Source organism: Anomaloglossus baeobatrachus, chromosome 8 (assembly GCF_048569485.1).
Source record: "Anomaloglossus baeobatrachus isolate aAnoBae1 chromosome 8, aAnoBae1.hap1, whole genome shotgun sequence".
Classification (NCBI taxonomy): Eukaryota; Metazoa; Chordata; class Amphibia; order Anura; family Aromobatidae; genus Anomaloglossus; species Anomaloglossus baeobatrachus.
Window position 1 is genome coordinate 167,798,829 of NC_134360.1, and position 144,179 is coordinate 167,943,007.

Below are 144,179 nucleotides of genomic sequence, written 5' to 3' on the forward strand. Positions count from 1 at the left end.
TCCTCCGTCGTGGTGTATCTGGACAACATCCTGATTTTTTCTCCTGATCTGGAGACTCATCGTCAGGATGTCGTTTGTGTCCTTTCCCGTTTACGGGAGCACTCTTTGTTTGCTAAACTCGAAAAATGTGTATTCGAGCAGTCATCCTTGCCGATTTTGGGCTACATTATCTCACAAGAGGGTCTGGCTATGGATCCTGCGAAGCTCTCTGCTGTCCTGGAATGGTCCGAACCTCATTCCTTGAAGGTGGTGCAACGCTTCTTAGGATTCATAAATTATTACAGGCAGTTCATACCCCATTTCTCTACTTTGGTGGTCCCTTTGGTGCCCTTGACTAACAAAGGTGCTAATCCAAAAGTCTGGTCTACTGAGACATCCCAGTATTTTGTGGCAGTAAAAAGACACTTTTCAACTGCTCCCGTTCTTCAAAGACCCGATGAGAATAAGCCCTTCCTCTTGGAGGTTGATGCCTCTACAGTGGGTGCTGGTGCGGTCTTGTATCAAAAGAACGGTGCAGGTAGAAAAAGGCCGTGTTTCTTCTTTGCTAAAACCTTTTCACCGGCAGAGAGAAACTATACCATTGAGGATAGGGAACTGCTCGCCCTGAGATTAGCCTTGGAGGAGTGGCGTCACTTGCTGGAAGGAGCGAAACATCCTTTCCAGGTCTATACAGACCATAAGAATCTGACGTACTTACAAACCGCTCAGCGTCTGAATCCTCGCCAAGCCCGCTGGTCCTTGTTTTTCTCCCGCTTTCACTTCTCCATCAACTATCTGTCTGGGAGTAAGAATAACAAGGCAGACGCTCTGTCTCGCTCTATGGTTTCTACCCAGGAAGAGATTGACGAACCTCGTCTTATCCTTCCTTCCAGGGTTTTTCATATGCTCTCCCCTGTGACGTAAGACCAAATCCCACCGGGCAAGATGTTTGTGCCGCCTGATTGACAGAATGATATACTGTCGTGGGCCCACACCTCAAAGGTGGGTGGGCATTTTGGTATTAGGCGGACACAAGAGTTACTGGAGAGGTGGTATTGGTGGCCACACTTAGCCAGCCACGTCAAGAGATATGTCAGTTCCTGCTACTCGTGTGCTCGCAACCATCCATTACGGCAGAGACCGGCTGGGCTCTTGCATCCTTTAGCAGTGCCAGATAGACCATGGGAGGTGGTAGGCATGGACTTTGTGGGTGATCTTCCGTGTTCACAGGGACATAGATTTGTGTGGGTCATTACGGACCATTTCTCCCGGATGGTTCATCTCGTACCGTTATCGAGAATCCCGTCTTCCAAGGTACTAGCCAAACTATTCCTCAAGCATGTCATTAGGCTTCACGGGATGCCAGATCGTATAATTTGTGATAGAGGCCCACAATTTGCTTCCCGTTTCTGGCGAGATCTTTGTAGCCTTCTGCAAATTGAGTTGAATCTCTCTTCGGCATACCATCCGGAGACCAATGGTTTGGTTGAGCGTACCAATCAATCCATGATTATATACCTTCGACACTTTGTTGCTGAGAACCACGATAACTGGTCCTCCCTCCTACCCTGGGCAGAATTAGCCCTTAACAATTCGCTGGCTGAGGCCACTGGGCAGACACCATTCGTTCTCAATAATGGGCAACACCCTAGGGTACCGGAACCGTTTCCCGCTGCTTCACCTTCTCCTCTTGTGGCCGACTGGGCAACTAATGCCAGAGAGGTTTGGGATCGGACTCAAGAATCGATCCAAGCAGCTAAGGACCGTATGAAGACGGTGTCCGATCGGTTTTGTCGCCCGGCTCCTGTCTTTTCTCCAGGGGATTTTGTGTGGCTCTCTGCAAAACACGTGAAACTTAGAGTGAGCTCTGTCAAATTTGCTCCTCGCTTCCTGGGTCCTTATGAGGTTCTTCGACAGGTAAATCCTGTAGTCTACCATTTGAAGTTACCCGTCCATCTTAGGATCCATGACAAATTCCAAGTTTCACTGCTAAAGCCAGCTATTTTACCTCACGCTCGTGAAGTGCACTCTCCTGCCTCTGATTCCTCTCGCTCTAGCTATGAGGTACGAGCCATAGTTGGTTCTAAGATGGTTAGAGGGCGCAGGTTCTTCTTGATAGATTGGGAGGGCTATGGCCCGGAACATCGCTCTTGGGAGCCTGAGGAGGCTGTCTATGCTCCCGACTTAGTTGCCGATTACCTGTGTCGCCGAGAGGGGGGCCCTTGAGGGGGAGGTACTGTTACGGTTGCTGTGGCTCTGGAGACTATGTCCGGATTTCTTGCTACTGCACATGTGCAAGCGCTGGAGACTAAGTCCTATCTTGGAGCCATTGCACATGTGCGGGTGACATCATCGCTGACACGAGGTCACATGTCTCTGACACCTTCTAAGCTGATTGGCCACTGGTCATGTGCTTGTGACACGTGGTCACATGTCTCTGACACCTTCTATGCCGATTGGTCGCTGGTCATGTGCTTGTGACGCTTTTCTCGGTGATAGGCCAGCGTGACGTCATTGCTGTCATTCTGGCAGCGGATTGGCTCTGGTGACCTCCATCTTGGATGAGGCACAGAGTCTATATAAGACCCTGACACACGCCGCCCGGCGCTCAGTCTTCTTGGTTCATGCATGAGGGTAGACGCCCTGTGCAAGTCCCTCTAGGCATCTCTCTGTCTATGTTAGGTGAACGCTACCGGCAGGGTAGCGTTCTTATACCTTACAGCTTCGGCTGCAGTCCGTATCCTTACCTCTTAGTGGAGCGGACATAGGCAGGTGCCTGAGGCACATGGTCCGGCTGGGCCTTGTTATTCTACTTGTAGGTGGACGTTGCCGCTAGGGTAACGTTCCTTATACTGCGTCTGGCAGTTGTTCGTATCCTCGCACACTAGGGGAGCGAACAGAGGTAGGAGCTTTGTGCGGCTTATGCTGCTGTTCATTTCTTTTTCACCGCTAGAAGAGCGGACCTAAGCAGGTGCCATATCTAGTGGTTCGTGTCCTCGCACAGTAGTGGAGCGAACGCAGGTAGGAGCTTTGTGCGGCTTACGCTGCTGTCCATCTCTTTTGCACCACTAGAAGAGTGGACCTAGGCAGGTGCCATATCTAGTGGTTCATGTCCTCGCACACTAGTGGAGCGAACGCAGGTAGGAGCTTTGTGCGGCTTACGCTTCTGTCCGTCTCCTGGCACCACTAGAGGAACGGACCTAGGTAGATGCCATTTCACACTCACTGCTTTTGTCTCTGTGATCTTTAACAGAGACTATTCCACACACCCTCCAAGTAAGGGAGGAATTGCTTTATTTTCTAACTATATTCCTCTGTGAGTTTAACAGAGGTATTGCACTCTGCACTTGTGCTATTATTTTTTACAGTGGCACACTTATATACCCCTTATCCTCTGCCGTAGTCTGCAGCAGAGTCTTTGCACGGTGGACCCTGACTGTCTGACATTCCTTTAGGTTTTATTATCAGACAGCCCCCCGTAACACCCTTGTTACCACCCTCCAGGTTTGATGTCCACACCGGGGGGGCGGAGCCAGGCAGTTGGCTCCACCCATCGAGGAGTTCACATGCCTGGAGGCGGGAAAAAGACACAAGTTTAGACAGAAGTTGTAGAGCAGTAGAGAGTGTAGCCTTGACAGTGAAGGAGGGAGGACGAGTTCAAGGGCAGACCTGTGACAAGGCCTGCCAACAGTCTACTGGGTCGGAGCCCAGTCACCTTTAGCAAGGAGGCAGACGGTGGTGGCCGCCTGCAGGAGCTGGGATTACAGCCGGTGGAACCGTAGGGACTGGGGTCAGGCGGTGGCCCACCCGTACCGAACCGGGGAACCGATTGGAGACCAGAGCACCAGGAGGGGTAAAGCCCCGAACTGACAGGGCCGAGTCAAATCAACTGATTGAGGACTGGACTTTAGGACCTATCCTACAGAAGACCCGTTAGAAGACAACAGCCCAACCATATAGGGTAAAGCCAGGCATAGAGACCCAAAGGGCCAGCATCTGCAGGCAAACAGGGCTCTTTCGACAATCAGCAAGCCGGGGAGCGGACTACCGTTGCTTAGGCATAGGAGTCAAACGTTCATATAAAAGGTGCAGGAGAAAGGCGGAAACCACCAACCCGTTCAGGGAAAAGCTGCAGCCAGCTGCGGGCCCCGTTCATCATCCCGTTTGGTTTCCCAGAGACTCCAGTGTATTGTGTCATAGTGAGTGAACCAGTGCCTTCGGGCCACGCACCGCTTCAGCATACGCCCACACCCGCACCCACGCCTCAGCACCTCCCTCGGGCCCCCAGGACCATCACTCCCCTACCCACAGAGGGGTCAACACCAAGCTGAGCAACACCGTCCCTGGGAGGCCTAGTTAACGGCAGCGGTGGTGTCCATCTATTCACCACAACCCATGGGTGTCACGAACTTACATCCCAAACCAAACCACCACGGCCCCGGCCGTGGAACTTCCCCGTCAAGTCCCTGCATATAGCGCCAACCCCCTTGCAGAGCGACATGACCCCCGGGTCCGTAAAAGGCTCGAGCCACCACCCACCATACCGCAGGGCGGTACACTGGCATCAACTCCTCCCATTAACAGCACTATCCGCGGCAGGAACACGGCGTTGCCTGGCGATCGGAGTAGACGTCGATGGAGCAGACTCCGGTGGTGACGTAACACCTCTATGACCCCAACCAACCCTGAAAATAATAGTATTGCTGATTGAGTGCTGAATATCCTTTACAGTCACTCTCCACAGTGTTACTATCAACATAGAAAAGAATTTCAACAATTATACTACTTTTAAAACTTGACTCATTTTGACAGTAATTGAGCCTCATTTTGGGCTTGTTTTGGCTCTCATAGTGTCATGCTCTGTCTGGATCGGCACTTGCTGATTACAGCTACAACATAGGACTCTGTTTAACCCTAGAACGCGCAAGCAATTCAATCTACCATAGAAAACAAATGACCTAGCAGGCCTGCGAGGCCCCAGGTATGCGTTCTAGGGTTAAATTGCAGAGTCCGACTGGAAAACTGGTATCTGTTAAGTGCTCAGCTTTGCTGGGCATCGGCTGAGGTTTTTTACTGCTCTCAGCCATGCAGGAGTTAATCCTTTTGGAGCTGTGTGCAAATCTTCTGTGAGTCAGGTTGCTAATTACCATCCACAGCTGGTCTTTTCCTATTTAAGGCTAGGGAGTGTGCTAGGAGACCACCAAATATAGCTTCAGTGTAGCTCCAGCAATCCCTGTCTTTGTGATTATCCAGTTCATTGTGATCTACAGTTGCTATTATGCGTGGTGTGAAAGTTCCCGTTATGTGTTTATTTCCTACCCTTTGCTTTATTCCCTTGTACACCTATTGTCTCTCCATTGTGTTTGAGTGAGGTGCGTACGAGTTTTTGTTCTCCCTTGTTCGTGTCATTTCTGTGGGGTTTGGTTACTGGATTTCTGGCCCGCTTAGAGGGTGGGGGTAAGATCAGGGCTCGGACAAGAGTCAGTGTCACATTAGGGGTTTGGACCTGGCTACTATCAACACTCCCTCTGAGATAAGGGACAGCACAGAGTCTTGAGTTTGAGGGCCAGCCTAGGAGCCCCTGTTCATCACATACCCCGTGACACAGACTTGCATTGAGAAATTGGGACATAACTTATGACTTCTGGACAGTTACAAGCACAAGATGGAACTGCACTATTGAAGCAGTAAAAGGTGAAACCACCGGAAGGTGAGTATATGACAGGGGGCTTATATTTAAAGTGCCAATATAGCGCTGAAAAAAACAAACTTTGGAGAGGTGCTTTAAAGGGAATCTGTCAACAGTGTTTTGCTCTCTCATCTTACAGCAACATAATGTAGGCAAGGAAATTTTGAATCCAAAAGTGAATTACATAGATTACTAGCTGAAGCCGTTCTTAAACAATCAAATAATTTAGATTTAGGAACACAGCAGAGATGCTCCCTTCCACACCAGGCTCTAGTCAGAGATTTTGCATTGACTGTGAGGTCTCTATTACAGCAGGGGGTGTGCTGGACTGCTGTGCACTTGAGTTTCTAGTCCTGCAATGTTAATCATAGGTTAATAAATCTTTAGTTTACGTAAACAATTGCACACACTGATAAGAAGAGCACAGTTGCTTTTTGATTTTTATCCCTTACAGCATGCCATACTCAGCTTACATTGCAAAAATCTGCTGACAGATTCCCTTTAACAAACGCTGCACAAAACTGAAAAAGTGTTCTTGTATATACTGGTGTGTATATAGTTAAAAATTATTGCAGAATATGGAAGGAGTAAGTTACATATAGGTAACTGAGGAAAAATACAAAGTTCAGCAACTTCATTGTAAAAATCAAGGTTTGGTATTTTAGTAATTTACTTTTCTGGTCTGATTTAAGAATTTAGGAATTGAAACACATTGAGAGACTTTAAATACCCATCCCATGTGTTATACACAAAAAGAACAGCGAGAAATTAAAAAAGCCCTAAGCAAGAAGAGATTTGTCAGAAGTGCAAATTTATTTTAAAAAGATTCAGAAGCAAATGAAATAATTTATAATGCATTGGGAAAAAAGTTAAAATGTTGAATAATTATTATGTGAAAGGGGCAAAATGCTACTCTAGTGTTTATTAGGAAACTTTGAACGCAGATATTTGTGGTGCTGTTCATTTGTTCTCGAGCGGGTAAATACACATACAATAATTAGATTTTTGTCCTTTGCTTTGTTCTTAGCTGTTTTGGCACCTTCCAAAACGACTCTGTGGTTTGGGCTTTGATTTTTAATAAGACTAGTGCAGAAATTCATTAAAATTTGTTCAGCAAATCTGCATATCACAAAGATTATTTTATAATGATTTCAGCATATGATTCATTTAGTAAAAACCTACTTCTTTACTTCTTATGTTTGGGGCACTGAATTATTGTGTGCATGCATTTAGGAGAACTGTATAAATACTATATTTTAGAGTTTAGAATAAAGTAAAGAATTGTCAATTAATAAAAGGGAATTGGTTTATGGTACCTTATAAGAGGGGCAGCCTAAAGTATTTAGAGGAACTGTGATACCAGCACTTTTTCACTTTTATTTCTATACTTTCTTTAAATCACTGTTCATTTGCTACAACATAAGGGGTGCTTTATACGCTGCAACATCACTAGCGATTGCTAGTGATGTCGAGCGTGATTGCACCCGCCCTCGTCATTGTAACAATATGTGGTGATCGCTGCCGTAGCGAACATTATCGCTACGGCAGCATCACACGCACATACCTGCTCTGCGACGTCACTGTGACCGCCGAACAATCCCTCCTTCAAGGTAGAGGTGCGTTCGGCGTCACAGCGACGTCACTAAGCGGCCGCCCAATCAAAACAGAGGGGTGGAGATGAGTGGGACGAACATCCCGCCCACCTCCTTCCTTCCTCATTGCTGGCGTGACGCAGGTAAGGTGAGGTTCCTTGTTCCTGCGGTGTCACACATAGCGATGTGTGCTGCCGCAGAAACGATGAACAACATCGTTACTACAGCAGCAACGATAATGGGGAAGAGGAGGGCATGTCACCGTTTAGCGATTTTGAACGTTTTTGCAACGATTCAAAATCGCTAATAAGTGTCACATGCAACGACATCACTAACGCGGCCGGATGTGCGTCACAAATTCCATGACCCCAACGAGATCGCTTTAGCGATCTCGTAGCGTGTAAAGTCACCTTTAGCCAAGCTGAGCACTTTCAATGCTGTGCATCCCATGGAGCCCTCGATATTCATGAGCAGCACCTTGACCCCACTTTTGATTTGTGGCTTGTAACTTATGTTTAATGAGAAGTGAAAGAGTGATGAAATATTATTATTCAAAGAGTATTCATACTTAGGGATGATCACACACCTCAAATATTCGGCTTCGCGAATATTTGCCGAATAAGTCACCACTATTCGACTATTCGCAAATATTCGATGTGCAATGTAAGTCTATGGGAAACCCAAATAACAACTATTTGGAACTATTCAAGCTTCCTATAGACTTACATTGCACATCGAATATTCGCATAGCGGTGACCTATTCGTCGGATATTCGCGAAGCCGAATATTTGAGGTATTCGATCATCCCTATTCATAATCATTGCAAAATTGCTTTACCCTGTCATGGATCTGGGCTTGTAACCAGTATAATTATCCACATGAAATGGTTAAAATGGAACGTCATTCTTTAAAATTTCCTGAATATTACTAAGGAGGTGATTGTTGAGGATCTACAGAGTGTCCTGTTGTCACGGCCTGATGTGACCACCAGGGTTTTTGGATCAGCATATAGTTGATTGCATATCCTCTTTAGTGCCCGTTTGTAGTTTACCATCAGTTGGAGCTTATTTTAAATTCCATCCGGCACTGAATGGGTTAAGTTTACTTTCTATCCTTCCATGAATTAACAGCTAGTTCTAATCTCAGCTGAAGCCACTCACATCTGCTAGAAATATCCACTCCTCACTCCTCCCTATCCTGGCTATACTTCATCCTATACTTTTCAATTTGAAGGAGCCTGTCTCTGAAGAAGCTTAGGTGTTCATTTCTTTTGCAGCTGAAAAGTTTCCTGTTAGAGAGGTGAAGTGCTATTTGTTGCATCGTTCCCCACTTGATTGTCTTACTTACCTTGTGTTGTCTTATTATAGTGGCGAAGCTAGCATCTCGCTGGCCTTCACACTAGTGAGATCAGGGTCAGTGAGGACGTAGACACATGACAGTGCATGGGGGAAGGACCCATCTAGGAACGTTAAGGAGTGCAGGGATCAGCCTCAGGTGAGTGTTAGGAGGTGACCTACTTCTCTCCCCCTAGCGCCAGGTCCCTCCAATGTATTACTTCCTTGGTTTTACTCGCTGCTCACTGGGAGTCCTCTTGCACCCGGTGTGATACCTGTGACCTCCAGCAATGGCTTTTAGGAGTTTGCTTCAGATATCCTTCAAGTACACATTTTGTCTCAGATTTATCCAGATCTCCTAAGCCCATTTGTCTTCTGATTTGAAGATATCCTAGCCAGCCATCACTTTTCTGGCAAAGTGTCTGTAATATTTCACAGTTTCTACAACTTAGTGACATTTTGGGTATAAAGAAAAGTACATCTGCAATATTCCTTTCACAGGAAAGAAAATTTAAAGATACAACTTTTCTGACCCAATGAAAATACTTTTAGTTTTAGTTGAGTTTTTCGTCTAATTGGTGAATTAAATTAGTTTCTCAGTTTTATGTAGCTTAAAGGAGCACACCAGTTTCTATATTTGTTTCTTCCTTTGATAGCAATGATGTGTGTTTGTGTAATAATAAGTGCAGTAACATACTCCCCGGTCATGATCTTTTTCCACATGATATTTATTTAATTATAAGATGCACTTTTCCTCCAAAAAGTTTGGAAGGAAAGTGAGGGGAGCGTCTTAGGATCCGAATGTAGCTTATCGGGGGGTGGTGGAGAATGGTGACAGGAGGCAGGGACGATGCTGCAGGCCCAGTGGTACTGTTGTGGCGCCCCTGAATATATCAGAGTGCCACAGGGTACTGCAATCCTTACCCAGGGTCAGGGCCTGGCCTCCATTGTTCCAGGTTCCAAGAAACCGGTGTCACTACCATCAGCACAAATCGCAATCACACCTCACATCATGACCTGTCAGACACACCAGTGGCAGTGGAACTGACCGCGGTACCGAGCATGACGGGGTACAGGACCCTAGGTCAGGAGCCGATTCAACGTCCTGATAATTAACCTGGGAGGGAGAGTATCTTTATGAAGTTCCCTAAGAGCTCAGAGATTAAAGGTGACAGCACACCACGGGGGATAGAGTTTTCCAGTAAAGTGGCCCTCTAAAGTCCCAAGTGCCAGCCATCAAGAGCACAGCTACACTAAATATAGTGAGCGGGGCCCTAACAGCTTCAAGCCAAGGGACCACAATGGAGAACTAAATTGTGCATGGAGACAGCTCTGGATTACCAATTGACACCGGTGGGAGCGGACACCTGGACGGGCTCCCCGTAGTGACTGTGATACACAGAGTCTTTGGTTTATCTTCTGTGTGAGTGTCTGCTTTATAATCCTCATCCAGCACCACGACTACCCACAGTGAGAAACCTGGTTCCCCTGCACCCTGCGCTCCCAAATATCCCACCAAAACCCCAGAGGCTGGGGCCTTCCATACCTGCGGAGGAACTGACACCTTGCTGCTCTCCACCATCTGCCCCGGTACTCCTTCCAGCTGCGGCGGTACTCCCATTACCGCAACCCGCAAGTGGCGTCACAAACTTCTCCCCTGTAAATAATCCCCTTTCAAGGATCGGAGTGTCTGCTGAGCCCGGGTCCAGACCCTTTGAGCCACGAGCACCCCGGATTCTAGCACCCCGGTCTGCGCCAGCGTGACACATCTCGAGGTAGATAAAACATCCAAGAATGTAGCTTACTGGTGGATAAGAATGGTGGATAATGGTGAAAGGAGGCAGGAGCGATGCTGCAGGCTTTGTGCTGCTCTGTGCTGCTGCAGGATTTGTACTGCAGGCAGGGGACATCCTGTGAAGACGTCTGTGGTACAGTCTTCAAATAATGGCACTCGGGAGTTGGTGCATGTGCAGATGGAGCTCGCGGCTCAAGATTTTATCTGCGCACGCGCTGCCTCTGGCCCATTGATGTCCCAGCAGCGGACTAAAAGAAAATGGCGCCTGGAGGTGGCATGTGCACAGATGTGATCTCGGCTTGTCAGTAAGCCTGTAACTCAGTCTGCACACTCGCCGACTCCGGACGCCATTTCTTTGAAGCTCACACTGTCAATGTCTTCAGGATGTCCCCTGCCTCACCGCCCACAGCACAGAGCAGCATCCAGCCCACAGTGCTCACATCACAGAGCAGCACATAGCCTACAGCACACAGCAGCATGCAGCCTGCAGTACAGAGCAGCACATAGCCCACAGCATAGAGCAGCACACAGCTTGCAGCATTGCTCCTGCCTCAGGTCACCATTCTGCACCCTTCTTACCCCCTGTTAAGTTACATTCCTGGATGTTTTTTCTGCCTCACAGCTCCGCTCAGCATCTGGGAAACAAGCTGCAACGCCCTCCCTTGCGTCTTGTGACCCCCGGTCCACCACCGCTGCCACCCCCGGGTAAGACAAAATCGGATTAGAAGATGGACCCCTTTTTTTTCATTCTAAATTTAGGGTGTATCTTATAAATAAAAAAATACGGTATTCCTTTAAATTCATTTAAAGGGAACCTGTCACCAGTTTTGGGACCTATAAGCTGTGGCCACCACCAGTGTGTTCTTATATACAGCAGTCTAACATTCTGTATATAAGAGCCCAGCCCACTGTGTAGAACGTAAAAAAAAAATCACTTTATAATACTTACCTAAACGGTCGCTGCTGTGGAGTTGGCCCATATGGGCGTCTTCGTATCTGATAACGGCGCCTCCTCTTTCGGCCGACTTCGTCCTCCTTCTGTAGCCTGTGTGCATGTGTAGGGCCCCTGAAGCCATCAGGGAACTATAAGGTACTGCATCCCCACCAGAATGCAGGACCTACCCCCAGAAGACCAGTGCCGGTAACAACAAAAACATTCCAGTTAGTCCGTGTTTTTCCCCAAAATCTTTATAGACTGGTGCAAGACTAGGGTTGGACCTAATGGATGGCCACTTAGAGATGGAGACAATCCAGTCCACTAGACGACCAGGTGGGAGGGGAAGACAGTGGACAGTCAGAGTCGGAGAGACAGAGTCATCGGTGACGGACGGAGAGAGCAAGTGGAAGCACTGACAGGAGTGGGACGATGACCTGAGGGCCCAAGCGGTTGGTTGCCGGTGGAGTACGGTGGAGTACTTCCGGAACCATAGCACCAATAGGGTACAAAATCCTAGGTCAGGCAAACGCTCCAGGCACCCCTGATATAATCTGCACAATGAGGTGACCATTAATGACCTCACTGACCTTGAAGTTCAGGACTTAATAGCAACGGGAGAACCGGGTAACAGGACCAGAGACTCCGACCACACAGGTTGAGACACTACCAGGAGGGGACCCCAAGACACTCCAAGCCATGGGGACCAACCAACCAAAGACAGGTGCAGGGGAAAGATGCCACCAGGTCACTAAACCAGCACTGGGACTAAGGGGACCAGCGGTCAAGACCAGCCTTCCTTGGGTGACCAGTTTCCATCTGATTGTGAGTAAAGGAACCAGTTACACTGCAACCCACTGTGTGGCCTACCTTCTTTCTGCACCCATCCACATCACCTATCCTCTGGGGCCCGACCTGGCTTGCGGAAGGCCTAACATCCAGGCTGCCACCAACACCAGCCCCAGTAAAGAGAACTGTGCAGCGGCGGCTCCATCTACATAGTTGCAACCCGCATGTGGCGTCACGTTATAAACTTTTATTTAATGTTCCCTGTAAATATATCGCGCAGACACTTCGAATAAAAAAAGGGACGTAATTGTCCGGGATTTGTTGTAAAACTGTCTGTGACGCCACCCACGTTGTGTGGTGAGTTGTAGCACCACCGCTGCCGTTATGGAACGCCTGGGGAAGATGTGATGGCAGCTGGATGTTAACCCCTCCGTGAGTAGGGATGGATGCCCCAGGGCCCATTGTTGTGCAGGGTTGCAGGGATCAGCACACTTACAGTTCGGTTGTCCTGGTGCTGGATGTGGTTGCACTGATGTGTGGAGTCAATAAACACACAATTCTTTTGGTAAACCAAGGTGATGGTGGCTGGCCTCCGCAAATGGGTGTATTTGGTCCCACACCTGGGCTGGTGATCAATGACTCTTTCTCTGCACTCTGTATTCTCTGTGATGGACTTCCCAGTGTGTAACAAGGGAGTACGCTCCCGGTTCTTTGGTTGGGAGCCGTGAACATCTGACGCTGACTCGTGGGATCTACCGGGCCCTGGCGGATGCCTTATCCCTCCTTGTGGGTGGTTATCTACTTTTCGGGACTTAGGTTGGGACAGGACCTATAATCCTGCCCTCAATTGGTTAATTAGCTAGGCCGTTGGTGCCAGTCCTGGCTTCAGGGTCCAAGTACTCCCTTTGTGTACGGTTTCCAGGTCGGTTCTCTGGTGTCAGTACCGGCAGGCTACAACCCTGCCCCGGTCCACCTCGGATCTCCGGCAGCCAGCTTCCCGTCGCCTCCTGCCACTGGTCACCGTCTGCCACCTAGCCAGCACGACGGGGCTCCAATCTCGATGCCTGTCAGTTTGAACTTCAGGCCTTGACTGCCTGAGCTCACCTTCACTCGTCTTAACTCAACTTAACTGCAAACTTCACTGAATTTAACTGACTGTTTTCCCGCCCCGAGTTCTACAGACCCCTAGGTGGGCGTTCTCCATCCGCCTGGTGCTGCCCACTGGTGTTCCTGTCCTTCCCTGAGGTGGTGACTAGGATTTCAGGTCGACTGCTTTAACCCTGTGTGGGAGAGGTGTTGTGCAGGGGCCTAAAACTGTGTGACTACCTAGTTTTGCCAGGGTGTCACACATACACACTCGCCGGTCCTGTGCAGGCACATCACAATACTTTGATCTTCCCTGCTCAGGGCAGATCAAAGTGCACCTGCGCAGGACCTCAATGCCGGGAGTGTAGATGACGTAGGATGCGTCATGCACAGGAGTGCATGACGCAGAAGAAGGACGATGAAGATGGCCGAAAGAGGAGGTGCGGGCAATGGAGAACAGAGATGCCCATATGACCCAACTCTACCACAGCGACCATTTAGGTGAGTATTATAAAGTCATTTTTACGTTCTAAACAGCGGCCTGGGCTCTTATATACAGCGTGTTGGAATGCTATCTATAGGAGCCCAGTGATGGTGGCCGCAGCTTATAAGCCCCAAAACTGGTGACAGGTTCCCTTTAAGCTTATTCAGTGTACAGTATTATGCAATTTCTGCAGTCTAATATATTATATATTAATATATAAATATAATATATAATTTGCATTTCACTTCCTTACAGATTTTTTAGATCTGCTTGTGAAATCATCAATCATTGTTTACATCAATATACTGAAACTCTGTACAGACTTTCTGCAGATGGAGTTTTTTAACTTTACCATATTTAACTTTCCTAACTCTTGTTGCAGACATCTAAACTTCATTACTTGCAGCCTGGAGAATTTAAAGGACACAAGTCTGCTCATTTTCTCTGAGAAAAAGCCCCAGTAGGGCTTTATTCATAGCATTTGGTGATGTTTGTAAGCATAGGTCTCAAAATAAAATTTCTATTAAGTCATGACTTAAACCTACTATATGTAATATATAGTACTGACTTTGCTGATTGCTTTCTCTACAGATCAGCATATTAATCTGATTCAGATTACGCTAGTACCGCCTTGGTATGAAAGTAGTTCAAGGCAAAGTACCAGGGCCGACTCCAGGTTTTCGGGGACTCTAGGGAAAGAGTCTCAGTGGGCCTCATTCACACGCATAAACGCACACACACAAACATGTACATATACAGGCATACATACATATACATATTTGGAAATAATTTCACAAAAGTACCTATAACAGACATAAATATACACACAGTCATATACACTGACATAGGGCTCATGTCCACATGTGATTAAAAAATGTCTACTGATATATGACTATGATACTCACCCAGAAAAGTAAGTCGAGTGTCCTGCGTATAGTCTGTGTATGGTATGCGTATGGTCTGCGTTTTTTTCTCACCTAGCATCCGTATGACATGCGTGTGTCATGCGAGTGCTATGCGAGTGTGTAGATTTTTTTCATCAAGGATCCTTGTGACATGCGTATGCCATACGTATTGAAATATTTTTCCCGCACCCATAGACTTGCATTTACAAGTCTGGTGTGATATACGCAGCCATATGCAGCATGCTGTGATTTGATCCTCAGCACAGTGAGAGCTGAGGAAAAAATAGCAATAGTACACTGCCCTATAGATTAACACTGGTGCAAGTGCAATACAATTTAATCGGATCTCACTCGCACATGAAAATTGCAAGTCGATAAGAGCCCATACATAGACATACACATCATACATACACAAACAAAACATTGGAGATATAATTAATATAGGGAAGTCGTCAGCAAGTCTTGCATACCTTCCCCGCTTATCTCCCATCCAGCTCCTTCCAGGCATGTGGCTGTGCTGCTTAATGGCTGTCCTTTTAACAGATATAGCCATGTACAGTGCACTGTGTGTGGCCTCGTCTGCAAGCAGTGACGCTGCAAAGCCAGCACTTGGCTACAGTATATACAACAAAGGATTGCTGGCAATAAATACATCACAGGGGAGGCTGGGGGCATGGACACCACTTCTGGGGAATAGACATCACTGAGGGGGCATATACATTACTGGGGGGACACAAAAATTAGTGGGGGGCATAGATATTACTGGAAAACATAGAAATTGCTGAGAGGGCATACATGTTACGTGCCATAATACATTTTGCCATAATACAAGGTGCCATGTGCGATAATACATGGGGCCATATATCATAAAATACTATGGGACATAAAATAATGTACCACAAAATATTATGCTATAATACTCCATAGGCTGTCTATTATGCATCATGCTATAATACATTGCACTCTAAAAAATTGTTTCATGTGCCATTATATATCATGCAACTTAGCACGCCCTCAAGACAATTTAGATAGCTTGCTGGCTATTACTACTATGATTTATTTCCCATCCTGGTATATATGGACCCATCCTGTTACAGTATATATGGCCCCATCCTGGTACTTATGACCCTCATCATTGGCTCATCCTGCTATATATGGCTCGTATGCTTCATAATAGTGAGATCACAGATGACCATGCAAACAGTGTTCAACGCATTTTACCCAAGTCTGGAATGGTAGCCCAAAACAGGTGAAGAAGCCTCAACTTAAAGATTGTCATAGGAAGCATTGGCTTCAGTTTGCATAAAAAATACAAAAAGTGGACAGTAGAAGACTGGAAACAGGTGATTTGAAGTGATGAGTCGAAAGTCAATAGACTAGGCTCTGATGGGTGAAAATAGGTCTGGGAGAAACAAAGGATAAAAGAGGCTTATGGATTGGAAATTGAAGGAACTATCAAGTTCGGTGAAGAAAACCTGTTGATATTGGGTTGTTTCACAGCCAAAAGCATTGGATTTGACCAGGATTGATGGTGGTCTCAATGATGAGCTATATGTGAGTATCCTACAATACAAGTTGCTCATACACTCAAGTACTGTGGGTATGGAAAAGACAAAATAGTGTTTCAGCAGGACATTGATCCAAAACATTTGTCAAGACTGGAGAACAAATGGTTCAATGACAATGAAGTAGAGGTGCTCGATTGGCCCACACAGTCACCACACCTCAACCCAATTGCACACTTGTTGGTAGAGTTGAAGAAATAGCTGTATACATGCCCAGGTTTGTAACCCTGTATGCACCAACATTGGGAAAGTGTACAAGAGACTAGGGATCAAATTTCAATCAAGACATGCTTGAATCTGATCGAAAACATGCCCAGAAGGATTCAGACAGTGTTGGAAGCCAAAGGTAGATTTCCATACTAACAAAATAATAAAAATTAAGATTTAGATTTTTATTAATAAAATGGTAACAATGAAGTGAAAGGCCAAGAATCTGCATAACTAATCATATGATAAATAATTCCAAGTCAAATTTATATTTGAGACTAGAAATAGATCCCATGCTATTGCATCAGGAGTGCGGTGAACTAAACAACTGTCTATGCTTAGTGGTGCTGACAGGAGCAGTGGACATGTGTCACACTGTTTGCGCTTTCCAATATATCTGTTGTATGTCATCCCTCTGTATTTGTGTATTGTATGTGTTGCGTCTTTCAACTCGTTCACGCCTGTGCACTATCTCTTCCTTGTTGTGTGTTGTATATTGGTATCTGGTGTTGTGTTTCTTGAGCTGTGTTCACTATGTGGTGTCTCTCCTGTGTTCTGTGTGTGTGTTTACGCTATATGGTCTCTTATTAGCTTTTGTGACTATAATTGGAGGTGGTACATTGTTTTGTGCAGTTTGATGTGTGTGTGATTGTCCGTGCATGGCGATGTCAGGGACAGACTGGGAACAGAATTGTGCTTACTTACAATTTAGATTCCTGCACTGTTGTCCCTGGTTGCCATGGCTATGATGTGGGCGCGAACTGCGGCTGTGCAGCTGACAGTGCCGCAGTGCATTGGGGCATATAGTTACATTTGTAACTGACAATTATGTATGTAGATAGCCAAGATGATTGTCTGTAAAATGATGGCAGTTTGTCATTCAAAGCGGATGGTGATATATGAAACCTGAAAGTCAAAAGTTCAAAATATTGTTACCATTTTACTTGTCAGTACTTATGGCACCATCCTGGTATATATGGCCCCATCCTGGTACATATGGCCCTTATTCTGGGCCTATATGGGTATATATAGCCCCACCCTGGTATATATGGCCCCAACCTGGAATATATGGTCACATCCTGGTACATTTGGCCTTCATCATGGGCCCATCCTGGTAAATATGGCCCCATCAAGCCAAAGACAGTAAAAAATAAATAAATACTCACCTTCACTCTGTTCTCCTGGTACACAGTGTCCTCCTTTGATGCCGGCAACTGATTACAGCGTGTAAGCGGCTCAGCGCATTATGTCATGCATACCCACTTACACTGACGTCAGCTACTGGCATATTTGCTGCTCTCCATGTCTGGAATTATGGGTGTAGGGAGCAGAGAATATTCATTGAGCCAGAGGCCATTAAATAATAAGAATTAGTAAATATGCTATTATTTAGTTACTATTGGAGATGAGCAAACCTGAGGTTCGGTTTTAAAACCAAACACCAAATTTAAAAATTAAGGTTCGGGTTTGTGGGTTGGTTGCTGTACGTGCCAACAAAACTTGCACAAGCAATGCTGTGCTGGGGTACGCTTGGTGGTCAGCCCAGTGTAAGCCGCTTGCAGTGTTTCAACGCCACACATTGGAGGTAACAACAGCATGTTCAGATGTAGTGTGCAACCAAATAAAAAGTTTGAAGAAGCTCACTCACCATCCCTCGGAAGAGATCTGCCTATAGCTGGCTGTATGTGGGCAGAGACTCAAACTGCCAATCAGTGATTTGATTCAGGGTTCGGGTCAAGCTTGAGCCTGTGGAGGTAGACTCTTTTGCTGACGACGAACTGAGCCTTGATGGAATAGCTCATCTCTAATTACTATTTGTAGTCTGATTACGTTGTGGTGGCATTTGTATCTCATAAGTGGACTTAATCAATCACTACAGTATTTGGTGGTCGTATGTGGTCTAGTTATGGTGTGGTGGTATTTGTCTGTTGTATTTATTACTATTTGGTCACTATGTGGTGAAGATATATAGTCTGGAGATGGTGTGGTTGTAATTGACACTTGCATGTGGTATTATTGGTAGATTGGTGTTGGTAAAATGGATTGTCTTGTATATTGAGAACTTTTTCTCTCTACTATTAGTAAGGAAAATATTACTTATTTCTATTTACGATTACAGTCTTAAAAGATTAATCCCACCCTGTCTTTTGACAGACTATTACACAATGTTAGAGATTATAATTTTTTGTTTGTTTGGGGCTGGACAGTTGGAACTCGCACTAATAGAATAGATACATTTTATCCTTGTTAGAATAGAGTAGGATGTTCAAACCTTGCTTCATTCCTGATGTGGTTGCACTGTGCTCAGCTTTTTTTTTTTATAGCCCTATAGAGGATGAATGAAGTGGTGGTCACACATCCAACCTGTCCCCCCTACTTCCAATCAGTGCAGGTCACAGTGGTCAGCCCCCACTGATCATTAATTGATCACCTATCTTATGGATAGAGGCTAATTTGTTTTCACTGATGAATCCCTTTAATGCAAACCACCGTAATTGTATGTCACAGTTATGGTGTGGAAGCAGAAATCTGTGGAAAAAAAGCGCATAGGGTCTTACCCTGACAAACAGGGGGTATATGAAAGAGTAATCCTACTCACCAATTGGAGTTGTGAAAGGCACAACTCCTGTAATCGCATATGTGGATCAATGGCAGCAGTAACCCGACTGGCAGATAACAGAGAGAAATAGCGGAGATGGGTTTTAAATAACCGCGCCAGAGATCCCAGATGTAAGCTTGATCAATGTACACTTTATTTCGGCATAGGTCTACGCGTTTCAGGGGTCTCAGCCCCCTTCCTCAGGACCAGCAAGCACAAGATACATCAAATCTCGCATTTGATGTATCTTGTGCTTGCTGGTCCTGAGGAAGGGGGCTGAGACCCCTGAAACGCGTAGACCTATGCCGAAATAAAGTGTACATTGATCAAGCTTACATCTGGGATCTCTGGCGCGGTTATTTAAAACCCATCTCCGCTATTTCTCTCTGTTAACAGTTATGGTGTGGGCACAGTAGATGTGCATGAGCCATATCACTGCTACCCAATGGCTATTTGTCCAAGCAATACTTTAGTCAATGCATAGCTCCTATATAATTCCATCCTCGTAAATTATTCTATTGAAGAATTTAAATGTAGCTGTAGCACTTGGTAATTAAAACCTAAATCACTGTTGAATTTTCTATATAGCATAATATGGCACATTGCATAGCATAATAATTTTATTTGGATAGTAATAACCCAACTTAAGTAACTAGGTAGTCAACCACAACATGATGAACTTAACCCACAGCAGCCAACAATGGCAACTGGACAGTTCAGATGCAAGGGGTCCAGAGAACGTAAGTCCTTAAATAAATTGTTTGTCTCTAGAGGAAAAGTCAGCAGACTGACAAATTATGACAGTGTCTGATGCTCCCACTTTCTCAATTTCCCTATATTCCCTGTGTGGATAGACAGTCCCCTGACTGCATGCGTGCAATTTGCATACTTTCAACCCTGTGTCAGCTTCCCCTACTCTTCTCTCGTTTACATCTATTGATAATCACCAGGTCAGATTAGTTGGCACTTGACTGCAAGTATGAAAACCACCTAAATGCGGTCTCTCTCAACTCCAGTCCTCAAGACTGACTAACACATCATGTTTTCAGGTTTTGCTTAATATTAGGCAAGCATTAATTCCATCACCTGTGCAACATTAAGGAAATCATGTAAACCTGATTGAAGAAAACCTGAAAGCATGATCTGTTGGTCAGTCTTAGGACTGGAGTTGAGAAACATTGGTGAATACACGCATGGAGAATACAGATTAATTCTGATAGTATGCACACTGCCAAGATTCAGAAGTCTGTAGTCCTTTCTTCTGAGACTAGACCAGGGGCAGACATACCATTGGTACAACCTGTGTACCACTTGTACCTCCAAAGCATGTGGAATTGTGCATTATGATGAGCTATTTTACTTTAAAGGTCCCATATATTGTTCTTGCACAGGAGCCCTCTGCTGTCTGTGTCTACTTCTGGACTGGACAACCCCTGAGAATTATACTTCTAACCTTCGTACAAATATTTAACAAACGGTACAATTTTTAGGTAGATTTGGAAAAGGCATAGTGTTGGTATACCCATTGGTTTTGCACAAGGGGCGTACATAGAAATCATGAGGCCCCATAGCAGAATTTCTAATTGGGCCCCGCCCAAAAAAAGCACTCAGTCTCAGAGCACCTGCATATCTCAGCATGGTGGTGGCTGATTTTTGCTAGTATGTCACTGCTGTTCTGAACTGTCAGAGCACATCGGGATACTGATGAGAGGTAGCATTGCGCTCCGTCTCTTTGTCACGTTCAACTGTATCGGCATCTGTGATGCCGATACATTTGAAAGTGCGATCCTAGGGGGGCCCGGTTCTGGAGCCGACACCATGGGCAGCCACCCCCGGGCCCCTCCTGCTCACGGGCCCCGTAGCAGTGGTATAGCCTGCCTCTATTGACGGTACGCCACTGGTTTTGCAGTATTGCTAGTGTTCTGTCCCCACTTAAAGGCGATGGAAGGTGCGTAGTTGTGAGAGGTTGTGAGAGTCTTACCTTCGTTTTTCCTATAGGTAGGGCAGACAGGACCAGAGCGCTCCAGAGTGAAAACATGCACATGCTGAGATGAAACAATGGTGGTTTATTTTCTCCAAAGGTTAGGACATGCAGAGTGCAGTAATCCAAGTACCTGGCATTGAAATCTTCCAGTGATGCTTGCCTCTGTAGCTACTACGTGGTCAGAAGACTTTGCTCCTAGTAGCTCCAATAAGGGATGTTGCTCTCACAAAAACTCTGGCTGGAATGAACAAGCCAGGAAGTGATGCAAGAGGGTCATCAGACACTCCCATGGGCTGGGCAAAAGAAACAGAGGAGCTGAAAAGTCTGACCAGTAGATGGCAGCAGAGACAAGCATGAAAAACATTAAATAACTGTTTTAACTAAGACAAATAGAAACAGCACAGCTAGGCCAGGCTCTAATCTGCTTTTTGATTAAAATAATACATGTTTTAACTCAAAACTCTATATAAAAAGTTCAAAAATAATATTTAACAGTTATCCATGCAAATCTCCTGACTGAATAATATATCTGTCCCTAAGAAGAATGCTGTAAATGTTAGCATGGTCTACTGTGGCCATGTCTGCCCTGGGTACACTGAAGCTTACATTGACATAATCAATTATACTGTATGAATCAGTTTAATACCAGGGCTATTCTAAAAGAATGACCTCTGTGCTATTGATATTCTCATTTGCCTAATATTAGATGCTAATCTCTTGTTATAGATTTTAGAGGCTATTTCATCAGATATGGAATTTCATGCAAACTAATTAATTTGTATGTCACCTTACAACAAACCAGTTTCCTTTACTGGAACCAACAGTCTGTTAAGTATAAATGGAAGCAAAGCGTTTATATCAACTCTAAATAAGTGATTTAGCGCAGGCAGGAAGTCAACATTTCATTCTACACAACCACCACTATTTTTAGATAATTTAGTTCTTAACTTTAGTCATCATACATACCATCCCTGGATTGAGAGAATATAATTATTCTATGATTATTATTTTTATATAATTATTATTAATTAAAATTAATTAATAACTAACTATTATTAATTAAAATTCATTATACTTATTAATTTTATATTAATTTTTATAATAATATATAATTTATATATATATATATATATATATATATCTGTATATATAAATATACATATCTATATGTAAATATACATACAGTATATATATATATATATATATATATATATATATATATATATTAGACAAGATAAATTTATATATTTTTTTCATCTTTTATGCTGTTAGAATTACAAATGGGAAAAATGGACAGATGCAAAAGTTTGGGCACCCTTGGAGATTTGTGTGCTCAGATAACCTTGACCAGGGTTTCCGACCCTAATTAGCCTGTTAAGGTTATGGCTTGTTCAGTATCATTGTTAGCAAACGCCAGGTGATGCAGATTTCACAGCTTTAAAAAGACCCAGCCTCTTCCAACCTTGTGCCCTAAAACAGCAGCTATGGATTCTTCTATGCAGCTGCCTATCGCTCTGGAAATGAAAAACAGTTTAAAATGTGATCAAGAATTGGCAGTTAAAGGAGTTATCTGACATACACTCCAAAAAAAATTGTAAGCTAATCTGTGCTGTATTGTTATATAAATCACCCCTACATTGTTATTTTTAGTTTTCTAACTTTTGTTTCTCTTGAATTCACACTTTATTCTCTGCAGCACCTTGTTTACATTCAGCTCCAACAAACATGACAATTTCCTGTATTCTTGGTTGCCAAAGCTCAGTCAGAGCTGGCACCGCCCAGCCTCAGTGTACAGGAACGCCCCCTGCCCGGCCTCAGTGTCCAGAAACGCCCCCTGCCCGGCCTCAGTGTACAGGAACGCCCCCTGCCCTCCCTCTGCACATTCAATGGCTGTCAGTATTCTGCCCAGCACCTGACCTCTCAGCATGTGACAAGAGCAGAGATCCAGCTTCTCTCATCTGTGACACAGCAATCAGCTCACATCCCATCCACAATGGTAACAGAAAGAGTTGTCACATGTTCCTCACCCCTTATAGATAAATGAATACTGTGTAAGGCTGACTATATATAGCACCCAATGTGAGTCTATAGTAGATATATACGCCATGTATGTATGGTACATGTGTGTGTGTGCGTGGTTTGTGTCATATAGTTATGTGTATACATATATATATATATATATATATATATATATATATATATATATATATATGCACATAGATACTAACACTGTCCTGTGATACTATAGTAACCAATCACAGCTGAGATTAATAAACTGTAGTTCCAGGCTCCATTCACTTTAATGGAGTCATGTTTTTTGGAGAGTGACTACGACGTTCCCTGGGTCACATGGGTCATCTGTGCAAAAAACGTTATTGTAAATGAGAGCGGATTCCTTTAGCGGACATACACACACACACGGTGGATGCAGCGGTGGCCGCGGGTAACCTCAGTGACAGCTCAGCTGATCGCGATACTCACCTCATTTGCTGTGTGGAGCTGACAGGAGCGGCGGCTGAGTAGCGCGATCAGCTGGACTGTCACTGAGGTTACCCGCGGCCACCGCTGCATCCAGGTAACCTCAGTGACAGCTCAGCCGATCACGCGGCTGTCTTCATTAGCTGCGTGGAGGTGACCGGAGCGGCGGTGTATTCTGCAGCTCCTGTCACCTGCATGCAGCAGAGCTGGATGTGACGCTGGAGGAACGTGGATTACGCCGGACATGGAGGGCTTTGTTGTGGGTAATAAATTGGTAATGAGGGAATTTGTTAGTGTTTTTTATTTCTAATAAAGGATTTTTTCGGGTGTGTGTGTTTTTTAACTGTAATTTACAGATTAATCATGGAAGGTATCTCGGTCAGACGCCTGACATGATTAATCTAGGACTTATTGGCAGCTATGGGCTGCCAATAAGTCCTTATTACCCCGATTTGCCAACGCAACAGGGCAAATCGGGAAGAGCCGGGTACAGCCCCAGAACTGTCGCATCTAATGTATGCGGTAATTCTGGGCGGCGCTGGCTGATATTGTTAGGCTGGGGGGCTCCCCATAACGTGGGGCTACCCATCCTGAGAATACCAGCCTTCAGCCTTATGGCTTTATCTGGCTGGTATTAAAATAGGGGGGACCGCACGCCGGATTTTTTAATTATTTATTTATTTATTTTACTGCACAGTATAGACACGCCCACCGGCTGCTGTGATTGGGTGCAGTGAGACACCTGTCACTCAGCGTGGGGGTGTGTCTCACTGCAACCAATCATAGGCGCCTGTGGGCGGGGAAAAGCAGGGAATACGAGATTGTTTAATGAGCGGCCGGCTTTTTCAAAAAAGGAAAAGCCGCTGGAGCAGTGTGAACGCCGTGCAGCGCCGTTGATCGGGGATCGTTGAGTATGAGAGAGGGGGGGAAACTTCAGTCACTCGGGGGATTAGCGGTCACCGGTGAATCCTTCACAGGTGACCGCTAATCATGACGCTACACAGACAGAGCCGCGTAGTCGCTGTAAAGTCCCCTTTACACACTGAGACTTTGCTGCACAGCGGGAAACAAAGGAACAAAGAATGGTCCTGAACGATTTCTAGCGATCACAACTTCACAGCAGAGGCCAGGTCGCTGATGTGTTTCACACACTGCAATGTCGCTGGGGAGGTCGCTGTAACGTCACAAAACCGGTGACGTTACAGCGATGTCGTTTGCGATGTTGCAGTGTGTAAAGCCACCTTTAGTGCCTTTCATGTGGCACTAAGGGGTGCTTAGCCTTGTATTTAGCCAATAAATAAAGAATTAATAAAAAAAAAAACGACGTGAGGTCCCCCTTATCTTTTGTAGCCAGCTAGGGTAAAGCAGACGGCTGCAGCCTGCAGACCACAGCTGGCAGCTTCACCTTGGCTTGTAATCCAAAACAGAGGGCACCCCACGCTGTTATTTAAAATTAAATAAATAATTAAAAACAAAAAACGTGGGGTCCCCCCCAAATTGGATCACCAGCCAAGGTAAAGCGGACAGTTGTGGTCTGTTATTCTCAGACTAGGGAGGTCCACCGTTATTGGACACTCCCCAGCCTAAAAATAGCAGGCTACAGCTGCCCCAGAAGTGGCGCATCCATTGGACGTGCCAATCCTGGCGCTTTGCCCCAGCTCATCCCGCGCCCTGGTGCGTTGGCAAACGGGGTAATATATGGGGTTGATGCCAGATGTGTAATGTCACCTGGCATCAAGCCCTGGGGTTGGTGAGGTCAGGCGTCTATCAGATACCCGACATCACCAACCCAGTCAGTAAGAAATAAAAAATAGACAACAAAAAAATTTTTATTTGAAAAAACACTCCCCACATTCCCTCTTTCAACAATTTATTGACAAGAACAATCAAATCCGGGTCCGGTGTAATCCAATAAGGGTGTCACACGGTGATCCATACCATAGTCAATGAGACTCCCAGTCAATGAAGAACAAAATGTTCCCCATTGGCTGGGAGAGCCGTGCAGTGACCTGAGCTAACATCAATAGGTCAGCCCAGGTCACTGCAGGGGATGCCGAGCGCTGCCGTCAGGAGGTTAGATGAGATCATTACCTGCAGTAACGATCTCCTGCTCTCCTGACGTCAGCGCTGTCACTGACTTCTATGCCCGCCACGTTCTACGCAGTATCGCGAGAGCCCGTGACGTCACTGCTAGTGACAGTCTCGGGCCGCCCGCGAGACGGGCAGAGAAGGCAGTGACCGCGGTGACGTCAGGAGGCAGGATATCGTTACTGCAGGTAATTATGTCATCTAATCTAACCTGCAGCTACATGTGCAGAGAGCAGGGAGCCGCGCACACTGGGCGCTGGCTCCCTGCTCTCCTAGCTACAGTACACATCGGGTTAATTAACCCGATGTGTACTGCAGCTACATGTCACAGAGCAGGAGCCGGCGCTGGCAGCGAGAGCAGCGGAGGCTGGTAACGAAGGTAAATATCGGGTAACCACCTTGGTTACCCGATGTTTACCTTGGTTACAGCTTACCGCAGCTGCCTGATGCCAGCTCCTGCTGGCTTCATTTCGTCGCTCTCTCGCTGTCACACACAGCGATCTGTGCGTCACAGCGGGAGAGCGTCAGTGTCCCGCTCCCTGCCAGCCCCGCGGCGTGAGAAGCTGCAGATACTGTGGGCAGACACTGACATTGCAGTGCGGGCAGCTGCGGGGCTGGCAGGGAGCGGGACACAGACTGCACGGGCAGTGAAGCAGCACTCGTCATCCCCGCGGATGCACGCACTGCAGGCTGAGAATGAGAGGCAGCTTATACTGCAGAGGGGGGCAAACACTGACAGGGGGGGCGGGGGGGGTGAAATGGGGGGGGAACAGTTCCCAGGGCGTCAGGCAGTAAACATAATAAAGCGCTGGGGACACAGCGCTGGCAGTGTATCTGACACCAAGTGTTCCTTGCCTTATTGAACTGGACACTGACTCGGCTGCAATTCAGGGCGCACGTAGCTGGGCACAGGAGGCGGGGGAGGGAGACTACGGAGTGTGTGGGAGGTTGTGGGCAGAGTACGGGGTGCGGGGGAATCTGTGGGAGGGGGCAGGGAACGGGGGCGGTTACTCCACACACTGTACAGCCCAGCAGGGAGGCACAATCTGTTCCAGATTTGCATGTCAACATGGCCCTGCCCATGTAGACGTGCAAAGGCCGGAAGCAGCAAAATCGCGGCAGGAGGGGTCACATGACCGCTCTGAGCCGGGGGAGAGGGGCTGACAGCGGGGCAGGTAAGTGGTCTCTATCTACTTACCTGCCCCAATGTAGCCCAATAGTGTAATAATGAAAAAAAGTCAAAAGAAGCCGGATAACCCCTTTAACAGGAACAGTGGAGATTAAGAGAAGGTCTGAACACCAAGCAAAATTTCTATAAGAGCTGCTCGTAAGATTGCTACAGAGGCAAATCAGATCCCGTGCTTAACTAAAAAAGACCTTCAGGAAACTTTAGCAGACTCTGGAGTGGTGGTACATTGTTCTATTGTTCAGAGATGCTTGCACAAGTATGGCCTTCACGGAAGAGCCATCAAAAAGAAAACCTTTCCTGCATCTTCACTATAAAATTTAGCATCAGAAGTATAGAAAAGAATCATCTAAACAAGCCTGATGCATTTTAGATGCAAGTCCTGAGTACCAATGAGGTTAAAATAGAACTCTTTGGCTTAGGTTTTAGAATGGCCCTCACTTTCCCCTGATCTGAACATCATTGAAAATTTGTGACTAGACCTCAAAAGAGCAGTGCATGCAAGATGGCCCAGGAATCTCACAGAACTGGAAGATTTTCCAAGGAAGAATGAATGAAAATCCCTCAAGCATGCATTGAAAAACTCGTAGCTGGCTACAAAAAGCATTTACAACCATGCATGGTGCCAAAACTTTTGCATCTGCCCATTTTTGTTAATTTTAAAATGTAAAAGAATAATACATATATTTTTTTGCCTAAAACACAAAGGAAATGTGTCATGTTTAACTTTATGACTTTTAGAGATCAGTTCATCTTCAACTAGCTTAACTGTTCACAATAACAGAAGTTATGACCAGGCATGTCCATACATTTTCATGTCACTGTACATATGAAATTAATATTATATAAATATTATTGTTAATATAATTAATAATTAAATGTTTAAAAAAGTATGAACTTCAATCTTTTCTGTTGAATCCTATGTGTAATATTCTTTCTTCATACATTGCGTAGTTTACAACTAGATTTCATCTTAGAAGATTGCTCAGGGTCAGGAACGCCCATTAGGGTACTGTAGGATCGGGCTCTTGTTTAACCCCTTTATCACCCAGCCTATTTTCACCTTCATGACAATTTTTATCAATTCTGACCGGTGTCACTTTAAGAGGTAATAACTAGGGCTGAGCAGATCCGAACTGTAAAAGTGGTTTCAAAGATTTCTGGGTGCCGGATCCAGAATTCTGGATGCATGATTAGGATTTGGCACTGGGGAAAATAATTGAAAAATAAAGAAAAACAGAAATAAAACAGAGTTTCATACTTACCGAGACTCGGTGTCATGGCGGCACACTGCTCCGGGTCGCGTATTCACTTCCTGTACTGTGCATCATATACACACAGCTTTCCGTGTTTTCTGCACCCACCGACCGTCTTCTTGTCTGTGATTGGTTGTAGGGAGACGCGCTCCCTGCCTGTGACAGTGTCTGCTTGTCAGGCAGTCATTGCGGCTGTCATTGTCTGATCAGCCAGTGGTCGTGCTCTAAGGCCACTGACTATGTAGCAGAGCTGAAGCGGCGTGGGACCTCATGTGGATTATGCCGGAGCTGCAGGTTGTTGGGGGTTAATAAAGTGATGAAGGAGGGTTCGTGTTTTTATATTTTTTTCCAAATAAAGGATCTTTCTCTGTGTCTGTGTTTATTTACTGTCATGTACAGGTTAGTGTGATGCAGGTATCTCATAGACGCCTGTGCTGTCACACTAACCTAGGGCTTAGTAGCAGCTGTGCGCTGCTATTAACCCCTTATTACTCCGATTGTCACCACTCCAGGGCAATCGAGAAGAGCCGGTATTGCACCAGGATTTTCACATCAAATAGATGCGGCAATACCAGGCAGCTGCGGGCTGAGAATACCAGCCCCCAGCCGGCATTATCAAGGCTGGAGATGAAAATTAGGGGGGACCGCAAGTCATTTTTTTTTTAATTATTTAATTAAATAACAAAAAAGCCACTCGGCGACACAGCTGCACACACTTCTGACAGGACCGTGCATGTCTTTCTAGGTACATGCACACTCATGCTCAGAGCACGGCAGGCCATGCCAGCTGATGACATGTCAGACTTGTACGAGTCCGTCAGCGCATCCCCAGCACAGCCGCACACACTTCTGGCAGGAGCGTGCATGTGTTTTTGTGTACATGCACGCTCATGCTGAGAGAGTGCAGGCTGTGCCGGCTGATATCATGTCAGATTTGTACGAGTCTGACAGCGCATCACCGGCACAGCCGCACACTTCTGACAGGAACATGCATGTGTTTCTGAAAGACATGCATATTCACCATACTGACCTGCAGACACTTGCACTGCTTTCCCCGCGCACTGCCTGTCCTGCCGCCTGTGATTGGTTGCACTCAGCTGACATGCTGCCACTCAGGGTGGGGGCACATCTAGCTGCAGCCAATTACATTCACCGGTGGGCAAAACAATGAATATTGAATTGTCGGCTCCGGAAGGGAAACGTGGCCTGGAAGGAGTTTGCTGCCATGACACAGCCTCAGGTGAGTACACCGCACGCGCTTCTATCCTCTGTCCCCTCCACACATTTTTTTAATAACCAGATTCTGGTCCCCATAGACTTAAATGGGCACCGGAATCCAAAGCGGATCTGGATTTTTTGTGCAATCTGGCAAGGATCCGCTGGTTCCGGATTTTGGCGGATTTGATCAGCCCTAGTTGGAACTCTAAAAAGCGTCAACGGATCAGACATTTATTTCTAAACATATTGGACTTCATGCTTGTGGTAAATTTAGGATAATATTTTTTGAATTTATTTATGAAAAAATTTAAAATTTTATGAAAATTTTCACAATTATAAAACTTTTCATTTTTATACCCTTAAACCTGAGAATGATACACTTTTTTTTGGTTAGGAAGTTAGAAGGGTTTACAGTTTATCAGCAATTTCTAATTTTTCCACCAAATTTACAAAACATTTTTTTAGGGACCACATCACATTTGAAGTGACCTTGAAAGGCCTAGGTGACAGAAAATACCTAAAAGTAACACCATTCTAAAAACTCCACCCCACAAAGTACTCAAAATCATACCCAAGTGTTAATCATTTATGTGCTTCACTGTAACTAAGGCCCGTTTCACACGTCAGTGAAAAACAGTGACGTTTTTCACTGGCGTGTAAAACACGCACATGTCCCTGCGTGTGCCGTGATTCACGGCACACGTGGGTTGTCTAAGTGCAATCCGGGCTCTGTTCTCCGTGGCTCGTGATTGCACTTAGAAAACAACTCACCTGTGCGCGCTCCCGCTCTCCATGGTGCTGATCGCTCCCGTGGTGCACCATCCCGCCGGCGCTGACCCCCGCAGCAGCTGCTTCCGGGTCGGCTGTGTCGCGCATAATGAATATGCGCGACAATAATGAGCCGGCTCAGAAGCAGCAAGCTGCACGGGCTGCAGAGGACATCGCTGGACGCCGGGTGAGTAAAAATGATTTTTTATTTTAAAAGCACGTTTTTTTCTGGCACGTGTTTCACGGACCACACCACTGCGTGGTCCGTGGAACATCAGTAATGCCAGAAAAAAATGGACATGTCTCCGTGCGGCAATCACGCACATGCGGGTACGCTGCACGGAGACACGTGCAGTGAAAAATCACTGATGTGTGAGCAGACCCATTCATTATAATGGGTCTGCGTATGTCAGTGATTCTGGTACGTTTTAAAAAAAGCACAAACGTCCCAGAATCACTGACGTGTGAAAGGGGCCTAAAACAATGTGATAGGAAAAAAATATAATTATACTTTTCCCCAGAAAAATATTACTTTAGCCTCAAATTTTTGATTTTCTCAAAGGTAAAGAGAGAAAATGCACCATAGAGTTTGTTGCACAATTTCTCCTCTGTGCATCATTCAATACCACATACTGTATGTAGTGGAATTTTGCTGTTTAGGTGCAAGGCTTGGAAGGAAAGTTTGAAAAATTGTTTCTAATAGATAGTGGATGCCATGTCACGATTGGAGAGCCCCTGTTTTCCCTGATTAGTTGAGATACCTGATGTAAGCTAGACCTCTCAAGGAATTTATCAAAATGATTGGTGAGCACCTTGAACCCTCAGGTGCTTCATAGAATTTCAGAATGTTGAGCCGTGAAAAAAAAAAAATTATCACAAAAATGTTGCTTTACCCAAAATCTTTCATTTTCACAAGGCTAGCAAGAGAAAACTAACCATACAATTTGTTGTGCAATTTCTCCTGAGTATGGTGATATCCCATATATGGTGGAAATCTACTGTTTGGGTGCATGGCAAGGCTAGGAATTGAAGGAGCATAATTGGAATTTAGGGCACAAAATTGTCTAAAATACATAGTGGACGCCATATCGCGTTTGGAGAGACCTGATGTGCTTAAACAATGGAGTTCCCCCACAAGTAACCCCATTTTGGAAACTATACCCCTCAAGAAAGTTATCTACAGGGTTGGCAGGTAGGGCAAACAAAAACTAGGGCTATAAAGGCAAGTCATGTTCCACTCCTTTGGTCCTAAACTTATTCTTCTGTATTCTTTGGAGCAATATTCTATTTCAATTTTTGTCACAATTATATCACTAGGACTGTGAAGTGAATTTAATTTTTATAAAAATAAAAATATTTTATGAACTTTATGTTATACAATTCATCATTGAAATTGTTACAGAAAATGAAGTATTTACCTCAAAAATTAATAATGCAACCTATACATTTGAGATGAGCTAACATAGGTCGGTTCTCTAAGCCTTAACGAACAAACGCTGCATTCGCCAAACCGTTTGCACCTTTTTGAACCTTTTCTAACCCCATTGAATTCAATATTCAATGGGAGGCCAAACGTAAGGCAGAGAAAACACCTTTAGGGGGGTCGAAAAGCTTCCAAAACAGCAAAAATATGTTTTTCACTCCAGCACCACTGTTTTGGCTTAGACATAATTTGGAGACCCGTCTTAGAATCTTGATATTTAACAGCATTGCAGAGTGGCAGAGCAGAGTGAGAAGGCAGAATGACAGGGCATAGTAGCATGGCAAAGCACAGTGACAGGGTAGAGTATCAGGGCAGAGTGGCAAAGCAGAGTGACAGCACAGAGTGGCAGGGAAGAACACAGTGCCAGGGCAGAGTGTCAGGGCAGAGTGTCAGGGCAGATTGGCAGTGCAGAACAAAGTAACAGAGCAGAGTGAGAAGGCAGATTAACAGAGCAGTGTGACAGGAAAGAGCGGCAGAACAAAGCAGAGTGGTAGAGCAAAGCAGAGTGGTGGGGAAGAGTGACAGGGAAAAGTGCTAGGGCAAAGCGACAAGGCAGAGTGACAGGACAGAGTGACGGGATAGAATGGCAGGGCAGAGTTAAAAGAGTGGCAGGGCACAGTGGCAAGACAAAGTGGCTGGACAGAGCAAAGTGGCAGGGAAATGTTATGGGACAAAGTGAAAGGGCAGAGTGGCAGGGCAAAGTAGCATGGAAGGGCAGAGTGAAATGGAAAAGTGACAGGCAAGACAGAAGGGCAGAGTGACAGTTCATAGTGTCAGGCCAGAGTGTCAAGGCAGAGTGTCAGGGCAGAGTGGCAAAACAGAGTGGAATGGCAGAGTGGCATGCAGTCAGAACATAGTGGCAGGGCATAATGACAGAGCAGAGTGGCAGGGCAGAGCAGATTAGCAGAGTAGAGTGGCAGAGTGACAGGGCAGAGTGATAGGTAGAGTGGCAAGGCAGAGCTAAGTGGCAGAGTAGAGTGACAGTGCAGAATGATGTGGCACAGTGGCAGGGCAGAGTAGAGTGACAGGCAAGAATGGCAGAGCAGAGTGACATGACAGACACATTACAGAGTAACAGGACAGAGTGGAAGGGTAGAGTGAAAGGGCAGAGTGAAGGAGCAGAGTGACGTGGCAGAGTGGCAGGGAAGAGCAGACTGGCAGGGCCGAGTGACAGTGAGTTTTATCTTATAGTAATAGATGTGTCATCTTTGAGATATAGGTATCTAACTACCATCTTTCTCTCCACCTACAGTATACATATACTGTATATCTATCTATCATCTTTGTATCTAAATAAATATATACGGTATTAGTGATAAGTGAGCAGTAACATACTTGTGTATTTGGTAATTAGCAGTTGGATGCTCAGACGGGCTCAACTCGTGTACTGAAGATATTCTGGAAAAATACTTGAGCTCCCCATTGACTTCCATTATACTCTGTACACGAGTTGAACCTGTCTGAGCATAGTAGTTTATATATACAGTAGTATCATATATATATATATATATATATATATATATATATATACATAGATAGATAGATAGATAGATAGATATTGATTACATATATATATATATATATATATATATATATATATATATATATATATTGCCAATGTACAGTGCCTACAAGTAGTATTCAACCCCCTGCAGATTTAGCAGGTTTACACATTCAGAATTAACTTGGCATTGGGACATTTGGACTGTAGATCAGCCTGGAAGTGTGAAATGCACTGCAGCAAAAAATGATGTTATTTCTTCTTTTATTTTTTTTTTTTTTAAATTGTGAAAAGTTTATTCAGAGGGTCATTTATTATTCAACCCCTCAAACCACAAGAATTCTGTTTGGTTCCCCTAAAGTATTAAGAAGTATTTCAGGCACAAAGAACAATGAGCTTCACATGTTTGGATTAATTATCTTTTTCCAGCCTTTTCCAACTAATTAAGACCCTCCCCAAACTTGTGAACAGCACTCATACTTGGTCAACATGGGAAAGACAAAGGAGCATTCCAAGGCCATCAGAGACAAGATCGTGGAGGGTCACAAGGCTGGCAAGGGGTACAAAACCCTTTCCAAGGAGTTGGGCCTACCTATCTCCACTGTTGGGAGCATCATCCGGAAGTGGAAGGCTTATGGAACTACTGTTAGCCTTCCACGGCCTGGACAGCCTTTGAAAGTTTCCACCCGTGCCGAGGCCAGGCTTGTCCGAAGAGTCAAGGCTAACCCAAGGACAACAAGGAAGGAGCTCCGGGAAGATCTCATGGCAGTGGGGACATTGGTTTCAGTCAATACCATAAGTAACGTACTCCACCATAATTGTCTCCGTTCCAGACGAGCCCGTAAGGTACCTTTACTTTCAAAGCGTCATGTCAAGGCTCGTCTACAGTTTGCTCATGATCACTTGGAGGACTCTGAGACAGACTGGTTCAAGGTTCTCTGGTCTGATGAGACCAAGATCGAGATCTTTGGTGCCAACCACACACGTGACGTTTGGAGACTGGATGGCACTGCATACGACCCCAAGAATACCATCCCTACAGTCAAGCATGGTGGTGGCGGCATCATGCTGTGGGGCTGTTTCTCAGCCAAGGGGCCTGGCCATCTGGTCCGCATCCATGGGAAGATGGATAGCACGGCCTACATGGAGATTTTGGCCAAGAACCTCCGCTCCTCCATCAAGGATCTTAAGATGGGTCGTCATTTCATCTTCCAACAAGACAACGACCTAAAGCACACAGCCAAGAAAACCAAGGCCTGGTTCAAGAGGGAAAAAATCAAGGTGTTGCAGTGGCCTAGTCAGTCTCCTGACCTTAACCCAATTGGAAACTTGTGGAAGGAGCTCAAGATTAAAGTCCACATGAGACACCCAAAGAACCTAGATAACTTGGAGAAGATCTGCATGGAGGAGTGGGCCAAGATAACTCCAGAGACCTGTGCCGACCTGATCAGGTCTTATAAAAGACGATTATTAGCTGTAATTGCAAACAAGGGTTATTTCCCAAAATATTAAACCTAGGGGTTGAATAATAATTGACCCACACTTTTATGTTGAAAATTTATTAAAATTTAACTGAGCAACATAACTTGTTGGTTTGTAAGATTTATGCATCTGTTAATAAATCCTGCTCTTGTTTGAAGTTTGCAGGCTCTAACTTATTTGCATCTTATCAAACCTGCTAAATCTGCAGGGGGTTGAATACTACTTGTAGGCACTGTATGTAAAGTGCTGTGGAATTAACAGCGCTTTATAAATGAATAAATATTATATTATTATTATTATTATTATATACAGTATATATACTCCAGCTGCCATGAGGCCCCTAACATTTTAGTTACACAGCTGTTCCAACACTCACAATAGAATATGGCCACAGCTTACCTCCCCTTCCCTTCACTTTGACTTCTGCACAGAGCATGCCTAGAAAACTCTCCCATTGAAGTCGATGAGTCATCTCCAAACTATACGATCCTATTTCTATGTGGTTGTGGTAAAGCACATTGCTAAATGCTGTTAACAGCAGGCAGATGGCTGCCCCCATAATCACGTACAAAAATAGCATATTTCTACACAAGAAATAAAACAGATTAGAGGAAAAAAGAATGAGTCACTATCTGGTTTTAGGTGGAAAGAAAAAGGTGATTTTGAGCGATCCCTAATATTATTTTTTACTTTCATCATAACAAATACAGATAAAAGCAAATACATCGTAGATACAGATAACGTTTTCATGGATCTTGGTCAACGAGTAGTAGTTGTTGCCAAAAACATGGGTAATGTGCTAGAATAAAAGAGCAAAGTTAGAAATATACCAGTAAGGTGAATGTAAAAATGGCAGAAGTGACACAGGTAAAAGTGACAATACAGTGAAATGGTTAACAAAGAATATTTTAAACAAAGCGTTGTTAAATGAGTAAAATATCAGATTTTTTTCTGCAGTTGCATCCTGTTACAGCTAAACTGTGCTCTGCGGGAGCCGTCACATTCAGGCACTGTCAATGGAAAGAAATATTTGCACAGTGAATAAAAGGCTTTTTCTAAGGAAGGTGAATACTTTGCTAATGGCTTATGTAACAGAGGGGTTTCTAATTCAACAAGGGAAAATGTAAACCTCCATGCTCTGTCTGTATCCTGTTATAGTGAACGGCTGCTTTGTGCTTCATCCACGCTCAGGTTGCAATGATAATAGGAGATTGCTGAGAACGGATAATGCAGAGAGAGAAATAAATATATATATAAATGTGGCAGCTGAATAAAACCTTTGCAAAGGAGAAACATTAAAAAGGAGAGAGTTTAAAATAGAATTCTAATCAGCAGCCAGAACGATTGGATCGTAAAAGTGATTGAGATGTCACAGATAGTTGGAAATGAGAAAAGTGCAAGATGGAAGGCATAAGAGAGGATTCGTGTGCGGTCTCCTAACTCCTGCGGTGCTAGAGAGGCCTTTTGTACCACACAACACAGTGTGCGATAGTAACGTTCTAAGTGCCTCTTCTATCTAACACAAACCTGCTCGTAAAAGTCGGAGTTGTAGGTAACAATCCAATTTATCTATTCTTTCCATGCTATTTCAAGGACAAATTTAGACCATCATATATAGAGAATGAATGAAAAGTTGGGAATATGCTACCAAGAGTGCTCTCTACCATCGAAAACAGAATAAAGGAAAGCTTTGCCAACAGATTTAGGACTACAGTTTCGATTATGAGCTGAAATTTGAATGTATACTAAAACTAATTTGTTTCTATTTGTTAAAAGAGCGTCAAGCCGAAAAAACATTGGCCACCCCTGGAAGTTCCTAGCATCGCCTAATCCTACATTTAAACCATCTGACCATGGATGTTAGGCCTAAGACATACGGCAAGAAAAACCCAGCGAGTGAAATGCGATAAAACATGGCATTCCACTCGAACCAATATTACTCTATGGGGCCGCTCCCATGAGCAATTATTTTCTCAGCCCTAATCAAACCGCGAAAACAGTCGCAGCATGATGCAAGTGTAATGTGATCCTGTTTCACTTGCACCGATTCAAGTTTATGGGGTGAGAAAAACATCGCACTGCACTCGCATTACACCGGTGCGATGCTAGTGCAGTGTGATTCTCGCATCAGCCGGCAACGGAGGAGATAGGGAGATAAATCCCTCCCTCCCCTCCGCAGCACTGGCCCTCCCCTCCGCAGCATCGGTGCCAGCCCTCCCCGCACAGCTGTGGGCTGATCACACGATTGGACCACAGTCGCATGACCCTCGCATGACACTTGGCTCCCGCTGTGCGAGCGTGAGCCAAGTGTCAAGCAAGGACTCGCACATAACCCCGTGTGGCCTCAGCCTTAACCGCCAATCTGCTATATTCACGCAGATCAGTGGTCATTGCTTCCATACCCACAGAAGGATTGGTAATATAAACATTCTGTGGATATAAAATATTATGTTCTCGGCAGCACACTTACCATTTACACAGGACCATGTGCTGCCCACAAATAATAATAATCTTTATTTCTATAGCGCCAACACATTTTGCAGACCTTTACAATTCCGAGGTTCATAAACAAGCAAATATAAGTAACCATTATAGAAGATACAATAAAGCAAAAATAAAGACAACCCTGATCATAAGAGCTTACAATCTACAACAGGGTGAGGTGGGAGTGAGAAGGTAAAAGTACTTATTTACAACGACGCTCCAGCCATCTCCAAACAAATGTAGGATTGATAAAGGCTGCATGAACCAGTCACCAGCCAATCTTTGCCTTTGGGTATAGTGGAGTTTGAGGGAGTATTAATGTTCTGCAAAATAGTGGAGGGGATATGTATGAATTGAAATTAATTTGTACACTTGCTTTAAAATCATTTCACCCACTGAATGATTGTTTTGTCCAATCTTCAGGTGATTATTGGCCTGTTTAGACAGATCGATCGGGGAAATGAGCCATAATGATTGTCGGTTTATCTAAATGGTAATATCTTATTACATTTTATTATATGGAATAGTAAAATCTTATTACATATTCTTATATGGAATGGTAATATCTTATTATATGACCACTCTCAAATGTATTTCTTTCTAATGACCCATTTATTCACAAATGTTCATCAAGGCAGGCTGCATGGCTTGTACTGATTTATGATGTCTATGGCCACGGTAATGATTGAACAACCAGAATTCAATTACTAAAAGGAGTGTTCTGACACATTTTGTCCTTATAGTATATCTCCAGTGTACAGTATTGCAAACATATGCAGACACTGTGTAATTAAAGGTAAAAAATAAAGCATGCTCTATAATATACTGGTAAAAAATATTGGTTAAAGAGATCTTGTCAGCAGGATTTAGAACTATAAAGGAAACCCATGACGATAATGTCGCTGTGATGCTGCTTAAATTGATACCTTCAGTGAAGGAATTCGATCTGTGGTTGTTAAATAAACATCCTCTAAAGTTTTCATCTGATGATGTCTTCTGTGCACTGTGGCGGGACTTGCGGGTTGGGTGTTCTTCTCTGCTCCTTCTCCTGCCTCCTCTGTTTCTTCTTCAGGTCGCTGATTATTCAGTCACCTCCATCTTTTTTCTAATTCTGCGCAGCTGCAGCCATCATTGAGGTGGACACGTACACAATATGATTCTGTGAGCGGTCTGCATGTCTTTAATATAATGGCATCAGAAGCAGAAGGCACAGATTGAGATTTCAGCTAAATGACTTCTTCATTAAGCCAAAATCTCGTTCTTTGCATGCGCCTGCACACATGCCATTTTAAGACAGTGCATAGTGTAACTCTACAGAATATCTTCAATAAAATGGTACTAGAGACTAAGCACGGGTGCAGATCGAGATTTTGGCATTATGACCTATTCATTAAGCCGAAATCTCAATCTACCCATGAGCCGCCCCGGTGCCATTTCATTAAGGACCGACCGTGCATAGTGTGATTCTACAGACTGTCTTCACTTGCGCCGGGGGCGACGCATCTGTAGAATGAGATTTTGACTTAATGTCCACTTTGTACTCTATCACCATTTTATTGAAGGCCTACAGACCAACCACAGAATCACACTGCACACACGCTGCCCACCGCAATGATGGCGGCAGCGGCATGGAATTTCACAAAGGAAGCAGGTCATTGAACAATCAGTGATCTGTAGAAAAAACAGAGGATGCTGGGGAAGGGGTGGAGAAGAAGAAGAAGACTCTAACCCCATGTCTCACCTCGATGCACAAAATTGCAGAGAAGACATCATCAGATGAAATCTTTAGAGGAAGATTATTCAGCATAGATCAGATTCCTTCACTGCAGGCATCCATTTAATAGCATCTCTGCACCATTATGGCCATGAATTTCCTTTATATTGTTAAATCCTAGGTTCTCTTTAACATGTAGACCAATAAATAGAATTAATTAGTGAATATGTGTTGTTTACATTAATCTTTAAGTCCTATTTTTGTTATTTTAAACACAAAAGGGTCAGTTTTAGGTTAAAATGACAAAAGCAATATAGATGTATCCTGTACTAACCATTATTGTAATATTACACTAAAGCAAGGGTTCCCAACCTGTGGCTCAGAAGCCACATGTGGTTCTCAGGCCTATGAATTGTGTCTGACAGTTGTCTCCCAGCTTAGTACATTAGTACCACTAGAACCACAAAAGGTTTTTTGATAAAGGTAGAATATAATTTTCATACACCACTAAATTAACTACCCTCATAAAAATATATTTTATTTATAAATATTGAAAAGGAACACCTATAATGTTCTCTCATATGGCAAACACAGAAACATAAAAGACACACAAAAGTGCAGGTGTCAAACAGTGCTTTACCCGCACCAGATGATAGCCCGGAACAGATGGTCAATTGAAAGGAAAATTAGATGATTTTCAATATATATCAGGATAGGACTAATCTATATAGTTCCTATACTCCCCCTTCCTGACAGCGGAGGGTGTCTTAATGTTTTGGACATCCCCCACTCCTGTCCCTATTAGCCTCTAGCAGGGGAAGCCACCACCAGGAAAAGTGAAAACTAATGTTATACAAACAGAACTACAAACATATAACACTGACAAATATGCGTTAGAATGTCAATAGTTCTCCAAATCAGTATAGTTTCCCTATTAGAAGAACACTAGACTGTTAGGTAAGAGTCGAGAGGTCTACTTATCTTATAGACACCCTCAACTCTCCCGACGCGTTTCACTCCCCTAACGCAGTACAGGGGATCATCAGGGGATCAAATTAGAATCACTCCTCAAAAATGACACAAAAGAGACTACTATTTTCAGTCACGAGGAAAGTCTTATTTTTCCTTTGTTAGTAAATGGAATGGTCAATAGACGTTCATTCTAATACGGCCACCTGTTACAGTTTCCTATTGACTAGTTCCTGATATTAGATGTACCAGGATACTGTACAAGCATCAATGGAAGACTTCTTTTCCAGCGACAGATCTTAGATAAACAGTTTGGTGTGCTCTAAAATAGTGCTAGTGATGGCGGCAATCTGACATTCCACGGTGCGTTCTGGAAGAAGACAGTATTTGGGAGCTCCCAGCGTTAAGAGTGTTTTGTGTTTTGATACTCGGGACTTATCTGTCCTTGCTGGTCGAGCCCCAAGAAAATCGGGAAGGACTATAGCTATTGACGTCCTGAGTGATGGGTGACATATTGATGCACCATTAGGTAGGGAAACATCTTTTTTCCCCCTTCCCCCTTTTCTTAGCAGGACTGGCTGATGTAAGCCGTGCACATTGTAACAAAGTGTAAACCGCCACGATTAGTTCATTTTTTCTCCTCATCTATATCAGAAATCAGAGTGGATATAAAGCACTATTTTAGAGCACACCAAACTGTTTATCTAAGATCTGTCGCTGGAAAAGAAGTCTTCCATTGATGCTTCTACAGTATCCTGGTACATCTAAGATCAGGAACTAGCCAATAGGAAACTGTAACAAGTGGCCGGATTAGAATGAACGTCTATTGACCATTCCATTTACTAACAAAAGAAAAATAAGACTTTCCTCGTGACTGAAAATAGTAGTCTCTTTTGTGTCATTTTTGAGGAGTGATTCTAATTTGATCCCCTGATGATCCCCTGTACTGCGTTAGTTAGGTGAAACGCGTCGGGAGTGTTGAGGGTGTCTATAAGATAAATAGACCTCTCGACTCTTGCCTAACAATCTAGTGTTTCTCTAATAGGGAAACTATACTGATTTGGAGAACTATTGACATTCTAACGCATATTTGTCAGTGTTGTATGTTTGTGGTTCTGTTTGTATCACATTATTTTTCACTTTTCCTGGTGGTGGCTACCCCTGCTAGAGGCTAATAGGGACAGTGAGGGTGAGTCATCTGGAGCGGGGGATGTCCAAAACATTAAGACACCCTCCGCTGTCAGGAAGGGGGAGTATAGGAACTATATAGATTAGTCCCATCCTGATATATATTGAAACTCATCTAATTTTCCTTTCAATTGACCATCTGTTCCGGGCTATCCTCTGGTGTGGGTAAAGCACTATTTGACACCTGCACTTTTGTGTGTAATTATGTGTCTGTGTTTGTCATATGAGACAACATTATAGGTGTTCCTTTTAAATATTTATGAAAAAAATATATTTTTATGAGGTTAGTTACATTAGTACAACGCATAGCAAGTAGTTAGGAAGAGAGCGTCTGCCCATGGTGACGTTTGTGAGTAGCACAACACAGTAGAGGAGACTTGGATGCATATACTAGCCTTGGGGGTATAGCGAGAAAGTATACTAATATTTGACTAGGATGATACTGCCAGTCGGAAGAGGTGATTGAAGCTGGATGCAATAGTTTGGTGGGGTGTTTGATGCATGAATAGTGAATCGGGGTAAGGTAGGTCCCCCTTTATGTAAGTATACAGCCTGATGTGTGGGAAAACTTGAGATGTCATTATGCGGTAAGGGCTCTGGGGGTCATTACTTTGAGGAAATCGGAGCATAATATCACTACTCGAGGGAGACAGGAGGGAGTACAGATAAATATGGTTTGTCAAGTAACATATTGAGGACCACTCTATTAAAGTAGCTCTTTCAGGACCATGGATAGAGGATTTCCTGGTTGCTTTGTGAATATCTCTAGAGTCCTGAACTTCCAGATTTTATCCCCACCTCTTTTGAATGTGTTTTATTACTGACAATATGCTAATGCTTTTAAAAGAATATTAAATGCACAATATGGATTAAATTCTGAAAATAATTATACTTCTTGAATGCATTAGATCCCCTTAGAGAGGAGCAATCTGTTTATGAAGGTGACATTTCTCACCTTCACTCCCAGTGTCCATCTCAGGCAATATTTTTACTGTACAGTGAATTCTAAGTGCATTTTTCTCTGTGTTCTCCCAATGAGCTTCAGTAAATAGCACATACCCTCACACAACCCTATTGATTTCCTAATGATATGCACAGGAGGCAGTCCCCTGGCGCTGGCCTGTCACTTTGACTAATCATCTACTTTTTTCTCTTGGCAATATTACAACTGAATGAAAAGCAGCATTGTCAATGATGGTTTACCAACACTGCTCTAGAATTCCAGAACATGTTATTAATATAAACTTGCACGCTGAAAATCAATCAGAATCAATGAGATTTTTCTGTGGTTGACCTTTAATAAATCTTTATTGCTTTTAATATTAACTGAAAATATCCGCTCCGACCTAAGTTCCAGAAGCTTCAGATTAATCACTATTAAATCAAGTAACAAAAACATCTTGCAAACATTAATGCTTTAGGTGCATTACCTGCGTCCAGATATAAGTAAGGACCCAGGTTTTCCCTTTCAGTTGTTGTCTTCTGACATGTTTAATTAAAGGATTGTGACCTGCAGAAGGGGTCCAGTACGGTGACACCTCGTGATCACTCCTCAGCATGGGACTCTTCCAGGCAAAGGGATTTCAAAATCTAAACAAAATGAACCAATTACAAATCCATCTAACAATCAACCAACAGTTGGTGAATTGGACACCTTCATAATGTCTACATATGCAATATCTACTAATTTACTCTAAGTTGTTACAAGGGTTAAATTCAATAGACTCATGTAGTATTGTTACCTACTAGTATCATTAGAGATGAGCAAATCAGTCCATTAAAGATAGGGTAAAAGTAAAATCTCCTAAAATCTTTAATTACAATGTACATTTGAACACTTTGAGATTTCATTTGAGATTTGAAAAGAAAAAAGAAAATTGCTTGAAACCATTTTCCACACTAGTGAACCACCAGAGTGGGATAATATCCTTTTGTGGAGCTGAGTGGGCGTCCACATAATGCCCAGCTGCTATAACATGACATTCCAGTTTATCAAGTGGATTTTCAGTAGATCAGTGGTTTTTAGGGTCATTGGAGATCAGTGGTCCAAGTGGAGCACAGTCAGATGTAGAGCTAAGTGGTATGCACAACGTAGTTGGATTCATCTCGTAGAGCTAAGTAGTATGCACAACATAGTTGTCTTTCATCTCCAGATTCATCAGAAACTTGGATTAGATGTGTTATTCTTTTGCTCCCTCCTTCATTTCCAGTACTGTCATCCGCACAAATATATTCACCAAAATTTAAATTTTTGGCAAAAATTCTGCAAATGTTGCAAATTCAATTTTCAAACAATATGTTCATTTCTAAGTATCTATACTGCCATGATCTAAGATAATATTAAATTACATTAAAAACATTTATTAAGCTTCCATCTTTCTTTTACAGTGATGCTGTACAGCAGACCTGCACAATATATGGCCCGAATTGCGCTGGTCAAGGTTTCCTGGTGGCCCGCAGAGAACTGGGAGATTCCAGTACTCATTTTCCAATATTCAAATGTATTTACACCTATGAGATGAGAATATCTTTGAATCCATGAGCACTGGGACAGGGCCAGAGTAGCGATTGTCAGCCCCTGCCATTAAGTACAGCAGCGTGATGAGTGTCTGTGTGGATGCTATAGAGAGGGGCAACATGGCGGGATATTAAGTAGAGGTGCAGTGTGTGCAGGAGGACATTAAGGAGATGGGCACTGTGTGGGGATAATAAGAAGAGGGGATGTGTGGTGGTGATATTACGGAGAGAGGCAGTAGGCAGTATGGGGGATATTAAGGAGAGGGGATGTTTGTTAGGGATATTATGGAGAGGGGAAGTGTGGGTGGGAAATTTTGTGCAGAAAGCACAGTGAGAGGGAATTACTTATACAGGGGCACAGTATGAGAATATTTTTATTCAGGAGCATTCTAATAATACATTTATTTTTAAGAAATTTTTTGTTTAAAAGAACAGAGAGTCCTCAGTGGTTGAAGTGGTTTATTTTTAAGGACACTTTGTTAGGATGTGCTGCAGCAGAATGGAGAAGGAAGTCTACAGAGTTGAGCTTTGTGTATAAAATCTTATCAAGATTTCTGTATTATATGGAGGCAGAAGAGAACTTCAATCATAGAAGATTCTTGGATGTTCTTGGATGTATTTGTTTAACTGTGATACTGTTTATGTCTCATAAGTACTGTAGTTTCTGTATAGTCCGTAGCCTGATAGTGGCTGTTAAAAACAACTCTCACATCTCCTTACCATTGTTAAGGACATACTCAGAGTTGCAGGTTCATGTGATACAATTGTTTATGGGGCTGACCTAACACTGCAATTGATTTAAACTTGTACTAAACTTCATGATCTGTTCATGTACTGACAATGTTTCAGATGCTGGATTTATTTACTGAGGGTCATTCTGTCACTACATACAAGTACTGACGGTGGTTCTGGCACTGTATTCATGTACTGACACTGGTTCTAATCTTGTACACATGTAGCAATCCATAACTTGCTTCATAACTATTGTATCGCTCTTGGTGAGTGAGAGTTGACCCACTGAACCACAGGGGGGACCCAGGTTTACCATGACGTGGGAAGGGCTCGGGACTTTGGCAACTAAGCGGGGTTTGGGTGACAGCAGGACCAAGGTCAATGAAATGGAATGGACAGGCACTGGTAGGTTAAACAGGGCAGAACCAATAACACACTCTGGATGAGAACAGGTGCACAGGTACAGCCAGGTAGAGGACATCAGGCACAGGTCATCTGGCACAGGACATCAGAAGGGACTCCGGTCATCAGAGAACAGGTTAAGGACTTCAAACATAAGCTTTGTAATTCAGGTATGGAACATCATAAGGGATAGACTGGATATCGGACATAGGTCATCAGGCAAGGATCATCAGGCACAGGACAACGGATATCAGGGCACAGGATATCAGGCAGGTGCAGCCAGAATTGCAATGGCTGAGGAGGCAGGACGACAGGTGCAGGATACAGGATGCTACCAGGACACAGACAGGACAAGTCAAGGGCCAGACAGAATAGACACAGCAGACTCAGAGCTGGTTACAGTCATATGAAAAAGTTTGGGCACTTCTATTAATGTTAACCTTTTTTCTTTATAATAATTTGGTGTTTTGCAACAGCTATTTCAGTTTCATATATCTAATAACTGATGGACTGAGTAATATTTCTGGATTGAAATGAGGTTTAATGTACTTACAGAAAATGTACAATCCGCATTTAAACAAAATTTGATCAATGCAAAAGTATGGGCACCCTTATCAATTTCGTGATTTGAACACTCCTAACTACTTTTTACTGACTTACTAAAGCACTAAATTGGTTTTGTAACCTCATTGAGCTTTGAACTTCATAGGCAGGTGTATCCAATCATGAGAAAAGGTATTTAAGGTGGCCACTTGCAAGTTGTTCTTCTATTTGAATCTCCTAAGAAGAGTGGCATCATGAGCTCTTCAAAACAACTCTCAAATGATCTGAAAACAAAGATTATTCAACATAGTTGTTCAGGGGAAGGATTCAAAAAGTTGTCTGAGAGATTTAAACTGTCAGTTTCCACTGTGAGAAACATAGTAAGGAAATGGAAGAACACAGGTACAGTTCTTGTTAAGCCCTGAAGTGGCAGGCCAAGAAAAATATCAGAAAGGCAGAGAAGAAGAATGGTGAGAACAGTCAAGGACAATCCACTGACCACCTCCAAAGACCCGCAACATCATCTTGCTGCAGATGGTGTCAATATGCATCGGTCAACAATACAGCGCACGTTGCACAAGGAGAAGCTGTATGGGAGAGTGATGCGAAAGAAGCCATTTCTGCAAGCACGCCACAAACAGAGTCGCCTGAGGTATGCAAAAGCACATTTGGAAAAGCCAGTTACATTTTGAAAGAAGGTCCTGTGGACTGATGAAACAAAGATTGAGTTGTTTGGTCATACAAAAAGGCGTTATGCATGGAGGCAAAAACACGGCATTCCAAGAAAAGCACTTGCTACCCACAGTAAAATTTGGTGGAGGTTCTATCATGCTTTGGGGCTGTGTGGCCAATGCCGGCACCAGGAATCTTGTTAAAGTTGAGGGTCCCATGGATTCAACTCAGTATCAGCAGATTCTTGACAATAATGTGCAAGAATCAGTGACGAAGTTGAAGTTACGCAGGGGATGGATATTTCAGCAAGACAATGATCCAAAACACCGCTCCAAATCTACTCAGGCATTCATGCATAGGAACAATTACAATGTTCTGGAATGGCCATCCCAGTCCCCAGACCTGAATATCATTGAACATCTGTAGGATGATTTGAAGCGTGCTGTCCATGCTCGGCGACCATCAAACTTAACTGAACTGGAATTGTTTTGTAAACAGGAATGGTCAAATATACCTTCATCCAGGATCCAGGAACACATTACAGGTGACTAGAGGCTGTTATTTTTTCAAAAGGAGGATCTACAAAATATTAATGTCACTTTTATGTTGAGGTGCCCATACTTTTGCACTGGTCAAATTTTGTTTAAATGCGGATTGCACATTTTCTGTTAGTACAATAAACCTCATTTCAATCCAGAAATATTACTCAGTCCATCAGTTATCAGATATATGAAACTGAAATAGCTGTTGCAAAAACCCAAATTGTTATAAAGAAAAAAGGTTAACATTAATAGGGGTGCCCAAACTTTTTCATATGACTTTATATCCAGAAGTAGTGCTGGATACTAGCAGACCAGATAAGATAGGCTGGACCAAACAAACAGGTAGTAGGATCAAATGCTAATGACTTGCTCTGCTTCCTCCCATCAGGGGAGGGAGCCCTAAATATGTGTTGCTTCCCAGTGACTCGCCCACCCCAGGGCCTTAGGGGACTCGGTGTCGGGCCGGACTAGTCCGGGGTAGACAGCGGTGGCGGGGCCCGACTCCGTGACCCTGGTGGAGTCAATTAATGTGGCGATCTTGGAGAGGCGATGATGGGAGTTGTAGTTTATTTACATTCGTGACGCAACCTGTGGAATTGCGCAGCTGTGAAGCCGCAGCTGCTGGAGGTTACCTCGGTGGCTGATCTTGTGGCAGCTGAGATGGTTCTTGCTCCCCACAGGTGGAGCGGGTACCTCGGGGCAACCTTTAAAAGAGTCTATTGTGTTTGCTGATGAGGTGCAGGATAAAGCAGATGACACAGGGCTTGCAGTTAAGATGATTACTCACTGTTCAGTTTCAATGCTGCAGCTGACCGGTTACCCACGGAATGCCAGGATCCGCCGTCAGGGACCTCCGCCGATCCCGGATAGTTCAAGGGTCAGTACCGGTGCACCCCTCAATATGTCCTTTCTGGCTCTCACTAGCGCAAAACTGCACTTGGCTGTCCTGCGCCTCCACCACCGAGCCTGTCCAAGAGTAGCTGACCTAGGTATTCTATTGCTTCCACTGGCAGTTGATCTGTGTCAGGTTGTGGCCTCGGGTGCCTACAGCAATCTCCCGGGCCGTCGGTTTCACTAAAGGTAATGTCTTTCTTCTTTCAGCCTAGGGACCATCTCTGTGTTGCAGCCGGACCCCTCCACCCAGTATTCTAGTGGAACAGGTCCACGGGACGTTCGTACTTCCGTGGCATTCTGGAATCCCTTCTATTGGTGTAACCTGGGCCTAACAAGACCCCAGGATCTCCACCAAGAACCTCCTTCTGTCTCTGTCTTTCTGACCGCTGTCCTCTCCTGACAGCCCACCTCCACTTTCCTCGACTCCTTCCCACTCTCTCTCTCCTCTCTCTCACTGAACTTGAACTTACTGGTTCCCCTTTCCACTCCCTGACTCCTCCCACACCCTTCCCTGGTAGGCTCCACCCCCTCATGGACCAGTGAATGGGACTTAAGGACCCATAACCAGGTATACTGGTCGCTACTCTCAGCATTAATGGAGTGCCTGCCTTAAAACCTGACCCGGTGTGTGACCTACCAATTGGTGTGTGCAGGTTTTGTCTGTGAACCGGTAGATGACCCCATTCTGACCCGGGATGGGATACCACACCTCTGGGTGAGGTGCAGTACCTCTGTGGCGACAGAAGCCTCAGGGGCTCCACACCAGAAATAGGCTAGGGACACCGTAACAAGATGTGCAAGTTTCCTCTTAAGGGGACAAGAAGCACATAAGCGCCCTTGCCTGGAGAGCAGGGAAACCCTGCAGGGCCTGGGGAATAGGCAGAAGCTAGTAACTGATACACACATCGGCATCCACAGGATAACGAGCCAGGGGCCCCACTATACTTGGGCGGCAACACAGAGGACCACGTGACATGTGGGTGGCCTTGCCAGTGGAGGACTATGCAGCACAAGGATGGACAGGCAGGCAACACAGAGGACAACGCGATACATGCATGCCCAAAGGGACAAGCAGGCAGCTGAGGAGGTAACGGCATCGGTAGGGCTAGGGAGAGAGGCGAGTGCTGGGACGGGGACACTGGCGCTATATTATCTCTGTCTTCATATCTCCTCTTCTTAAGACCCAAAGAAAAAAAAATAAAAATAAAAAGGGCCTTCCATCGACATATGCAGTAGTTGTTGTACACCCTTGCTATACAGTCTTGCATCACCAAATTATTGGTTTGTGGTTCTTGTGTGCACTCCTGCACTCATAACACTCATTTTTAATCTCACTCATTTTGGAACTAAATGCCGTGTGACACTAACTGCACTTGCATTATAGCCATGAGATCCCAGGCTAATCAGGCTCACCTGGCATTAGTGTTTGTTTACATTTTAAACAAACCTATTCCCCCACCAAAAAAAAAATCTATATATGTATGTATTTATGTATGTATGTATGTAGATTTAAACAAATTCTTGTTTAAAGCAAATCAATCAGAAGATTTGTGCTATGTAATATGAAGACAGCATGCTATAGGCTTTATCACAGAGATTTCAGTGATGCAGCTTTTTTCCCACAGTGTGCAGTTGTTTATCTATAATGTTTGTTTTATCTTCAGAAAACAGTTCAACTAGTTTGGTATGCCCTCTGCTGTGATTTGCATCTCACTGTCTATACACATTGTTTATACATAGCCTGCTGTGGGAGAGGTTAGCTTTCTGAGCTCTGCTGCATTGCTAAATCAATGAACTCTGATTGTGTCACAGCTGCTGCACCCAGTAATCTAAGTGATACATCGTTAGATTAAGGATCTCTTTGCCTATATCATGCTGCTGCCGATGAGGTAGTAAACACTGGTTGACAGACTCCCTTTAAATCCATATGTCATAGACTTCAATTTTGTAAAAAAAAAAAGATCAGTTTGCTCTGCTCCATTTCCAAAGTACAAAGTAAACTGTTCTATTTTTTCATTAAAAACAGAAAGTTGAAAATCCAAAAAAATGAAGCTGTGTTGACACAAATTGAATATTTCCATCACAATAGGCAGTTGAGTTGATAAGTTGTATTCTAGTTCTCGGTTTCTGAAACAGAAGAGAATAATGTAATGTAAAAATCTAATGTGAACTCAACCTCATATGTGTAAATTTAGAACATCAATATATCCTCAGAACATCAATATTCCCTCAGCATATTTAGAAGAACTATTAAATATGTGAATTGCTCCCTTAACATCTGATTCCATCTCCTAATAAATTCAAGTTTAGTGGAAATCGAGCAACAAGCAACTAATTGAGGATTTATGTAATAAAGTGGCAGCTAAACATAACACTGTCTTCTCAAGAATTCCTCTCATACTACTTGCATTATTTTTCTTCCTTGTTTCATGGTCTTAAACTCTTAATCCTGGACCCTTCTTACTAACTCATTAAGCAAATGCCTCTCATTTTCAGTGATGAGTTATCAGTGCACAGGAGAATCCACATCAAGCAGCTTTTTAAAAATGAACAGACTCACTGGTTTTTAACTCTTCTATCAAGTCGGAAACTAATTATTTTGCAGAACAGGCACTTTTTTGACGATTGAACGATGCAAAACATTTTACCCTCTGTTATGTCTATATTTTTATCTATTAACTAAAATCTACCACTGATTAGAAAATATCAACTGTAAGCAAAAAAGTTCTTTATATAAATTGTCCCAAAATAATGTGATATATAAAAAAAAAATAATATTGTGGTACCGTGTTAGCAGGAAAAATTATGTAAACACTTTAATTCCCAAAAAAGACAAAAGCATCTAGGAATGGTACCCTTATTGGTTAACCAGAAAAATATTTGTAAGCTTTCAGAGTATAGAGGATTCTTCATCATCAGGTTTGTAAATTAAAGAGTTAAAGGGAACCTGTCAGGTGCAAAATACACCCAGAACGACGAGCAATTCTCAGTGCAAATTTTGAATCCCTGCCTAATCGTCCCTGTATACACTAGCATAGATAAAGAGATCTTTAGAAAAAGTATTTCTAAAGATTCTTTATCATATGCTAATGAGGCCAGGGACTAGTCATGAGGGAGTTACTTCATCCAACTAGCCATCCTCTTAGCATGTTAGTACACCCACAGGGATATGCTAACATGCTATTCAATGCATCATCATCAGCGATGATGGGTGTACCTGTGTCTGTGGTGAACACTGAGCTGAATGTCCTGCACTTCTGGTCATGCACACTAGACCTTCTGAAGCCAGGACGCGTACACCCGCCTTCATACGGCGCATTACCGGAACTGCGGCGCATTCAGCTCAGTGTTCACTGCGGACACAGGTACGCAAATCACCGCTGGTGACGCTGCATTGCATTGAATAGCATGTTGCACTCCCCTGTGAGCGCTCTAACATGCCAAGAGGTCAGACTAGTCAGAGGAAGTAAGACCCCCCATGACTATTCGCTGGCCTCATTAGCATATTAAAAAAAATCTTTCTAAATACTTTTTATAAAGATCTTTTTATCTATGCTACTAGATACAGGGATGATTAGGCAGGGATTAGCAATATGCACTGAGAACTGCTCGTGGTTCTGGGTGCATATTGCACCTGACAGGTTCCCTTTAAGAGTACAACATTAAAGAGGTGGTTCACTACTCTGCAATAGTGACCCGATCTCTGTAAAACTGATAAGGAAGTTTTTTTCTAAATACCATGATCAGCCAATTCTGCCTGTGAGTGGCGCTATTCCGGACTATTCATTCCCATGAAGTGACCCCAGGACTCCATGACCTCTAGGAACTGGTGATGTCACGTCAATTTCCAGTTGACCTGACAGCACGGAGCCCTGACCCAGTCTTCTTGAGTGACTGGGCTGTGGGAAGAGTATCACCGCTTGTCACAGCTTAGCATTGCTCCTGCTTGCTGCGCTCTGCTGTGAAGGAGAAAGCGTGTGACATGCTGCGCTGTGACGCTGCGCTGTGATGAGCGGTGAAACTCTGCCCAAAGCCCAGTCACTCAGGAAGACTGGGGCCGGGTTCGGTGTTGTCAAGTCATCTGGAAGTGACACCCCCAGTTCCTACAGGTCATGGAGTAAGGGGGTCACTTCATGGGCATGAACGGTCCACAATTGCACCACTCACAGGCAGGATTGGCTGATCAGTGGCACGGTGGCTCAGTGGTTAGCACTGCAGCCTTGCAGCACTGGGGTCATGGGTTCAAATCCCACCAAGGACACCATCTGCAAGGAGTTTGCATGTCCTCCCCGTGTTTGTGTGCGTTTCCTCCGGGTTCTCCGATTTCCTCCCACACTCCAAAGACATACAGATAGGGACTCTAGATTGTGAGCCCCAATGGGAACAGTCTTGCCAATGTATGTAAAAAGCTGTGGAATTAATAGCGCTATATAAATGAATAAAATTATTATTATTATCAAGGCATTTAGAAAAAGCCTTCCCTATCAGTTTTGCAGAGATGTGGTCACTACTGCAGAATAGTGAACCATCCCTTTAAAGATATGATACCTGAGATGGATAGGGTGATGCCTCCTTAAGATAAGCCAAGGTTATAAAACTAAGGTTTTTTTCACAAAAGCAAAGGTTGTCATAGAGCGATGGCTTAGTGATCTGGAGTGATCGGGAGCGTAGTGGACATAAGAAATGTGTCCATGTGATGAGTCAAAAATTCACGTTAAGGGGAATTTACACTGCAAAAAAATTGTGAGTGATAGTTGCTAAAAACAATCTTTTCACAATTATTTTGCCATGTAAGCAGATTAGCTCATGAACGAGCAAAAATGCTTGTTCATTGGGTGACATGGTCTTTTGTTCAGCTCTAAAGATAGTTCTTGGTTGAGCATTGTCCTGTGTAAACAGGACTTCCATGGAACACTTAAAGTACATTGATTACTTTGGTCTGTCTGTGCAAGTAGGCATATAAACGAGAGTTTACTGATTGGTGGTACAATCCGTGCCGCTATTCGGTCTATGTAAATGGACTCTTAGATTGAGTTGTTTTATAAAAAATCTGAATATCCTTATCACCTTGAATTATCAGGCTGCTTCGACCTGATGAATAAGCAAAATGATCGTTCATCTGGTGAAATGATCTTCTCCAAAGTACAAAAGATCCCCAGTCTCAGTGGTACATTGTCCTGTGTCCAACTCATTCCTTATAGCGTGCCTGTGTAGATTCATCCTCATTTGTAATGTTTGTTTAGTTTTCCCAATATAAGTTGGTCCAGGGGGCACCTTGCACATGGTATCATGTAGACCAGATTGGAGAATGTACAGTTAGGTCCAGAAATATTTGGACAGCGACACAATTTTCGCGAGTTGGGCTCTGCATGCCACAACATTGGATTTGAAATGAAACCTCTACAACAGAATTCAAGTGCAGATTGTAACGTTTAATTTGAAGGTTTGAACAAAAATATCTGATAGAAATTGTAGGAATTGTACACATTTCTTTACAAACACTCCACATTTTAGGAGGTGAAAAGTAATTGGACAAATAAACCAAACCCAAACAAAATATTTTTATTTTCAATATTTTGTTGCGAATCCTTTGGAGGCCATCACTGCCTTAAGTCTGGAACCCAAGGACATCACCAAACGCTGGGTTTCCTCCTTCTTAATGCTTTGCCAGGCCTTTACAGCCGCAGCCTTCAGGTCTTGCTTGTTTGTGGGTCTTTCCGTCTTAAGTCTGGATTTGAGCAAGTGAAATGCATGCTCAATTGGGTTAAGATCTGGTGATTGACTTGGCCATTGCAGAATGTTCCACTTTTTTGCACTCATGAACTCCTGGGTAGCTTTGGCTGTATGCTTGGGGTCATTGTCCAGCTGTACTATGAAGCACCGTCCGATCAACTTTGCGGCATTTGGCTGAATCTGGGCTGAAAGTATATCCCGGTACACTTCAGAATTCATCCGGCTACTCTTGTCTGCTGTTATGTCATTAATAAACACAAGTGACCCAGTGCCATTGAAAGCCATGCATGCCCATGCCATCACGTTGCCTCCACCATGTTTTACAGAGGATGTGGTGTGCCTTGGATCATGTGCCATTCCCTTTCTTCTCCAAACTTTTTTCTTCCCATCATTCTGCTACAGGTTGATCTTGGTCTCATCTGTCCATAGAATACTTTTCCAGAACTGAGCTGGCTTCATGAGGTGTTTTTCAGCAAATTTAACTTTGGCCTGTCTATTTTTGGAATTGATGAATGGTTTGCATCTAGATGTGAACCCTTTGTATTTACTTTCATGGAGTCTTCTCTTTACTGTTGACTTAGAGACAGATACACCTACTTCACTGAGAGTGTTCTGGACTTCAGTTGATGTTGTGAACGGGTTCTTCTTCACCAAAGAAAGTATGCGGCGATCATCCACCACTGTTGTCATCCGTGGACGCCCAGGCCTTTTTGAGTTCCCAAGCTCACCAGTCAATTCCTTTTTTCTCAGAATGTACCCAACTGTTGATTTTGCTACTCCAAGCATGTCTGCTATCTCTCTGATGGATTTTTTCTTTTTTTTCAGCCTCAGGATGTTCTGCTTCACCTCAATTGAGAGTTCCTTAGACCGCATGTTGTCTGGTCACAGCAACAGCTTCCAAAAGCAAAACCACACACCTGTAATCAACCCCAGACCTTTTAACTACTTCATTGATTACAGGTTAACGAGGGAGACGCCTTCAGAGTTAATTGCAGCCATTAGAGTCCCTTGTCCAATTACTTTTGGTCCCTTGAAAAAGAGGAGGCTATGCATTACAGAGCTATGATTCCTAAACCCTTTCTCTGATTTGGATGTGAAAACTCTCATATTGCAGCTGGGAGTGTGCACTTTCAGCCCATATTATATATATAATTGTATTTCTGAACATGTTTTTGTAAACAGCTAAAATAACAAAACTTGTGTCTCTGTCCAAATATTTCTGGACCTAACTGTACATAAGAAGACATCCACAGTAATAGAATCCTTTTTTGTATTTGGTAAATGGACTGTACTTTTTGGTAAGATGTGTGTACTGGCCCTGGATTTTTTAGTCTTACAGGGGAATGTGACAGGTTCTGATGGGGATGAGAAGACACTTGTGGCGAGGAGATTCCTTTTGATGGAGGATTGTTTGGTGGAGAATTGGTAGTTTTGGGAATATTTTTTTCAGTCTGTTGTCCCTGTGTAATATGGGTTGCAGATTGGCACCAATTTTTAGCGGATGCTCATGTGGTGGTTGTATGTGACCACGAGAGGTCCTCTGTTGTTATCCTCCCTCTGTTTATAAGCTTGAAACCTGTCTCTTGGGATCTTTGGGCTCTGTGCATTATTACCAAAAATAGTGACAAATGTCTGGCATGAATGTCCCTTTGCATAGTTATATTCATTGACATCCAACGCTCAATAGGATGTGTGGCTTAGCAGTAGATGTGACATGACTATACAATATAATATGGCAATAAGAGAGAAGCAGTGATGCTCCCAACAATGTGCTGTCATTACTAGATGTATGTACTGTAAGTGAATGGGGTAGGATCAGTTGTGGACATAACTTATCAGCATCTGTGTCTATCTGTTACATGGGAGGGTTTTATTTTCTTTTAATGGCCCATTATTGAGTAACAAATCACATGGTGAACAAGAGAGACTGTGATTTACATACCGATAGGAAAGTTGACTAAAGAGTTCTTGGACTCTAAGGGACTGATTCATCGATTCATGAAGATTGGTGTAGAGCACAATCATGCTGAACCAGTCTTTCAGGAGAAGAAGTTGCTAAATTCATAAGAGGTTAATGCCACTTAAAGAAATTTCCATTCCTAAGAAGCGTGGTCCTCTGTGCAAGAAATACAGTGCCAATGAAAAATAGCTTTGTGGATATGGAAAGGAACGGTCGTATGGGGCGCTGGGGTGGAAACAGACTTTAGAAGATTAGATATAACTAACCTTTCAAAGAGAAGGAGCCAGCACGATTTCTATACTGTATTTGTTGATAAATTAGAGATTTTTGGCAAAACATTGCAATATTTTGAGCTACCCCGCCAATGTCACGGCAAATCCCATGTGGCAGTCCTACACTAAATATTATCTTTTGTTTGGGGTGCCATATGGCCTCACACATCAAATGCAGAACTGCTTGAGGCAGCACTTACCTGGTGCTTTTCATTCCCGTACCTGTGACTGAGTCACAGCTGTGGGCGGGACAGGCTCAGGCAAGTGCTGCTAAGATTAAAAAGCCTGTGGACAGGGCCGGAGGCTGTGTGTGAACAGTCACCAATAGCTAAATCAGTTTACAGATAGAACAACCAAAAGAGGGTGCACGGCCTGGTGGAGGCTAACCACCTGCCAAAAAAATTCAAAGAGAAGGAGCAGCACGATTTCTATACTGTATTTGTTGATAAATTAGAGAAAAGCACCAGGTAAGTGCTGCCTCAAGCAGTTCTGCATTTAATGTGTGAGGCCATATGGCACCCCAAGCAAAATATAATATTTAGTGTAGGACTGCCCCATGGGATTTGCCGTGACGTTGGCGGGGTGGCTCAAAATATTGCAATGTTTTGCCAAAAATCTCTAATTTATCAACAAATACAGTATAGAAATCATGCTGGCTCCTTCTCTTTGATTAACTAACCTTTATCGCTCTTAAACAGCCACAATGCGTTTTGATAGACAGATCTATCTTCATCAGGTGGCATAGAGGGTAAATACCAGGAAGTGACATATATATATATATATATATATATATATATATATATATACGGGAGTAAAAACAATGATTGGATACAACAATTAACAATATTAACCCTAAAATTGCCACCAATGAGATAAAAACAGGACAATGAAAGTTAAAATCTGACAAATGAAAACAATTGATGTAGAAAAATAGTAAACGATATGAATTTAGATAAAAAATGACCATTAAAAATAAACATTAAAAATAAGTATATCAAAAAGAAAATTAAAAAAGAAATACAAATTAATAAATAAATGGAGCATATTATTATTTTCTCAATTTCATTCCCTAGTCCTCCCACCGCCTCACACCCTCCTAAACACTAAGACTAAATTGGAGGAATGGAGAAAAGATTAGTGGTTACCATTATAATTAACGTCATGTAATTAACGTCAACGTATGGAAAAGCACCGAAGAGGAAGCCCTTTGTTTTGTACATGTGCTCTCTTGTCTACTTCTCATAATGAAAAATAGCTTGGCACTTCTAGCATGGGTAGGGGGGCTGTTTTCAAGAAATACTGCTCCAGTCATGTACTGAAGTAGAAATTCAGGTATACAAATGCTGACACCTTTCAGAAATTTGATGGGTGAAAACGTGGTTTTGATGGGTGAACATGATCATGGCCCCTGTCCTTCTCCTTCTCTTCCCATTTTAGTGGATCTGATTTAGGGCTCATGCGCATGTAACTGCTGAATATTCTGCAGCGATTTGGCAGCACATGTGCACGTCAAATCGCTGCAGAAACACTGCATAATGGATGCAGTTATTTTGTTAAAAATAGCCAATTTCATGCTCTATGGCTGCTGCCCCCACCATAGACAGAGTGGGAGCTGCATCCAAAACACATGGAATAATTGACATGCTGCTTTTATGAACACACGGATTTGGGTCAAAGCTTTAGCACCCAAATCGCTATGTTCATAAAAGCAACATGCGCACGTATCATGCACAATCTTCTCAGATTGTGCTGGGGAAGCAGGACGCATGCATTTACGCTGCAGTGCAATACGCAGCGTCAATGCATGCAATTACGAAACGTGCGCACGAGCCCTTAAACCGGCTAGAGAATGACAAGATTTGCCTATTTTTTGCACAACTCTGTATTGTACAAACATTTGGTAACTTTCAAAGCTTTTATTCCACTTTTATCCTCCTGAACCACACAGTTTGATGTTTTCGGAGATTGATAGCGGCATTTAAGGGGTCAACAGCAGCAGGTAAAGCTCTCCAGTTGAAGGCAGATTACATCTGTGTAATAGCTCCTAAGCCTGTGTCAAAGACAAGGAGCCGACATGTGACATAATAGTATGTCATATGTCGGGAAAGGGTTAAAGGGCTTGTCTAGATTAGAAAATCTCATGCTCGCATAAAGCAGCTGTTATAAAGCATCTCTCTCACTTAGGGTAACTTATCTTGGCCTGCATTAGATAGACAGTCTATTGATTTGAATGTCCATAGTGTAAATGCTTCATTTCACCGGTGATGGAGCTGCAGGGAAATCGAACACATTTACTGCCAGGTTTTCTCCCAGATAACATACTTTATGATTGCTGGGGGATTCATCAGGGGAACACATTATAATTTTCCTCTAAATTGGGGTTGTCGGTAGCTCTTTAATATGTCTGACTCGCAGGTAATAAATTACTTTTATCAGTAGACACAGTGTTATTATTATACAGGTCATAAGGTGTTGCAAACAGTCAAAATGTATATTGTGAGTCCATCGTGCCATAGATTGGGCTTACTGACTACACTGTGAAAGAAGATCTTCCTATATTTTACTCTAAGAAAATTAGCAAAATATCTAAAAGGCAATAGAAGTTTGTAACATCAAGGGAGAAAATCATATGATTTATCCCAGGTTTATTGCAATTTGAAGGTTGATTAGATATATCTATTTATCCCTTTTGGCAGTTTACAATTTGCATGATGTAAAAAATATAATTGTCAGTATATTCACTTTAATGTGTTGCCACGTTTCCAACAAGTGAAGCAGGATGCAATTCTGCTTTTAAGTATTGCCGTTCAGCGATATTACAAATCAGAATGATACATTGTGAATCTTCATAGTAATAACTCTCAATGAGAAGAAAATACAGTCTGTAATAGACATCTTATATCACAGTAAGTAAAATTGTTACTTACCAGTTAATTACTATATATCATGCTGTCAAATCTCATACATGTTTTAGGTGTATTAGATCATTTTCTTAGACTCAACATGAAGTTCCAAGATGATGCACTTTTTTGAAAATGCTTAATGATAATGTTTAGTGATGAGTGAGTGTAATAGTTACAATTCGCTACTCACAAGGATAGTAAGGTATTTGGGGTACTCTTTGTATTGCAAATTTTTGTGTACTTGTCTTGCTATATTCAAATATTCCGCCCAGCAGGTATGGTGCCTGATTTGCAGCCACTAAACATACTGGGCTTCTTAACCAATCACAGTAATGCCACTGCCATCTTGGTTGTGGCATTACTGTGATTGGCTTGCCGCACAGCATCTTAGGGTCAGTAAAAGCCCTTCCGCCGCCATTTTGCGCCCATTGCATCCAGAGCCAGCATTGTATCACTATAGGGACAGAGCAAGGAGCTGCTAGGGATAGTGTTAGTCCTCTTAATAACACAAAACCCTTTTCAGAGCTTCCTGCAGTGTATAAGTCAGTGTAGTGTAAGGAGGGACAGATTTTCGAGCAGGGACAGAGTTTAAAGGAGCGTGTCACTACCACCATAGTATTGATATAGCAAGGATTAAAATTTAACTTTTAATAAACACAGTATAAAATCATGATAGAATAAAGTGCAGTGCATAATAAAGTGAAAAAAGAAAGATCTCACCCAGTTCTTCTCCTGAGGAGATCAGATACCACTGGAAAGTCCGAGGCGAAAGGAAGCTGAGCCAAACGATATAATAACGGGGGGAACCAATACCAAATTCATAGCTTCCGCCCTTACAAGGGCAGCACCCAAGTCAGGATAAGCTACCCCAATAACAATATACCCCTCCCAACGCGTTTCCCTCTCCGTGTGATCGGAGAGTTCATCAGGGGAGAACTGAAAAGTATAGCCTGCAGTGGCAGGTCAATACAACACACTGCACGCTTCAAGCAAGTGCGTTCCCACACAGCTTATTTTCTGTGCTGGTCGCACTGGCTACGAGCACACACACAGGAAGTGTGAACGCGCTTGCTTAAAGCGTGCAGTGTGTTGTATTGACCTGCCACTGCAGGCTTTAATTTCCAGTTCTCCCCTGATGAACTCTCCGATCACACAGAGAGGGAAACGCGTTGGGAGGGGTATATTGTTATTGGGGTAGCTTATCCTGACTTGGGTGCTGCCCTTGTAAGGGCCGAAGCTATTACATGGGCACGACAGGGGTAGTGAATTTGGGATTGGTCTCCCCCCGTTATTATATCGTTTGGCTCAGCTTCCTTTCGCCTCGGACTTTCCAGTGGTATCTGATCTCCTCAGGAGAAGAACTGGGTGAGATCTTTCTTTTTTTCACTTTATTATGCACTGCACTTTATTCTATCATGATTTTATACTGTGTTTATTAAAAGTTAAATTTGAATCCTTGCTATATGAATATTGTATTCAGGATTTTGGGCTGTATCTTCTTGCCGGTAGGCAGGTTTGCTTTTCTACTACTACCACCTTAGTACCATCCATAATACAATAGCTCTGTAACAAGGTCAAAGCAGGGAGGGAGAGATTGTGGATTAGGTAGGGAATCAGGAACCTATTTCAACAATAACAAGGAGTTCACAGTCTACTTTGTGGCGTCCACATCAGCCACATTAATACGTTGCTAGTTGTCTTTGCAAATACAAAGCAGTACTATAGCACTTTGTGCTGAATGGTACAAAGTACTCACTGGTACTTTTTCCACAATATTTTTGGGGTCAAAATTTGCTTGGCTTGGGCCATCAACATCTGCAAATATGTCACCAAAACCCAAAATGACAAAAAAGTCAGTTGTTGAGGGACAGGGACATGGACGTAGTGTTGTCAGTGGTGAGCAACAAGGCACCGAGTCTTTGTCAGGTCAGAAGAAGCTTCATGCATCTACTATGTTCCTTGCCAAATTTCCCGGTCTGGAACGTAACTGTGTGTGGAAGCCAAAAAAGCGAGATCAGATTCTGTCTTGGATGGCAGACAAGGCCTCTTCGCAATTCTCAAGCAGCAACAAATCTTCCACAAACACAAAGTCTATTGTGGTTACACAGAAGGCTGGCCCATCCAATCCTCAACCTGGTACTCCTTCCTCTCTCCATCATCAGTCACAGGAGACATATGATCCTAAGCTTGGCCACTCTGAGTATCTGTTTTGTATGTATCCTTTGGTTGGCTCTGGCCTCTCGCCTTGCAGCATTGAAGAGAGACGTGAGGAGGTGCGTGCGTTGACGCGTAACTATTTGAGAACCTATGGCCAGAAGAAAGCCACTTTGAGGAACCTGATTTACTGTCTCCAGAGGTGGAGGCTGAAGATGGTGAGACACAGTTGCTATCAGGTCAGCCTACAATCTCAACGGGGAAGGAGGATAAGATAGAAGACAAGGTGGTTGATGATAGGTCCACTGATCCGACCTGGACCGTTGACATGCATAGCCAGCACAGTACCACAGAGGAAGATGGATATGTAGCACCAACCCAGGCACCAAGAGGTAGAGGTTTGCCCAGAGTGAGAAGTGAGTCAACTGTTCCAAAGAGCAACCCCACTGTGGCCCAAGTCAGGGCAAAGGGGCATTCAGTCACTCTCTGGAAGTTTATTTTTAAAGTCCTTCAGAGAAAAACATTGTAATCTGCAGCATCTGCCATACCAAGTTGAGCAGAGGCCAGGGCAAAGGCAACTTGAGCATTACTGATGTGTGGAACCACATGGAAGCTAGCACCCCAGTAGGTGGGCAGAACACCAGGGTACCAAATTTGTGTCTGCGGGTCAAACCACTGCCATGTTGCCTGTGCTACATCCTTCACAATCTGCTGTCCAGGAAGCAGACGCTCATATATCCTGCTCACAATCTGCGATTACACAGACACAGCAAACATCACCCACATCCACTTCCTTGTCCCAACAAAGTGTCCAGTTGTCCATGCCTAAAACCTTGAAAAGGAAGCGTAAATACCCAGCCACCCACCCACAGGCACAAAATCTAAACTTGTACATTGCCAAATTGCTAGCCATGGAGATGTTGCTGTTTAGGCTTGTGGGAACACAGTGTTTCTGTGATCCCTTGGCTGTGGCTGCACTCCAATACAGTGCTCCCAGCCACCACTATTTTGCCTGTGTGCCATCCCTGTGTTACACAAGCACGTGTTAAACAATCTGAATTGTGCTCTGACCGATGCCGTAACCGGGAAGGGCAACCTAACAACAGACATGTGGACAAATTGTTGTGGACAGGGATGATTCATATCTGTCATGGCAAACTGGGTAAACCTGGTGGAGGCTGGGACAAAGTCACAGACTAGAGCATCACACATCCTACCGACCCCAAGAATAGCGGGCCCAACTACTATCACGGTTTCCACCTCAACATATCCCACATTCTGTCTCCACTCCTCCTTCTGCTCCTCATCCTCTGCTGAATTACCCTCCCCATCACTGCCAAGCTGGCAGCAGTGCATTGGTAAAGCAGCAACACGCTCTGCTGAAGCTGATCTGTGTAGATCAGAAAGCACACACTCCAGCAGAGCTGTGGCAAGGTATAAAAGAAGAGACCGATTAGTGGCTCTCCCCGTTGCACCTCCAATCCGGTCTTGGCGTAACCTCGTGGCGGCTTTAAAGGTCAGCAGCTGGCACACGTGTCATGTACAGTATGGCTTACGTGCTGAACCTAGTTGTTCAGAAATTTCTGAAAATATACCCTGACTTGCCGTACCTACTTGAGAAAGTGCGCCGTATTGGTGTCCATTTCCACCATTCATCTACCACTTTTTCTGGTCTTATAGCACTGCAAAAGTGCTTTAATTTGTCAAGTCACTGACTCATGTGCGACCTGCACACGTGGTGGAACTCTACATATCATATGTTAGTGAGAATTAGTGAGCAGGAGAGAGCAGTAGCTGAATATGAGCTTCAACATGCCCGTCAGACGGATAGTCAGCCACCACACATAACAACTGTCGAGTGGGTTTCGATTGCTGACATTTGTGAGGTTCTTGAGAACTTTGAGTACTGCACCAAGCTTGTGAGCGATGATAAGGCTATTATTAGCTTAATCATCCCGCTGCTGTGTTTGCTGAAACAATCACTGCTTAATCTCAAAGAGGAAGCTTTTAGTGCCCAGCACATGGCTATGGAGCCAAATTTCCCAATGAGTAGTACTACCCAGCTCAGCTAATATTCTGAGGCAACATTGGGTTATGATAAAGAGAAAGAGGAGGATGAGGAGGAAGAAGACTTGTTTTTCTGTGCTACTCAGGGGATTCCCAATGATACACAGGTGACTCCCAACCCCAGCTTCATATCTGTCCAGCATGGATGGGCTGAGGAGGAGGAGGTGGAGGAGGAGGCAAGTCAGCGTGAGTTGTTCCTCCTGGTGGGGACACATAATCTTTGCCTGTTTGCAGCTTGGCCAACATGCCACAGTTCATGTGTAAGTGTCTGTAGCATGTGTAAGTGTCTTTGTGTGATATACATTTTTTCCAACAACCTATACTGGTTGGCCACTTTTCTGGACCCACGGTACAAGAAGAAATTTCTTTCTCTCCTTTTGGAGTCACCAAAGGGTTGCACAATGGAATCCTTCAAGAGGGTTATTGTAGATCAGTTGCTGATAACATCAGCCTCAGACAACACTGAAGGTAGAGTTACGGGCTTTTTACAACACCAAGGATTAATCGAGAGAGACACAGACACCAGGTTCAACAGAGTTAGGGAGAAAATGTGCACAAACTAGGCAATTTTCAATGAACCAGCTCATCAGCAAGGCCTATCTATGCTTGTAAGAATGCCAAGGAGGGAGAAGTTTAACAACACGGTGAAGGGGTACTTAAGTGACCATACCTGGCCTGACCTCTCCTTATACACCTTGCAGGTGCTGGCCTGCCCAGCTAATAGTGTGATGTGAGAGCTTTTTCAGTTCTGCTAAGGCAATCATCACATGTCTCTCCACAAAAAATTCTCTGATTAAATTTAACAAGGACTGAATTTCCCCACAGTTTCTAATCCCTCCAGTTGAGAGCAAGTCAAACTAAATTCCCCCAAAATATTGATTTTGACTACTGCTGTTAATGTCCACCCCTTCCCGTATAAAGCTGTTTCCTTCCTGCGTCAACCATGACTCAAGCAAAAGGGCTAATTTTTGTAAACACGATGCACATCTCATCTGATGGCTTGTTTTTGTGGGACAAGTTGACGTTTTTGTTTGTACCATTTTCGGGTACATATTGTTTTTTCCATCGCTTTTTATCCCAATTTTTGGGTTGCAGAATGAATAAAAGTCAGCAACTCTGAAATTGTTTTTTTATGTCGATCACCAGGTTATAAAAGTGATAAGGCATCTTTTTTTTTATTCAGTATGGTTACAATGATACCATATTTATATATTTTTTTTGTGTTTTGCCGCTTTTGCACAATAATTTTTTTATTTTCTAGAAAAATAAATATTCTTTGCATCACTGTATTCCGAGAGCTGTAGCTTTTATTTTTTCACTGGTGGAGCTGTGTGGTTGTCTGATTTTTTGTGGGACAAGATGCTGTTTCCAATGATACCATTTTTATTTACATAAATCTTTTTGATTGCTTTTTATTCCACTTTTATTTTGGTTTAATGAAAACACATTGTTTCTTGCTACATTTTTTTACAGTGTTCACTGTAGGGGTTAAATTGTGGGAAAGTTTTACAGAAGTTTTATGCCTCAGGTCAGTACAAGTTCTTAGACATGAAATATGTATACAGTAGGTTTACTGTGGTGCACTTTTTCCGCCATTTTCCGAAAACTGTAGCATTCTCATTTGTCGAGATCTATGGCTAAGAGATAGCTTATTTTTTGCGTCTTGAGCTGATGTTTTTAACGGTATGATTTTTGTGCAGATGCTACGTTTTGATCGCCTGTTATTGTATTTTGCTCAAAATTTGCAGCGACCAAAAAGCATAATTTTGGCATTTAGATTATTTTTGCTACTACGCCATTTACTGATCATATTAATTGTATATTTTAATAAATCGGGCATTTCTGAACAATACTAAATGTGCGTAGATTTTTTATTTTTTTAACCCTTTAATTTTCAGTAGGTGTTCAAATCAGCTGACATGCGCGGAATTCACTCCCTCCTGCCTACGGCAGCCAGCAATGAGTATACTGACATGAGGGATGATGTTCCCAGTACGTCCAATGTCAGTAAGAGGTTAACAATATATTCATGCATTACTGCTAAAGGTAGTAGAAGAAAAAATTGAGATATTAACATATAAAGATGGCAATTTCTATTTCTGCCCAGTAGCTACTTCAAGGCAATCTCATAATACTGGGTACCTACACAGAACTGAAGCCTCTCTCTGGGTTTAAAATCTCCATGTGTATGGGCAAGTAGGAACCTGCTAAGAGAAAGAAAATCACCTGTGGTTAATGGGGAAGGATGCAAAGTCAGATATCATGACCGCGTAATTTAGACAAAAAGACTGATGGCACTCCTTAACATGCAGTGTGCTGTCAGTTTTTTGTCTAAATATTGATGGGATTTGGAGCCTGATTTTAAGCCACTGAGTTTCAGCCACTGAACATGAGGGGATTCATTGTCAATCACAGCAATGCAGTAGCCATTTATGCTACCAGCATTATTGTGATTGGCAGGCACAGTGAAAAAACAAAAACGCGAGATCAACCATCTATTTATAATAAACAGCACAGATAAAGCAGACATCTGGGGACTGGTATTTTCAGGCTGGGAAGGTCCATATTTATTGAGCCCTCACCAGCCTAAAAATAGCCGCAATGGCCACCTCACATTTGGCACATCCATTAGATGCGGTAATTGTGGTGCTTTACCTGGCTTATCCCGATTGCCCTGGAGTGGTGCACAAACTCAAAAATCCTTTATTTTAAATAATAAGAAAAAATGTCCTTTTCCAGAAATTTAATAACCCCCAAAACACCCCCTCACGTCAAAAGTAATTCACACAATGTCCCATGACGATCCCGGCTTTGCTACATCCAGAAGCTGCAGTGACGGAAAACGTGACTAATCTCTGCACCTTGTGGGACATACTGAGGGAAGCAAGGGATGTGGTTGTGAGAAGCAATGATGTCAGTCAGATCATCGGAGTTCAGAGCTGGGTTCCCACAGCACCAAGTGTGATGGTGAACTCACTGCCATATTGCAGGATACAGCAGCAGAGCAGTCCAGAAATCCAGTAGTCAGATCACCGGAGGTCACTTCTGGTGGTTCTCAGAGTGCCCTCTGTGTGAGCTGCCAGCTGTGACCTCGGGTGAAGCTAGTGCCAGACTGTTGGACTGTGTGACATGGTGTATAAAAAAAAAACCAACAAAAAGAAAAATTAAATCCTCCAATAGCAAATCAATTACTCACAGAAAAATGGCAGAAGATGTAAACTGCCCAGGCCAAAAAATCTAATGCACTACCAGGATGCAGCAAGACCTCCAATAAATGGTGACATCACAGGTACAAAATGAGCAAATCACTCTACCGTTTCCAATGATAGAGTTTTTTTTGGCCTGGGCAGTTTACATCTTCTGCCATTTTTCTGTGTGTAACTGTGTAACATGGTAGTAAAGTGCAGTCCAACAGTCCAGTAGCTGAGAGGCCTAAAAATCTTAAAGAAGCATTTAAGGTAGACTTTGAGGTTACCAAATGTATTAGCTACTGGGTATTGTGGCATCTGTAAACCCAATAACTTTAAGGGAGCCTTTAAGGTTCCTGGAGTTCCCAGCTGTTAGGACATTTGGAGGCTGTGAACTCTTAATAAAATTCATTGTCTCGAGGTGTCCCATCAGCTGGGAACTCCAGAAACCTTAAAGGCTCCTTTAAGATTTCTTGGCCTCATAGCTGCCGGGAGACCCGGTGTCTTTCAATGCTAGTAACCTTTAGGTCACCATAGATCACAGCCACCAGTTCCCACAGCAGCTGTCAATGTGGTAACTTTAAGGGAGTCTTTAAGGGAACCTTTAAGGTTCCTAGTTTTCCCAGCTATTGAGAACTCCAGGAGCGATAAGGCTCTCTTAATGGCTTCCTTAAAGATTCTTTTAAGGTTTCTGGGGCTCACAGCTGCTGGGAGACCCGATGACTGTGAATTCTGGAAACCTTTAGATAACCAGAGTTCACAGCCACCATGTCTCTCAGCAGCTGTCAACGCAGCAACCCAATAGTTCCCAGCCTCCAGATTTCCCAGCAATTGGGACACCCAGGAACCTTAAAGTCTCCATTGAATTCTTCTTTAAGGTTTCCAGGCCTTAAAGCTACCATACTGTTGTGTATCTATGTCCCACAATCCATAAGTCTGACAATGGGTTCAACTGAGTTCACTGAGAGCAGCAGGTTAGCCTCCAATTGTGAGCTCCAGTGACTTGACTGCTGGATTTATGGACTGTCAGGTAGTGGGACACGGCGTCATACCAGTCCAGCAATCCGTGAGTCAGGTCACTGGAGTTCCCATTTGGAGCTCCTTTGCTGCCCTCAGTGAGCTCATTTGTACCCTCTACTGTATTGCTGAACTCCTGTGCTGCCATGTCCTGCAATCTGACAATCCGGCAGTGGGTTGAACTGAGTTCATTGAGGTCAGTGGAAGAGCCCCGAGTGTGACCTCTGGTGACCAGTCTGCTGGATTGCTGGTCTGTTGGATTGCAGGACACTTTGGAACAGCAGTCAAGCAGTTAGGTCACCCGAGTTCACACTCAGGGGCTCCCATGCTACTCTCAATGAAATCAGTTGAACCCACTACTGGATGGGTGGACTTTTGGACAGCAGGACGCGGTAACATAGCAGTCTGGCAGTGGGTTGAACTGAGTTCACTGAGTGCAGCGGGGGAGCCCCTGTGTGTACACTTTGGTGACCTGACTGCCGAATTGAAAGACTGCTTTACTGCCATCAATAAGGATAACGTAGCTTGTGTGAGGGACCCCAATGTAGAGAAATACTTTGGCGTAGTGTTGGGGCTCTATTGCATTGATCAATTCAGTAGCTAAATTTCTCTTGATTCATATGTTCATGGCAGTAATGCAGATTCCATTTTTCACATTTTCACTCTTACATATAGCTATTGGATTTTTCAAGTCAGTATTCACACAGCAGTTTCTGCTATTTCATATATTCCCCTTACATAGTCACTGGTGTGCATACCTTATCTCCCCATAGTGATGTTTTTTTAGGTTTTTGCACCCAGTTCAGACTTAGAATGGTGTTCCAAATGTTATCCTTATTCTTAGTAGTTTTTCGTTTGTGAACCCTCCCCAACCACACCTATTGCCAATTCATATCATACGCATAAATAGCCTGGGTCTCAGCTTCTCATACACTGTAAGTTTTTTAACTGCATGAGAGGACACACACAAGCTAGGGACCCCAACGTAGAGAAATACTTTGGCGTAGTGTTGGGGCTCTATTGCATTGATCAATTCAGTAGCTAAATTTCTCTTGATTCATATGTTCATGGCAGTAATGCAGATTCCATTTTTCACATTTTCACTCTTACATATAGCTATTGGATTTTTCAAGTCAGTATTCACACAGCAGTTTCTGCTATTTCATGTATTCCCCTTACATAGTCACTGGTGTGCATACCTTATCTCCCCATATTGCTTTACTGCCATGTCCCCCAGTCCAGCAATCCGGCAGCAGGTTCACCAGTAGTCACACTTGGTACCGTGAGAACCTAGCTGTGAATTCCAGTGATCTGACTGACATCACCACTTCTCACAGCCATGCTCCCCACTGCTGTCAGTGTGTCCCAGGAGTTGCAGTAATCGGTGATGTTTTCCTTCACTGCAGCTTCTGGATGTAGTAGGCCCAGGATCATCATGGAACATTGTGTGGATTATGTTGGACCTGCAAGGGTGTTTGGGGGTTGATAAATTGGTGAAACAGGGTGTGTTTTTTATTATTTAAAATAAAGGATTTTTGTGTGTTGATGTTTTTTTTCTTTTTACTTACAGTGTTGGTAATGGAGGGATCTCATAGACAACTCTCTATTATGAATCCGGGGCTTGATGGGCACAGTGATTTTTGACCAATCACAGCTGACAATCACCCCATATATTACTCCCATTGCCACTGCATCAGGGCAATCGAGAAGAGCCAAGTAAAGAGCCACAATTGGTGCATCTAATCAATGCGCCAATTGTGCAGCAGCTGTGAGCTGCTATTTTTAGGCTGGAGAGGGCCCAATAACCATGGACCATTCAAGTTTGAGAATACCAGTCCCGAGCTGTTTACCTTATCTACCTTATCTACGCTGGTTATGACAAATAAATGGGGGACTGCACATCAAAGTGTCATAATACCTTGACAACATTATTCCCAGAAGCAACCTGTGTTGCAGAGATGAATCCAGGCATCTTCCCCATGATGTTCCTATTCTATTTCAGCACTTAGCATTTTTACACATTGTTACATCCCTGCCAGTCATCCTGGGAGGGTTAGCAGGAAAATGAATGGAGTTTCCCATTCACTTGCATTAGATTTCTTATTCATGGCGAATACACTAATAGTACGACCAATAGAGGGTGGATCCCGGCACAAAAACGTTCATTTCAGAAGTATAATATAAAACTTCACATTTATTGGAAAAATAAAAACAGCATAAACTACTTCCTCCGATCAACGCGTTTCAGACGCGATCTTCCTTAGTCATGATTGTACAAATAGTACGAATTGTACGACATATTCAAGACAAATAATCCGAACATGAGTGTTTTAGTATACACCTATCCCTAGAGATGACTAATATATGCACACTTATGGTGATTTTTATTCACTTATACAGATTTATGCATGTTAAGAATTACTGTATTGATTTTACATGTATTTTTCCTTATGAAATTAATCTGCTATTACTGTACATACTACAGCATCAACAACTCTTCTTCTGAGGTCCTCAGAAATTCTCTTTGATTGTGCCATGGTACACCTCCACAAATATATTGTGCTGATCAGATTTTAAGAGATTCCTTATCTCCTAAAACAATCTCTATCTTAGAAAACAAGTCGCCAACTCAAACCTGTTATCCCATTGATTGAAAACATAAGGCTCTAATTTCACGTTCAAATTTTTCGGTATTCCTAAAGTAGTGGTGTACCCCAATGGCAGCAAACCAAGAAGTCACTATAGTGTCTGTCAGTCGGGGGGATCTTGTACCAGTGCCAGCACTGGGCCTCCCTCTGACAAGCAATTCACTTTCAACTGTATTAGCATCGAGCATTCCAATACAGTTGAAAGCAATGATGAAAGAGGGAGTGCTCCACTGTCCCTCCTTTATCATTCTTCCACTGTGGCTGAGATCTGACAACTCAGCACAGCAGGCATGATGACATCACTTTATGATGCCCACTGTGCACAGCAGTGATGACAGCTTGAGAACTCTCTCTGCAAAAGTTGGATCAGCAGGGGAGCGAGGAAAGGTGGGTTTTTATCTTAAATCACTGTGTATACAGAGGCTATAATACTACATATGTATGTATGACTATGAGGGTGCATTATACTATATGGAAGACTATGGCATGCATATTTTATATGGCGGTGCATTATACTCTATGGAAGACTATGGGGGTGCAATATATATGAAGGACTACGGAGGGTGCATTATATTATGTGTAGGACTATTGGATGCATTATACTATATGGATGACTATACTATGGATGACTATATGGATGACTATGGGCAGTCTATTATACTACATGGAGGACTATGGGGGTGCATTATACTGTATGGAGAACTATCAGCTGTGCATTATACTATATGGAGGAATATGGGGCATGCATTATAGTATGGAGTACTATGGAGGATGCAATATATATGGAGGACAATAGAAGGTGTGCTACATTATATGAAGGACTATGGGGGTGCATTAAACTAAATGTAAGACTATGGGGGGTGCATTATACTATATGGAAAACTATGGGGTGCATTATACTATACTAAGTACTTTATATTAAGCATTATATTATATGGAGGACCATGTTGGACCCATTATACTACAGTCATATGACAAAATGTTTGGGCACCCCTATTAATGTTAACCTTTTTTCTTTATAACAATTTGGGTTTTTGCAACAGCTATTTCAGTTTCATATATCTAATCTAACAAAATTTGACCGGTGCAAAAGTATGGCCACCCTTATCAATTTCTTGATTTGAACACTCCTAACTACTTTTTACTGACTTACTAAAGCACTAAATTGGTTTTGTAACCTCATTGAGCTTTGAACTTCATAGGCAGGTGTATCCAATCATGAGAAAAGGTATTTAAGGTGGCCACTTGCAAGTTGTTCTCCTATTTGAATCTCCTATGAAGAGTGGCATCATGGGCTCCTCAAAACAACTCTGAAATGACCTGAAAACAAAGATTATTCAATATAGTTGTTCAGGGGAAGGATACAAAAAGTTGTCTCAGAGATTAAAAACTGTCAGTTTCCACTGTGAGGAACATAGTAAGATAATGGAAGAACACAGGTACAGTTCTTGTTAAGCCCAGAAGTGGCAGGCCAAGAAAAATATCAGAAAGGCAGAGAAGAAGAATGGTGAGAACAGTCAAGGACAATTCACAGACCACCTCCAAAGACCTGCAGCTTCATCTTGCTGCAGATGGTGTCACTGTGCATCGGTCAACAATACAGCGCACGTTGCACAAGGAGAAGCTGTATGGGAGAGTGATACGAAAGAAGCCGTTTCTGCAAGCACACCACAAACTGAGTCGCCTGAGGTATGCAAAAGCACATTTGGACAAGCCAGTTACATTTTGGAAGAAGGTCCTGTGGACTGATGAAACAAAGATTGAGTTGTTTGGTCAAACAAAAAGGCGTTATGCATGGAGGCAAAAAAACACGGCATTCCAAGAAAAGCATTTGCTACCCACAGTAAAATTTGGTGGAGGTTCCATCATGCTTTGGGGCTGCGTGGCCAATGCCGGCACCGGGTATCTTGGTAAAGTTGAGGGTCGCATGGATTCAACTCAGTATCAGCAGATTCTTGACAAAAATGTGCAATAATCAGTGACGAAGTTGAAGTTGAAGCAGGGGATGGATATTTCAGCAAGACAATGATCCAAAACACCGCTCCAAATCTACTCAGGCATTCATTCAGAGGAACAATTACAATGTTCTGGAATGGCCATCCCAGTCCCCAGACCTGAGTATCATTGAAAATCTGTAGGATGATTTGAAGCATGCTGTCCATGCTCGGCGACCATCAAACTTAACTGAACTGGAATTGTTTTGTAAACAGGAATGGTCAAATATACCTTCATCCAGGATCCAGGAACTCATTAAAAGCTACAGGAAGTGACTAGAGGCTTTTATTTTTGCAAAAGCAGGATCTACAAAATATTAATGTCACTTTTATGTTGAGGTGCCCATACTTTTGCACCGGTCAGATTTTGTTTAAATGCGGATTGCACATTTTCTGTTAATACAATAAACCTCATTTCAATCCAGAAATATAACTTAGTCCATCAGTTATTAGATATATGAAACTGAAATAGCTGTTGCAAAAACCCAAATTGTTATAAAGAAAAAGGTTAACATTAATAAGGGTGTCCAAACTTTTTCATATGACTGTATTTGGATGACTCTGGAAGATATCTTATACTATATGAATGGTAATGTGGGGCCTATTAAACTATATGGAAAGTCAATATTGGGGCCATTGCAATATTTGGAGGGCTATATTGAGGCCATTATACTATTTGGAGCACTATGTGAAAGCCATTATAATAATTGGAGGGCAATAGAGAGGCTTCATACTTTATGGAAAGCTATTTGAGGTCTTTTGTACTGCATGTGTGTAGCCCCGCACATTACCTTTAGGTGCAGGTCGTCGCATGGTCTCCACGGGCTTGGAAATCTTCTGGTCACAGGTAGGTTAACTTCAATGGGATTCGTGACGCCACTCTCGGTATTTGCGGTCAGGGTGACCGCCACTGCAGATTAGGGGATGCCTGGGCCTGATGTTGGGTGCAGTTAGATGTGGTAGCCTCCCGAGAGTGAGGCTGGCCCCAGGGCCCAGTGTAGGTGTGTAGTACCACAGGTTGCAGAAGAACTCACACATGAAGCAGTAATGTCTTTCAGGGTTTTTACTCACTTTAGATGGCAGGGGTTAGTTAACCCGGACGATGCTGTGATGTTTCAAGAGGGGAACCAGGCTCCTTCAGGCTGACTTAGGGGTGGCAACTTTCTCGCCTTCCTAGCCCTCTTGTTTTTGTGGTGACCCAGACTTGAAGTCCTACGGGGTCACCCAGGGAAGTTGCTTCCACCTGTTCTCCCCTTTTCGGCCCGTTTGCTTGGAGCCTGTACCAAGTAACTTCAGCTGCTTGTGTGGCGCCCTGGGCAAGCCAGGACATCACAAGCACTACACCAATACACCCCACACTCCCGGTCAGGCACACCAAAGTCAAACAAAATCCTTGTTGCCTCCCTCCAGGGGCTGATGCTCACACCAGGGGGTGGGCCAGGCGGTTGGTCCCGCCCACCGAGGAGTGCAAAGTCCTGGAGGCGGGAAAAGAGAGCATATAGTTTGCAGTGGAGAAGAGTGGTGGAAGTGAAGTGGCAGTTGAGGAGTCTGAAGTTGGTCCGGGTGTGTGGCCCGGACGGAACAGCAAGGTTGGCAGACGGTGGTGACGGTCTGCAGGAGAGGCCTATTGGAGCTAGCCGTAAGGACCGTGGATGGGCGGTGGCCCGGCAGTACCGGACCGGTATGCAAAGAGAAGCCAACACCATCCGGCAGGGGCTTACAGACCCCGACAAGGCTAGGAGTCGCCGTGCAATTTGTCAAATCCGTTAGCGAAGGAAACCTCCTGTGTTTCCCAGCAGCCAAGTCCCAATAGAAAGCAACAGTCCAACCGTTAGAGGGAAACACAGTCACCGCGAAGGCTAAAGTTCCCAGGGCCAGAGCCTGCGGGCAAAAGGGGCTCCCTCAGCACATATCCAAGCTGGGGAGCAGGTTACCGGTGGGAAACCATTGGAACCGTACACACTACAAAGGTGCAGGGATAGGCAGTCACCATCAACCTGCCGGGAGGAGAAACACCGCAGCCGTCTGTGGGACCCGTCCATCCAGCCGTTTGTTTTACCGGAGATTCTGTGTTTACCATTGGCTGAGTGAGTACCACCGTGCCGTGCGGCACAGCGCTGCCCCCGCGACCCTGCACCTCACCAGGCCCCGTAACCCGCCTGCCATCCATCCTCACCCCATCACCAGGCCCCGGGACAAGCAATCCTCTACCCACAGAGGGGAGAACTAACATCCAGGCTGCTCCCTGCCATCGCTCCTGGGATCCCCGTGGTGGTCACCAACCTCACCACAACCGTGGGTGGCGTCACGGACAATATCAAACCCCCACAATCAAACCCCCTTTTTCACTCACGGGTGAGGAACGCCGCTCGAGTCCCCGGGATCCGGGCCACCGCTCGAGCCACCACCGAGCAGCAGCAGCAGCCGGACCCGAGCAGTGGGAGAGCGCAGCGTCCCCTCCTCCGCCCGCGACAACTTGGCGTCACGAACAGGATCTTACCGCTCTGCCATCAGGTAGAGGTGCGCCTTGTGACCGCCGGAGGTGTCCGGCCGAAAAATTTGTGAAGCTGCCATCTTGGGCGCGAAAGATTCCCGCTCGAGCGACTCCTCGAGCAGTAGAAGCGCGAAGGCTGAAACCCCGCCCCCGTAGAGGAGGTACCGGAAGGAAACTAAGGGGGACGAAAATAAGATGTCTGCGCCTGACGGAGCCGCTGGAGGAGCGGTGGTCGCAGCCGCATGTAACTAGCGCTGCAGCGTGCAGGGACGCCAGGACTCTGCTGAAACACGTTCCTGGATTCAGAAGCGAGATGTGCCAGGAGCTCCCGGCCCAAATCCACTTCATGCTGGCGAAGTGGACGTCGGAGATGAAGGGCCTGGCCGCAACAGTGTGGGCATCCGAAGTGGAGGCGGTCTCAGAGGAGCGGGTAAGCAACCCACGCCCCTATGTCCCCGAGGGATCGGTCGATACGGCTGAGGGGCCCGGCCTGCTGCCATCCACCACACTACCTCCCTCACTGCCCATGCCCGTGGCCAACGCCCAGACCGACCCGTTACCCCTGCCACCGGTAGCGGAGCTCGCAGTGTCTGTGGGAGAGGGCCCAGACCTGCGGCCCCCGGGCCTTACCTTTACCACCGCCCTGGCACCCGTCCCAGCTTTCATCCCGACTGTGACGGAGATGACGACGGCCCCGGCAGTCCGCCCGGTCGCAGCGGAGGCGACTCTTGAACAGAGGCCAGCACCGCAAGTCCCGTCGACCGCTCCCAAACACCGGGCCTCGGCTGAGGCACGGCGGGGATGCAGCTGCCAGGAGGCAGAGCAGGCCACGTCACAGCGGAGTCCCTCATTATTGAAGGTACCGGTCGTAGCCGGCACGGAGGGACTCTGGCTGGGCCCATCCCCCACACCGCTTGAACCGGAGCCAGCAGAAGGTGCTCCACACCGGGAGCGGCAGCAAAGGCAGCTGTGCCGCGGGATTGCTGTTTAAGAAAGAAAGGTTAGAGCATGGTAGCGGTTCCCGGTTACCTTGCTGTCGGTCCCCATTGGGACTCTGCTGACGTTCCAGACGGCCCTCAAGGCTAAGGAGTCCGGTTGGAGAAGCAGTCATACCCGCATCATCGGCAGCTGAAAATGGAGTCCTGTGGGACAGTGATGGTGGACTGTGGGAAAGCTGCAGGAGGAAGCTGTACCGTGGCCAGGTGTTATGGATGGCCCCTGGGACCCAGCTGACAGTCCCCGTTGGGACCCTATGGCAAGTCTCCGTTACGACCCTACAGTTTTGTTTGTGGTAGCCCGTTGGCTACGAAGCACTGTAGTCCCCTTGGGGACTGTTTGCAATCAATGCGTAGAAACTGCTACGGACAAGCCCGAGAACTGTCAGGGCAATCGCAAACTAAGTGGCATGTAAACAAAAATGTTGGCTAAACCGTTACCACCTCCGGAGAGGCTGATTTGGAGGATAGGCCTGGAGGGAAGTAATGGCCCAGGCCCGCCACTACCGCAACCGGTGGCGATCCTCCGGGGGTTTCAGGGGTTCCCCATGGATGTGGGTCCCCTGAAAAGGACAGAACCCGCTCGGGTAACTTGTGCTGGACTGGGGTCAAGGGGTGCTGCCCATTTGCATCAGGGCCAGGTTGCTTGGGTGGGAGAGAACGGAAGCCGTTACCGTTAGCAATGTTTAAGAATGTGCCTCCCGATGTGGGAAGATTGAAAAAATGTTTTTATATGTTTTACCGTTTATCTTTTTCAGTTGTGAAAATAAAACTGGTGATGGACGGGCAGCCCGCGGATGGTCTGCATTTTACTAAGGGGGAATGTGGTGCCCTGGGCAAGCCAGGACATCACAAGCACTACACCAATACACCCCACACTCCCGGTCAGGCACACCAAAGTCAAACAAAATCCTTGTTGCCTCCCTCCAGGGGCTGATGCTCACACCAGAGGGTGGGCCAGGCGGTTGGTCCCACCCACCAAGGAGTGCACAGTCCTGGAGGCGGGAAAAGAGAGCAGATAGTTTCCAGTGGAGAAGAGTGGTGGAAGTGAAGTGGCAGTTGAGGAGTCTGAAGTTGGTCCGGGTGTGTGGCCCGGACGGAACAGCAAGGTTGGCAGACGATGGTGACGGTCTGCAGGAGAGACCTATTGGAGCTAGCCGTAAGGACCGTGGACGGGCGATGGCCCGGCGGTACTGGACCGGTATGCAAAGAGAAGCCAGCACCATCCGGCAGGGGCTTACGGACCCCGACAAGGCTAGGAGTCGCCGTGCAATTTGTCAAATCCGTTAGCGAAGGGAACCTCCTGGGTTTCCCAGCAGCCAAGTCCCGATAGAAGGCAACAGTCCAACCGTTAGAGGGAAACACAGTCACCACCAAGGCTAAAGTTCCCAGGGCCAGAGCCTGCGGGCAAAAGGGGCTCCCTCAGCATATATCCAAGCTGGGGAGCGGGTTACCGGTGGGAACCCATTGGAACCATACACACTACAAAGGTGCAGGGAAAGGCAGTCACCATCAACCTGCCGGGAGGAGAAACACCGCAGTCGTCTGTGGGACCCGTCCATCCAGCCGTTTGTTTTACCGGAGACTCTGTGTTTACCATTGGCTAAGTGAGTACCACCGAGCCGTGCGGCACAGCGCTGCCCCCGCGACGCTGCACCTCACCAGGCCCCGTAACCCGCCTGCCATCCATCCTCACCCCATCACCGGGCCCCGGGACAACCAATCCCCTACCCATGGAGGGGAGAACTAACATCCAGGCTGCTCCCTGCCATCACTCCCGGGATCCCCGTCCAGAGCAGCGGTGGTGTCACCCACCTCACCACAACCGTGGGTGGCGTCACGGACAGTATAAAACCCCCACAATCAAACCCCCTTTTTCACTCACGGGTGAGGAACGCCGCTCGAGTCCCCGGGATCCGGCCCACCGCTCAAGCCACCACCGAGCAGCAGCAGCAGCCGGACCCGAGCAGTGGGAGAGCGCAGCGTCCCCTCCTCCGCCCGCGACACTTGCCTCTTGTCACTGTGGGCCCTCACGTTCCTGCGTGGCTCCGGACTCTGTGTTTGTTTGGTGAAGGGCATGAAGTGCCCTCACCAGCAGGTTGAGCAGGCCAACTGAATGGGCCCCTGCTCTGGGGCCTGTATCCCCGTGTGGGCCTTGTTCACTTGGCAGTCCTCGTACTCAGCCACCTCTCTGCGCTCCGGCTTCAGGTGATTTTCGTGCGGCACCACAAGGTGACCGTACTCCCCCGCCAGCAACCACTGCACCTGCGGTGTCCGACTAGTGACAGCCTGCAGGTTCTCTCTCTGCGACTGCTCTCTCCTCCTGAGCTTCACTAACTGACTCGGCTCACTACTCCCTCCCCTCTGTGCCTGCCTCCGCAACTTAGCAACCAGCCTCTCTACCACACCCCTTAAGTGGAGATGGAGGCCACACCCCCTCCTGGATTCCCCAGGGGTCCCTTCAAAGGTAAGTGTGGGAGACCTGGTTACTATGTGCCTGTGTGTCCACACCCTGGTCAGCCTTTTGGATTACCTGTGTTATACTGACCCAGCATGGGTGCAGTACTCAGTGGTGCTCGACCAGGTCACGGGCGCCACACATGCAAGCAATTACACAGTGTTAAGGATTTTGTGGGGTTCATCATACTGCGCAGAGAGCTGTGTGGGTACCATTATACTGTTTGAAGGGCTAGTGGGAACCTTTACACAGTGTGGAGTGATGGGAAGTCCATTATACTGTATGTAGGCCCATTGTCTTGCATAATTGGTGTTTAGGGGTCACAGTTGGGGATTATATTGTTTTCGGGTCATCATTCATTGCTGGGGTAGTTGCTGGTAGGGTTAAAGTTGGGCCACCAAACTGTGCTTGTGGAGAGTACTGTGGAAGAATTCACTGTGGGGTTACATAGTTACATAGTTACATAGTTACTAAGGTTGAAAAAAGACCTAGGTCCATCTAGTTCAACCTTCGGGTATCATACCGTATTTTATTTTTCTGTTATGTGACCACATTATTTCCATGCCCTGATGACTCACATACTTTTGCCACTTAGTCACGTGATATTGGATCACTACAAGAGGTACTGGCGGACGAGCAGATTTATTTTTTTACAACTCAGCACGTGTTGATGCCTCTCATAGTTTTCACCACAGTTTCTTCAATAAAATGGCACCAGAGATCACGGTACGTGCATGCGGGGACTCCGGTGCAATTTTAGTGAACACAGAATACTGTGACAATGCTCACACGCTACCAATCTTTCTACAACATTTATGCCTGGATTCAGCATCCTAGTGCCAGTATGACACTGCTTTTACTTCATATCGCAAAATCCTGGTGGTTGGTTCTCTTTAAGACATTTTTTCATTTCAAATTCCAATATATGAATGGAGATTTACAAAGTGTAGAGGTTATATGGATCTCCACTAGCAAAGGAGGAGAGGAGAACAGAGGGATGGCTGGGCTCAGTAGTTGTATGAGAATAGGAATGTATAACATACTGAACAATCTGCCTTCTCTCCTTTCTGCATTCAAAGAGGTCAGCGTCCATGATGGACTCCCTAGACAACCCTTTACAACCCTTCATCCCGGCGATTTTCCATTTTTTGTTTTGATTTTTTCCTCCCCTTCAAGCCTTAACTTTTTTCCCATCAATATAGCCCTATGAGGGCTTGTTTTTGTGGGATGAGTTGTACTTTTGAAAGAAACCATTCATTTTGTCCATATTGTACTGAAAAAGGGGATAAAAAAATCTAAATCTAAATATTTTTTTTTTTTTATTTACCATGTTCATTAGCTAGTAAAACTGACCTGGTATTATGAATCCCCAGGTCAGTACAAGTGCGTAGACCAAACATTTATAGTTTTACTTTTATGTATGTGGTGAAAAAAACCAAAACATTCAGAAGTTTGTAAAACAATAGAATTGCGCTTTTGTCAGTTTTTAATGATTTCATTTTTGGGTAGATGGGATGTTTTAATTGCCTGTTATTGCATTTTAATGCAATGTTGCATTGACGAAAAAACGTAATTCTGGTGTTTTGATTTTTTGTTTTTGTTAGGCCAATTAATTGATTTTATATTTTGCTAGTTCGGGCATTTTTTTAATGCAGTGATACCAAATTTGTGTATTTGTTGTTTTTATTATTATTATTATTATTTTATTTTCAATGGGGCAAAAGGAGGGTGATTTGAACTTTCAGGGTATGTGCCTATGTAGCAGAATTGTGTGCAGATTTTCTACACACAAGACTGCATGTTTTGGCAGAAAAAAAGTAGTAGGAAAACTGCATTTTTGTTTCATGTTTTTACTTTTTTATGGCTTTTTTTCCTGAGTTTTTTTAGTTATGGTGATCATGGGGATTCCCGCTCTTTACTCCCGCAATCGCCGCTGGGTCTCTAGCTGATGTTACTTCTGGGACCAGTCTCTCACTGCCAGGAGCAGTGCCTGCGCCACTCCTGGTACTTTAACCGATTGAATGCTGCAATCACATCATTCAGGAGGCAGGGAGAGGGATCGCTTTCCTCTTCCTGGCAATCGGGTTCCTGTAATGCAATCACAAGTTTGGCAATCCTGGGTCGTCACCAACACAACCCCGGACAACCTCACAGACCATGCCGGATGCATGGTGTGTGAGGACAATTGTTAGTGCTGCGAGTGCAGCACTGACAGATCTAATCCAATGCAGTGATCGAGCACTAGAACTGCAATGGATTATATCAGCAGGACAAAACGCAGAAAGCATTGACATGCTGCAGATTTTTTCTGCTCCAAAATCTGCAAGGAAAACATCTGCAACATGTACACAGCAAGTCAGGATTCTCATATATTTCACTGGGATGCATTTTTCTTTGCAGTATTGCTTAAAATCTGCAAGAAAAAAATGTATTAAACGCATTAAAAATGCAGCAAAAAACACAGTCCTATTAAAAAATGCAGCACTAGAGTTTTCTATTTTTTTCATATTTTTAAAATCTTTTTTTTTTTACATTTTTTATTGATATTGCTAGTTCTCTTAGGGGATATTATGACTGCTTCAGCATCCCTCTGATCAGCAGAAATGCTCATCTATAAGTGCCAGCGCTCTGCCAGCATTAGCAGGAAGTGAATAATGACAGCAACAGGGGTCATCAACTGACCCCGCGCTGTTATGACAACCCATTGGCACCACAAGATCGCATCACATGGTCTCCGATGGCAGAGAGGAACAGCACGATTCCTGCTGGAGGGCGTTAGATTGCGCTGTCAGTGTTTGACAGCGCAATATAAAGGGTTAATAGGCATGGGTGGATTGGAGATTCACCCTCGCTTTTAAGCTACACATGTTGGCTGAGAAGATAAGATGAGGTGAAATGTGGACTTGCTGCGCAAACCCATATAAAGAGGCGGGAGGAAATCCTAGGATGTGTATATACGTCTTACGTTGTTAAGGGAGTTTTCCCATAAATACTTGGAATAACAATAAGTTACAAATTGGATGTGTTTAAATAATGTCCCTGTGCTGAGATAATTTTATATGTGTGTCCCTTCTGTGTACTGTGTCAGCACAGGAATTTTTTTTTTCTTAAACATTGAATTTTTTAACTATTATTCCAAGATCTTTTGATTAAAATGAAGTTTAAAATGGAAAACCCCTTAAAGAATTACATAGGCTCAAATAGTAAGATCAGGACATATTAGAAAAAAAGATTTAATAAAGCTTAAAACTGGAAAAAAAATAGTAAACTTTGATCAACAGAAATAAGTAAAACTCCATTCCTTGCAAAAGTTTGCAAGAGAAAAGTTTACTAAAAAGTGAAAAATTAAAAAAGATTTACATCATATCATCACAGCCATGACATCGAATGGCATGAAAACAGATATTTATCTCACCTGATGAACTCATAAAATAAAAATAAACAGAATTGCTATTTTTGGTTCATTCTCTACTCCATAAAAAAAAATAAAATCTTATCACTAAATTTTATATACCCTAAAATGGTACTAGTGCAAAGCAAGGTTTCAAAGGGGCATAAAAGGACAAACATTGGGAGACGGATGACTAGCAGAATATTATGTTTTCTGAAAATATATTTATGAAATGCATAATTTATAATCTTGATGTTTTCTGTCAAGTACGCCGTTCTGAATTTATAGTACTGTCAAACTGCCTCAGTATCACTAATCCTAATTGGTGTTTTGAAGTCCATTAATATATTGCACTATGTTTATTAGCCCAGCTCATCACTCCATCATAAAACCTAGTTTTTAACTTGTACAATATTAAAATGTATAATCCACCGACATTATATTTATTATATATCTAACTGCAAACCAGGAAAAATATGCAGAATACAGCGATCATCCTTACTCTGTCATATTGATTCACACTGATTCCATAAATGACATCAGTCAAGGACCAGCTAGTATTAAAATCATGTGCCAAACACCAGGACGCGTGTTTTGCCGTTTCTCCATGATAGTAACATATAGTCTTGGCTCCAGTAATTGCTTTTTTTTATTCCCTGTGTTATGCCTGGATTTCATCTCATTTCTGCCGTCCGAATCATATATTTCAAGTGGCAGAGATGATCAAAGCACTTTCTAGACAGACAAGAAAATGAGCAGGGAGCAGAAGGAACATCAGTGAAAGGATGACATTGAGGAAAAGGATTCTTCTATTACCACAGTCCGCAGCTGACATTGTGACAACAGTCAAACCGGTGACACTTTTTCCTCTCATCTCCGGGACAGATCCATTCAGCATTGGGCTGACCCATCGGCTATTATATGTTGGATTGCCCAAATCGCAGCAAAAGTCAACATAGCCATTTTAAATCAAACAAGTTAGTAAAATGAGTAATACTTGTTATTCTGTTTTTTTCTTCCGTAAACTATGACATGAAAAAGGAATGCACTGTACAATCTACATCTTCATAAGGTCTCTGTGTATAAACGTATCAATCAATAGTATGAACAAATGGACCCCACCTATCCAAAAAATAAAGCACACGAATAAAGAATAAATGAAGCGCAGTTTCACATTTGAACATATCACAGAGTATAACTTAATAATCAGCAGGCAGAGTCAATACAGTAAAGTGCTGGTGCTTCTTCTGATAGTTTTCTCTATACAGGGTGGGCCATTTATATGGATACACCTAAATAAAAGTTGAATGGTTGGTAATATCAACTTCCTGTTTGTGGATCATTAGCATAAGGGAGGGGGGAAACTTTTCAAGATTGGTGGTGACCATGGTGGCCATTTTGAAGTCGGAAATTTTGGATCCAACTGCACCCCCACATTATGGGTGTCAGGTCCAAGCATTCCTACATGAACAGTGCCCTGGAAAGTGGAATGGCCTTCGTGGGCCAGGTGAATGGCCACCAAGGTCTCCCGATCTGACCCCCTTACACTTTTATCTTTGGGGTCATCTGAAGGTAATCATCTATGCTGTGAAGATACAAATGTGCAGCATCTGAAACAACGGATACTGGAAGCCTGTGCTAGCATTTCTTCTTCAGTGTTGCTATCAGTGTATTAGGAGTGGGCGAAGAGGGTTGCATTGACAATTCAACACAATGAGCAGCAGTTTGAACACATGTTATAAGTGGTCATAAAATTGTAAAATGTGTAAAAAAATAACTAATGAACAAATAAAGTTACGTTAAAATCAAGCACACCATTGTTTTTCTTGTGAAATTCTCAATAAGTTTCATCTGTTACATGACCTTCTTCCCATTTGAAAAAATAAAGTTGGATCCAAAATGGCCAACTTCAAAATGGCCGCCATGGTCACCACCCATCTTGAAAAGTTTCCCCCCTCCCATATACTAATGACCCACAAACAGGAAGTTGGTATCACCAGCCAATCCCATTTTATTTAAGTGTATCCATTTAAATGGTCCACCCTGTATTTTGTAAAAAGTTGAGGGTTTTTGTATAGATGGTTAGTCCCTAGTAAAGCTCAAAGGGGTTGTTGCCTTTCGTATATAATTCATCCCTCACTGCATTAGATGCTGAACTTACCATCCCCGGATCAACCGACAAGTCTCCAATAATGCTCCAAGTGCACAGAATTGGCTGCGACCTTGACTTCACATAGATTGCATGACAGACAATAAGTGAGCTTAGAAATGGGTATTCTGTATATACTGTAATGTCCCATTCAAAGCTGCTGAGCTCACTGATTGGCTGTCAAGATTAAATCAGTATAGACAAAAAGACTGACTGCAATCACCAAACTGAGGTGTGAACAGGTGCATAACTGAACATGACATAAAATACAAGAAACACAGGAGGTTTTTAACCCAGAGAGAGGCTTCAGCATAGTGTAGGTACCCAGTTACGAGATATGCTGTGAAGTGGCAACTGGGCAGATATACAAATGGCCATTTATATATGCTAAATATCTCATTTTTCTTAGATTTTCCTTAGCAGTAATGCAGGTCCATGTTCACACATTCATGGTTTCCATACTTTAGCATTATCAGAGCGCAAACTGTCTTTTTTTGTATAAGATTAAATTAGTGGCATGGTCAATGCCACATACAGAGTACCATGGCAGTGGCTCATTGGTGGACCTCAGTAAGGTGGGTACAGCGTGGATATTTTTAAAACAAAATGCAGCAAGAGATGAATTGTTTTTGTAAGGGAACAACTCCTTTAACCTTTTCATGTTGCAAGTTGCTAAAAGGGGTTGTTCGGTGTTGCTGTGAAAGTCTTCAATCACTTTATATGACTGCGGGCTTCTGAATCATAACCTCATGGGCTCCCCATGCTGACATGATTCTTTTGGTGTAGTTGCCAAGACTGGCCAGTGATATAACCACAAGTAAACAATTTGCATCTACTGTATGTGCTCACATGCTGACTAGATGTGCTCATACATCTAGTTGGAATGTGGCTGGAAGTATGCAAATCACATACCGCTGTCATTTGACTGCCTATTCTTTGCAGCAACAAGGTATGATCCTAACAGAGACACAGAGAGACAGCACGCTTTCGCCACAAGACCAGACATCCCATTATAATAGGTCATCAATATCATATTGATAGGCATTGACTCCTGAAGTACTCCATAATCACTAGTTATTTTCTTAATCAAATGCCAGATATAAACAGTTTGAATGGAGCTGCATAGCACAGCTCCAGTCAGCACCTAGCGGTCACATTTGGGTACTTCAGAACAGCTTGTATTCTTTTGAAATGTAGTGTAGCTGTTCTGCAGTGCTCACCTGTGTACACTACACAAAGATTGTAAATGCTGTTTGCAGCTCCAATTAAAGTGTTAACATCTACTGGCTGCTGGAGCAAATAACAGCTGTTAGGTCTCATTTTGATCAGTCTCATATTGATGGCCTAACCTATGTATAGGTCATCAATATGCTGTGACTGGACCACTCTTTTACAGCATACTTTGCCCAGATGAGGAGCAAGTAGACATGTGAAACTGAAAATAAATGGATTGCATTGTTACTTGTAACTTAGTGGTATCGTAAAAAAAGTGTCCAAGGCTGCTATTGCTTTAAATTAACAATATATGTTGTACTTCAAGGGGTATTTTCAAGTTGTCTATTGAGCAGCTCCTAGCAATTCAATTTTCCTACTTAGATTGATTTTCCTTCTTTGATATTTGGGGACCGGGAACTCCTCAGGAACTTAATTGACAGTTCTGGTCAGGGGCTTTAGCCTAATGCAACACATTAACCCCTTAACGACCGTGGGCAGTAATATTATGTCCTAAGCGGTTACAGTCTAATCCAGGCCGGCTACTGCCGGCAGCCGGTGGGGATCCACTCGCATGTCAGTTGATTTGTACAGCTGACGTGTGCCTCGCAGGCACAAGTGGATCCGCGTTCCACCCATGTCTGTTAACCCCTTAAATGGCGCTGTGAAAATGTGAGTCATTTAAATCCCTGGCTAGGTAACTCTGTACTCACCGGACTGTATCGGTGTCGCAGTGACGTGATCACTGTGGGAAGATGGTTGTCATGGTAGCAGAGGCTCATGTGATGACTCCTGTAGCTCACATGACTCACTTCCTGTTTCACCCTGCCGGCCAGTGACAACAGGTGAGTTTTTCTGCTGATCTCAGCTGTGTAGCTGTGATCAACATTAATGAATGAGTGATCAGACTGCTGATCCTTATAGTCCCCTAGGGGGACTAGTAAAATAAAAAAAATGAGAAAAAAGTTTTAAAAAAAATGTAAAAAAATAGGCGATCAAAAGGTAGCATCAGCGCAAAAATGATATCATTAAAAATGTCAGCTCGAGATGCAAAAAGTAAGCCATCACTGAGCCCCATATCCCAAAAAAAGAGAACGCTACAGGTTTTGGAAAATGGCGCAAAACGTGCGTGACTTTTTTTGGACAAACTTCTGATTTTTTTAACCCCTTAAATAAAAGTAAACCTATACAGGTTTGGAGTCTACAAACTTGAGGCACATTAATAACACATCAATTTTACCATATAGTGAACACAGTGAATAAACGATCTCAAAAACAATCAGGCAATCAACCTTTTTTGCAATTTTTCCATACTTGGAATTTTTTTGCCGTTTTCCAGTACACTATATGGTAATACTTATGGTTTAATTTAAAAGTACAACTTGTCCCACAAAAAACAAGCCCTCATATGACATATTTGGAAAAAAGTTACAGCTCTCGACAGAAGGGGAGCAAACCCCCCCAAAAAACGGAAAATCGGTCAAGGGTGAAGGGGTTATTGGTGCATTTCACAAGTATCAAGAAAGGGAGATGAATGTTTAGGTAAATTGCTCATGAATATGTCACTGCTGAGTGATGGATATTATGCAGGACTGATAAGAGCCGTGTCAGGAAGTGAATGGGGAACTTCTAATTGCTGTATAGAAATGCATGGGCTAGAGAGAGTTAGCTGGTATCTTAAGATTTAACTCCACTCCTGGAATATAGCTACACTGCACACTTTGCCAGGCTCTGGTGGCCTAGCTCATTGTAAACAAACTGTACTGTAAATACATGTATGTATCTATCATATGTTATATTTGTAAGATAAAATCTCTCATTACAGGAGAATAAAAGAAGATAGAAAAATCACAGCAAAAGAAAACATACATATGTTCATGCTGTTTAACTAAATAAAGCAATTTAATAACATGATAATACCCATATGTTACGAGGGAGACCCGGGGAAGCGTGCCAAGATGGGAAATAGACAGCTTCCGCCGGTCAAGGTCCACTGTGCGGTGAAAGGGACCGCTGCTATGGTCAGGAAAGAGTGAGCGGGTTGCTACTAGTGATCGTCTGGAATGTCACAGACGATCTATGTACACCGGTCCGCCCTAACCCGTGAGGGTTGTATGGCTCGGGGCTTCTCGATCGGTGTACGTGTTGCACAGGGACGCACAGAGGTGCCTACGCACGTGTGCCAGCGGGAGTCACAAGATATGGCACGAGGGTAGCACAGAGGTGCCCACGAACGTGTGCTTTCAATAACCAGGTGAGTCCGGTGGAGACTCGAGGAGCTCACCTGGGACAGGGACACGGCCTGTCGAAGGAGATACTGCCGGAGCAGCAAGGCAGGAACATGGCCTGCTGAAGGAGATACTGCCGGAGCAGCAAGGCAGGAACACGGCCTGCCAACCAGGTGCTCCCTAAGCAGCAAGGGCCAAGCCCACAAAAGACAATAATGCCTGAGCAGTGGCGTGGCAGCACGCTGCCAGACATCCAAACATAGAAGGACGGTCGCGCACCGCCATGATGGCAGGGGGAGCTTTTAAGGAGGTGTAGCTCCACCCAAGGGCGGGCGCGAGACGGGCATGACCCAATCAGGGTTCGTGACGTCCTGGCCCAGCCAGTCAGGATTCAGCACATCACCAGCCTCATCATGGGGCCGTGTGATATCAGTGAGCGAATCAGAAGACGACACGTGGAGCACATGCTCATCCTCCTGCCTCTGGGTCATAAAGGCGGGATCCTCGGTTTCACAATGTGCAGAGACATGGGAAGTCTTGCTGCTTCCCTGAGCATCTATTCTTTGCACACTGCGCAACCTCCCAGAGCCTCCGTGATGCTGAGCAGGAGAGCTCGTGGCAGGCAAGGGATGGGAGACCGCTCCATTCCTTGCAAGGGGAGAACCACTAGGTGTCACCCTTCTGCTGTGTCTCTGAGGAGGCAACTCCTGCAGACTGCGCAGTCTCCCAGACCTTTGGCGCTGCTGAGCAGGAGGGCTCGTGGCAGACAAGGAATGGGGGACCACCTCATTCCTTGCAACATGAGAGCCACGACGTGTAACATTACCCCCCCCGCCTGCGCTCGAAGGCTGCCACCAAACCCGGGGCGTGGACATGCTCCTCCAATTCCCAGGACCTATGCTCCGGGCCACGACCGACCCACTCCACGAGGAAGTACCTCTTGCCCTGTACAATTTTTGTTCTTACTAGCTTCGCTACTTCAGGGTCGTCGGATGAAAAGCCAACCTGGGACAGCAGAGACCCCGAGGTTTTAGGTCGTACGGGTTTCAGAAGAGATACATGAAAAGTATTAGAAATAGCCCAGCATGGAGGGAGCTGGAGTCGATATACCGCCGGGGTTACTCGCTCTATTACTGTAAACGGACCCAGGTACCTAGGAGCGAACTCGGCTGTCTGTACCGGAAGGTTAATATGTTTAGAAGACAGCCACACTAGGTCACCAGGTGCGAAAGATGGCACAGGATGTGGAAGACCCGCAGGCCTCCGCCTGAACGGTTTACTATACGCACACGACGTACGGACTCCCATATTCCTCTGTACATCCTGGGCTACCGCCGGCCCCCAATAATGCCTGACCCCTAGGTCTCTGGTCCCATCGACCCCGAAGTGGGCCCCAACTTTGGAGGCATGATCCCATGACAGCACACCGTTCCGTGATTCAGAGGAAGTGAGGGTCTTACCAGGTGGCACCTGGTCTTGGGAAGTGGAAATGACCCTCCTCACGCTGATTGAGGGTGAAACAAGACACTGACTTTCTTCCGAAGGTTTCAAACATCGGGTAGCTACATGTCCCTCCTGCCCACAGGAAAAGCAAATGGCTGACGGCAGAGAACCTGTGGTAGAGGAGACCACTTTGGAGACTTCCATTGGCTCCACAGAGTCATCAACAGAGCTGGCTGGGAGACCGGTCTGGTGGGGAAGGGGAGTCAGAGGCTCTATAGACCAGGTAGACGTGGGTGCCGAAGAGACCTCGAGCCTCCGCTCCGCGTGGCGGATGTCTATGCGAGAGGCAAGCCGAATCAAGGACTCTAAGGTGGTCGGCACGTCACGCGTGGCCAGTGCGTCTTTGACGAACCCTGCCAGACCCTCCCAGAACACAGGGACCAGGACTTTATCTGGCCAGTCCAGCTCTGCGGCGAGTGTCCTGAATTGTACTGCAAAGTCCCCGACTGAAGTGGACCTTTGCCGAAGGCGTAGGAGCCGCAGCGCAGAGTCGTGGGTGACTTGAGGCCCGAGGAACACCTTTCTCATGGCCTCAAGATAAACTGGAAGGTGATTCACCACCCAAACTCCGCGCTCCCACAACGGCGTGGACCATTTTAGTGCTTTCCCTGTGAGCAGGGACTGGACGAAGGCTACCTTCGCCTTCTCAGTAGCGTAATCAGTCGCGGACAACTCCAAGTAGGTGGTAACCTGGTTTATGAAACCACGGCACTCAGAGCTGTCCCCGCTGAAGCGCTCTGGGAGCGCAAGGCGAGGCGACCTTCCGCACAATTCCACAGCCTGAGTAGCCGCCTGGGTGGCGACTGTTGTTAGAGCAGCCTTATCGGGGGAAGACCGCTCCACTACTGCCAATCGTGACTCCAACTGCTGCACATAACGCAGCAACTGCTGCTGCTCTTCCGCCATAGCCAGACCTTTGGCGCGACCGTAATGTTACGAGGGAGACCCGGGGAAGCGTGCCAAGATGGGAAATGGACAGCTTCCGCCGGTCAAGGTCCACTGTGCGGTGAAAGGGACCGCTGATATGGTCAGGAAAGAGTGAGCGGGTTGCTACTAGTGATCGTCTGGAATGTCACAGACGATCTATGTACACCGGTCCGCCCTAACCCGTGAGGGTTGTATGGCTCGGGGCTTCTCGATCGGTGTACGTGTTGCACAGGGACGCACAGAGGTGCCTACGCACGTGTGCCAGCGGGAGTCACAAGATATGGCACGAGGGTAGCACAGAGGTGCCCACGCACGTGTGCTTTCAATAACCAGGTGAGTCCGGTGGAGACTCGAGGAGCTCACCTGGGACAGGGACACGGCCTGTCGAAGGAGATACTGCCGGAGCAGCAAGCCAGGAACACGGCCTGCTGAAGGAGATACTGCCGGAGCAGCAAGGCAGGGACACGGCCTGCCAACCAGGTGCTCCCTAAGCAGCAAGGGCCAAGCCCACAAAAGACAATAATGCCTGAGCAGTGGCGTGGCAGCACGCTGCCAGACATCCAAACATAGAAGGACGGTCGCGCACCGCCATGATGGCAGGGGGAGCTTTTAAGGAGGTGTAGCTCCACCCAAGGGCGGGCGCGAGACGGGCGTGACCCAATCAGGGTTCGTGACGTCCTGGCCCAGCCATTCAGGATTCAGCACATCACCAGCCTCGTCATGGGGCCGTGTGATATCAGTGAGCGAATCAGAAGACGTCACGTGGAGCACATGCTCATCCTCCTGCCTCTGGGTCATAAAGGCGGGATCCTCGGTTTCACAATGTGCAGAGACATGGGAAGTCTTGCTGCTTCCCTGAGCATCTATTCTTTGCACACTGCGCAACCTCCCAGAGCCTCCGTGATGCTGAGCAGGAGAGCTCATGGCAGGCAAGGGATGGGAGACCGCTCCATTCCTTGCAAGGGGAGAACCACTAGGTGTCACCCTTCTGCTGTGTCTCTGAGGAGGCAACTCCTGCAGACTGCGCAGTCTCCCAGACCTTTGGTGCTGCTGAGCAGGAGGGCTCGTGGCAGACAAGGAATGGGGGACCACCTCATTCCTTGCAACAAGAGAGCTACGACATGTAACACCCATATACGATTGAAGGCCTTGCTGCTTCAGCTGTATTTCTCTGCTGTTCCCCAACTGGGCTGCAGTGGTCACATCTCTGCTACAGCCAATCACTGCACTCGGTTGTTATGGCTAGTTAAATGACACAGGACAACTAAACACAATCTTTGCGCTGTAAAGTGATGTCGCCAATGCAGCTTTGTCAACAAACACGAGAGTGGAGCAAACTTGGTTACCGTACATTTTTTAAACCACGCAACCCCATTAAAAAGATACTGTCACTTTCAGAGATGGACTCCAACCTTAGAAACATAGAAACATGAAATCCTGCAAATTAATGCATAGTTAAAAACAGGGTCAGGAACACTAGTCACAAAGTTATCTCTCCCTACCCACTCCATTAGATAGATAGGTCTCTCCTTTTGTATGTATAGAGAGATACCTGTCAATCTAGCTAAGCAGGCGGGGCAACTTAGCATAAATATACAGTATAACCATGATTAGTCAACTCATCACCTAACCCTTTTTCAACTACTTTAGCATTTAAGAGTAAAACGGGGATGTCTGTATTCAGGGAACCAGTCGCTGATTTATGCTGTCCGTTCCGTTGCTCAGGTAGCTATCAGTACATAAATCTAAAAATACAATTTTAAAACGGGGTTTAAATTAAAGCTATGGTTTAAAATGGCTGCAAAAATTGTTATTGATCCCATTACCACCAGGCAATTTTCCATTTTTGCCTTTTCCACATCTTCTTCCAAGAACTATACTGTATATTTTTTATTTTTTCGTGTACACTACAGATGAAAAGTTTAGGGTCACTTAGATATTTCCTTATTTTTGAAAAAAAAGCACATTTTCTTTCAATGAAGCTAACATTAAATTAAACAGAAGTACACTCTATACATTGTTAATGTGGTAAATGACTATTCTAGCTGCAAATGTCTGGTTTTTAATGCAATATCTACATAGATGTAGAGAGGCCCATTTTCAACAACCACCACTCCAGTGTTTTAATGGTACATTGTGTTTGCTAACTGTGTTATAAGGCTAATGGATGTTTAGAAATCCCCTGAAAACCCTAGTGCATGTATATTAGCACAGCTGAAAATAGTTTTGCTGATTAGAGAAGCTATAAAACTGACCTTCCTTTGAGTTATTTGAGAAACTCACTGAAGCATTACATTTGTTGGTTCCATTAAACTCTCAAAATGGCCAGAAAAATAAAACTTTATAAAACTCAACAGTCTATTCTTGTTCTTAGAAATGAAGGATATTCCATGTGAGAAATTGCCAAGAAACTGAAGATTTCCTACAACGGTGTGTACTACTTCCTTCAGAGAAGAGCACAAACAGGCTCTAACCAGAGTAGAAAGAGAATTGGGAGGCCGCACTGCTCAACTGAGCAACAAGACAAGTACATTAGAGAATCTAGTTTGAGAAATTGACGCCTCACAGGTCCTCAACTGGCAAAGTTTGTGATGACCAAAAAATGTAATTTTGGCATTTAGCATTTTTTTGCCGCTACGCTATTTACCGATCAGGTTAATTGATTTTCTATTTTGATAGATCGGCATTTCTGAACGCGTTGCTACCAAATATGCATACATTTTTAATATTTTTATTGTTTTATTTTCAATTGGGCAAATGGTGGGTGATGTGAACGTTTAGAGATTTTTTTTTCAAAATTTTTTAAAAGGTTTTTTTTTAATTTTTTATTTTACCAGTCCCCCTAGGGGACTGTAAGGATCAGCAATCTGATCACTTGTTGATTTCAGTTAATTAGAGCTACACAGCTCTGATCAGCAGAAATGCAGAATTCCTGTTAGAGCTGTTACTCTGTTGGCTGTAACAGGAACTACATCATGATAGTGACAGGAGTTATCACATGACCCATCGCTACCATGGCAACCATTGGCTCCCCGTATCTACGTCATGGGGCCTCCAATAGTGGTGGGGAAAGGAGCGTTCCCTGCTGCGGCCGTTTAAATCATGCTGTTACATTATGACAGCGTGATCTAAGGCTTTAACAGGCATGGGTGGATCGCGGATCCGCACCTGTTAGCCACACATGTCTGCTGTTCAAATCAGCAAACATGTGCAGGGATCACTACTGGCTCACCGAAGCAGCCTGTGCTGGTGGTTACCTCAACATGATTTAGGATGTATCGGTATGTCCTAGGTCGTGAAGGCGTTAAAGCTATGGACACGGCCTTGGATGTACCGGTTTGTCCAAAGTCATGAAGGGATAAAATAATTTTGGTTTGTACACTTTGTAGAATCCTTTCTTTGAATAGTTTCTGATGATAATATTGTTACTGGTTGTTTTGCTGCTAAAATCCCAGCAATTAGTTGTCATTTGTTCACAATCATAATAGCCATTATTCAATTTCTAAAAAGTGGCAGCACAATTTATATAAAGAACTACACTTTGGGAATTGTGATCAGTAAGTATTCATGTCCTCCAGAACAAAACATGCCCTTTGTAGCTGCCATTTTCTAAACTGACACAACTCCCAAATGAGGACTTTTTGGTTATTAAGCTGCAGCACCCTGGGATATGCTTCCCCAGTGATCTGCAGGATCCTAAGGCTTTCTGGAACACCCTATGCTGACAACCCACACCTCACACACAGGTAGGGACACTTCCCTGAGACCTGGGCGCAGCATGTGGAGGGTTAACAGAGCTCAGATGTGAGAACCAATCCCTTAGCTGTTAGCCAGGGAAAGGGGTGTGGCTTGTGGGAAGCAACAGGTGTTGCTAGGCAGAGTTGGCAGAGAGGAAAAACGACAGTTGAAAGGAGCCAGTGAGTGAGAGGGGTGTGAGGATTGTAAGGAGACCCCCAAAAGGGGACTAGGAGGTAGTAGCCTGAGGGTAAAAAGATCCCAGACACTACGCACGAGGGGGTACTGGACCCCAGAGTTGACAACAGCTCCAAGCGGTCTGCTGATCCAGCCGTGTGTGGTGACTTCCAGGGTACCACACCACCCATAGGCTCAGGGACACAGCCTCATATATAGGACCCGGGAGGGGGCACAGAGAAGTAGCCTACCCCACAAGGGACCGCGAGGCCTGTCATACTGGGCCCGGAAAACAAAGGAGCGGAGCGCCGCAGGTCACCAACAGCTTCAGGCAAGGGGACCATCAGCTCTGTGTGTGCACGGAGGGCTCAACTGGGACTCACGTCAGCACCGGGAATAAGGAAAGTTGTTTAACCAGCCGTGCCAAATTGTACTTGCAACATCAAGTGAGTAAATTACCAGTGAATTTGCAAGAACTGTGTCGTGTTTATTACTGGCGCACCACAAGGCGCAGCACACCTACATGGGTCTTAAGCCCCTACTGGCGGAGGGTGCGAACACACTTGCTGCTATACCATCTGTCCCCAAAACCACAGCAGCGGCGGGACATCTTATTACCGCAACCCGCCAGTGGCGTCACAAGTGACATACAAAATAACCCTGTTACCGAGCGCCCCTAGGTAACGGAACCTGGCATGGCCACCTGTGACAGTGATCCCCATTATCCACCACCCGGAACCGAGTATCCCAAGGGCCTGGGGTGTGGCAGCGCTCTACATATTGGTGTCACGAACAGGATGATCAATGGGAAGAAGAACCTTACATTGTCCAAACATCTAACTTTGACAACAAAAAAGTCTGTATTATAAGCAAAGATGAAGGAAAAACATCAACAGCTGTTTCTAGAGCCCATTTAAAGAAATGCCCAGAACAGTTAGCACAAAAAGAAAGTACAGAAAGAACTGTAAATCTACCTCAACCTGAGCCAAAGAAGAAAATTATCCATACTGTATTAGGACTGGAGATTTCCAAGAAGATTGACCGCAATACAATGGAGCCATAGTCATACCTTGTATCACCTTTCCACAAGTACCAGAAGAACCTGTACCAAGACAAAAATAACTTGTACCAGTACAAGAACCAGAAGAAATCTCAGGGGAAGTTGAACCAGAACGTTCTGCAAACATTGACCTTGTCAATCCTACAGTAAGGGTAAGAACACGTAGGTACTTACAAAGTCAACCTACCATACCAAGTGTAGTACAAAACTCAAACAACATTGACACACCAGAGTTGCATAGGTCAAACAGAAGCAACATTGGTCATCCCCCATCCAGACTAGGAGAGTGGGAATACTACTAAAGATGGTCATTAAATACATATTAACTGTATGTAAAATGTAAATAATGTATATTAAGCATGTTGACCCTACAGAGACTGACCTGTATCGACTTTTGGGTCACTAACAACTGTTCGTAATGTATGTTTAAGGACTGTGCCTCCCTTTGGGAAGAATCCAGGTTTTTCCCCATCCTTTGTTCTTATGGACCTAAGCCACAGGACTGGCATGGCACAAAAACATTTGTATATAGTTGCACACATGGTGCTTTTCATTGGTATTACCCAGGAACTGAACTTTTGTTCCCAACACCCTAAAAGGAGAGCCGGAAGTCGAAGGGAGGGTCTGCAGTGAAGCAGGCTGAGACCCCCATCACCATCATAACCGGTGATGTGCTCCCTAGGACAGTCCCCACAGGGAACAGTCACCAGGACGTTCGAAGAGGTCCACCGGATAGTGACCTCAGAGACTGGGGGTGGTGGGAAGAAAAGTGTACGGAGTACTAACCTCTTACAAATGTATATTTGTTATTTAATGCCGTTTTAAAAATAATATATATTTTGCAGATTTTCTTGTTTTGCAGCCCGCGGACGTGCTGGTCTTAACCAAAGGGGAATGCAGCACCCTGGGATATGCTTTCCCAGTGATCTGCAGGATCCTAAGGCTTTCTGGAACACCCTATGCTGACAACCCACACCTCACACACAGGTAGGGGCACATTGCCTGAGACCTTGGCGCAGCATGTAGAGGGTTAACAGTACTCAGATGTAAGAACCAATCCCTTAGCTGTTAGCCTGGGAAAGGGGTGTGGCTTGTGATAAGCAACAGGTGTTGCTAGGCAGAGTTGGCAGAGAGGAAAAACGACAGATGGAGCCAGTGAGTGAGAAGGGTGTGAGGATTGTGAGGAGACCCCCAAAAGGCGACTAGGAGGTGTCGTGGGCGGGGAGGATGCCGCTGCGCTGCACTCGCTAACGCTAAGTCCGGCGCTGCTGTGATGGCTGCTCGGTGGCTCGAGCGGTGGGCCGGATCTGGGGACTCGAGCGGCGCTCCTCGCCCGTGAGTGAAAGGGGTGGTTGGTTTGGGGGATTTAGTCCGTGACGCCACCCACGGGTCGTGGTGAAGATAGGCACCGCCGCTGATGATGACGGGGATCCCGGGAGCGATGGTAAGGAGCAGCTGGGATGTTGTTTTCCCCTTCCGTGGGTAGGGGTCGGTGGTCCCGGGGCCCGGTGATGTTGTGAGGAGGCAGGGTTGGCGAGGTGCAGGGTTGCAGGGACAGCGCGGCGCGGTGCCGGATGGCACGGCTGTCTTTCCCTGCACCTTGATGTTCTCCTTCTGACTACTATGGATTCCCAACGGTAGTCCGCTCCCCGGTGTATGGGTACCGGAGGAGCCCATTTGCCCGCAGGCGCTGGCCCTTGGGTCTCTAGCCTTAGGCGGTAGCTGTATACCCTCACGGTGTGGGCTGTTGCCTACAATCGGGACTTTTGCTGTTGTGAAACCTCTGGGGTTCCAGTAACATTCGGATCTGACTATTGACGGCGGCCCCAAGCCTGGTCGGGGTCCGATGGCCCTGCCTGTGTGTGCTGGCTTCACTTCGCTCCCCGGTCGGTACCGGCGGGCCGTCGCCCGTCCCCGGTCCTACGGTTCCGCGTTGCTCCACCACTCCTGCAGACGGCCACCACCATCTGCCAACCTTGCTGTCAGTGCCTGGGCCACAAACCTAGACACCCAAGTGCTTGCTCCTCTCACTTCAAACTCCAACACTCAACTGTCACTTTTCCCGCCTCCAGGCCTGTGAACTCCTCGGTGGGTGGGGCCAACCGCTTGGCTCCGCCCCACCTGGTGTGGACATCAGACACTGGAGGGAGGCAACAAGGATTTTTGTTTGGCTGGTGTCCCTGTCTAATGGGGGTGGGGGTGTTTGTATGTTATCTGTGATGACCTAGTTAGGCCAGGGCTCCACAGAGGTAGTAGCCTGAGGGTAGAAAGATCCCAGGCACTACGCACGAGGGGGTACTGAACCCCAGAGCAGACAACAGCTCCAGGCGGTCTGTTGATCCAGCCGTGTGTGGTGACTTCCAGGGTACCACACCACCCATAGGCTCAGGGACACAGCCTCATATATAGGACCCGGGAGAGGGCACAGAGAAGTAGCCTACCCCACAAGGGGCCGTGAGGCCTGTCATACTGGGCCCGGAAAACAAAGGAGCGGAGCGCCGCAGGTCACCAACAGCTTCAGGCATTGGGACTATCAGCTCTGCATGTGCACGGAGGGCTCAACTGGGACTCACGTCAGCACCGGGACAAAGGAAAGTCAGTTAACCAGCCGTGCCAAATTGCACTTGCAACATCAAGTGAGTAAATTACCAGTAAATCTGCAAGAACTGTGTCGTGTTTATTACTGGTGCACCACAAGGCGCAGCACACCTACATGGGACTTAAGCCCCTACTGGCGGAGGGTGCGAACACACTTGCTGCTATACCATCTGTCCCTAAAACCACAGCAGCGGCGGGACATCTTATTACCGCAACCCGCCAGTGGCGTCACAAGTGACATACAAAATAACCCTGTTACCGAGCGCCCCCAGGTAACGGAACCGGGCACGGCCACCTGTGACAGTGATCCCCATTATCCACCACCCGGAACCGAGTATCCCAAGGGCCTGGGGTGTGGCAGCGCTCTACAAAGCTAATTGCTAATGGGATATTTACAAGTAAGCTTTATTGTCCAAGTAATTTGGGAAGAAAAAAGTTTTTATACAGACTAAAAGAGAAAGACCAGTAAGAAAAGCTTGCTGGCTACACATAAATGATACATGATAAAAAATACCAAATTGCTACCTGCCCTCAGGACAAGTGCCTTATCATATTAATCAGAATCTAATTCTAAAATGAGAAGGTGAGTGCTTCAAGGTCACAATCCTCATAGTTCTATCGCGGCTCGGTCCTGCAGATCACAATCAGCAGCGCCTTATCAAATGTGATGTCTCAAAAATGCAGACTACAAATGTGATGATTCATAGAGAGCGGGTATACGGCTGAGAAAAGAGATGACGAGGCCTCTCATGTAAGACTTCACCTTTTATACACAGAAATAGATCTCTCTTGTTAAAAAAGAAGAAAAATAGCGTCTCCGAACAAGAGATTTTTTGTACTTTAAACACAAATGGCAGTGTATGAATCCCGCGCCTGACAAAGAGTAGAACACTAACTTTCTGTGGGAGTGTGAACTGATGTCCTAATTTACCACTGACTTTATTGTCCCTTTATCTTTACCAATCTCCGGAATAAAAAGTCATATCACAAATGTATCATTACACATTTCTATATTATTAAATAGTACATTATACATTGTATAACAAGCAATGAGAGATTGCTCATACAAACTGGTACATGTTGGTTGTCATTGTGTCTCAGACACAATCAGAGTTAAGAAATAAGTTGCGAGTATAAAGCTTGGCTTGCACTTACTTCATCAAGCTTCTTCCTGACTAGGTGAACGTTCACCAAAAATGTCAAGAAGAACTGGACTGTTCCCCCGAGATGTTGGTAGAACAGTGGTTCTTGGCATGCTCCTGGCTGTACATTATCTCTACTTTGAGGTCCTAGATGGCAGTGCATAAAGTGCATGGTACTGCCGGGTGTATGGCCTAAATAATGCACACTGGTCGCTTGCATAGGGCTAGTTGCACACCCACAAGAGCTGACAAAACTCCTGACTATCCAGCCTCCCGTACGACCTCCTCCTGGACATGCAAGACTTACGGTGCTCCAGCCAGTTACCGGCTGGCCACTAGACTTCACTATCCAGGACTGCTCCATCAAGCCCAAGTAGACCTCATCTAGCCCCCCACATGCCATCAGACTCCACGGTCCATATTACCATCTAGCCCCAAATAACCCTCTGCAACCATCAGTCTCTACCATACACCCAGCAGTACCACACACCTTATGCACTGCCATCTAGGACCTCAAACTAAAGATACTGTACAACCACAGATAGTTGCCACCAGCATCTCGGGGCTACTATCTCTCATCTGGACAGGTAAGCCCTTGACCTGCACAGTGTGCATATTAGTCTTCTGGAAATGTTAATTAGTGATATTTATACATACATTTCAGATCCGAGCAACAGCTCTTAAACCATCCACATATCACTATCCCCTGACAGGACACACATAGGACGAGTACTACCGCAGGTATCCGTATTTATCACCACCTTGAGTATTACTTGTTATTTTATCTCTGCACATGATCTGAATCAATATCAACAACTGTTTTCTGACTTTTCTATTACAGGGTACCCTTAATCTTTAACTGCCAATCAGAGCCTTATTCTGGTTTATTAAGGTACCCACAGGGATGTTGCTTTTTAATAAAAAAAAAAGCACCCCAGCATATTTTTTGCATTATAGACTAATCTGTACACACCTTTCACCTACAGGTACCCTCTGCAAGAATTTCCTCTTAAATTGCTTCTTCCTCTCCACTTTCTTTCCAGAGTCTACAGTATACTTCCTTCAAATCTGCTATCTTCAGGTAAAATAGTCCACCATAGATCTCTTCCTGTTGTAGGTAGCATTCATTCTCAGTTTTTTTTCCCACCCTGACAGGTTCAACCTGGATCCAGCCACCTACCTACAACTCCCCACTGGTATCCCTGCCCGAGTACCTGGACCATTGTGTTGTCGTATGACACTTTTATTCAAATTTGAAATAAAATATTTATTTTTATACATTTTCTATCTCTGATCCTTATTTTCCCCACATTTATATATTTCTACATTCAGGTACATCAGTCCACCACAGGTCCCTTCCCACTCAGGTAGTGTGGTACTACTGAAAATGTACATATTATGGTGGTCATAGTGTTCGTTTGAGGCCCTTACTTTCTATACAGTTTTGCCCTCAGAGGCCCACTATTAGTACTGTTTTTATTGTCCTTTTTAGGATTGTATCCCTTTTTTATCCAATTAATATTAAAGGTTACATTTTAATTTCCACATTCTTCTGCTACTTTTTTTAAGTGTGTCTGATGTTGTGCCCCCACTAATCTGATGTTGATGACCAATCCTAAAGATAGGCCATTAACATGATAGTACTGCATAGCCTCTTTAACCCCTTCAGGCACTTTCCGTTTTTGCGTTTTTGTTTTTTGTTCCTTTTCTTCCGAGAGCCGTAACTTTTTTATTATTCCATCAATCTTGCCATATGAGTGCTTGTTTTTTGCGGGACGAGTTGTACTTTTAAATGAAACCATAGGTTTTACCATATATTGTACTGGAAAACAGCAAAAAAATTCCAAGTGTGGAAAAACTGCAAAAAAAGTGTGATCGCACAATACTTTTTGGGATGTTTTCTTCATCGTGTTCACTATATGGTAAAACTGATATATGTATATGATGCCTCAGGTCGGTGCGAGTTTGTAGACACCAAACATGTATAGGTTTACTTGTATCCAAGGGGTTAAAAAAAATTCACAAGTTTGTCCAATAAAAGTGGTGCACGTTTTGCGCCATTTTCCGAAACCCGTAGCGTTCTCATTTTTCGGGATCTATGGCTCAGTGATGGCTTATTTTTTGCGTCTCAAGCTAATATTTTTAATGGTACCATTTTTACGCAGATGCTACATTTTGATCGCCTGTTATTGCATTTTGCGTAAAACATGCGGCGACCAAAAAACGTAATTTTGTCGTTTGGAATTTTTTTGCCACTACTCCGTGTACAAATCAGATTAATTGATTTTATATTTTGATAGATCGGGCATTTCTGAACGCGGCGATACCAAATATGTGTATATTTAGTTATTTTTTAACCCTTTAATTTTCAATGGGGTGAAAGGGGGGTGATTTGAACTTTTAGGTTTTTTGTCTTTTTTATTTTTTAAAACTTTTTTTTTACTTTTTTTTTTATTTTACTAGTCCCCCTAGGGGGCTATAGCGATCAGCAAGCCGATCGCTATTATCTATCTGCTGATCACAGCTATACAGCTGTAAACAGCAGATTCAGTCACTTCCGGTTTCCCTCTGCTCCGTGCCGAGGAAAAACGAAAGTGAAACTTCGTAGCTGCAGGCTTCATCACATGACCCTGTGCTACGATGGCAACCACCGAACATCAGGTGATCACTCACGTGACTTCCGGTGGGGGCGGCGGTAAGTAAAAAACATGGCCGCGTGCATATAGATCTCGCTGCCAGACTTTGGCAGTGAGATATAAGGGGTTAAATGTTGCGAGTGGAAGTGATTCCACTCGCAACATTCAGGCACACATGTGTGCCGGTGTGCCAACCGCCGCCGCCTGCCCGCGGCAGGGGGCGGGGCTTAACGGGACACGATCCTTGACGGATAGATCTGTCCAAGGTCGTGAAGGGGATAAAGGTAAACTGTCAGCACGTTTTTGCTATGTAAGCTTAAGCCATCATGTTGTAAGGGTTAACTCCAAAGGACTGTGTTGTCACAGTCTGATCTTTTTTTATTTGTTGTTTGTTTTTTCAGCAGGACCCTTATCATTACATGACTAGAAACCCACTTGCATATCAGACCAGCAAGCCCCCTGCTGTGATTGGCCCCTCATTGTCAGTGTACAATCTCTATTGAGAACCAGGTGTAGGCGGCACAGCTCTCAGACTCTGCTACATGACTAAACCTAAAAATTTAGATTGTGTCAGAACAGCTGTAGCCAGGAATTTAAGTGATACATCATTGGATTCAGGATCTCCTTGCCTACATCATGCTGCTCTGAGAGGAGAAAACAACACAAAAAATTGGAGTAATCCATCCACTAAAAAATAAATATTTTATTCAAAATTACAGATATATAGCAATTTTAAACAGCAATAATACAGATCAGGTTTCTATACAGAAGAAATATCAGACATAAACCCACTAGTGGGGAGGGGAATCTTAGGAGGAATAGACTCATCTAAAGCATGGGCCAAATGTTAAACAACGTAAATAAAACACTGAGTGAAGTATGACATCAATTGAAATATTCAATACGCCAAAATACTGCAGTGATGAGAAATAAAAAACATCCCACTCAGTAGATGTACATACAAAAATCATTGCGTAAGCTTACCCTTGGTAGATGAGAGAAGTCCCCCTAGAGACCCTTAGCAACCCAACGCGTGTTTCGCCTGGTGGCTTTCTCAAGGGGATATGTTACTCCAATTTTTTGTGTTGTTTTCATGATCTGTGGGAGTAGATTCCACAATATATTTTTTGGGAGAAATATTTAATGCCATAACCCCCTCCCCCTTTTTGGCATATTTCTGGCTCTGTGATATTGGTGCTTGATGAATTGTATTTTGCTATTTGTCTGTTCTCCTCTAGCAAAAACCTGCTGATAGATTCTCTTTAAAGGATTCCTCCCATTCTGAGTGTGCAGCTCTCATGTAAAGCTGCGTGTCACCATGCCGACAGATGTGGTTTATCTTATTTTTCTACATATCTGAAAGAGATAGATACTACCAAGTTGGAGACCAGACAATGTCCACAGTGACTCCACCAGCTTCATTCAAGTGAATGGCCATCTCAGGACTCTGGTGGTGGGTGTAAGGGGGTGTAAGGTTCTGCAACCCCAGACCTGGAAATCCCCTGTCTGTAAATGTACTGTTTAATGTTGATATAATGTGTGTACTGTAGATATGGTTTATGATATATTCTGTGTGCGGCCACTAGATGGCCATGGGGTAAGCTACTTCCTTTGGTGCTCTTAGGCTAGGGAGAGCTAATGGTTGGGAGGAGCTTAGTTAGTAAAAAGCTTAGGAAGAGAGGAAATAACAGGAGAGTCCCAGAGAACAGATGAGAGATACCACACCTGTGGGAAGTGTGAGGAGAAGTAATTCTGACCAGCTGGGTCATATCTCGGCACCGGACACATGGGGCCCTGGTGAGAGGTGGGCTGAAGGAACCACATCCTAAAAGGGTGAAGTCCACGTCCAGTACCTCAAGTTCCAGCAACCCTTCCCCTCTAGTGTTACAGAGGACGGTGGTGCAAAGTGCTGATGTAGGGCTGCGCTGCGGCCGTACAGCAGTACCCACTGAGACTACCAAAGCACCCTGCCATCCCTTCTACACGGGTTCCTGATGGAACAGAGTTTTTTTGGGGACTCCAACAGAAAACTCAATATAGTTCTCAGCTGAGCACATTTTATAGGTGTGAACTTAGCCTTATACATATTCCCATTTCTAGTATGGACTTTTATCATGAAAATAGTTGTGCTACAATAATGGACTTCACTCACTGAAAAATATTTATAAAAAATTAAACATTAATAATCATATTATTAAACATTAATAATAATGACTTATTTTTTTCTTCGGTGTTAAAGATTGAGACATCAATAGATTCTATGTGTCATTGGGTTATAGTCTTCCAGGTCTATTGCATAAAGTAATGGAAGAAAATACTCCATTAAGACCACTAATATTTTTTACCCGCTATATTCTTTTCCCTGTGGGAACTGAACGTCTTTTTTTCTGACCTGATCTAAAAAGCAATTTTAATCTTCTAACTCTGATATTATGTTACTTGCAGCTACACACAGATCAATCTTAATATCCATTGATAAGGATGTAATGAAATCAAAGAGATGCTGAAAATGTCTAATTCCATCAGCTCCATAAATTAGTTTTTTTTTTTTATCCCCCAACAGGATGCTTTGTCTCGAAGGTCACATCTAGGAATGAAGAGCAAATGTATCCTATGCAGGGACTTATTCTATCTGACATACTGGCAATGTGCAGAGCACAATTTAATAGATATTGGATTGTGACAGACTGGGGGAACGTGGAGACTTACTGGAATCATGTTATTTATTTCTTAGATTTCTCTGGTTACTTCAGAAGCATAACATAACAAGTTAAGGCTGGTATATATGGAAACATTTTTTTACATGTATACAGTATAGCATTTAATGTAGGCTGCCTTTTAGCTTCTAGAATAAGGGGCACTTTGCACACTACGACATCGTAGGTGCGATGTCGGTGGGGTCAAATTGAAAGTGACGCACATCCAGCGTCGCACGCGATATCGTAGTGTGTAAAGCCTTTTTGATATGATTAATGAGCACAAAATCAAAATAGGTAAGTATTATAAAGTCATTTGTATGTTCTACACAGCGGCCTGGGCTCTTATATACAGCATGTTAGAATGCTGTATATAAGAGCCCAGTGGTGGTGGCCCAGCTTATAGGCCCCAAATCTGGTGACAGGTTCCCTTTAAAGTTCGGTTCTTGGCCCGGACTTGACCTGAACCTCACTTAAAGTCAGTGATTGGCAGTTCGGGTCTCCGCACACAAACATCCAGCCATAAATAAAACACTTCTGGAGAAGGGTGAGCGAGGTTTTTCCCTTTTTTTTGTGTGGTGCACACTACATCTGATCATTCTGTTAGTGCCAGTGTTAGCCGTTCAGCACTGCAAGCGGCTCGTATTGGGCTGAGCACCGTGCATACCTGAGCACAGCAATGCTCATATATGTGGTTTGCATACATAAAGTACCTGAACTCCGAAACTGAAACTCAGTTTTCTCGCAAAAGTCTGAGTTCATACCTAACACTGAACTTCAGGTTTACTCATCTGTAGTCCTTAGATTACCATCCTAGTACAAAGTCAAGTACCCATAACCGGTAATGCTACTATGCCTTGTGAAAGTATTCACCCCTTGGCATTTTTTGTGTTTTGCTACCTCACAACCTGGAATTTCACTGTGTTTTGGTTTTTTTGAGGGTTTGCATCAGTTTATGTAGAGAAGATGCCTACAATTGTGATCATTTGGTTTTCTTTTTATAGTGAAGTAACAAATAGAACAGAATAACTGAAAATGTCATTGTGCATAACTATTCACCCCCCTAAAGTGAGTACTTTGTAGAGCCTCCATTTATGGCAATTACAGCTGCAAGTTGCTTTGTATAAGTCTCTACGAGCTTTCCACATCTTGACATTGGGATTTTTACCCATTCCTCAAGTCAACACTGCTCCAGCTCCTTCAAGTTAGATGGTTTCCTCTGTGAACAGTAATCTTCAAGTCTGACCACAGAGTCTTAATTGGATTGATGTCTTGGATTTTACTAGGCCTCTTGAATACTTTTAAATCTTAAAGGAAAGAGTCTTTAAATTTACCAAATATGAAACACACCCAAGAGGCAGACATAGTAAAATGTATAAACATTTTTATTCTCAATAAATGCATAGGGTGTGACATAAATACATAATAGTCATAAGAAACCAGAGTATGAAAAGTGTAGGAGGGGAAGAAACCCCACGTGACCCGGGGAAAGATATCAAAAACTCACCAGTGATCTGCACAAGAGCCTGGATATGCAATTAGGTGCCTAAATGCAAGTGCAAAAATGGCTAGCTAGGAGATGACAAAAAATCTCATAGCATAGCCTAACAGATAGGACAGCTTACCCGGAAGGCAGATCACTGAACTTGGACCCAGGTATGCACGTGGGGACCACCGTCCCAACACGTGTTTCGCGTGGTGTGCTTCGTCGGGGGACAGATAAGAAATGAGTGCTCAGTATGAAGGTTATAAAGGGGCCAGAATTGCCAAATAATCGCCAATTAAGCAGCGCGTCATGATGTTATACTATGGGCTGCGCCGTGGTTCAGCGTCAGTAGCGAAGGCCGGATGGAGGAAAAACCTCCAGTGACGTCACCAGTGCTTCCGGTCCTTCGCTACTAGGGACGCCAACACAGGCGCGCCCATAGAGACGGATACTATGTCAGTGAGGCGTCACTAGTGCTTCCGGTCCTTCGCTGCTAAGGACGCCAACACAGGCGCGCCCATAGAGACGGACACTATGTCAGTGACGCGTCGCTAGTGTCTCCCATCCAGGAAGAGAAAAGGGCCATCTCAACCGTAAGTTATAATGCAAGCAAAATGCATTAATGCGATAATCACCTCCAGCCTGCAAGGCAGAAGGTAAAAACCTTTGTTACTAGTTTATAGAGGGAAGTAAATAGATGGAAGTTAGTAAGAAAAAAGATATATAGGAAATAGAAAAAGAAGCCAGACGTCTGCAGAGAGTACATAGTAAATATAAGTAATCACATAATAATACATGAATATGCAAAAAACAGGCAGCTGCTGCGTGATTCCTTCATGGATTTAGAGGTATAAAACTCATTCAAAAGGCATGATTGCCACAGAATTTCCGTTAATTCCTGAAGAAGGCCTGGAATGGGAGTGAGGTGACGAGATAGTGGCAATGGATCCATTTTAACTAAACGAATATAAAAGACACACTGTTAAAATAGAGTTATATATGACTGCCACAAATACCAGCATGAGCAGGCATCAACTTATATGGGAGAACACATCAATATACTAAAATCTGGGCAAGGGGTAACCCCCAGCGGAGACACATGCATCATAGAAATACATAAAATATCCATCCTCGGGGAATATCAGAATAGGAGTTACAATAACATCAAGGCCCATATATAACAGGGAGACTAGGAGGCTAAAGGAACGGGGCATAAGAAAGCCGTTCATTAAGACCATGTGGTGTCTGAGTGCCCAAAATGAAGATCCAGCGGCACTCCATCTGTGCCAGGCGTTTTTTGAGGTCGCCGCCTCGGATCCCTAGATGTACCCTATCGATACCCCTAACCTGCAGAGATACTGGATCACAATTATGAATCTCTCTGAAATGGCGGGGTATTGTTTTTAGGGTCTCAGGGTTGGTGGTCTCCTTGGCTGCCAGGATATCCCGCACATGCTCTCTCGTACGAATACGGAGCTCGCGGGAAGTCAAACCAATATAGATCTTACCGCAGCCACATGTGGCGTAATAGATTACGCCAGATGTGCTGCAGGAGATGTATTCACAAATGGAGAATTCTCTCCCTCCGTCTGCGGAGCAAAAGGTGGTAGCCCTGATAATGTTTTGACATCCTCGGCAGCTGCCACATGGGTAACAACCAACTCGTTGAGGGCCACATCCAAAGAGGGGGGTTCTCTTGGCCACATAATGGCTATCTACCAGTATGTCTCTGAGACTCCTACCCCTCTTTGCTGTCATCAATGGACGTTCAGGCAAATACCCCTCAAGAGAAGGTTCAGTTTGAAGTATGGCACAATGCTTACTCAACACCCCTCTAATTTGTTCCCACTGATGGCAGTAAGTGGAAATAAACCTGGCCACTGGACTAGATGGTGTTGACGGGCTATCATTCCCAGACAGTAGTTGGTCCCGTCGGGAATATTTAGCACGTTGGTAGCCCCTTTTGATAGACCTCCCACTATAGCCCCTATTAATGAACCTCTCCCTCATATCTCCCGATTCCCTTTCAAATGAACCATCCGAGGAGCACAGTCTGCGTAAACACAAAAACTGGCCCGTCGGAATTGCGTTGACAGTTGACCTGGGATGTCCTGAGGTAGCATGGAGGAGGGAATTAACCGCGGTGGTCTTGCGAAAAATAGTAGTAGATACTAAGCCACTAGGTTCAGCAAAAATCCGAATGTCGAGGAAATCGATGGTCCGAGGTCCGATCTGATGGGTCAAAACCTGAACTCTGAAACTGAAACTCAGTTTTCTTGCAAAAGTCTGAGTTCATACCTAACACTGAACTTCAGGTTTGCTCATCTGTAGTCCTTAGATTACCATCCTAGTACAAAGTCAAGTACCCATAACCGGTAATGCTTCTATGCCTTGTGAAAGTATTCACCCATTGGCATTTTTTGTGTTTTGCTACCTCACAACCTGGAATTTCACTGTGTTTTGGATTTTTTGAGGGTTTGCATCAGTTGATGTAGAGAAGATGCCTACAATTGTGATCATTTGGTTTTCTTTTTATAGTGAAGTAACAAATAGAACAGAATAACTGAAAATGTCATTGTGCATAACTATTCACCCCCCTAAAGTGAGTACTTTGTAGAGCCTCCTTTTATGGCAATTACAGCTGCAAGTTGCTTTGTATAAGTCTCTACGAGCTTTCCACATCTTGACATTGGGATTTTTACCCATTCCTCAAGTCAACACTGCTCCAGCTCCTTCAAGTTAGATGGTTTCCTCTGTGAACAGTAATCTTCAAGTCTGACCACAGAGTCTTAATTGGATTGATGTCTTGGATTTTACTAGGCCTCTTCAATACTTTTACATGTTTCCCCTTAAACCACTCGAGTGTTGCTTTAGCAGTATGCTTTCGGTCATTGTCCTGTTGGAAGGTGAACCTCTGTCTCAGTCTGAAATCAGATAACGGAGAGTAATAGAATCGGGTATCCAAGCCGCGCCAATGACTAGTCGGTCATGGGATTAGGAGATTAATGTTGCTTTAATGATGCACCTATGCATAGACCTATGCATCATTAAAGCAACATTAATCTCCTAATCCCATGACCGACTAGTCATTGGCGCGGCTTGGATACCCGATTCTATTACTCTCCGTTATCTGCCAAACCCGGGGACCGCTGCCGTGACTGTGGAGTTACATACATGCTAATATAGGCGTTGTGACTGTCACAACCCCTATAGGTGAGTACCACTACCCCCTTGGATACCCCCCCATTCTACCGGGGTAAGACCCTATTGCGCTTCTCTTTCCACAGTTTTTTCTATCAGTCTGAAATCACTGACAGACTGAAACAGGTTTTGCTCAAAAATATCCCTGTATTTTGCACCATCAATTTTCCCCTCAATTCGGACCATTTTCCCTTTCCTTACTGCCAAAAATATCCCTGCAGCATGATGCTGCCACCTTTATATTTCACTGTGGGGATGGTGTTCTTGGGTGATAGGCTGGGTTGGTTTTATCTGGCCACGGCACCTTCGTCCATACATTTAGGGAATCTCCCACATGTCTTCAGGCAAACTCAAAATGAGCCTTCCAGTTTTTGGCTGCAATTAAAGCCTTTTTTCTGGCCACTTTTCCATAACTAGCTCCGTGGACTTATTGTGGTGGATAGATACTCCAGTCTCTGCTTGGAAATTCTGCAGCTCCTTTCAGACTTAGCTAAAGTATCTGTGCTGCCTCTCTGATTAATGCACTTCTTACCTGGGCTGAGAGTTTTGGTGGGCGGCCTTCTCTTGACAGGTTTTTTGTGATACCATCTTCTTTCCATTTGCTGATAATGGATATGATGGTGCTCCAGGGGATCATCATAGATTGGGAGATTTTTTTTTAGAACCCAGTCCGGACTTATGCGGTTGTCACACGGTACGATATATCTGGCGATATGTCATCGGGGTCACGTCGTTAGTTACGCACATCCGGCACCGTCAGAGATATTGTACCGTGTGACACCTATGAACTAGCAGAAATATTCACCTTCTCGTTCATCGTTGACACGTCGTTCATTTTCATAATCTCGTTCCTCCTTCTGTGCTCCGGTTCTTCGTCGCTCCCGTGGCAGCACACATTGCTCCGTGTGACACCCCGGGAGCGACAAACACAGCTTACCTGCGTCCGGCCGGCAATGCGGAAGGAAGGAGGTGGGCAGGATGTTTACATCCCGCTCATCTCTGCCCCTCTGCTTCTATTGGCTGGCTGCCGTGTGACGTCGCTGTGACGCCGAACGTCCCTCCCCCTTCAGGAAGAGGATGTTCGCCGCCCACAGTGACGTCGCCCGGGAGGTAAGTAATTGCCCGTGATGCACAAACGACGGGGGCGGGTACGATCGCTTGTGCGATCGCACGATAGATCGTATCGTGTGACGCCCGCATTAGTCCTGACTTGTACTTCTCAACAACTTTGTCTTTGACTTGTTTGGAGCTCTCCTTGGTCTTCATGGTGTTGTCTGGTTAGCGGTGCCTCTTGTTAATGGTGTTGCAGCCTCTGTGGGTTTTCAGAAAGTTGTGTATATACTGACAGACCCTGGGACACTTAGATTGCACATAAGTGGATTTCCTTTCACTAATCATGTGAGTTAAGAAGGTAATTGCATGCATCTGATATTTTTAGGGGCTTTATAGCAAAAGGGGTGAATACATTTGCAAATGACAATTTTTATTTACTTTATCTTATACATTTAATTTATGCTTATATTTTTTCCTCACTTCACTTCCCCAACTTAGAATATTTAGTCCTGATGCATTACACATAACTTGGATTATAAAAAATATTTAAACACAGGTTGTAATGTAACAAAATAGATAAAAACCACAGGGGGTGAATACTTTTGCAAGGCACTGTATATCTTTGCAGAAAGAAGTTCTCTTTGAAGTTTTTTTTTTTTTTAGAAAATCAACCATTACAATATCATGTGGAAAAAAATGTCATAGTCTCACGGCTGTATACTGTGCGTACATTCTAATATGATTGCCTTAAGCCTTTCATTTTTATGAAATAGATAACATTGAGTTTCACATAAGTTGGTTCTATTCTGAAATGCATTGAAAACTATAACACAATAAGGATAGTCGACAACTTTCCACCGCGATTCTTTGTCAAGATAATCTCCTTCCTTTTTGCAGCAGTGTTGTCCTATGAAGCACTGTCTCCTTTTTAAATCAGAAATAACCTTATACCACCTGTCTGGATTGGCAGTTCCTCAGTGTCCCTCCTCCCTGCTGCTGCTGGGGATTTCATCACACTGCTCAGTACAATCTGCAGCTGTTAGTCAGGCTGGATGAGCAGACTGAGTATACTTGGAGTCAGACTTGTGAGCTTTTTTATTCTTTAGCTGAAATGGCTTAATGTAATATCAGAGACATAAAGCTATTTTTACACCGAGTTTCAAAGGAATACACCGTATAACTCCGGTGTAAGAGTAATGTGCGCAGTTTGTATTGTGAAAGCTGGAGACAGAAATGTTTTAACTTTAACTCCTTGGAGTGAAAGCATACTAAAATATAGGCTATGATGCTTTCTGTGTTGAAACCACTATTTCCTATGACAGGCTTATATTTCCTTGGATATTTAAAGAAATCAGGAAAGTGTTTATTCTACTACTAAACATACCCGGTAACTAACTGAGGATTTATGTAATGTTTCTTACACTCTCTTCTTAACTTTGTTAGCTCTTCAATGTGGGACGAGGTGTATGGAGAATAGTAACACTACCTGAGAGCCACAGGCAGCACTGCAATATACTGTATATTATTTGCCTAAAGGCCGCTTTACACTCTACGATATTGTTACCGATATCTCTAGCGTGCATTCCCACCCCCATCGGTTGTGAGTCACGGGCAAATCGCTGCCCGTGGCACACAACATCGCCCGGACCTGTCACACTACTTACCTGCCTAGCGACGTCGCTGTGACCGGCGAACCGCCTCCTTTCTAAGGGGGCGGTTCGTTCGGTGTCACAGCGACATCACTAAGCAGCCGCCCAATAGGAGGGGTGGAGATGAGCGGGACGTAACATCCCGCCCACCTCCTTCCTTCCTCATTGCCAGCGACCGCAGCTAAGGAGATGTTTGTCATTCCTGTGGTGTCACACATAGCAATGTGTGCTGCCGCAGGAACGACGAACAACATCGTACCTGCAGCAGCAACATTAATTGGGAATAGGGGAGCATGTCGCCAATTAGCGATTTTGAACGTTTTTGCGACGATTTAAAATCGTTCATAGGTGTCACACGCAACATCGCTAACGCAACCAGATGTGCGTCACAAATTCTGTGACCCTTAACGAGATCGCTTTAGCGATGTCGTAGCATGTAGCACCCCTAACTCTATAAATATTACTCACATAAGATCCTAACATATAGAGAATATAAAGAAAGCAATAATGTTCACGATGTTCCCAATACACAGTCACAATGCCCTAAGTGACCCTATCTATATATATAATTGCCTTATTCTGTCTGTCTGTCTGTCTGTCTGTCTTGCTCCAAAATTGTGTCCTTACGGTGACACAAAGCTGATTGGCCGCTGGGCTCGCCATGGCCCCGCCCCCCGCACGGATTGGCCGCTCGCCTCGGCTCCGCCCCCCCCACGGATTGGTCGCTCGCCTCGGCCTGGCCCCGCCCTCCGCATGGATTGGCCGCTCGCCCCGGCCCTCCGCACGCATCGCCAGACATAACCTTGCGCTGCTTGGATCGTGACGGAGCCGGTGTACGCTGGTAACCATTATACACATCGGGTAACTAAGGTCCCTTAGTTACCCGATGTGTATCATAGTTACCAGTGTACATCGGCTCCATCACGATCCCAGCAGCGCCAGACATACACTTGCGATGCTGGGATTGTGACGGAGCCGGTGAATGCTGGTAACCATTATACACATCGGGTAACTAAGGTCCCTTAGTTACCCGATGTGTATCATAGTTACCAGTGTACACCGGCTCCGTCACGATCCCAGCAGCGCCAGACATAACCTTGCGATGCTGGGATCTTGACGGAGCCGGTGAACGCTGGTAACCATTATACACATCGGGTAACTAAAGTCCCTTAGTTACCCGATGTGTATCATAGTTACCAGCGTACACCGGCTCCCGGTACACATGTGCAAGGAGCCGGCATTATACTCTTCTCCCCCCAGGACTACTCCTCCTATTATAGTCCTCCTATTATACTCCTCTCTGAGTATAATAGGAGAACTATTATAGCATGGGGGATGGAGCACGATGGGGTGCGCAGCATGGGGGATGTAGCACGATGGGGGGTGCGCAGCATGGGGATGGAGCACGATGGGGAGTGCGCAGCATGGAGGATGGAGCACGATGGGGAGTGCGCAGCATGGGGGATGGAGCACGATGGGGAGTGCGCAGCATGGGGGATGGAGCACGATGGGGAGTGCGCAGCAAGGGGGATGGAGCACGATGGGGAGTGCGCAGCATGGGGGATGGAGCACGATGGGGGGTGCGCAGCATTGGGGATGGAGCACGATGGGGAATGCGCAGCATAGGGGATGGAGCACGATGGGAGGTGGGCAGCATGGGGGATGGAGCACGATGGGAGGTGAGCAGCATGGGTGATGGAGCACGATGGGGGGTGCGCAGCATGGGGGATGGGGCATGATGGGGGGTGCGCAGCATGGGGGTTGGAGCACGATGGGAGGTGCACACCTCCCCCCAACACACACACACAACACACCACACACACACTGGGAACCACAAACACCGCCATACACAGATACCCACACACACAGACAACGCCGCACACACACAACACCCAACACACAAACACCGCGGCATACATAAATATACGCACATACCGCACAACACACACATTGCACAAAACCTATCCCCCCAAAACACACCACACCCACACAAACCGCGCAACACACACACACACACAACGCTACAGACACACAGCGCTCCACAAACAACGCAACACACGCAACACACATACAACACCGCTCTCACCCCCCGCCACACCCAGACAACACCCAGAACATGTACAGCTCCTACACAAACACTTGGTAACTACACACAACAACATCTATATATATATATATATATATATATAACAAAAATCATACATGAACTACACAATACATAAATTCTAGAATACCCGATGCGTAGAATCGGGCCACCTTCTAGTATACAATAATCCTTGTTAATTATTTAACATTTAAAAATATCTTGAGTCTCACCATATAGTTCCTTACAGAGTGTGATAGCCCCACATCTCCCTATACACATTGTGATGTCCTTATAGCTCCCAATTTATAGTATAATTGCCCCCCAGCATGATATCCCCTACATTTCCTCCATACACAGCATGATGTGCCTATAGGTCCCCCATACATAGTGTCATAGGCCCATTGCTCCACCATACACAGATTGTTGGGACCTACAGTAGTCCGACACTGCATGATGACCCCAAGTAGCCCCCACTGTACGATAGCTTTCAGTAGCCCACATTGTATTGTATTCTATGTTCTTTTCTTTGTAGGCCTCATTCCTTTTTTAGTAAACATTAAAATGATGTGCTCTATCTTGGTCTTATCTCTCAAGATACTTTCCCGAAAGGATTGTAGTTTACTCATGTATATTTTGTCAAATATAGTTTGGATTTTTCCTGTCTCTGTGTCAGCAGTGGGGCCCTCCTGGGTCTCCTGTCTTAGCGTTTCATTCATATTCCAACAGATAGATCGCGCTGGCACTAATGCACCCTGAGCCTGCATTACATCTTGAATTTCTTTGGAACATGATTAGGGCTGCTCATTCACCATCTGGACTATCTTGTGTTGGAACTTTTCATTATTTTTTCTCTGTTGTCCACATCTAGGAAGATTAGCTACATTGCCATGGGTTGTAAATTTCTTGATTATTTTGCACTTCATGCAAAAAGGAACATAAAGATCTTTAGAGATGGACTTGTAACCTTGAGATTGTTGATATTTTTCAACAATTTTGGTTCTCAAGGTCTCAGTCATTTCTTTTCTCTTTCTGTTTTCCTGCTGAAGGAGTTTCCACTCCATAATGGGTTGAATAAAATCACTTTTTAGGATTTTCCCTTATTCCTTCTTTTTTCGGCAGTTAACACCCACCATCCATTGACAAACATTTGATTTCCCAGGGTCTGCTGCAGCCATATTGCCACTCTGCAAATAGCTGTGTCTCACACAACTCCACCAGGTGAGCAATTCCCTGTTTGCTTCACCACGATTAGCACAGTTATGACCCTATTGCACACTATGTCCCTGGCATTATAAACAGGTTTTGACATGCATATGATTGCTTTATGTTCAGATTATGCTCCAGTCTTGCTGTGACTCTATTTACATATACTTCTAATTACTGAGACATTTTTAGTAGATGGATCTTCATTTATTTTTTACATTGGGTTTATGTATTGTGATGCTAATCACTACTTACAGATAGTATAGACGGTAGGGTATTCAGGCAAGCCGGGGTCAGGAAACAAGAGGGCATGACAGGACAAGGGACTAAGCAAAAATGCAGTCACAGGCCAAGGGTCAGAATGCTAGGAGAGTACATATTAGATTCAGGGAGGGAGCAGATAGAGACGTGGTCAGGAAATGGTCCGAGGTCAGAAGCCAGGAGGTAACGACAAGAACAGGGAGCTGACAAAGAGGAGTCAATGAATGGTCCAGGGTCAAGAAACTTAGATCAGAACACAAGCACTATCACAAGCCAAGAGCACAATTGCAGTACCAGAGAGTATGACTGGCAAAATTCTGGGAGAGCATGCTCAGTTATGAAACAGAGCAATTACCAGGAAGGTGGAACACCTGAGTAATCAGCACCTCCCAGAACCTGCATGGAATCCTGTGCTGTCAAACAACCTGTAAGCTAGTGCTCAAAGAAACACAGCAGAGCATCTCCAAATGCAAAATGCTCTGCACAAAGGAAATATGTCACTGCCGGCTCTGAAGTTCAGGAAGGCACAGCAAAACATCACCTGTCTGCAAGAAGTCCTGCACAGAGGAATCATGACATGTATTATATAATCTGATTTTTCAGACAATTAAAAGGAATCTGTCAGCAGTTGTATCCTACTCCACCTGAGCGCAGCATATTACAAGGGCAAAAAGACCCTGATTCCAAGAAAGTATCACTTACTGTACTGTGTGTTGTATTTTTTTGTAAAATCAATGTTGTAACTGCTGCAAATCTAGGAGTTCTGTTAATGTTTAGCTGTATAACCCCACCCACACCACCGATTGGCTGCTTTCTATGTTCACTGTGCATTGGAAGAAGGCTGCCAATTACAGGTGGGGTGGAGTGGGATTGGACTACATGGTAGCAGGATTACACGTCCTCTAGTGATAGTCATCTGCTGAAAAAACAATGACTATATGAAAATAATTGCAAGCAGCTCAGTAAGTGATACATCACTGGAATCAGGCTCTGTCTCTTCATTATACTGTTCTCAGATTAGGTGGTAAAAACTGGGTGACAGATTCCTTTTAATATCTTCCTCTGCATTAGTGAGAGAATTCTGGATTGTGATGAACAAATCAGCTTTTCAACACAAAATCAAGTCACCTGCGGTGGATGCGGTAGATTTTGCATGATGTATATATATACACACACAATACAGACCAAAAGTTTGGACACACCTACTAATTCAAAGAGTTTTCTTTATTTTCATGACTGAAAACTGTAGATTCATATTGAAGGCATCAAAACTATGAATTAACACATGTGGAATGAAATACAAATAAGTGTGGAACAATTAAAAATATGTCTTATATTCTAGGTTCTTCAAAGTAGCCACCTTTTGCTTTGATTACTGCTCTGCACACTCTTGGCATTCTCTTGATGAGCTTCAAGAGGTAGAACCGGAAATGGTTTTCACTTCACAGGTGTGCCCTGTCAGGTTAAATAAGTGAGATTTCTTGCCTTATAAATGGGGTTGGGACAATCAGTTGTGTTGTGCAGAAGTCTGGTGAATACACAGCGTAGAGTTCTACTGAATAGACTTTTAGAATTTATATTGTAGCAAGAAAAAAGCAGTTAAGTAAAGAAAAATGAGTGGCCATCATTACTTTAAGAAATTAAGATCAGTCAGTCCAAAAAATTGGGAAAACTTTGAAAGTGTCCCCAAGTGCAGTGGCAAAAACCATCAAACGCTACAAAAAAACTGGCTCACATGAGGACCGCTCCAGGAAAGGAAGACCAAGAGTCACCTCTGCTGCAGAGGATAAGTTTATCCGAGTCACCAGCCTCAGAAATCGCAGGTTAACAGCAGCTCAGATTAGAGACTAGGTCAATTCCACACAGAGTTCTAGCAGCAGACACATCTCTAGAACAACTGTTAAGAGGAGACTTTGTGCAGCAGGCCTTCATGGTAAAATAGCTGCTAGGAAACCACTGCTAATGATAGGCAACAAGCAGAAGAGACTTGTTTGAGCTAAAGAACACAAGGAATGGACATTAGACCAGTGGAAATCTGTGCTTTGGGCAAAAGAGTCCAAAGTTGAGATCTTTGGATCCAACCACTGTGTCTTTGTGTGACGCAGAAAAGGTGAACGGATGAACTCTACATGCCTGGTTCCCAACGTGAAGCATGGAGGAGGAGGTGTGATGGTGTGGGGGTGCTTTTCTGGTGACACTGTTGGGGATTTATTCAAAATGGAAGGCATACTGAACAAGCATAGCTACCACAGCATCTTGCAGCGGAATGCTATTCCATCCGGTTTGCGTTTAGTTGGACAATCATTTATTTTTCAACAGGACAATGACCCCAAACACACCTCCAGGCTGTGTAAGGACTATTTGACTAAGAAGGAGACTGATAGGATGCTACGCCAGATGACCTGGTCTCCACAGTCACCAGACCTGAACCCAATCGAGATGGATTGGGGTGAGCTGGACCACAGAGTGAAGGCAAAAGGGCCAACAAGTGCTAAGAATCTCTGGGAACTCCTTCAAGACTGTTGGAAAATCATTTCCGGTGACTACATCTTGAAGCTCATCAAGAGAATGCCAAGAGTGTGCAAAGCAGTAATCAAAGCAAAAGGTGGCTACTTTGAAAAACCTAGAATATAAGACATATTTTCAGTTGTTTCACACTTTTTTGTTAAGTATTTCATTCCACATGTGTTAATTCATAGTTTTGATGCCTTCAATGGGAATCTACAATTTTCAGAGTCATGAAAATAAAGAAAACTCTTTGAATGAGAAGGTGTGTCCAAACTTTTGGTCTGCACTATATATACAGTATATATACATATAATACATATGCACCTACTGTACAGACATTTATAGAAACTACATGAGAAAGTTAGGAGTGGAAGCTAAAGCTCTGGCTTTTACATAAAGTAGAATGTAATTGAATTAAATGTTTCTGCTTTACAGATCTGACAGTCTGCACATTGTCATGCACTGCAGCTACAGCAATAGCCGGCAGATGGTGCTCCTGTGAAAAGCTGTCACACTGATTCTGTCCGACAGGTAATTGGTCCTGTTGATAGCAGGCAGGTATTGAGCTGCCCCTGACCCCTCGCCCTAGCACCTCGTTCACTTCTACTACAATGGCAGCCAGTAAATGGGAGCTGTCAGCTGTCCTGTCAGAGACCTGCCCAAGATGGAATTTATTGGCTGTGTTTATACTCTGTTCTATGCCAAATCTCAGTAATTATCACCGTGATGTTACCAGACATGCAGAATGAATGTATCAGAGACCTGTAATTAGAGCATTGATTCAATCCCTCTCTAGCTCGGCATGCTGCAAATTAATAACTACACTGTTTATGAATGTATAAAAAGCAGTTAATGTCTGATTACGTATATTTCATATTCATCTGTATGTGTGTGGCGCCCCTGACCTGGTCAGGCACCACTGAGTACTGCACCCATGCTGGGGACAGTACAATACAGGTAATCCAGAAGGCTGACCGGGGTGTGGAACACAGGCGCATAGTGACCAGGTCTCACACATGTACCCATGAGAGGACCCCTGGGGATCCCAGGAGGGGGCAAAGCCTATACCTCCACTGGAATAGTGGCAGGGGGTTAAAAGCCTCCATCTCCTCTCAAGGGGTGTGGTGGAGAGTCTGGTTGCTAGGTGGCGTAGGCAAGAACAGGAGAGGAGGAGCAGTGAGTCAGTTAGAGCAGAACTCCAGAGGGCTCAGTGAGGAGCAGACCTGTGGGGCTGATGCTGTCTAACAGCGCCCGCGCAGTGACTACAGACGGGGGAGAACGGTCAACTAGAAGTGCTGCCTGAAAGCCAGCTTCAGCTAGAGAGTGCACGGAGTGGGAAGTAAGGAGACTTCTAGAGAGCACCAGGCCCAACCGGGCGGCAGATCCCGAAGCGAGGATAGATTCACCTTTCCCTGCTAAACCTGCCGGTGTGGGGCTCTTACAGCCCACACCACAACAACCAAAAGCCGCAGCCACGTAACCGCAAGTAGGGCCCATAGGTCACAGGAGGCAAGAGGCTGGAGTGGCCTGGCCCGGGGAACAAGCACACGGCAAAACAAGAAGGGGAGAGAGGCTTGGAGCATCTTCCCTGGGTGACCCCCATAGGGACTCAAAGTCGGGGTCACCCCAAACCACCAAGGGCTAAGGAAGGCGAGTTTGTAGTCACCCTCATACAGTCAGCCGGAAGGATACCTGGTTCCCACCTGGTTCATCCCAGCTACGCCCGGGTTACTCACCCTGCCACCTGAAGTGAGTAAAAACCCTGAAAGACACTCTGCCTGTGTGTGGTCATTCTGCGACTTGTGGTACTACAGCTTTACAAAGGGCCCTGGGGCTTGCCTCACTCTCAGGAGGCTACTACACCCGACTGCACCCACCATCAGCCCCAGGTGCCTCCTAATCTGCAGTGGCGGTCCCCTCTGACCGCAAATCTGAGAGTGGCGTCACGATCAAAACTGAAGATTCCCTACCTGTGACCAGCACCAGCTACGTGGAGTCCCTGAAGGTATGCACTGATACAACACCCGTGGGGCTTCACATCTGGCGTCACGAACAGGATAAGGACTAGACCTGTTCAGACAGGTGACCATGTGCCTAGGCGGTCCGCTTGAAAAATTGGAAGCGCCGCCATATTGCCACCATGAAAAGCGCGCTGAAAAACAACAGCAGCCCGCGCTGGGAGAAGTTACCGCCCACGAAGAGGTGTGGCTACCCAGAGATCCCCTGCAGGGTTCTGACCTTGCCAGCTATGAGAGTGGAAGCGTCGAGAGACGGCGGGAAGGAAAGGGAGCCACAAGCCTGCTGCTGAAGGAGGCAGAGCAGAAACTGGACAGCTTGTTACAGGAGGCAGCGAAGAGTCCACTGCTGGGAGACCGTGCAGAAGACGGCGCAGAAGAAATGGCGTCTGACCGCAGGAACCCAGAACCGGGCTCCGCTGCCTGGTGGTACCGAGAGCTGGCCCAGTTTTGCAACCGGCTGGAGACCCGGGTCGTGGAGCAGATTCGGGAGGAACGGATGGAACTGCAGGAGATGACCGCGGCGGTTCGGGCCTATGAAGGGAGAGCTGCGCGCCGGGTGTCAGGCGGGACGGCGACGACGCAGACCCCAGTGCTACCAACAACGGGTGAGTCGAATGATGCCCCGGCCCGCGCAAGTGCCCCGACCCCTGCTGCCACGTCCGCGGTCCCTGAAGAGGCGTCCGGTGCGGCGACGCTGAAGCAGGCCGCAGCCACGCCAGGTGCGGCCCTCCAAGCCCCAGCGGCTGCAGCGATGCCCTGCTCGGCCCACCAAGACCCAGTCCCTGCAGCGATGCCCTGCCCGGCCCGCCAGGACCAGGCCGCCGCCATCCTGGGCGCGGCCCGCCAAGACCAGGCCGCCGCCATACAGGGCGCGGCCCGCCAAGCCCAGACTGCTGCAGCGACGTCCAGCCCAGCTTGCACAGAGCCCCCTGCAACAGCGACACTGATCCAGGCCGCCGCCATGCCAGGCCCGGCCCGCCAAGACCAGGCCGCCGCAGCGATGCCCTGCCCGGCCCGCACAGACCAGGCCGCCGCCATGATAGGCGCGGCCCGCCAAGACCAGGCCGCCGCCATACAGGGCGCGGCCCGCCAAGACCAGGCCGCCGCCATGATAGGCGCGGCCCGCCAAGACCAGGCCGCCGCCATGATAGGCGCGGCCCGCCAAGACCAGGCCGCCGCCATGCCAGGCGCGGCCCGCCAAGGAAAGACTACCTCAGCATTTACCCCGGCCTGTAAGGCCAGAGCTGACACTGCTCCCCAGTCCCCGGAGGTCTCTGATAGGGAGCCCACGCTGGAGGAAGAATACTGGCAGATGAGGGCCGACATGGAGGCCAAGTTTCCCCAGTGGTTGGTGGATCTGTACCTGCGCCCCCCATGCACCCCTGAGGAGATTCAGATAACCCCTGCAGCCGCGCCAAAGAGTCCACCGCCCAGACCAGCTGAAGAGAGCCCATCCCCAGCACTGCCACAACCAGAGTGCAGCGAAGAACTAAGGGGGAGAGGAGGCCAGGAAGCTGAGGAGCTGACTCCGACGCCAACCGCAGCAGACTCCTACTCAGAGCCGGAGATGCTGCCATACTCCCGCTGGGACGAGGAGGACCTGACCCCCTCTGCAGAAGAAGAGCTGCCTAAGAGCTTCACCTGGGAGCCCACAGGCATGGATCCAGCCCGCAAGACACGGCGCAGAAGAACACAGTTTGCTCCAGCACCACAGTCTCCTGAACAGAGAGCAGTCACCGCCAGAGACCTAAAGGAGAAGCGTTTGTTGAGAGAGTCCAAAGCCCAGGCTAGAGGACCCCTGTGTTATGGCGTAGTGGAAGATTTCAACTTGAAAAGTGGTTATGGCTTCATTGTAGCACCAGGAATAAAAGAAGGGATATTTGTAAACCGCAGAGATGTGAACGCTCATCTGCCAAGAGGACACCCTGGCAGAAATCTGAAAATGGGAGATTCGGTACAGTTTACCATGCACCAAGGTGAAAGGGGATTGTACGCACTTGATGTAGCCTTACGTACCAGCAAACCCTACAGCCATCCCATGCCACAAGAAAGACAAGAAAGACAAGAAAGACAAGAAAGACAAGACAGAGATAAAGAAACAGATACAGAAAAGGAATCAGATGCAGACCAAGAAAGGAAAGACACAGAACCTATAGATGAGGCAACCACAGATGAAGACAGAGACAAAGAGCAAGAAAGTCACAGGTGCCAGTGCCCGACGTGCCCTCGCCCTAGTGAAAAAGAGGAGTAAAGTAAAGTACAGAAGTTAAAGTTTTGAAAGTTTTGTTTGCAACGTTTTAAAGTTCAAGAATGCGCCCACAAAAACTATTGTGAGAAAACCATAAACCTTAAGGCTATGAACTTGCTATAGCCACAAACTCTCGCAGTGTAAATAGTTACACCAGTGGCACCACCACCAGGGCCAGCCTGTTTAGGGGCTTGGCTCGTCTGCAACCAGGGGGGCCCGTCCGTAGAAAAGGGCCTTGGCTCACCTGCGACCAGAGAGCACGCCTGTTTATGGGGCCTTGGCTCACCACCACAAAGAGGGTACCTGGTCAGCACCAACTGTGGAGGCCGCCTCTGCATCCTGCCAGAAGAGGCTGAAGGCGCGGATCCACCAGGCCAGGTATACCCTGAAGACCACCAGACCATGAAAGCCGCCTCTACATCCTGCCAGAAGTGGCTGAAGTCGCGGCCAACGTGAAAGGGTTTTGGGTGGGTTAACGGACTTGTGGGTGGAGGGTGGTGATGTCTGATACCTGGTGCTTTTAAATGTTTTACATGTTTTAATGTTTTATGCATTTTAAAATGTTGTCTTGCAGCCCGAGGACGTGCTGGTGATAACTAAGGGGGAATGTGGCGCCCCTGACCTGGTCAGGCACCACTGAGTACTGCACCCATGCTGGGGACAGTACAATACAGGTAATCCAGAAGGCTGACCGGGGTGTGGAACACAGGCGCATAGTGACCAGGTCTCACACATGTACCCATGAGAGGACCCCTGGGGATCCCAGGAGGGGGCAAAGCCTATACCTCCACTGGAATAGTGGCAGGGGGTTAAAAGCCTCCATCTCCTCTCAAGGGGTGTGGTGGAGAGTCTGGTTGCTAGGTGGCGTAGGCAAGAACAGGAGAGGAGGAGCAGTGAGTCAGTTAGAGCAGAACTCCAGAGGGCTCAGTGAGGAGCAGACCTGTGGGGCTGATGCTGTCTAACAGCGCCCGCGCAGTGACTACAGACGGGGGAGAACGGTCAACTAGAAGTGCTGCCTGAAAGCCAGCTTCAGCTAGAGAGTGCACGGAGTGGGAAGTAAGGAGACTTCTAGAGAGCACCAGGCCCAACCGGGCGGCAGATCCCGAAGCGAGGATAGATTCACCTTTCCCTGCTAAACCTGCCGGTGTGGGGCTCTTACAGCCCACACCACAACAACCAAAAGCCGCAGCCACGTAACCGCAAGTAGGGCCCATAGGTCACAGGAGGCAAGAGGCTGGAGTGGCCTGGCCCGGGGAACAAGCACACGGCAAAACAAGAAGGGGAGAGAGGCTTGGAGCATCTTCCCTGGGTGACCCCCATAGGGACTCAAAGTCGGGGTCACCCCAAACCACCAAGGGCTAAGGAAGGCGAGTTTGTAGTCACCCTCATACAGTCAGCCGGAAGGATACCTGGTTCCCACCTGGTTCATCCCAGCTACGCCCGGGTTACTCACCCTGCCACCTGAAGTGAGTAAAAACCCTGAAAGACACTCTGCCTGTGTGTGGTCATTCTGCGACTTGTGGTACTACAGCTTTACAAAGGGCCCTGGGGCTTGCCTCACTCTCAGGAGGCTACTACACCCGACTGCACCCACCATCAGCCCCAGGTGCCTCCTAATCTGCAGTGGCGGTCCCCTCTGACCGCAAATCTGAGAGTGGCGTCACGATCAAAACTGAAGATTCCCTACCTGTGACCAGCACCAGCTACGTGGAGTCCCTGAAGGTATGCACTGATACAACACCCGTGGGGCTTCACATGTGCATAGATGGATATAGATAGACACATAGAAAGACACATAGATAGACACATAGAAGGATAGATAGATAGATAATGGATAGATAATGGATAGATAGATAGATAGATAATGGATAGATAAATACAGTCAGTGCCAGAAATATTTGGACAGTGACACAAGTTTTGTTATTTTAGCTGTTTACAAAAACATGTTCAGAAATACAATTCTATATATAATATGGGCTGAAAGTGCACACTCCCAGCTGCAATATGAGAGTTTTCACATCCAAATCGGAGAAAGGGTTTAGGAATCATAGCTCTGTAATGCATAGCCTCCTCTTTTTAAAGAGACCAAAAGTAATTGGACAAGGGACTCTAAGGGCTGCAATTAACTCTGAAGGCATCTCCCTCGTTAACCTGTAATCAATGAAGTAGTTAAAAGGTCTGGGGTTGATTACAGGTGTGTGGTTTTGCATTTGGAAGCTGTTGCTGTGACCAGACAACATGCGGTCTAAGGAACACTCAATTGAGGTGAAGCAGAACATCCTGAGGCTGAAAAAAAAGAAAAACTCCATCAGAGAGATAGCAGACATGCTTGGAGTAGCAAAATCAACAGTCGGGTACATTCTGAGAAAAAAGGAATTGACTGGTGAGCTTGGGAACTCAAAAAGGCCTGGGCGTCCACAGATGACAACAGTGGTGGATGATCGCCGCATACTTTCTTTGGTGAAGAAGAACCCGTTCACAACATCAACTGAAGTCCAGAATGCTCTCAGTGAAGTAGGTGTATCTGTCTCTGAGTCAACAGTAAAGAGAAGACTCCATGAAAGTAAATACAAAGGGTTCACATCTAGATGCAAACCATTCATCAATTCCAAAAATAGACAGGCCAGAGTTAAATTTGCTGAAAAACACCTCATGAAGCCAGCTCAGTTCTGGAAAAGTATTCTATGGACAGATGAGACAAAGATCAACCTGTACCAGAATGATGGGAAGAAAAAAGTTTGGAGAAGAAAGGGAACGGCACATGATCCAAGGCACACCACATCCTCTGTAAAACATGGTGGAGGCAACGTGATGGCATGGGCATGCATGGCTTTCAATGGCACTGGGTCACTTGTGTTTATTGATGACATAACAGCAGACAAGAGTAGCCGGATGAATTCTGAAGTGTACCGGGATATACTTTCAGCCCAGATTTAGCCAAATGCCGCAAAGTTGATCGGACGGCGCTTCATAGTACAGATGGACAATGACCCAAGCATACAGCCAAAGCTACCCAGGAGTTCATGAGTGCAAAAAAGTGGAACATTCTGCAATGGCCAAGTCAATCACCAGATCTTAACCCAATTGAGCATGCATTTCACTTGCTCAAATCCAGACTTAAGACGGAAAGACCCACAAACAAGCAAGACCTGAAGGCTGCGGCTGTAAAGGCCTGGCAAAGCATTAAGAAGGAGGAAACCCAGCGTTTGGTGATGTCCATGGGTTCCAGACTTAAGGCAGTGATTGCCTCCAAAGGATTCGCAACAAAATATTGAAAATAAAAATATTTTGTTTGGGTTTGGTTTATTTGTCCAATTACTTTTGACCTCCTAAAATGTGGAGTGTTTGTAAAGAAATGTGTACAATTCCTACAATTTCTATCAGATATTTTTTTTCAAACCTTCAAATTAAACTTTACAATCTGCACTTGAATTCTGTTGTAGAGGTTTCATTTCAAATCCAATGTGGTGGCATGCAGAGCCCAACTCGCGAAAATTGTGTCACTGTCCAAATATTTCTGGACCTAACTGTAGATAGATAGATAGATAGATAGATAGATAGATAGATAGATAATGGATAGCTATATAGATAGATAGATAATGGATAGATTGATAATGGATAGATATATAGATAGGTAGATAATGGATAGATTGATAATGGATAGCTAGATAGATGGAGAGATAGATGGTTAATGGATAGATAGATAGATAATTGATAGATAGATAGATAGATAGATAGATAATGGATAGATTGATAATGGATAGATATTTAGATAGATAGATAATGGATAGATTGATAATGGATATATATATATATAGATAGATAGATAATGGATAGATTGATAATGGATAGCTAGATAGATGGATAGATAGATGGTTAATGGATAGATAGATAGATAGATAATGGATAGATAGATAATGGATAGATAGATAGTTAGATAGATAATTGATAGATAGATAGATAGATAGATAGATAGATAATGGATATATAGATAATGGATAGATGGATGGATGGATAGATAGATAATGGATAGATAGATAATGGATAGATAGATAACGGATGGATAGATAGATAGATAGATAATGGATATATAGATAATGGATAGATGGATGGATGGATAGATAGATAATGGATAGATAGATAATGGATAGATAGATAACGGATGGATAGATAGATAGATAGATAATGGATAGATAGATAATGGATAGATAGATAACGGATGGATAGATAGATAGATAGATAATGGATAGATAGATGGTTCATATTTCAGCATAGAAGTGACATAAAACCTCATAAGATTTTCATACAAGTATTAAAAGAAAATAAAAAACAATCAAACAAAAAAATAAAAAATATATTAGACTTTGTTGTTTATATTGAGGAAAATTATCTTATATCACATATAGCAAAGTGTCAAATATATGTGAACTTTTAGGCCCAGTGCCTACGTTGTGTAGTTTTGACGCGTATTTTCAGAAATCTACAGCAAAATCTGCATGTGCATTGTGAAGCCAGCAAACTATGATAATTCAGAAGTGCTGTGCCCACGTTGCTTATTATTCCCTTGCGTATTTGGTGCAGATTTGGTGCAGAAAAAAAGAATTCTGCACCAAATATGCAAGGGAAAAATACTCAACGTGGGCACAGCACTTCTGAATGCTCATAGACTTTGCTGGCTTTACAATGGATATGCAGATTTTGCTGCAGATTTCTGAAAATCTGCGTCAAAATCCACTTCAAAATATGCAGAATCTCAGAAGAGGTAGAATATTCAGTGATGGTACATTGATTCATTGTATATGAAAGAATACCGTACATGGCAGTCTGGATGATGGCCACGTTCTGACCGTGCCACATAGTACCCTGGAGGAATCCACTACAGCTGTGAGCTCCCAGCGTGATAGAGTAGCTAATACTCGGGACTTCCAGTCCTTGCTGGTGGAGTTCACTATCCGGACTGTCAGCCTTATTCTGCTCTATACGGTACACTACTCGGTGCTGAAGTCAGAGTGGGCATAATCTCATCCGTCCAGACAATCCAACCACCACTGCGTGCACAATCATCTATTACATCCCAGCTCAGGGACGAGTCAGTAACATCTGGCCGGACTAACATGTCTTCCTTTAACTACGTTACACATGAACTAAGAAATAAGCCCTAGCCTGAAATTCAGGAATAGTCCCCTGTGTGTGATAATTAATGAAGTGATTCAGAATTGATCCCCTGATGATCCCCTGTATTGCGTTAGGGGGGGTGAAACGCGTCGGGAGAGTTTGAGGGGGTCCATAAGCTAAGTGGACCTCTTGACTCTTACCTAACAGTTCTATACCTATGCAAGGGAAACCGTGTCCCATTGAAGAACCTTGACAACTAACGCATAAGTTATTCATGTTGTTTGTTTAATTGTGGTTCTGTCCTGCACTACACCTTATCACTTTTTCTGGTGATGGTCACCCCCGCTATAGGCTACTAGGACAGTGAGGGATAGCGTATCGATAGGAACAGAGGTTTAGGACCCTGGGATAATGCGCAGGAGAAAAACGTAGGATCCATGTGGCGCAGTATTATCCTGATACTTATCTAAGAAAACCTCTGAACCCTGTTCTCCCTTACGAACCATTTGTCCTGAGCCTACCTTTTGGCGAGGGTTGAACACTGGTCAACACCTGCACTAATTGTCTTTGTCCTATATGTGGTCTTGATGATAAGAGAGAGAACATCACAATTGTTCTGTTTTAGAATATTTATTGAATAAAATAGATTTTTTATGAGAGTAGTGTAAATTGGTGGTTTTTGGTTTACAATGGATATGCAGATTTTGCTGCAGATTTCTGAAAATCTGCGTCAAAATCCACTTCAAAATATGCAGAATCTCAGAAGAGGTAGAATATTCAGTGATGGTACATTGATTCATTGTATATGAAAGAATACAGTACATATAAAATGAATATACTAACTCATAAAGTTAATACATCTGCATAAGGGAATATTTATCAAAAGACTTAGGCCCATTTCACACATACGGCATTTCACCGGATGCCGGATCCGGCACGCATGCAGTACAGTACATTCATTTACAGTGGAAGCGCAACACCATGCGGACTAAGGCGGTTGTGCATGAAGCACACAACTGTATGGTGTCGCACTTCCACTGTAAATGAATGTACTGTACTGCATGCGTGCCGGAGCCAGCATCCGGCGAAATGCCGTATGTGTGAAAAGGGCCTTACCCGACATTAAGTCAGGAGAAAGGTTGTTGATGAAGCAAACTGATTCCTATTTAGCAATCCGTTTGTCTTCCATTTGTAAAGAATCCGTTTTTTGCTTACTTAATCACTTACAAATGAAAGATAAATGGCAAACAGTTTTCCATAGACTCCCATGTTAGAAAAAAAAGATCCTGCAAAAATCATTTTTTTCTAAAAGTACAAAAATGTTTACTAAGTTTCAACAGTTGTGACACAATAAGAGTTCTTAGGGTACCTTCACACTTAGCGATGCAGCAGCGATCCGACCAGCGATCTGACCTGGTCAGGATCGCTGCTGCATCGCTACATGGTCGCTGGTGAGCTGTCAAACAGGCAGATCTCACCAGCGACCAGTGAACAGCCCCCAGCCAGCAGCGACGTGCAAGCGACGCTGCGCTTGCACGGAGCTGCCGTCTGGAAGCTGCGGAGACTGGTAACTAAGGTAAACATCGGGTATGGTTACCCGATGTTTACATTAGTTACCAGCGCACAGCTGTGTGAGCAGGGAGCAGGGAGCCGCGCACACTGAGCGCTGGCTCCTTGCTCTCCTACCATAGCTACAGTACACATCGGGTTAATTAACCCGATGTGTAATGCAGCTACATGTGCAGAGAGCAGGGAGCCGCGCACACTGCTTAGCGCTGGCTCCTTGCTCTCCTAGCTGCTGTACACATCGGGTTAATTAACCCGATGTGTACAGCAGCTACATGTGCAGAGAGCCGGAGCCGGCAGCACAGGCAGCGTGAGAGCTGCAGAGGCTGGTAACTAAGGTAAATATCGGGTAACCACCTTGGTTACCCGATGTTTATCTTGGATACAGCTTACCTCAGCTGTCAGACGCCGGCTCCTGCTCCCTGCTCGCTTCATTTGTCGCTCTCTTGCTGTCACACACAGCGATCTGTGTGTCACAGCAGGAGAGCGGCTTTGAAGAAAACGAACCAGGGCTGTGTGTAACGAGCAGCGATCTCGCAGCAGGGGCCAGATCGCTGCTCAGTGTCACACACAGCGAGATCGCTAATGAGGTCACTGCTGCGTCACAAAAAGCGTGACTCAGCAGCGATCTCGGCAGCGAGCTCGCTGTGTGTGAAGCACCCCTTAGATGTAGCATGTAGCAGAGCTTAGAAAGCTAATCCTGCCCATATCACAGCTTGCTATGTACATTGTTAATGGACAATGAGCTGCTTATCAGAGGAGAAGATGTGGTCATCTGATTTAACAGGAGGTAGCAGTCACAGCAATAATAATGTAATAGGGATAAAAAAAAAACTTCACTGTACGCAGACAACAGCACACAGTCTAAGTGACACGTCACTGAATTCAGTGATTCAGGGCCTATCTCTAGCTTTTTTTAAACAACATAGCAAAAATCTGCTGACATATTCCCTTTAACATTGTGAAAAGTTATCTTTGGGCTCACTGTACCATAGCTTGGGAACCCTACTTGTTGGACTGGTGAGAGGAAGCAGTCAATCAGGAAGTATTGTTAGCATCAGTTGAGTGTGAACCTTACTTTACCTTTAGCAGTTGCATGAATGTTCTAGTTGCAGATTTAACTGGCCAGGAGACAGTTAATATCCATTTGAGATATAGTACCACAAAGTCTAAGAGAAGAGCGTCTAAATTTGTTTTCTTAATAGAAATAACAAGATAGGTGGGCTTAAGCAGCGCTGCTTAGCTCACTGATTGGTTACCACACTGTTAATTTAACATCAAGGCACAGCCTATGCCAAGTGCTGTAGAAGCAGTAGGAGTGACAGTCTCAGTCTGTGAGTAGAAATCCAAGACTCAAGTAATATACAGTGAACTGTTGTAACATCTTATCATCTCCACTCGATGTGTGACTGTGAATTAATTCCTCTGTCCGGAGTAGAGATGAGCAATGTTCGAGGTTCGCCAATTTCATGTTCAAGTGATTTTGGGAGGTGTTCGAGTCGTTCGACGAACTCGAGCCTTTTGCTAAAAGTTCGACAGTTCGAGTTACATTCGAGAACGGTTCGAGCACCAAAAGCGTGGCTTTTCACAGTAAGTATGTATGCACCTTTCGTATCTGCATGCGTCCTGCGTCCCCAGCACAATCCCTCTCTCTTTCCTACTCACCGATCACGGGCGTCGCGCTGTCACAAATCTCCAGCGGCATTTCCTCTTTTGAACATGGCTGCCACTTCATTATTCGATTAGCTATTCCGTGCTTTCCCCACCCACCGGTGCCCATGATTGGTTGCAGTCAGACACGTCCCCACGATGAGTGACAGCTGTCTCACTGCAATCAATCACAGCCGCTGGTGGGCGGGTCTATATCGTGCAGTAAGAAAAAAAAAAAAAATGCGGTTCTGGGATTGTTAGGATGGGGAGTGCCACATTATGGGGAGCCCACCACCCTAACAATATCAGCTAGTAGCCGCCCGGAATTGCCGCATCCATTAGATGCCACAGTCCCGGGACTCCACCCAGCTCATCCCGAATTGCCCTGGTGCGGTGGCAATCGAGTTAATAATGAGTTAATCATGACAGGCGTCTCCCCGAGATACCTTCCATGATTAAACTGTAAGTGAAAGTAAAGAAACAAGCACAGCGAATAATCCTTTATTTGGAATAAAAGACAAAAAAACCCTCATTTACCTTTTTATTAATCCCAAAACAACAATCAAGGTCCGAAGTAATCCACACGACACTGTCAGCTCTGCTAGCTCTGCTAGCTCTGCTACATGATGACAGGGATCGATCTGTGTTCTCTCCAGCAGCACCTGAAGTAAGCCGCGCTGTCGCCGGGACTTCAGTCTGCAATGCAGAAGTCAAAATAACCAAATCTGCCAATATTTTTCAATAGAGCCAGTGGCTCAATGGATAGAGCTCTCGCATAAGAAGCAGTACTTCACGAGTTCGTGTCCCGGCAAAAAATTGAATTTGACTTTAAATTCTAATTATTATAATTTAATTTAATTATGCACTGAGGGGAGGAACCGGACATCAGCTGTGAGCCGCGGGACACACCTCTAAAATCAGAGCAGTTTACGGAATGAGGCTGCATTGCTCTCTCTCTCTCAGACCTGGCGATGATCAGCTGATGCGGTCACCTGACGGGATCAGCTGACACTATAAGTCGAGCGGTGGGCCGGCTTTTTACCGCCCGGCCGGCTAAACTATCAGCTGATGCTGTCGGACAGGAGTCTGCACAGAAGTGTGTAGTTTTTTGGGTTATTTTTGCACTGATGCATCAGCTGATTGTATAAAAGCCGTTTATACAATCAGCTGCTGTGTCATGTGATTCAGGCCCTTGAAACTGACACATCATCTTATCGCTTTGTCTTCCAGCAAACCGATCAGATGATATTGGATCCGGATTGGACGGCGCGGGACCCTTGACCCAGGATTAGTGCAAAGGGGGATTCTTTATTTCAATAAAGATATAGTCACTAATTGTGTTGTGTTTTATTTCTAATAAAAAATATTTTTCTGTGTGTTGTGTTTTTTTTATCTGTACTAGAAATTCATGATGGCCATGTCTAATATTGGCGTGACACCATGAATTTTCGGGCTTAGGGCCAGTTGATAATATACAGCTAGCCCTAACCCCATTATTACCCAGCGAGCCCCCAGTCACCAGGGTGAAAAACTCGTGTTTTAGCCACACGGTTGTACACCCTGCTTTGGGCGCGTTGTGCGCGCTCAAAACATTCTTTGACTATTGGCATAACTGCCGCAATTCTGTCCTGCATGAGTGTTATATGTTCAAGTACACTGCGGTAAGGAGTCACTTCTTGCTCCCAAGTCTCCTTGGCAATATCCAACAGGCCTCTGGGACACCGCCCATAGACCAATTCAAAAGGTGAAAAGCCCGTGAAGGATTAGGGTACCTCTCGTATGGTGAACAAGAGATATGGCAGGAGAGCATCCCAATCCCTCCCGTCCTTATCCACCACCCTTTTCAACATCCCCTTTAGGGTTTTCTTAAAGCGCTCAACCAGACTGTCAGTCTGAGGGTGATACACTGAGGTATGCAGGTGGGAGATTTACATAGTTCTTTGAGTATATGAGACATAAAGGGGGTCCCCAGATCGTAAGTATCTCTTTCGGAATGCCTGTGGGGGAAAACATATTAAAAAGCTCCTTTGAAATTGCTTTTGCATTGGCATTCCGTAAGGGTACAGCCTCCGGATAACTGGTGGCGTAATCCAGTACCACCAAAATGTATTGATGACTCCTGGCAGATTTAACTAATGGACCGACTATATCCATTGCTATCCTCTCAAAGGGCACCTCTATTATCGGCAAGGGTACCAGGGGGCTTCTAAAATGTGTCATAGGCACAGTCAACTGGCATGTAGGACAGGACTGACAGTACTGAGTTACATCTCCATCCAGACCCAGCCAAAAGAAACATTGCAGAATACAGTCTTTTGTCTTTTCTCCAGCCAGGTGGCCCCCCAAGGGATGTTTATGTGCCAGGTCTAAAACCACCTGACGAAAGGATTTGGGTACCACTAGCTGTTCCACCACCACTCCTCACATCTTGTCAATGTGGTACAGCATGCCCTGTTGCACTGCCACATGTGGAAACTCATTTTGAGCCCCTGTGTACACTGGGTTTCCCTTAGAGACCTTCACATTTTCCCATGCCCTTGTTAAAGTAGGATCTTGATGTTGAGCGGTCCCGAAATTATCACGGGCCACCTCAAGACCTGGCATCTCTATAACATCCTCTAGTTTGGCCGCCTCACCTGCAAACACAGCCAGAGGAGAGTCTACAGATTCTGGAGCTACCCCTGTGGTGGGTCCCCCATCATCTTGCTCCAGTGGCTCAGGGGCAAGCCCCAGGGTATCGTTCACCAGTTTTTCTTCAACCGGGGTGTTCACGCCATTTTTAATGATGCACAAGTCCCAGAATAATGGAAAGTCTCTCCCCAGGATTATACTATGCAACATAGTCTTTACGATCACCGCCTGATGTCTTTTAGCCCCCAAGGGCGTAGCAAGAGTTAACTAGGCTGTGGGGTAGTTTTTAGTATCGCCATGTATGCAACTAATGCCAACAGTTGAATCTGTTATTGCTCCAGGGTCCACCAAGCTAGCTTGTATTAAGGTTACTTGACTGCTAGAGTCTAAGATGACATTCACACTATAGCCGTTGACCTCAATGCAACACACATATTGTTCATTTACCGTGAGGATCTCCGAAGCACAGAATGACTGTACATATAATGACAGACGCCTTGTAGTGTTACAGTCCATCGGCTCTGTAGTTAATGGGCAGTTAGCAGCTACGTGGCCGAGCCCACGACATCTCCAGCACTGAATAGGCCCTTACTTCCAAGTTGGGGACCTCAGTCTGGGCCTGTTGACTTGCTGAGAAATCACACCGCTAACATAGTCCTTTGTGGACCTGCTACCCCTAGTTGCAACATTCTCTTTTTTTGAAAAAGGACTAGTTTTAGCAGGACTTTCAGGCGATTTCCTAGAACTCCAGCAAGGCAAAAGCGTCCCCTGGAGGAGGCTTCCAGAAGCGCTGTGACACTCGACCATATTCACCAACTGGTCAGAGCTAGTTGGGTCACCCTGTCCGACCCACCTCTGGATCTTAGCCGTTAAGGATCGCAGGTACTTGTCTAGGACAACACGTTCCACCATCTGTGCGGGCGTCAGAGTTTCTGGTTGCAGCCATTTTTTCACCAGATGGATGAGGTCATGCATTTGTGAACGAGCTGGCTGATGTGCTACAAAAGTCCATAGATGTACCCTCTGTGCCCGTACACATGTGTTTACTCCCAGCCTTGCCAGGATTTTGCCTCTTAGTTTAATATAGTCCATAGCATCAGCTCCACTTAGATCATAATATGCCTTTTGCGGATCTCCGATCAGGAATGGAGTGACCACTTCAGCCCATTTGTCCACCGATAAGCGCTCGCGTTCTGCAATACGTTCAAACACTGCCAGATATGCTTCCACATCATCATCAGCAGTCATTTTAAGTAAAGTCTTTTGTACGGCTTTCTGTGCACTGGCAGAGCTTTGTGCACGGTCCTCCACGTCTCGCGGCTGCCGAACCAAAGACTCCTTTATTGCATTTAACTGCTCTTGATGCATCTGGTGCTGCTTCTCCAGCGCCTTCTGGAGGAAAGTATTGGTCTGTTGTTGCTGGACATTGGCCTGTTGTTGGTTAATGTTGGCCTGCACCAACTGTTTCAGCAGCTCCTCCATATTGCTGGTCTCTTGGCTCTTCAGCAGCACAGGAGTAGAGATGAGCGAACCAGCCGTGGTTTGGCTCGAGTTCGGTTCGTCGAACGGAGGTCTTGTTCGAGTTCAGTTCGGCGAACGTTCGACGAACCGAACTTGAACCAATAGGATATAATGGGAGACAATCACAAACACATAAAAACGAATGATAAATGTACACATACAGTTAATAAACATTGCCATAACACTTACCGGTCCCCGCGATCCCTCCTGCACTCTGTCTCCTGCCGCTATTCCATCCGATGATCGCTGAATCCTCCCGGTGACCAGCACTGCCAGCAGTGATGCAGGACCTATCGTGACGTCAAAATAGCCATGTGACCAGTCATGTGGCTATTATCTCATTGGCTACAGACTGGTCACATGACTATGACGCATCATGTAGGACCTGTCATTGCACTCTCCGGTACACGGTGCACATTTGTGTATCGCCGTGTACCGGCGACATGCTCTAGCACACGGTCGACTCCCCGTTCCGTTAGGGACCAGCTGACACAGCCGGTCATTAACGGAAATCACCGTTGCCATAGCAACGCAGTTAGCGGTGACGTCACCGCTAACCGCGGCTCCGGGAATCACATGATCGGAGCCCTGTTGCTATGGTAACGCGTCTGTCACCGCCAGCAGCACTGATCTCTCACGGAGTAAAGGCTGCACGGGAAGCAGCGTCTTCCCTCATGCAGCAGTAATGGAGCAGAGCTGCATTTGTTGAATGAGAAAGACAGAAGACCATGGATCGTGGAGGGCTGACAGGGGGTAATAAAGATGGAGTCTCTAATGTGTCTGTGTATTTATTTCTATTAAAGTATTTTTTCTCTGTGTGGTGTCTTTTTTTTAACCCTTTATAGGAGATTCTTAATGGCCGGGTCAAACGTGCCTGATATTAAGAATCTCTGGCTTAATACTGGCTAGTAAAACAAAGCCAGTATTAACTCATGATTACCCAACAAGCCACCCGGCTCCAGGGCTGTTGGAAGAGTTGGATACAGCGCCAGATGATGGCGCTTCTATAAGAGCGCCATTTTCTGGGGTGGCTGCGGACTGCAATTCACAGCAGAGGCGCCCAGAAACCTCGGGTTAGCCTGTGCTGCGGATTCCAATCCCCAGCTGCCTAGTTGTACCCGGCTGGACACAAAAATGGGGCGAAGCCCACGTCATTTGTTTTTTAATTATTTCATGAAATAAGTGAAATAATTAAAAAAAAACGGGTTTCCCTATATTTTTGGTTCCCAGCCGGGTACAAATAGGCAACTGGGGGTTGGAGGCAGCCCGTGGCTGCCTGCTGTACCTGGCTAGCATACAAAAATATGGCGAAGCCCACGTCATTTTTTTGGTGGGCAAAAAAATTCTGCATACAGTCCTGGATGGAGTATGCTGAGCCTTGTAGTTCTGCAGCTGCTGTCTGCTCTTCTCCATACAGACAGACAGCAGCTGCAGAACTACAAGGCTCAGCATACTCCATCCAGGACTGTATGCAGAAGTTTTTTGCCCCCTGAAAAAATTATGTGGGCTTCACCATATTTTTGTATGCTAGCCAGGTACAGCAGGCAGGTACGGCTGCCCCCAACCCCCAGTTGCCTATTTGTACCCGGCTGGGAACCAAAAATAAAGGGAAGCCCTTTTTTTATTATTTCATGAATTTCATGAAATAATTAGAAAACAAATGACGTAGGCTTCGCCCCATTTTTGTGTCCAGCCAGGTACAACTAGGCAGCTGGGGATTGGAATCCGCAGCACAGGTTGGCCTGAGCTTTCTGGGCCCCACTGCTGCGAATTGCAGTCTGCAGCCGCCTCAGAAAATGGCACTTTCTTAGAAGCGCCATCTTCTGGCTCTGTATCCAACTCTTCCAGCACCTGCCTGCTATACCTGGCTAGCATACAAAAATATGGCAAAGCTCACATCCTTTTTTTGTAGTTTTTTGGCAAAAAAAAAAAATGCTTCCCTGGATTTTCCATTGCCAGTGAAGGTAACACCAAGCAGTGGGGGTTAGCAGCCAGTAGCTGCTTGGATTACCCTTAGCTAGCAATACAAAAAATGCAGCGGGAGCCCATATATATTTTTTTTAATTATTTATTTAAATAACTAAAAACAAAATGGGCTTCCCTGTATTTTGATTGCTGGACATCACAGTGCTGTAAAAATAAATCTTTAAAAAAAATGACGTAGCGCTCCGCGGTATTTTTGATTCTCAGCGCAGATAAAGCAGACAGCTATGGGTTGCCACCCCCATCTGCCTGCCGTTACCTTGGTTGGCAATCAAAATACAGAGAAGCCCATTAATTTTTTCTATTTAAAAAATAGTTAAAAAAAAAATGACGTTAGGTCCCCCCATTTTTGATAGCCAGCTAGGGTAAAGCAGATGGCTGTAACCTGAAAACCACAGCTGGCAACTTTACCGTGGTTGGGGATCCAATGTGGAGGTCCTCTCAGGCTCTTTTTTATAATTATTTTATAAATATTAATAATTACACAATAAAAGTAGGGTCCCCCCAAATTGGATCACCAGCCAAGGTAAAGCGGACAGCTGTGGTTTGGTATTCTCAGGGTGGGAAGGTCCATAGTTACTGGGCATTCACAGCCTAAAAATAGCAGGCCGCAGGCACCCCAGACGTGGCGCATCCACTAGATGCGCCAATCCTGGCGCTTCACCCCAGCTCATCCCGTGCCCTGGTGCAGTGGCAAACGGGGTAATAAATCGGGTTGATACTAGCTGTAAAGTCACCTGAGATCAAGCCCAGCAGTTTGTGATGTCATGGCGTCTATTAGATACCCAACATCATAAACTGTCAGTACTAACAAAAAAAAAATCGACAAAAGAAATTTATTTGAAAAAACAGTCCCCAAAACATTTCCTCTTTCACCAATTTATTGTAAGAAAAAAAATAAAGGGGTCCCACGACGACTCTGGACCATCTAGAATATGGGGGGGAGACACTCAGGGAACGTATCCCCCATTTTCTAGGAGTGCGGACCCTTCATGTGAGGAGTGTGGGTGCAATGAATCTGCACTCACTCTCCCCGGGTCCACAGCAGCAGAGTCCATGTGTAATGGTTGCTACCAAAGCTGCAATGCCCTGCTCATGAGGTAAGGGCATGCCTAATCAGGAGAACTATTCTACATTTCCAAATATTGGTATTTGCTGATATTATTGCTATTCCACCTACTATATATTGGGGATAGGATCTTGGAGATGGAATACCCCTTTAAGTCCAGTTATCCAGCTGAATGAATACTTAACAACAGAGCTCGCTATTTAGATGTGTTTTCTTGTGGCGTATAACGGACTCTCATGTTTGGTAGTCGTTCAGCAGAGAAACTATAAAAGCAAATCCCTCCATTTGGAAATGTAGTATATAGCTCTCCTGATCAATTATGTTCCTTACCTCATGAGCAGGACATTGCAGTAATAATAATAATTTATTCATTTATATAGTGTTATTAATTCCATAGCACTGTATGTCTTTGGATTGTTGGAGATAACCGGAGTACCCGGAGGAAACCCACGCAAACACGGGGAGAACATACAAACGCCTTGCAGATGGTGCCGTTGGTGAGAATTGAACCCAGGACCTCAGCGCTGTAAGACTGCAGTGCTAACCACTGAGCCACCATGCCGCCCATTTAGCTTACAGATGCATAACCACCACTCACTGTGTCTGAACACAGGAAGCTGAGCTGACAGCCACTCTGTGCATGCAGCAGCGTCTATTGTGAAGGAGAGGGCCGTGTGGGGATCAACGCTGCACAGGTACCGTGGGACACCGGGTAACACCGGTGGGGTTATAGGGGGTGACCTGGCAGGGCCTGGGGAGGAGTTTTCTGTTGCATGTGTCATGGCACATGCGACAGAAATCAGAGGAATAGGGTGAATGCGGCCGGCGCGCTGCTGTGCGCGCGGCCATCTTGGATTTCTGGGAGGGCATCAGGGGGGCACTTTGGCGACACCGGGGGACCGGAGGGGACCGGGGAGGAGATTTATTATGTTTTTTCATGCCAGATGGGAGAAAAATAATTTTTTACCGGCGCTGTCATTTACTGTAACATGATCATCGGTATACGGTGTATACCTGTGATCACGTGAGCGGGGACCGGAAAAACCGTCCTCAATCATGATCTCCAGGGTCTCAGCTAGCCCTGCAAGCCCGGAGATTTTCTGACGCTGGGGGGCGTTATTCACTTATTTCTGCCTGCTGTTTATAAACGGCAGATCAGAATAAGGCTACATTCACACGACCGATCTATTTTTGTGGTCTGCAAAAAACAGTCCGTTTTGTTTCACGGGTGCATCCGTGTGGCATCCGTTTCCGTTCCGTAGACGGTCCGTATGTCATCTGTTTGTCATCCGTGTGCCTTCCGTTTTTTTTGTGTACTGCAAAAAAACTTAAGGAGTCAAAATACATAAATTTACCTAGGATCCTTAGCTTCAACCTACATGAGGCGGTCACATGTTCACTCCAGTGCCATTTTCTACTGCTTTTCACAGCGTAGAGCGCTCTGGTGATTTTCCTGTGCTTGTACACTTCATATCAGTCTTTTCTGTCATTATAATGGCAGAAAGACACATAATGTCCCACTCTCCTGCATTTTGTAATTTTGCACCCTTTGGTGCCTTTCATGTGGCACTAAGGGGTGCTTAGCTTTGTATTTAGCCGAAAAAATGAAAAAAAAAATGACGTAGGGTTCCCCCTATTTTTGTAGCCAGCTAGGGTAAAGCAGGCGGCTGCAGCCTGCAGACCACAGCTGGCAGCCTCACCTTGGCTGGTAATCCAAAACTGAGGGCACCCCACGCTGTTATTTTAAATTAAATAAATAATTAAAAAAAAAAAACATGTAGGGGTCCCCCCAAAATTGGATCACCAGCCAAGGTAAAGCAGACAGCTGGGGTCTGATATTCTCAGACTAGGGAGGTCCATGGTTATTGGACTCTCCCCAGCCTAAAAATAGCAGGCCGCAGCCGCCCCAGAAGTGGCGCATCCATTAGATGCGCCAATCCTGGTGCTTCGCCCCAGCTCATCCCGTGCCCTGGTGCGGTGGCAAACGGGGTAATATATGGGGTTAATACCAGATGTGTAATGTCACATGGCATCAAGCCCTGGGGTTGGTGAGGTCAGGCATCTATCAGATACCCGACATCACCAACCCAGTCAGTAATAAAAAAAAATAGAAGACAAACACATTTTTATTTGAAAAAACACTCCCCAATACATTCCCTTTTTAACCAATTTATTAGAAAGAAAAACAAATCCAGGTCTGGTGTAATCCAAGGGGTTGCCATGACGATCCACACTGTCCCAGTCAATGAAGAGCAGGATGTTCCCCATTGGCTGGGAGAGCAGTGCAGTGACCTGAGCTAACATCAATGGGTCAGCCCAGGTCACTGTAGGGGGATGACAAGTGCTGCTGTCAGCGAGGTACATTACCTGCGCTGATCTCCTGCACTGCTGACAGCACCTGTCACTGAGTTCAATGACCGCCACCTTCACAGCCAAGTATCGCGAGAGGCCCGTGACGTCACCGCTAGTCAGTCTCAGGTCGGAAGCGAGAGAAGGTGATGTGACAAGTGGCGGCCATGGAGGACAGTGACAGCGCTGAGGTCGGGACTTCATCACCGCAGGTAAGCCGAGCGGGACCATGTGTGCAGAGTGCCAGGAGGATGTCAGTGTCGTGGACTGCATGGCTGGGGACGTGTGTGTGTGTGTGTATGTGTGTGTGTGAGTGTGTGTGTACATGCCGCGTGCAGGAGGGGGCGGAGTGAGCTGAGCGGGGAAGTGTGGGCTTCCTGCACGTAACTAGGATAAACATCGGGTTACTAACCAAAGCACTTTGCTTGGATACCCGATGTTTATCTTGGTTACCAGCTTCTGGCAGGCTGCTAGCGATGGCTCCTGCACACTGTAGCTGTAAAAAGCCCTGTTTTTTGCTGCTAGAACCATTCTCGAACTTATCTAGAACTATCGAGCAAAAGGCTCGAGTTCTAGTTCGATCTAGAACAGCCCCCAAAATCACTCGAGCCGCGAACTGGAGAACCTCGAACCGCGAACCGCACTCAACTCTACACAGGAGCTTTCAGCCAGGACATTAACAAGAGACAATGCCCATAGAATGGTTTATCTGCAGTCACAGTCCAATAGCCAATAATGCCCGCATTCGAGACACCATTTGTAAGACAGGGGATATAGCTCAGCTGGGATCTTTGCTTTGGTCCAAGAGAGTGGCTATGGATTCACAGATGACAGCGGAAGACTGGCAGGTTCCACACAAGTACGGCCACTGCTGTGTTTATTGTGTACACTTATCTCTCAGTGTTACACATGCGAAAACAGGAAAATAAATGTCTAAAGCCGTCTGGCCACTAACTAACAACAGAATGCTAACTACAAAATAAACAAACAAATCAGTATTCTCTTACTGTGTCGGTTCCTCAGCACAGCAAGCGGAGGTATGGAGTCTCAGTACCAGCAGCCATGAGCCTGGGCTGCTCACCTCAGCAGTCTCTCTGTTCTGAATGCCTCCTGATTATTTCAGCTGATCCAGTGAGGAATCAAATCCTGGATTGAATGTGGAGAAGAGAGCAACCAGTCCCACTGCTATTCCTACTGATTGCTCCAGGAAAAACCGAGCCCAAATATACACTGAAATAAACAGGCTTCAGTGACTAACTTATTGCTGAGCCAGATATAACTATCCCAGCCTTTCCCAGCCCATTTGCATGGGCTGACTGCTCCACAGTCAGTACATGGAGGCATATGAAATGAACCGAAGGGAAACATACCTGTTCTCTAGTACTTCTCCTCTCGGCATCTCACAATATGTAATACTAGCTCTTAAAAGATGTATTTATGCGTACATGTATATGCAAGTGTGATGGGGTTTCTGGTGCTGTATTCCTGTGCTGATGGTGGTTCTGGTGCTGTATTCATGTTCTGATGCTGGTTCTGGGGATGTAGTCATAAACTGAGGGTGGTCCTGGTGATGTAGTTATATTTTGATGGTGGTTCTGTTGGTGTAGTCATATACTGATGGCAGTACTGCTGATGTATGCATGTACCGATAGCTGTTATGAACTTGTAACTATGGGCGATCACAAAAAATCCCATTAATCAGGCAAAAAACAAAACCACAAGAATAGTTGGAAACTAAGCTGACCGCAATCCCCTATCTATCAGACAACACTAGAAGTAGCAGTGGGATGTTCCTAACACACCTAGACACCTCGTCACTGCCGGAAAATCTTGCTACATCTCAAAGATAGAAATGAGGAATCCTAACTTGCCAGCAAGAGTACCTGATATAGCGGGGAAAGACCACTAGGTCTTCCCCCGCTATAACAGGTACTCTTGTGCCAGACACTATAAACAGAACTTCAGATATAATGGGAAGAAACAAAATCACAGAACAAACAATATTCTAAAGTGCAAATAATCCAAACGTAAACAGGTCTTTCTTGCTGGAGAAACTTCCTTGCTCATAAAAGCAGAAAGACAGATCCTCACATACACAAAACCAAGCACAGAATCAAATGGAATAAGCCGAAACACCCTCAAGTGCAATTCCAGCAATTAAGCACAGAAACTATCAAACTTATCTGGAGTAGATTCAGGCACAGAATAAATGGAAGAAACTGAAGGTAAAACTCCCAGCCATCTTCAGAAGCAGCAGGGAAATATCTATCACCGGTGCCGCCAGGCAGAAAGGGCTCTCCTAAACACACTAGGCTGATCTGCTCTTTTTGTTGCTATTTTTGATATTTATCAGTGTAGCGACTTGCAAACAGGAGGATCCGTGATGGGGATTGCAAGCTTATGTACACTGGCCAATTTACTAATACCTCATATATATATTTGATATATATTATATTGCACATTTTTATACAGGATGCAGCCAGGCCTCTTAATACAGGCCATGCATAATGGAGTCTCTGTCCATGTGTGCTGCATTTGAGTGGTGTCCAGGTAACCCACCTAATCTAATAGTATGGGCGTGGTAATAAGTTGCTGGCTGGACACCATCCACATACAAGTGTGAACAGCGCCTTAAGCACACAACTAGTGTGCAATTTACCTTGCATCTGTGAAGTGTCCATCATATTGAGGGGTTTGTCTGCTTTCTGTTGGTACATTAGATGTTTTGGCCTGGGCTGACTGGACTAGTTGCCCTCTTTTCTGTTGTAAGTATGATCTGCAATAGGACTTCCTGGATTCCCAATTAACTGCAACACCTGTCTGAGTCATAGATTCAGACTAGGCTTCACTACCATTCCTGACCACCAGAGGGAGCTCCACATCAGCACCCACTCAGATGAAATTCACAACAGATAGCGGTTCTGGTTATGTGTACATGTACTGTAGATGTGTCTGGTGATGTATTCATGTACTGATGGTAGCTCTGGTGATACATTCATGTTCTTATGGTTGTTCTTTGAACTACAATAGGTTAAACCTTTCATTCTAAAGTGTAAAGATACCTCACAGCTGTAACCTAAGAAATGATATTGGGAGAGAATGATCCAGCATGTTAATTTGCTATCTGCTCTGTCCAAGAGAAGAGAGGACCACATGGCTGAGCTGAACATTCTGGTGTATGTGTCAGAGAAGAAAGCTGATAACTTTGGCCTACAGCTATCTAATATGTATAAGAAGCTTAAAATTAACCTGTCAGCTGACATAGACTGCCCTATTAATGAGCAACATATATCTGGCGGTTCTATCTCAGGCAGGTATATTTGAAAAACATACTTTAATATTCACTGGGGACCAAGCCACACATGAGACTTATCAGTCAGGCAGGTCCTCGGGGCTTCTTCTCGCCTGCTGCCCAGGACTGACAGATATCTTCCAATATGTACAAGTAGGTAGGGACCTGTCAATCCAGAACAATGGGCAGGATGAAGCTATGGGGGACCTGCCTGTCCAACTAGTCTATGGTATAATCAAAATACAGCTGCACTCTGAAATGCTATAATATGCAAAATTGAAAAATGTGAAATTGAAACTGCATTACTGCTACTGAAAATATGTTACAAAATTGGGGTACTTAGCGCACAAATTCATGGGAGTCCATCAGCAGAAGGAACTTAAATTATAGCTGGACCCTGCCAGCCCTTAAAATTGTAGACTTTTAGCCCAGGAGAGGCAAATAAGGTGTCCCATGGTGTCCCACGGTACCTGTGCAGCGTTGATCCCCCGCGGCCGCCCTCCTTCACAATAGACGCTGCCGCATGCACAGAGCGGCTGTCAGCTCAGCTTCCTGTGTTCAGACACAGTGAGAGCCGGTAACCATGCATCTGTAAGCTACTGCAATACCCTGCTCATGAGGTAAGGAACATAGTTGATCAGGAGAGCTATACTACATTTCCAAATGGAGGTATTTGATTTTATAGTTGCCCTGCTGAACGACTACCAAACATGAGAGTCCGTTATGCACCACAAGAAAACATGTCTAAATATCGAGCTCTGTTGTTTAGTATATATTCAGCTGGATATTTGGACTTAAAGGGGTATTCCATCTCCAAGATCCTATCCCCAATATATAGTAGGTGGAATAGCAATTATATCAGCAAATACCAATATTTGGAAATGTAGAATAGTTCTCCTGATTAGTCTTGCCCTTACCTCATGAGCAGGGCATTGCAGCTTTGATGGCAACCGTTACAACATGGACTCTGCTGCTGTGGACCCAGGAAGAGTGGGTGCAGATTCACTGCACCCACACTCCTCACATGGAGGGTCTGCACTCTTAGAAAATGGGGGATACATTCCCTGAGCGTGTCACCCCATATTCTAGACGGTCCGGAGTCGTCGTGGGATCCCCTTATTTTTTTTTCCTTACAAAAAATGGGTGAAAGAGGGAATGTTTTGGGGAGTGTTTTTTCAAATAATTTTTTTTTTGTCATTTTTTTTTGTTAGTACTGACAGTGTGTGATGTCGAGTATCTGATAGATGCCATGACATCACAAACTGCTGGGCTTGATGTCAGGTGACCTTACAGCTAGTATCAACCCCATTTATTACCCCGTGTGCCACTGCACCAGGGCACGGGATGATCCATCCAGTGGATGCGCCACTTCTGGGGCGCCTGCGACCTGTTATTTTTAGGCTGTGAAGGGCCAATAACCATGGACCTTCCCACCCTGAGAATACCAGACCACAGCTGTCCGCTTTACCTTGGCTGGTGATCCAATTTGGGGGGGACCCTACTTTTTTTTTGTAATTATTATTATTTATAAAATAATTATAAAAAAGAGCCTGGGATGACCTCCACATTGGATCACCAACCACGGTAAAGCTGCCAGCTGTGGTTTTCAGGCTACAGCCATCTGCTTTACCCTAGCTGGCTATCAAAAATGGGGGCACCCCATGTAATTTTTTTTTTAAACTATTTTTTCTAAATAAAAAAAATTAATGGGCTTCCCTGTATTTTGATTGCCAGCAAAGGTAACACCAGGCAGATGGGGGTGGCAACCCATAGCTGTCTGCTTTATCTGTGCTGAGGATCAAAAATACCGCAGAGCGCTACGTCATTTTTTTAATGATTTATTTTTACAGTACTGTGATGTCAGGCAATCAAAATACAGGGAAGCCCATTTTTTTTTTTAGTTATTTAAATAAATAATTAAAAAAAATATATATGGGCTCCTGCTGCATTTTTTGTATTGCTAGCTAAGGGTAATCCAAGCAGCTACTGGCTGCTAACCACCACTGCTTGATGTTACCTTCACTGGCAATGGAAAATCCAGGGGAGCATTTTTTATTTTTTTGCCAAAAAACTAAAAAAAAAAAAAAAAAAAAAAAAAATGACGTGAGCTTCGTCATATTTTTGTATGCTAGCCAGGTACAGCAGGCAAGTACGGGCTGCCCTCAACCCCCAGCTGCCTTTTTGTACCCGGCTGGGAACTAAAAATATAGGGAAGCCCTTTATTAAATTGTTTCATGAATTTTATGAAATATTTTAAAAAAAAAACCGACGTGGGCTTCGCTCCATTTTTGTGTCCAGCCAGGTACAACTAGGCAGCTGGGGATTGGAATCTGCAACACAGGTTAGCGCAAGCTTTCTGGGCACCTCTGCTGCGAATTGCAGTCCGCAGCCGCCCCAGAAAATGGCGCTTTCATAGAAGCGCCATCATTTGGCGCTGTATCCAACTCTTTCAGCTGCCCTGAGGCCGGGTGGCTTGCTGGGTAATGATGAGTTAATACTAGCTTTGTTTTACTAGCTAGTATTAAGCCAGAGATTCTTAATGTCAGGCAAATTTGACCCAGCCATTAAGAATCTCCAATAAAGGGTTAAAAAAAAGACACCACACAGAGAAAAAATAGTTTAATAGAAATAAATACACAGACACACTTAGAGACTCCATGATTATTACTCCCTTTCAGCCCTCCACGATCCTGCTCTTTTGTCTTCTTTCCCCTTCAACCCATGCGGCTCTGCTACATCAGACAGCACTGCATGGGAGAAAGACGCTGCTGCTCTGTGCAGTAATCACTCTGTATGTGACCAGAGGCTGCGTGCTGTAAGCGGTGACGTCACCGCTGACAGACGGGTTACCATAGCAACGGTGCTCCGATCACGTGTTTCCCAGTGCCGCTATT